General features: G+C 41.5%; 2 protein-coding genes across 2 annotated transcripts in view; both read left to right on the top strand.

Moving 5' to 3' along the window:
* The first annotated feature begins 65,106 nt into the window (after window positions 1-65,106).
* adamts9 (ADAM metallopeptidase with thrombospondin type 1 motif, 9) lies at window positions 65,107-131,628 on the top strand. Its single transcript, XM_036151942.1, has 40 exons — window positions 65,107-65,585; window positions 65,847-66,262; window positions 69,416-69,578; window positions 71,649-71,974; window positions 73,088-73,171; window positions 73,242-73,366; window positions 73,552-73,592; window positions 73,675-73,780; window positions 75,420-75,566; window positions 77,465-77,606; window positions 77,920-78,024; window positions 78,902-79,047; window positions 79,660-79,841; window positions 79,966-80,102; window positions 80,952-81,069; window positions 81,245-81,340; window positions 83,649-83,815; window positions 84,776-84,905; window positions 86,557-86,683; window positions 86,778-86,988; window positions 87,066-87,230; window positions 87,752-87,913; window positions 89,505-89,624; window positions 93,137-93,235; window positions 93,317-93,484; window positions 95,763-96,011; window positions 101,240-101,401; window positions 101,559-101,735; window positions 108,426-108,596; window positions 110,825-111,001; window positions 116,113-116,283; window positions 116,397-116,591; window positions 118,099-118,228; window positions 123,753-123,847; window positions 124,139-124,233; window positions 124,371-124,504; window positions 125,585-125,676; window positions 127,402-127,506; window positions 128,702-128,819; window positions 128,980-131,628. Exons 1-39 carry the CDS (start codon window positions 65,489-65,491, stop codon window positions 128,789-128,791), a joined length of 5,823 nt encoding a protein of 1,940 aa, XP_036007835.1. The 5' UTR covers window positions 65,107-65,488; the 3' UTR covers window positions 128,792-128,819; window positions 128,980-131,628.
* Window positions 131,629-135,302: 3,674 nt separating this feature from the next.
* Window positions 135,303-144,179, top strand: part of prickle2b (prickle homolog 2b) — a gene marked incomplete in the record, with an annotated part of 170,789 nt that continues 161,912 nt past the window's right edge. The window contains 2 exon segments of the mRNA XM_036151847.1: window positions 135,303-135,499; window positions 135,994-136,079. Of these exon segments, the coding sequence (XP_036007740.1) occupies window positions 135,458-135,499; window positions 135,994-136,079 (128 nt within the window).

The following is a 144,179-nucleotide window of genomic DNA, read 5'->3' as shown; positions in this document are numbered from 1 at the left end:
ATTACACCAGATGGGACATTAAAAGGGCCAGCTTAAAGTGTAACAAATGTACTCAGGGACAAAAATGTTTAACCACTTTGTAGTCTGCAGATCATCCACTTAATATAACAGTAAAACTAAAATGTTGTATTATTTTAGCATCAGTTGAAATAAATATATTTTTTGTTTTGTTTTAGAATAAAATGGAGTGGTCTATCTATTCAAGTTTTCAGGTTGGTGGTAATGGTGTTAAACCATGATGTGTTTTTCTTTTTTTTTTTTTTTTTTACTTCTACTGACCAGAATGACAGCTCGGTCACTCAGATCAACACGGGATTGTGTGTTAGGAGTGCCTGGACCGCGCTCCAGCAAATCCAGACTCTCTTCATGTGCCGATGACCTACCGAGCGCTACCAGGACAGGGCCAACCCTGTCTGTCTTCAATAAACACCTGAACACCAAACTCTTCAGAGAGCATCTCTCTGAAGAGATGCAACATGTTGTTCTTGGCATCCTCTCGGGTAAACTTTAAGTTGCTGTCCACTGAGTTGATGTGGTTGATGGATGGATTTTGTGTCATCCACGTATCTAAACCAGTGAGATGGCGGTATTCCCTGCTCTCTACCTCCTCCATGTACAAAGTGGCCACAATGGGAGACACTGGGGAGCCCATGGCACATCCATGTTTCTGTCTGTAGAAGTTATCTCTGCTATGTGGTTGAGAGACAGAGGTCCAACAGCTCACCAATCTGGTTTGGTGTTCAATTGGTTCTATCTTTCAGTGATGCATCATGTTCAAGCCCACTCCTGACAGTGTTCAGTGCCTCTGATGTCGGGATTAACAAAGACTCCTGGATAGGTGCTGAAACGTTTTCAGAAAAACGGAGCGAAAGTCCAGTTGCTTCTGATTTAAGCCTGTTTGCTGTTTCGATGCACTAGCTGTAAAATTCTCAATATGTTGCAGAGGTGCATAGAAGTGGGATCTGGGCTTTAAGAGCCAAAATCACCTTTTTGTCTCACGTTAAATGAAGTTTATAGTGATCCTTTCTGAAACTCTCCATTCTATCAATGCTTGTACGCATCAGTGTGCTGATTAATAAAAAAGTAACTAGGAAAAGTGACTAGGATGAGTGACTCATCTGCCTTTGGAAAAAAAAAGACCTTCTGAAAGCTCCTCTAGACTTATTCAATTAAATAGTTATACTTTCATAAGAAATGCATGCCACCATTTTAACTTGGCCTGCTGCACTGCTAAATGATTCACTGAAAACTTTGTATGAGGTCATTTGGTCAGGGTTCCCCTGAAAAAAAAACAAAAAACAACTTCAGACGTGTTTATTTCTTTATTTTTCTCTACACAGGAAACTGAGGCCACTGATGATATTTAGCATTACATCAACCTTTATCCACAATCACACCTGGAATCAGATTCAGTGTTTGCACAAATTGCCTTTTTTCTTAATTGTGTGTGTGTGTGTGTGTGTGGGGGGGGGGGCGTCAAATCTTCAGAGGGTAATATTATAAATCTATGGTAGTAGTTATGTATTCAGTAAATGTTTTACCTCTACGTTTGCAGTAGGAAGTTGACAGTTTTGACCGTACATAACAGCTTTCATTTCATTCTGTCCCTGAAACGTTCCATCAGAAAGCAATCTTTTGTCCTGAGCTGCAAATTCCAGGTGAGGCTGAAGGTGTTGTTTGGGAAAACCAGCTCTTCTTTCCTGGGCAACCTGCTGATGGAAAGCTTTTTTGGACTGCACACTTCGCTGGAGACCTTGGGAGTTGTAAAGCTTACATTACTACACCTCCAGTCTTCCGAGGACAGAAGCCTTTGAGTTTGCTGATCTGTTCAGAATTTGCCCACCGAGGCAGACCTTCAGTAAATCTGTTCTCCCCTTTTGTTGAGCTGCATGGACTTTGCCATATTACTCTGCTCCGTGTTTGTGGCGAGGACGGTCGGCAAGGAAGAAGCCGTAACTCCTCAGCAACATAAATAGCCAGATTACTGTGTGCTATTGCATTCAGGGACAAAGAAAGGTATTTCTGGAGACACATCCGGTGGGATGATTAAGTTAAAATGAAGTGCTTGGAAATACAGAACCATGTTACATTTGAAGGAAAGGGGAGAGAAACCTGTGAGCCGGAGACAGCCAACAGTATGGAGGTGGCAGCGTCATGATATGTGGGCGCCACCCTCTAAGATGAACTTCACAAGGTAGATGGCATCGTGAGGAAAGGGCATTGAACCGACACCTTGAGTGCAAATGGGTTTTCCAATTAGATAATCTATCTAGGAGCAAAGGCAAATTAGTTTCAAAGTGGCTTCAGGACAACACATTTGGTGCTTCACCAAGTCTTGATCTGAGTAGAACATTTATGAGAAATGTGAAAATGTGTGGGAACTTGGTGGCCTGGAAAGCTGACACAGTACCATTGGTTCTGCCCGGAGGAGTGGGCCGAAACGCCAGCAAACTATTGTCAGAAGCTTGTGGAAGGAGACCCTAAATTTCCGGCCTCTGTCATAAAGATTAAAGAGTGAGTCTAGCAAATATTAAGGGGATATATGCATGTTCTGGATGTTGTCATTATTCTGGCATTTAGACACTAGACATAATTTAGGTAATTCTCACTGATCTTGCCTAAAAATTGAAAAAAAAAAAGATTAAATATCAGACTGAGAAAAAAGGGTTGAGTCTTTCATACAGTGTGTTCAACTGTATGTGTCAGAGTTATGCAGTTAATAGAAAACTGAATTACCTTAGTGAGAGTTTGTGTTCTGGCCACAGATTATGTGTGTTCTCCCTTTTTTTACTTTCTACTTTGTACGACAACCTTTATGACTCGGGCTGCTTAACTGTTGGTAGGACCGTTTGCTCCATTTCCCGCTGTTGGGTGATTGGATCCTGCTTAAAGGCAACCTGGGTGCCGTGTGGTTCCTAAACAAATAGGAAGTATCGATAACAAGAGGACTGGACTGGGCTTATACTGTCAGCTGTGTGGCACGGCCCCTGCTATGAATTTAAATGTTCAGAGATGTTTTTAACAGTTTAAGCAATCCTCAGGGTGGTCTGTTGTATCATGTTTTGTGTAAAGTTAAACCTGTTAGAAGTCCTTCATACATCAGGTTGACATAAGCCAAGGGTTTTTGTTATCCGTGCTTCCGACACCTCTTGTATTTTGATCAGATTTCTCGTGTCTTTCTGGCAGTTTAAGCCCCATCATAACCCCGGCAATTATTCTAACGCCGTAACTGAGATCAAAGGGAATCACTCTGGTCGGATACAGATCTAATTGTAGCGATTCTGAGTTTGTGTCGGCCAGAATCAAAACCAACCGCACACGGCCGTCGGGCCTCCTGGAACACACTAAACACCGAAGGTGCCCGTAGATTTAATCACAGGGCCTGTTATGTTCTGTGATGGCAGATGACTGACGCACACCATGCAATGGTGGTCAATGCAAAAAGGGCGGTAACAAAGAAAACTCAAGGAATGCTCATTAGCCAGACTGACTTCATGAAAGCAGTAATTACCATGGATAAAGATGCTTTTTGATGCCTGTCATGTTTTTTTTCTTGGTGTGGTTTTAAAGCTGTCCTCTCCTGTCTAAGAGATTGCTGTGCAAAGAGTATTTGGCCGTTTACCGATTGCTTCTGAAGGTTTTACGTCATCACTGAAGTTAAACCAGACAAAGATGGCCTTAGCAAAAATACACAGTGATTACATTAATGAAGCGTGAAAAAAGCTATCCAAATCAATCTAGTCCCATGTAAAATTTAAATGATTCAGACCCTCACCTCCCACTCTGTTAAATACTGATGAAACTGAAATACCAGTGCAGAAAATATTCAGTGGACTGACGAGAACTTTCAGAAAGCGGTGCGTACTGTTACTCTGCTTCTCAGAGAAAGTGTGGTGATGGTGGCATTGTGATGGTCTGGTGCTGCTTTGCTGCTTCAGGACTGGGTCGACCTGCCGTAATCGATGGACGCGTGAATTCTGCTCTCTACCAGGAAGTCCCGAAGGGACAAAATCCAACAAGTTTGTGACTTTAAGGCCAAGCTTACGTGGCTTATGCAGCAGATGAAATGATCAGAAGCACACGAGCAAAGTCAACCACCGTATATAATAAAAGGTTTTGGACTGGCCTAGTTATAGTCTGAACTTATATCCGGTTGAGATGCTACGGCATGACATTAAACAGGCTGCTAATGCTCAAAACGCCTCCAATGTGTCTGAAATTATTCTGGGAAGACGTTTCTCCAGAGGGATGTAAGCGGTTGTTGTAGTTGCCAAGAGTAGCGCAATCAGTTATCAGATTTAGGGGCCAATAACTTTTCCACATAGAGCCATATTGGTTTGGAAATAATGTATGTGTAAGTGGCCCAAAAAGCAAAACAGAAGAAATCTGTAAGGGGGGGAATACTTTTTCACAGCACTGTACACGGACCAATCAAAGCAGACGGGTGCATTCAGTCCATTCTCATAGTAATCTAGATTCTCAGTGAAAGGGAAACTGGGATTTATAGGGATCACAAATCTTCTTGCTGAGCTACATGAAAGCAGTTCTGTTAGTGGTTTTCCTGCATGTTTCACTACAGCAATATGCAAACATTTGGCCAAGCAGCCGTTCCATCGTTACCGGTCACCATGTCGTGTCGGCAGGAAACAAAGTGAGCAGTTAGAGCAAATGCATCGAATATGCAAAGTGATTGTTCTGTTGGGTTTCCACGCGGAGCTATTCATCACCTTACCACACCTCATTAGTTCCCCGGTAATCAACGCTCAGTAATTACTGCAGCATGCATGCATGGACATGTGCGCGCTCGCACGGCAGGACTGCGTCGTCAACAAACGCGGAGAGGAAATCAGTCACGTTCAGCGCGGGCGGGTCTACGGGCAAACATGCTTCAAAGCGCCACCCTTCCCCTCAGCACCGTTCCTTTTTTTAGATTTGACATTGTCAGGTTAAATATTGATGCTCTGAAGTTGCTTCAAAGGAGTCCTGACGAGAGGCTGAGTTACCTTCAGTTACCAAAGGCGGAGAGGTATTTTCCTAACTGAGTCACACGTTTGGAAAAAGGAACACAATGTGTACGTTTTCCATTTCTCACATACCGTCACATCCTGCAATATTATGTGACACATGTCAATTAAAGTCATTTAAAGACATTGTAGCGTTTTCTGTTGGATTTCTATCAATTGGAGTGAATTTCTAGACTCCAAGACTCATTTAGAGATTATAGATATTGTGGTTCCTTTTGTGCAAGTCATTTTAGAACCAATGATGCTTAAAATTCATGCTTGACATCCCATTAACATGCCCTCAACCTTTCAAGCTAAGCAAATGTGTCAAAGCATTAAAGCCCTTCTTTCCATTAACAGACAAAAGAAGATGGGGGGGGGGGGAGGGGGTGATAGGTTCACCTTCCAGAGGGACAATGACTTTAAACATATACAGCCAGAACTACAATGGAAGGGTTTAGGTTGAATTTTTGTCGTCTAGTAAAGACAGTTAAACGGAAATCTCAGTCTCTGATTGGGCGACACTGGTGGAGACACACCCCAAAAACTGTGGCCTTAATTGAAGTGAAAGGTAGTTTTAAAATACTGAAAATGCACATCACACTGTTCAGATTTGTGTTTGTAAAACAAATTAGAAAAAATGGTGTAGGCTGTTTTTTTCTCTTTACAATCTTTCATCACTTTGTGTTAGACGATGGCATCCAATCCCAATAAATGACATTAAAGTTTGTGGCTGTGATTTGACGACATGTGATGAGGTTCAGTAGGTGTGAATGTTTTTGCAGCACGAAAGAAAATCTAAAAATGTCGTTTTTTCTTTCCTTCTGACAGAGTTAAAGCCCCCGTGACGCATTTCCGAACACCGAAGCCTCTTCATGCATATTTATTGTTTATGAATAAAGATCTAAGCAGCACTGTGCCACTGACATAGGGTATTTTATTGACTCAAAGTAAAAAGTAGAGTCCTTATTGCCTACGAATTTATACAAATGTATCAATGAGCTAGTTTCTGCCTTGCTTGGACATAAATGGGTTATTTTAGAGACAGCTTTCTGTGGAACGGAGGCTTTTAGGAACGTGTTCGTTGGCTGCAGACAGAAGCGCGTTGCGACTCTCTGACAAACTAATCCACTGGCGTTAACAGGCATCTTCACTCGCTGCTCTCTGATGAAATAACACCACGAGGGCTTGAGGCGTCGGCTTTAAACAAGAGATCTCTTGATCATTTCCCTAAATGAGCGCTTAAAGAGCGGACAGCTGTTTCAGTGGTTCACAGCGTGGCTGGAGGAGTAAAAGCTCTCCGGTCAGACCCGGCCGACGCAGACCACATGTCTGAAGGAGCTTCATTATTAACAGACTGGGGAGACGAGTAGATGTCGGCTAGTCGAGCCATTTCTTTCTTTCTTTTTGTCTTCTCCGTTGGCAGGAAGGGCATGAAGACTCTCGGCACACTGCTGTCACGCTTCAAAAGCAGCGCGGAGGAGAGGAGACGGCGGTTTAGGCCCAGTTGCTTTTAATCGGGCGAACATTTTTACTCTAATTGCATGAATACGATGATGTGCACCAAATTAGATCCTTGCAGTTAATTTGAAATCGCAGGCTGACATTAGCACCCGGAGTATGTGAAAACGGAAAGCTGGTAAGTCTTCCAGTTAAATGTTTGCGGAGAAAATTGCGAGAAGCCCTTTAAGGTGGATTCAGGTTAAAACGGGAAACCGCTGCGCGCTCTGATCAAATGTGGATCAGCCAGATGGAGCAGGTAAAAATACGCACGGAACGGGCAACGTTTTTCTCGGGACATGTCTTTTAAATGTTTCTGTCCACCCGAAATTTACATCGCATGTCAGCAAAAGCCAGCGTGATCCCCACAAACAAAGAGATAAAAACTCTACGTCATTACGACGAAGTAGTGATGACGTAGAATGTTACAGGGAACAAGTATTGAGCGCTAGAAGAAAACATGATGCACAAAAGGGCCTTGACAGGAGAATTTAAAAACCATTCCTGGTGCTGTTTGCAAACTAATATCAGCTAGTTTATTATTACCCGGTGGCCTTAAAACTTTCTTGTATCTATAAAAAAAAAAGCTTTTAAAAAGCAAACAGACCTTCACGACAAATTCTTACTGTTCCCGCTGCTAAACGCACCGATGGCAATGGGTACGGCTGCATTTCAATATTTCTAAATGTTCCTGTGAGGATTGTTGGAGCCATAATCCGGACGTGGAAAAGCATCCTTTCAGTATAATCGAGCCCCAGACAGGTGACCCTAGTAAGATTTGTTTTTAACGCAGTCCTTTTCCCACTTAAATCATTCAGTTGTGCTCTATTTAAAGTTGGACTGCGATGCTTTGCTCCAAATTCCTCATTATTGTTGCTCCACAGCTCCCCTTACTCCTGTTCTGAGGCGCGTCTGAGAGCAACTTGTTTTGGTGCGGTCTCTTTAAATGGAAATGAGGTACTTCACGCCGCACCGCGTTTTTGTAGTCTACTGGGAGACGGTGCAATGAACCCAACATTTTCACTTATCCACTCGTGGCTTCGGCATCTTTCAGCTTGGACTACAATATCGTGGCGCAAAATAAAAATGGTGGATTCGCAAAACTGGTAAGCTGGAAACCCATGACCTTGTTTAGTAGCTCCCCAGCAAATACAAAGTAAGTCTAGAAAAGATGTAACAGAAAACTAAACAGCTTGAAAAATATGACCCTAAAAAGAATTAAAGAAGATATCTACCTAACATAACACGTAGGTCCCTATTCACTGTGCAAGACTCCACTGCTGAAGAAAACTGATCAAAGCTTGTTTGAAGTTGGCTGTAGAGGATGTGGATAAGCCAGTAAAACACTGCTGTAGTCTGGCCTTTGGAAGAAAAATGGTTCAGTACGTCACTTTAATAATCCACCGTGCCAAACGTTTCCAGCCAAGTAAAGAGTTTTAGAGAAAGAACATAAAACAACAAGAATGACCCAGTCAATGAGCCGATTTGTATCTAATTGAACATCCATAAAGAGAACTGAGGAACTGACGAGCAGCGTGCATAGAAAGGACCCCCAGAACCTTCAAAGTCTGAAGTTTGTGTGGAAGACCGGGTCAAAAATCAAACCTGGGTAAAGCTTGTGAGTGCTTCCTCCAAACAAGAGACACCTTAAAAGTTGCCATTACCAAAACTAGTCAAAATGAATATTTAATGCATTTTTGTGATCCTTTTTATTTCCACTGCAAATCCATGATTCACCCATCACTTAATTTGTGGACTAATTGGCTTCGATTGCCTTGAATGTGTGGTTCTAATTGGGTCGTTGCTGACTTTTGGTGTGAATTTCGTCTCAAAAGAAACATTAATGTATTCACTAAGAAAATGTACACACAGTATATCTATAGCCCCGCTGTCCTTTTTCAGCCTCTAGCAACAGCAGGGCTGTACTCCTGGTAATTAAAACCAAATCTGTCACTTAGCTATTGTCACCCGTAGCTGAACTGAGATGAGATGTTTTTATTTGTTGTTGTTCTTTTAAGCACCTGGAGGTCTGGAGTCTGGAGTTCAATTGTTTCAACATTACAAAATCTCTTTTTATGAAACGTTGCCATGGTTTCCATTATATAACCATTACCTAATTTCCTCATGTAACACACCTAATCGTTCCCCCTCATCCCTCTGAGAAATTACTCGATAATTGAAGAGGGTGCAGTTAAGGAGGTCTTCTGAAATCAATGGCGGACGTTAAAACTGGGAATGAGGCTCACTCCCCCCCCCCCCCCCCCCCCCCCCCCCCCTCCAAGGGTGGTGCAGCCTGAGGGAGGGCCGGGGGGGGGGCTCCAAGTTAGTTGCACCCAATGAGTTTGCTGTTGCTTATGTTGGATGTCGATTCAACGGGGGGAGTGGGCAACCCCCATGTGCATGAAATAATATGCTGCTGGCTGCAGCTGGATAATAGAAATTGATCTAATCTTCTCTAGCTCCCTTTTTTTTAAAACAAATCTGGTCCGTGTCTAAAATACTTGATTGGATGGTTCTACACGAAACAGATGTTATAGAAAATACAGTTTGATTAATTAGCTTGACAAGTTCATTTATTTTTCATGATGAGATTTTTCATTTAGTTAGTAGAAATGCTGTGTTTTCTAACATCTTTTTTTTTTTTACAGTAAGATTTATTACTATAATATATCGCAGATGAGTTAGAATCTAACAAATATGACTTATTTGCATAAAATGATCATGCAAATTTCTTTAAATGTAACTGCGTTGCATCAGTACATTTCCATAATCTGTAAGAAATTACCCAATTTATTTATTTGGGTCGATTTTAGCAGGGTTTTTTTTTAATTATTGGTGTAAATGATCAAGGCTGGAGAACAAGCCGACAAAGAATAAAATGGAAGCAACTGAGACATAAAAAGACGCTCGTTGCTGAATGGAAGTACTGAACTTCAGATTTGTGTTTAACGACGGTGAATTATTTAAAATTTTCATGAAGATTTGGGCTAAAGGTCAAATGCTCCCTCCATGTTGGTGGTCAGTCGCTGCTTGAAGCAGGATGGAGCAGGAGGTGGATGGACGGGTTAAGGTTCATTTTCAGGAATGTGGGTGGTCCATTGGAGTGAATACAGAGATGAGCCAAAGGCAAACCCTTTTATTCACCACTTCTCCTAGGTTCCAGCCACAGCTATGGTCGTTAGATGCACATCACAGATGTTTGCTGTCATCATCTTGATGATGGCGTCATCGTCTTCTTGTTTTTGGGATGAATCTTTTGAAATGGTCTACGTTTAATTTGGTTTCCATTCTACAAGTTGCAACGCAAATTAAATTAGCCAGATAAAAGATGGTGTAACAAACGTGTATAACAAACCCTTTCCCTGCCAGGAGATTACAGGCATTATCAGAGGGATATTGTGCCTGCAGCACAGAGTTGATGGAAGCCAAAGATTGGTTGCTCCTGCTCCACAGTGCCATCTCGTGGCCACGTTGACACACGACACCCTCCTCCTCATTCAATCTGAACTGAGCTGCAGTTTGATTGAAATATACCAGCGTAAAGAGTAATATTCCCGTGGAAGATTGACCCGTCCACCATCAGGGCCACGGATTTCCATGCCAAGTATGACAAATGCTCTGAAACAAGAGACATCTGTGTTTTCTTTCCTCCACACTTCTGCACCCCCCCCCTCCCTTTCCGATGGGGTTTCAGACATTTAACATCTGAGACAAAGAGATGGATCACTGTGTCACCAGAGGACCTTCTGTGCGTCTTTGGTGTCTCTTCTGTGAATCTGTCACAGTCAGGGCCAGTGAGAGATGGCGCTGTGAAGCTCCTTTGCTGGTGGTATTGATTCAGTGCAGCAGGGACTGGGCTGATGTCACAGCTGTCAGCAGGAAAACGCCCTCTAGTGTTGTTTCCATGAAGAACGAACATCCAGAGTTTTTCTCCTGAAGGATTGAGCTTCGCTGAAGCCCTCATTCCTCTGGAGCAGTTTTCTTTCCTGTATGTTTTGTCACATTGCAACCTCAAAGTTCCCTGTTGTGGGCTGGATTTTAAGTGATAGCTCAACACAAAGTGGTGCATTGTGAAGTAGCAGGAATGGGATACATGCAGCCCTCTGCAGGTGTTACACATACAAATATCTGAATGAAGTGGCATGTAATGTTGTTCAGTTTTGCTAAGAAAGAACTTCTGCTGCAGTTACAGATGCAATGTGATTGTGTGTGTGTGTGTGTGTGTGTGGTGGTATAGCGCCCCTTGGCACAACTAGAGGCTTAAAATGTTGTCCATTCTTTTTTGAAAAATAGTTCAAGTTTAGTAAAATCCATTGCAGAGGATCAGTAAACATCACTTTTCAAGTTTTTGTCTCAGATTTTGTCTCAGATTCGCAGATGAATATGAGACTTTCTGGGCTTGGACTAGGCCATTCCAATGCCCATATATGCAGGTGCATCGCAATAAATTTCAATGTTATTGAAAAGCTCATTTATTTGTGTCAGTTCACCAGGTAAAACCCATTATCGATGAATTATGCACCAACTAATGTTTTTAACCCTTTGAGTTAATTATGATGCTTTTAAACAAACATACAGTTAATGAAGACACAACACTTTAGAATACATTAGAATATCACCCAGTCCAATACAAGAACATTTTTAATACATGTGGGCTTCATGAAAAGTATGTTTAACAGTTGCTTAAAGGTTTTATATTTCTAAAAGGTACTTTTAATTTGAGATGAGCGTATAGGTTGATTTAAACGACGGTGAATTATACAATTACAGAGTAAAGAAACCCAAATACAAATGCATCCCAGACTTTTTCAAATTTTTTAAATTTCACTTCTTAAAACACATACATTTTCTTTCCTTACATAATCATGCACTACTTTGCGTTGATCCATCACATAAAATCCCAATAAATTAGATTACAGTATGTAGTTGTGAGGTCATTTTTAATTTTTTTTTTTTGAAAAATTCAAGTGTGTTGAAACATCATTAAATGCTAGCAAACATTAAATTTGGTATTTTCTTCAGATCTGTACATACATTTCAGGCTTATGTGTTTCCTGCCTTATAGACTACATTCTGCTTATTTAAACACACACTGACTCACCACCAAAGCTTATGTAAGACAATGTTTAATTTACTGTCTGGTACGGACTGCTGGGGCCCAGACTCCCAGAGACTCCAGAGAAGATGGTAGACCTCTGTGTGGGCTGCTTCCCTGTTTACTACGGGAGAGACAAAGACTCACAATCCTCCCTATATGCTGTATGACTACACACGCTGACTCTTACACAAATAACTCCTGCTCTTCTCTTTTCGGCTGACGTTACGGCCTGACCACTGCAGGGCTCGTGCTCCCCAGCTCCTTTGTGCTCCATCACATCAAAGTAACAAGGCAGAGTTAAAGACAGGCTGCAGGATCTGGACGCAGCAGTCATTATCAGACGTCACAGCCGAAAATATACCGCGTTGGCACAAGCTCGGTGTTCTCGAAACCACAGCTTCTGGGTCATAGACCTGCTCCTCCACAGACCGCCTGAGCCGTAGTGAACGAAGGCCACTCTGAGAGGCAGTTTTCTATTACAGAGCTCTTTGCGACACGATGATGCTGACCGGAAGTGTGTGTTTTGACGCAGAGTCAGGAACGAGTGAGGCCACAGCTCAGAGGAACCGACTTAATTCAGTCCCAAAGATGCGATATCATCCAGAAAGCACAGACAGATAGAACTACTCCTTGGTAACGCAGTCTGTGTGCAGCAAAGGAGTCCAGCATCATGCTAGCAAACCTGTGTTTAGTAGGGCTGGGCGATAAATCGATTTAATCGATTAATTCGAATTTACAATTCTTTAAGATTTCATTTTTGGAAATTCTGGATTTTATTTTGCCAATACACTCATTGGGTTTCCATGAAGAGAACAGCGTGTGATGCTGAATGTATGTTTAGGCAAATGCATTGTCAAAATATTGTTAAGTGGAAACTTTTTTTTACCATAATACGAGGTATTTCATTTACTTATTAATTTTTTTTTTACTTAGTTTGATGTTCACAAGTGCAGTGAAGCCTGTTCTTAGCTCAATGTGTAACACCACTACCAGCAAATGCTTTGTTATATTTTCATTGTTTATAATGGCACGGCTGCCATGTTGTTTTACAAGCATGTTTCACAGCTTGTTTTTAGTTGCACTTTGAATTCAGGTCAACTCCCTGACGAAATGCTTGACATAAAAGCAAGGTTTTAAAATAATTTCTTTAATTTTTTTTTATGAAACAAAAAGGAGGAAAAAAATCGATTAATCGGATTTGGTATGATAAAATCGGAGATTTATTTTTTAATTCATATCACCGAGCCCTAGTGTTTAGCCAATAAAATTGATTATTGAGGTATTGATTTTTACCTCGCAAATGACCTGCAGAAATTAACTAACTACATACGATAATAGGTGCCTTTAGAAGAAACCGTTCCAAAAACAATAGTGCTTCTTTGGTTGGGCACTGTTTATAAGAAGGAGTCTTATACTAAGTCATAATTCTTTTTACAGGCACCAAGGAGCTCCCTGTTTACAGCTTCTTCTTTGTTGCTGCTTTGAATCAACCGGAAACTTCGTCCTGAACTTGAAGCAGAGTGACTGACCTGTAGAAACCGGTTGCTTTGAGTGGGCAAGCGAAGGTAGTCATTACACAAACCCAGTCCACATTCCAACCACTAGGTAGGCATTTACGGCTGCAGAGGTCCAGTCTAAGTGAAGTTTAAAGAACGTTGCGGCTTCAGCAAAAGAAGGAAAAAAACGTTTTTTGTTTTTTTTTTGCCCCAGATGTATTGTGTGCCGTATATGATGGGATTACTGGCCGCCCCCTGCTATGGACAGAAAAAGAGTTTACTAGAACTGTAAAAGGAGCCAACAGAGAGAGGCTTCAGGTTGTAAAACCAAAGCAATGACCTCAGCCACATCTGTTATTTTAAAGGAGCAGTGGGCAAGTTTAAAGGTTACCTTTTTTTCTTTCCCATACATGCCCTTACAATTGTCCAGCGTGTAAAATGAGTTTTCCTCTGTTTACCGCTGTTGCCTCTATAGGCTCCATTAGTCGGTTCATGAGAGAGTAATTTGGGCTGAATTCTCTGGGCAGTGTGTGGGTGACGTGCCGTATGCTCTCGTTCACCTAGCTACTTTGTTCAGTCTCCACTGTAATCAACGCATTAGTGAAGGAACACAAGCTACCTTCAATATTTACTGCTTTCTTACCTCAGAAGACATTATGCCTCTAAACAAAAGACTTGTGCTGTAGCAGTGGCAGATGCTTTTCCTCTTCTCCCATGCTTGTGCTCAACGCTGGTGTCATTTCGACTTGTCGCCAGAGGGGGCAGATGTCTGCAAAAGCTCTGGAACTTGCGCTGTTCTCCTTTAAGGTAAGAAGAAATGTAATTATGTGGCCGTCCAAGCAGATTTTGATATTAGACATGATCACTTCTCCATATTACAAACACAGACATTACGTGGAAATTTCAATCTGGAAACCAAGCTACTGATAGCCTAAATGGTTTGTAATTTAAAGATACAGTGCCTTGAAAAGGGAATTCATGACACTTTTTTTTACATTTTGTTACTTTACCGCCATAAATTTCAATCTATTTTTATAGATTTTTTTGAGACAAACATTAAGTAGTAGATGATTGGGAAATGGAAGAAAAAATAAGTTATAAAATAAATATTTTTCCAGCTAAAAATCTAAGTGTATTAAGTCAGCTTGTGTCAATACTTTCACTGAAATTACAGCTGTAGATCTTCAAGTCAGTTAGATTCTAGGTTTTGTCCCTACCAGCTTTGAACATCTAGAAAGGGAAATTTGTCCCAATATTTTTGTGCAATAGGGCTCAAGCACCGTGAAACTGGATGGAGAGCTTCAGTGAAAAGCGATTTCCAAGTCTACATTGGAATTAGGTTTGGTTTTATCGAGGTTATTCTAACACATCAGCATTCTTGGTTCTAAACTCTTTGAATGCAGTTCTGACTGCATGTCCAGAGTTGTCGTCCAGCATCCTCCCTGTTTAACAGGTTTTCTTCCAGGAAGAACTTGACTTACCATCAGATCTGACCACCGTCCTGTTGCTGATGATGACAACATAGCGTTTTGCATGCTAGCCATAAAGTTGAGCTTTGTTCTTCTCCAACCAGATCGCTTTCTTCTACGTTTGCTGTGTTCTCTAAATGGCTTGTTAGAAACTCTGAACAGGACTTGTTATGGTTTCAGTTTAATAATGGCTTTCTGTTTTCCACTCTTCCATAAAGGCCAGATCTGGTGGGTTTGGGACAAACAGTTTATGACTTCAGGAGATTCTTTCACCTGAGCTGTTGAGCTCTCCAACTCATCCAGGGCTACTATGGGTCTAATGACTCTTTGATTAATGCTATTCTTGTCTGCCTCTGTTCATGGACAGCCACTCTCTTTAAACAGTGCTTCATGAAATCTTCAAAGCTTGGGAGAGTCGATCACACTTTATTAATGGAGCACTTTTAAATATAATCGTTTATATTGATAAAACAGAAGTACAGACAAAGTAGTTGTAGTTAAAACCTAATCTTGCTTTAACCTTTATCATAGCTTTATCCAGGACCTGTCTGCTGTGTTTCTTGGTTTTTATGCTGCCGTTTCTTCACTGATGTTGTCTAATAAACCTCCAAGGCCTTGAAAGAACACCTGGATTCACACTGAGATGTCATTACAACGCCGCTGGACTTATTTATTAGAAAAATTAAAAGATAAGCATTCATTTCATTCCACTTAACAATAATGTGCCAGTTTGCATTGGTCTGTCAGATATGATCCCAATGAAGCACGTTGATGTTTGAGGTTGTAACGTGACAGAATGTGAAAAAGTTCAAGCGATTTGAGTAGCTTGGCAAGGCACTGCACCGTGTATTTAAAGGGATGCGGTCAAATATTTCAATGTGTTAAAAAAAAATGTGCTTCTCCAATTTCTGCTCTGCTGTGGTGATAAACCGTCAGTGTTGTTTCAGCCAGCCAGCACAGACTGTTTTCGCCATTTATCTGTTCTGAAAAGAGCGCACAGAAGAAGTTGTTGAAAGCCAAACTGGATCCAAACCACAGACAGAGGGGCTATGAAGCACGAATGCTTCAAGTCCTAAGAGCTTGGCAAGATATCTGATTCTGAAGCAAGTGTTTTTTTGATGTAACAATTTTATTCTGAGTTGTATTTCATTCTAAAGCATTTTATCATCAGTCTACTTTCACAACATGTCTGAGTTCTTTGTTGAATTTGATCACCTGGTGGCAGATGTGATGCCAAAACATTTACACAAAGCCCTGATTAGTTCTTCTGTCTGGTGGCAGATTGAAACGAGACGTGACTTGGGTATCCGACGAGGCTCATTTATACTTGGACAGGTAAAGCTATCTTCACACAGAGGCAGTTTTTTTTTTTTTTTTTTTTTTTTTAAAGGTTGGAGCTACCAAAGTTATTGTGAAGGCTGTTGTGTTCAGGCGAAGGTAAAATCAACCCTGTAAGTGTTTGGATGCTGGAGATCAGCAACCATTACTTTTTGGGTTTTAAATTAGATTCAAGTTTCTGTGCTACTTTGTTTCTGGGATGGGTTTCTGTGTAATCATCTCCATTTTAAACGTATTTCAGAATTAGATCATGTAATTATTGCGCACCCCATGCAGAACTTCATTGCCATTGCCCCTCTGACTCAATGCACAATGGCCACCATGCACAAAAAACACATTTGGCATTATGATGTGGTGAAAACCTGATCTGATTGCTTTTTTCGCTAACAAAGATGTAATTTTCATCATTTACATTCTAAACATTGCAGAAAAAGCAATGAAAAGAAAGCAGATTTCTCTCTTTTTCTTATTTTGCCATGTTTGTTGGCATATTTCAAAAACACATTTCACATGGGTCTGAATGGAAGGGAGCACTTTTAACCAAGAAGCATAAAGTTCTTTCATGCGTAAAAAAAAAGAATAGGTGTTGTTTTAATTAAGCCCTGTTTTCTGTAGTGTGTGCTTTGGGATAAAAGATATGAAACTTGGTTATTGTCTGCTTAAAGATGGAGTTATTTTGGCTGTGATGCTGTTACCTCATTTAAATTTCTTTTGCACACTCAGCTGATTACCTTTTGAAAGTCTCTTGGAGATTTGGGATTTGTAGGTGATCTGATTGTTATGCCACAGTTTCAAATGCAAAGGAAGGCAATGTTGGCATGTTGGATACCTAAGGCGGCACATTTTCCTATTCCTTTAAGGGGGCCTAGTCACGTATTTTTACCATAAAAGAAAACCCAAAAGACATATAATCAAATAAACCAATATAAGGCAAGCTTTCATCCTGATAGTGTTTACTCAGTCCCTTTTTAACCTGAAAAAAAGAAACTTTGCACCGGGTGCAATCAGCAGACATAAACATTGAAATACTAACAGCCTACAATTAATACTACTTTATATACTATTATTTAGTGAAATTACCAAAACCCACTACCACTTATGTAAAATGCAGTAGTCCAAAGGTATTGTTTGGTCGGTGTGCACTTTTCTGCTGGTCAGGCAGCACACTGAGAGCGCAGCTCAGTTTAACACGGGCCCAGCAGACCAGACAGGGTCACTGCTGACGCTACGCACACACCAACCACTTCACAGTCTGTTTACAGGGAAGAAGTTAAGCTGGAATCATGTCAAAAAGGCCAAAGCTGTCGCTGCTTAGGGGAGGAAGAGGAGAAAATAAGTGGAGGCAAAAAGGAAAAACACAAAGGCAATTAGGCGTTTGTTGAAAACCAATACACAACGTTTTGCTGCTAGCTATTGTGATGAAAAATTAGCTTAATTGGAGCAGAAAGTGGAGAAAGCATAACGTTACATGCAGATAAGTGGAGTGTTAGCTAAAGCAAGTTTACTTTGGAGGATAACAGAGTTAATCATCTCACAAGCACTTTTATTCAACATGACTGATGAAAATAATGTTTCATTCGCAGGCTAATGGTGATTTTGCTCTATATTTACATGATTATGTGTTGTTTTTTTTATAAATACTTAGCAGTAATGTGGATACATTGATTCTATGGTAAATAATAAAAAAACCCTGCTAGATCAATCTGTCAAGCTCACAAAATGATACCATTTCGCTATAGCATGATGTAGCCTTTAAAACCAGGGAAAGGCAACACATATTATTGTCATAATTAATATCTAAGACTACATCTCGTCTTAAATCCTTATATCAATACAATATTGCCCAGCCCGAGTTGTTTTAGTCAATGAAAATATGTACATTTTAAAATTTAAATGTAGGTTAAGTTGCTGCAATTTCTCTGTTTACTCTTGCTTTGTGTTTAGAGTGATACAGGCAAGCTTTATGTGGCTTATTATCAGTAATACTTATATCTATTCTTCTCTTTTTAGATGCGCTGTAAAGTAGTGAGGCCACAATTAAACAGGGGAGAAAAAACAAACAAAAGCTAAACAGAAAAACAATAATAAAATTATTAATCTAATTTACAAACTCATCTACATAAAGAAATGCTAAATAAACCATGTAATACAAGATAACTCAGAAGTTACTGTAAAGAAAAACAAACAAAGCAATACTCAAAAGAAAACCCTATAATTGATAGAACCCAGCCAGACAATCGATGACATCATCCAGACACTTAAGCAGGAAATACTGGGCCGGCCCCTCCCATACTCCTGGCCTGCTGCAGATCTACAAGGGACAAACTATGGTGAGTAAAAAGGAAAACAAATACCATGAATATACTTTAAAAACCAAATAAACGAGTTCAACCAATAATCCAGAAGCAGTAGCTTTAACCTAAACATACAAATAGATGGAAACTGCAACATAATGCTAACACAAACAAACCCGGGATAGTAAGTGAAGCAAAGTTGCAAACTAATGTGTAAATTTAAGCATTATGACCAGCTACAGAAAGTAAATGAATCAGATATAAGAACAAGGGACAAGTGGTGAACACAAACTGAAGCACTTTGTCACATGCGCTTCTGAAAAACACTGGCAGACGCCTCTACCTCAGACCCCAGCAACAACCATAATGCTGACTATATGTAGACGCTTCGCCTAGCGCATCATCGCATGTCAACGTCACCGCTATATTGGAAATGGCATAGGAATTTAAAATTCTCCTTCTAACGTAGAAAGCCCTTAATAATCAAGCTTCATCATATATCAGAGCTCTGATTACCCCGTATGTTCCTAACAGAGCACTTCGCTCTCAGACTGCAGGTCTGCTGGTGGTTCCTAGAGTCTCTAAAAGTAGAATGGGAGGCAGATCCTTTAGCTATCAGGCTCCTCTCCTGTGGAACCAACTCCCAGTTTTGGTCCGTGAGGCAGACACCCTGTCTACTTTTAAGACTAAGCTTAAAACTTTCCTTTTTGACAAAGCTTATAGTTAGAGTGGCTCATACCCTGAGCTATCTCTATAGTTGTGCTGTGATAGGCCTAAGCTGCTGGAGGACATCAGGGTCTAATTTTCTCACTCTACTGATTTCTACTGTTCTCCAGTTTTGCATTGTATTACATTGAAATGACTGTCGTCATTTCAGCTTTTAACTTTTTGCTCTCTCTCTTTTTCTTCAAAGTAGGTACACCTGGTCTGGCGTTCTGTTAACTGTGACATCATCCAGAGAAGATGGCTCACCCGCTACTTCCATCTAATGTAGAACAGATTACTAGATCAATGTGTGCTTCTGTGCTTTTTTGTCTGTCTTGTTGTGTCTCTGTTCTGTCTTCTCTAACCCCAGTCGGTCGAGGCAGATGACCGTTCATACTGAGCCCGGTTCTGCCGGAGGTTTTCCTTCCCGTTAATGGGGAGTTTTTCTTCCCACTGTCGCTTCATGCTTGCTCAGTATGAGGGATTGCAGCAAAGCCATGTACAATGCAGACAACTCTCCCTGTGGCTTTACGGTTCCCCAGGAGTGAATGCTGCTTGTCGGGACTTTGATGCAATCAACTGGTTTCCCTTATATAGGAAATTTTTGACCAATCTGTATAATCTGACCCAATCTGTATAATATGATTGAACTTGATTTTGTAAAGTGCCTTGAGATGACATGTTTCATGATTTGGCGCTATATAAATAAAATTGAATTGAATTGAATAGGGAAAGGGAAAAAAAGGGGAAAAAAATAAAAGAAAAAAAAGAGAAAAAAAAAGAAAGAAAAAAAAAAGGAAATGGCATAGTTTAGCGATTCGGAGAAGATGCCTCATTCATCCAACTGATCCACAGTACAAACCAGATCTATTGCCATTACCTTTCACAGGTAAGAATGAACACGTATGACTGTATTTAGTCATTAGAATGTCAATATAACGTCATATATATGTCTGTGGGCTCCATTGCTTCTAGTTGTTTACTCGCTGTGTGCATGCGTAATATCGTACTTCAGGTCACGAGGTCTTAGGTTATGGTAAATATACGCAAAAGTGCTTTGTTTGCTCACAAATAGAGCTGAAACAAAGTGTAAAACACAGAAATAAAATCTTATAAGCCAACAGGGCACAATAATTTAATCTGAAAACCTTTTGTATTTGAGTGAGCTACTGCCGTCTTTGTGAAGTCGTGACTAGGCCCATTTAAAACACATGGTATATGCAGTTATGTGTTGGAGGTGTTAAGCTCTGGAAGAAAATAAATAGCTTTCAAATTTGTTACTGGCTTTATAGGCCTAATCCATTAAAAAGTGATATTCAAGCAGGACGTTCATGATTCTTTTGGGTAATTCAATGAATCAAAAATAAACTATAGCACATGTTTTGACAGCAGAGCACTGAAGTCTGTCAGTTTGAATTAACCCAGAATCTTTATCCCTTCAAATCTTATTTATCAAAACCTTCTGTCATGTTATCCCCTGTCGGTCTCTTGCCTGTGTTTTCACAGAGGCGTCTTTTACTCGGCCGTTAAGGTATATTACCTGTGTTGATGTTGACTGAGTCACTCCTTGTACCGCAGGAATGTTGACCAACGTCTTGCTCTGCTGCTGAGCTTTTAGAAATAAAACCAGACTTACTCATTTTGACAAAGTTATTACACTTTATAACCTCTTTAAAGTAATTCTGGATATTTTTTTACAGATGTAACTGTGATAAACGTTCAACTAATTTTACTGAGGCAGCCTTGCTAACATTATTACAACCTCTGGGAACAGATTCTACAGCCATCATTTGTGATTACTTCACACCGAGGACATCATGAAACAGAATTATAATCAGCTGTACTTTAGTGAAAGTTTGTAAAATTTGCAGAATTGTAATAGCTGAAGCCTCTGTGATGTCCCTGAAAAGCATTAACGATAGCAGCAATGTTCCTCCTTTCTATTTTTAAATCTGTTAATTCCTGGGGACTGTCTCAGAAAGGACTTTACCAAGAGAGATTTCCCTCACTGACTGCACTGATGCTTAAAGCGGAACTTTAGCTGCATTTAATCTTTTTAATATTTCCACTAGGGGTAGCTGTTTTTATTGGTGTGTTAGGCTGTCAGAAGAGTAAAACTGCTATTCAGCATTAGTAAAACCAGAGGCAGAGTTTGAACTGGTAGATGACTGAAACGTGATGCTAGGAACATTTAACCTGTAGGAAAGGTTTATCACCCAACTACATCTCAAAAGTTCCTCTTTGGTTTCGGGGCTGTTTTCTACACTGGCCTAAGTCCTGCAGAAAAAATGATGGGGATTATATATTAGCGCCAGAAAACGGCACTGGTTCCTAGAAATGGTTCCCAGAGTGGAATCCCTCCCTTTAAATTATACAAGCTAAATGTTGGGGAGGGAATTCAAATGTCTTTTTTTTTTAAACTGAGATTATTTTCTTTCCTCCCTGGTATGACAAACAAAACATGTTGATGTGCAAAAAAAATTGCAATCTCAGCCCAAACTTTCCTAAACAGTTTGGCAACCGTGCAAAAGGTAATTTGTTGTTTGATAGAGAAATAGATTTTTAGATCTTCAGGAATGTGAGTATAAATGTGCTGATGGTCAAAAACCAAATCCTGACACAAGACGCTCTGATTTAGGAGGTTTTATGTTAGGATGCCGCTGTTATCAGACCCTCATTGTTAGTTTTCCCTTGATCTCACATGTCTGCTGCCCCTGAAACAGTTCACCAGGGTGTGTGAGGATTTTTTTTTTTTTTTTTTTTTGCTAACAGCATTCTTGAAGTTGTATGCGTTTCACAGATGTTCTTGTTCCTCCATACATGACGACGAACAGCAATTTAAAACAGATAAATGGAGACCGAGTAAAGATTCAATTAAACATAATGGGAATCTAATTTGCCCGGCAAAAGGATTCCCGGCCCTTGAACTAATCCCAATTTTTCCACATTACAACCACAGACTTCTTTTTATTTCATTGGGCTCTAATGTGATAAATCAACACAAAGTGGTTGAGGCAGAGGAAAATGATCAACTTATTATCAATCTAATTGAATGGCCTGTTACCATGGCGCACATAAAGGCACCAAAGATCCTTTCCTACTAGTATCGTAACGTCACCAGAGAAAAGATGAGGACAGTTAACACGGTGGAAGAAAACGGGAAAGCATGATGCTGGTTTTTACAAAACGTCCTGTTTGTTGGGAATTACAGAAAGCATCCTGTACAGAGACGGTAAGGACAAACAGGACGGTTTCCTGCTTCCGCTTAAGTAACTTCAGAAAAGAACATTGATTCATAGAAGCAGTAAAACCTATTAGGCAATAACTACAGTCTTCATTAAAGCAGGAACACTAGATCAGAGCCAGCGTGGGGTAAACTAGGTTAAAGGGCCTGCCATGTGTGTCTGAGTCTGTGTTCCTTCCACGAATTCTTCTCAGCTCAGAGCTGCATCCTCTGAGACCGTGACTCAGCACATGTTCAACCAGGATCTGATGCAACGAAGGTTCTGGAGGAGCTCCTCAGCAGGGCGGGGGGGTTAGTGGGAGACCACCACCGGCACACACCCTCGTCCTGGACAATACCTGGGCGGTGCTAACCCCCGAGACGTGATGGGAGCCTGGGCTGTCTCATACCTGCATCAGCCGGATGGGAGGTGTGACACTCCCATGAGCCACGCCGTGGGCTCGAACACAAAGTACGAGTCGGGGTTACATCCTGGATGATTTCATGGAGCCCTGGAAGGAAGGGTGTAAAAAAAAAAAAAAAAAAAAACGTGGCAGAGAGACGCTAAGTTTAACTCTGGGAAATATTCTGATGGTAAAAGAAAGTGCACTGCAAAAAGGGAACTAAAAGTAAGTAAAAATGTCTTGAAATTAGTATATTTTTCTTTGATTTGAGGAGCTGAATAAGACTATTTGCCAATGGAATGAGTATTGTTACCCCTAAAATAAGATAATTAGATATCCTGCACTTGAAATAAGATGATGGAGATGAATTGTTCCTATTTTAAGTGCAAAAATCTTATTCCATTGGCTAATAGTCTTATTTACCTGCTCTAATCAAGGAAAAATACTCTGATTTCAAGAAAATTTCACTTAATTCTAGTTCCCTTTTTGCAGTGTGGACCAAAGGGTCTGAGCTGGCAGTAGCTTGACTACCGAGCCGTCCTGGGCGGCATGACATGGTATGTAGCCAGAAGGGGTCCCACAGCCTGGACTGTGATGTAAACCAAACTGGGTCTGTGGGAACAGAAAAAAAAAAAAGATACGCGGCATGCTTAGTGACCCCTGGTAACTGGTATCCTCACGGTCTGATGGGGACTTTTCCAGCGAGACCCCAGAGGATGCTTCCCCCCTGCGCCTGCTGTGGCGGAGGAAGAAAAAACAAAAACAAAGCAGGAAAATCGCACGGATCACGGCTTATTTTCTACTCTGCTTCAGACATCACTGCTGTGCAAGAGATGCCGTTCTTCTCTGAGAATATTTTGCCCAATGTCCGAGTTAAACGCGTCAGTGGGGAGCATGTCTGGGGTTGGGATCGCGGCACAAGCCTCGTCATACTCATTTCTCCAAGTACACGCAGAGTCTGCCGTGAACTACCGGTGACACGAGCCTGAGTCCCGGCACTCACGGAGTAAAGCTTTCTAGAAGGACCTACGCAGGCAGTGGGGAGCCTTCCTGCTCCCGCTGATGTAACAGGCCTGTGAACGCTCTCCAAACCTTTGAGTGATGTGACGTCTGCCGAACGTGGGAGTTTATTCTACTGCTCCAGTTTTTACTGGCCCAGAGCCAGACGCAGAAACAACATTAATGTGATGCCGACGTCTTCGCCGTAAGACGGTTGTTTTATTATGGGCCAGCTCGCGGACCATTTCGGACCGTTTAGCTTAAAATTGGGTCAAATTCACTGAAGGCCCTCGTACAGTCTCGACTTTTTGTGTTACAAGCACAAACTCCAGCGTGTTTAATTGGAATTTTTATGTGACAGACCAAAGCAAAGTAGTACAGATTCATGACGCGAAAACGAAACTATGGTTTTTTTAAAGTGTTTCATAATTAGAAATCTGAAAGTGACTGTAGAACCAGCGGCTGCAGTTACAGCTGGTAATCTCTTGGGAACCGACTTATCTGTTACGGCTTTGTCTCATCCAGAAACAAATCTTTTTTTTTTTTTGTGTGTGCCTATTTATCATTGACAAATAACACTGGATGAAGAGAATCAGTTTTTATGTCTTACAGCAGATTTTTAATTAGACGTTGGTCTGTATTTTGACTGGGCTATTTTACCTCCTAATGATGATTCTGAACCTTCCCTCTGTAGGTCTGGGCGTATTTTTAGAATCATTGTCCTGCCGGAAAGTAAACCTCCAGCGGAGTCTCAAGTCTTTTCCAGCCTCCGTTAGGTTTCCTTCATGCCTCTATTCCCAAGGCAGGATGCGGTCACCGTCATGTTTCACTGTGGGGAAGGTGTGTTCAAGGTACGCGCGGTGTTGGTCGTCAGCCCAATGTAACAGTTTGTATGGCGACCAAAAGATTCGGCGTCTGTCTGACCTGACCAGGGGCCCCACCTCTACATTTTTGCAGGGTCCCTTACCTGGTTTGTTGTACACCGCAGACAGGACTTCTTTTGTCTTTTTTTAAACAATGCCTTAATTTTTTGCCACTTTTCCACTAAGGCCAGAATTATTGTGTGCACAGCTAACACTTGTCCTGCCTACAGATCCTCCCACCTGAGCTGCGGAGCTCTGCAGCTCCTGCAGAGGTAACAGGGACCTCTTGACCAGCCTGGCCAGCCAGACCAAGTTGGTAAGGTTCCATTTCCTCCAGCCTAAAACAGACCAGATCAATCACGATGCATCACTATCAGCGCCATAATTACCCATAATGCAGTAGCGCTTTTCTGTAACCATAACAGTCAAGATACATATGCAGATTGTTGCTGCTTGGTGAATTGGAAAATAAATAAAGTTCTCTTAGTGGCATGACATGTTTCATGGACTTCAAATTACATAAACAACGCTTCACTGGATGTTTTTTACATCACATCCGTAGTTGTCTAATTGATTGTAACCTGTTTGTCCCACCTTTGTAATCGAGCTTTATCAGCTCCTTTCCAGAGGGACTCACGCCGTGTAAACGGCTGGCCAGGCTACATCTTGACTGCTGCTTTGATCAATGCCTCTCTCTCTAAGGTGGATTGTCATGAAGTTTTTGTTTTCATTTTATTATCTTGCTATTTGTTAGATGTCGTCTTATCTGTGCTTGGTTTCTAGTTTATCCTGATTATTATTTAGTGTAATTTCTGTCATCGTTCTGTGTTAATTCCTCAGCTGATCTGATGAGCTTTGGCTTGCCCCCTCCCTCTGTGTATACATACCTGCCGGGTTCTCTGTTCCTCACTGGCTCCTTCCGTTGACCGTTTTCCTCCACGGATATTTTTTCCTCCTGCGGCCCTGTTTCTCTGTCCGCGTTCCATTCAGTTCCTTTGCTACCTCAACCTATACGTTTTCTTTTTTTTATCATTAGATCCTCTTATCAGTATTACACTCTTCACATATTTCCTACTTAAATCACAACAAGACATGGACGGCCATGTCTATGCAGGATTTGCAGTTGTGCCGTACTTCTTCTGTTTTTGGAAGATGTTACTCTGTGACAACAGACGAGTCAGAACCGGATCCCTGACCTGTCTGGTTTACGTTTTAGTTTTAACTAATGTTCTTCAACACTTCTGAGGCCTTCACACAACAGCTGTACTGAGATTAAATTACTCACACGTGGACTGTTTCTCACACGTGTGACTCTTGAGACGGTTGGTTGCACCAGATTTTATTTAAGGGTGTCAGATTGAAGGCGGGTCAGTAAAAATACGTGTTATAAAGGTGTTTTCAGGATTTTTGCTGTTGTAAGAATAAAATGCAACATCTTCCCTTGCCTTCAAAATTATGCATTACTTTGTTTAAAGTTTGAGATATGAATACTCTGGTAGCACACTGTATGAAGACAACTAATTTACACAATAAGTTTTAGGGTTAAGCCTGGAGACAACAAATGTAGAGGTCTAGGAGGGCTCACAGGGGACTCTGTGAGTAACAAGTGAGTGTCTTTATGACTATATTGTGGGTGACTTATAGAATCACAGATGTGACGACAAAAGAAAAGCAACCTAATTTCCTTCACGCAGGAAAAGTCCTCGCAGCTGTGCTTCCAGCTGACGTCTCTCTGACTGCGCTGCTGTCACGCCTGCAGGTCAGCTGGGTTATCAAACCTCCTGTCTGAGACTCACGGGCCTCTAAAATCGCCCTCCAGTCAGACTGTGGTCAAATATTCCCATGCTGACTCAGCACGTCTGTTCTCAGAGGGAACATTCAGGGAGCGAGTTCATCTCGGAGCTCTCCTCGTTCGCCGTTTCCAGATTACCCCGACACCAGGCGCTTTTGTACCTGAGCAGTGATTCCACGCGCCGCTTCACTCCCTGGGCTCTGCAAAGCCTCGGCTCCTCTGATGTTTTCTCTTAAACGGACGGATGGGAAGTTTCAGGAAATGTGACAGAGTTCTCTCTGGAGTTGGTGAGGTTCTGGACATTTAGCTTACCCTGGCTTCATGAGGATTAGCAGAGTTTAGTCTTTGAAGTTTCACATCAGCATTTGTTGAAAGAAAACACGAGCCCAGCCTCTGGACACAGACTATTAATAGTTCTTCTATTTTGAACGCTTTCATCCTGCCTTATTTTACACAGTGTTGAAGTACAAAACCACATTGAGGATATCTACAGCTCTGACCGGAGGTTTATGTGCTGTGATCATGGGGATTGTTATCATATTCATTTTGAGCATTTGATTTCTGATACAGAATCAAATTCAGTGCAGTCCCACACAAAGCATGCAAAACAGTCTCCCTGATCACAGCAGCAGTCAGTGGACTCCAACTTCCCTGCACATCCATAAGAGCGACAGAAAACTCTTCTAAGGCACCCATATTATTCATTTTAAAAACCATCCCTACCTATGATCATTGTGCTGTTGCAACACCCGGTTGGACACAAGCTTCAACCATCTTGGCTACACCACTACCACTAAATGAAAGGTCTAATGTCAGGGTGTCGACTTAATAGTTTAAGTCTACCATAAAGTGGATGATACCGGAACACAACAGTTGCTCAAGATGGACTGAGTGTTTCCCTACCAAGAAAGCAGTGCCGGATCCACAGCCAAAGCCCTCTAGCTTGAGTGAAATTTACCTTCTGCAAAAAGGCCTTAGGAGAAGGAGGAGCCTGAGGAGGCTTTGAGACTTTAAGAGCATGATGACAAGTATTATGGAGTTTGGAGGAGTCAAGGTTTTTTTTTTTCTTCCAAACACAAGGACAGTGTTCCGACTACCAATTACGGAGGTGGCTGCATCATGCTGTGGTGCTATTTGGCTCCAGCAGTGCATTGTGCAAAGCGGCTGGAATAATTCAGAAGGGGAGGCCTTAGTCCTGGACGTCCTCCTGGGTTCGACTCTAGCCCTTGGACCTTTGGCGCGTGTCTTCCCCCTCTGTTTGACCCACCTTTCCTGTCAGCCTACTTTCATTAAAGCCTTTGTTTAGTAGATGCTTTTTCTCTTCTCACATGCACGTACACAACACTGGTGTCATTGTAACTTGTTGCCAGAGGGTGAAAAAACCTGGAACTTAGGTTCTGCTCCTTTAAAAAAATTATTCCACAGTACACAAATTAGGATTAAGCATCTGGAATGGCCTTCCGAAGGCCCCAGCTACAGACCTAATAGAAATGTATTGCCTTTAACAACCTGCTTTGTGCCAGGAAACCAATTTATTCAAATGAGCTCCAGGGTCTTCAAAAAGAAAAGTGGTCAGCCAGAATTACACCAAAAGCTGGTCGAAGTCTGCAACAGGTTTCTGCAACGTGTTAAGAGACACTTAACCATATGTGGGTGTTTGCATATACTGGAGTCTGTGTAAATCATTGTAAATCTACAATAAATTAGTGCATGGTGTTATTAATTTATTGTATGTCGCATAACCATTCCACCCAGGAATATACAATTAGTTACAATCACATGAATAATGACTAAACTTGTGTGAGTAAAAAAAAAAAGCCTCTTAAAGCCAGGATATTCAGACAAGATGACTGCTTAGTCACTTTTGCATAACCCAATATTGTCCCCACAATGTAAAAGAAATCTTGTGATAAATAGAAAAACACACTGTGACAGCAATATTAGAAGCAAACAGCACCCTAAACAGCAATCCTCCAGACCATCTAACAGCGTGCCACTCTGGTCACCTTGTTCCTTTTCCTTGTCTGAGGGCCTTCTCCATATCTGATGGGAACATTAGGACAGAGCATGGGATAAAAAAAATGTGCCTTCTTGTCTTTTTTCATTTATCTGACAGGCTGTTAATTCGAAGGGAGTGTATTTCTATGAAGGCACATTCTTTGGATGTTCAAACTATCTGCAAAGTAGAACGGAGCCAGGAGCAGAATCTACAGGGGGTGGGTGGGAATTTGAGTGTGTGTGTGCTTTTAATGCTGAGTTTGTGTTGCATTAAAGCTAATCAGAAGCCCTAAGAGATGGAAAGAAGAAATACTGAGAGGATCAGTGTGAAAAATGTCAGCAGGAATGCTGCAAGAAGACTACTTTTATTTCATTTTATGTTTCAGCTCCTCTTTCACATGCACCTGTACGCGTATTACTATTAAGTGTACTGATAAGTCATTCATTTGTTAGGATGAATGATAGATCAAAATGATCAGCCATGAACAAGTTCAAAGGAAAGCAGAAAAAAAAGGTTTTAAAGGCTTCACTCAATTTTCCAAATTGCATGCATTTTTCCCAACCCTAAACTACTGTAATTAGCTGTTAAGCTCATGGACACTCGAACGTGCCTTTAAATGAGTTTAATTAGTCTTTACATGGTCAAATAAACGTTGAATAACGTTGTGATAAATAATGGAAATAAAAGCAAGTCAAAATTAAAAGCAACAAGTCTGAATGAGCAATCAAGCTGGAAATTGCACAGCAAATATTTGTGTCCAAAAGCAAAGAATGTTTATCTATAGCAAAGACTTTATGCACAGAAGAAGAGACGTGCATAATTTATACTCTATCTATCTATCTATCTATCTATCTATCTATCTATCTATCTATCTATCTATCTATCTATCTATCTATCTATCTATCTATCTATCTATCTATCTATCTATCTATCTATCTATCTATCTATCATAGATAGATAATATGCTCTAGCGCATGTATCAGTGTAAGCATGTAATAATACCTTGTGTTGCATACTTTTGACACACTTTAACTAAATCATCCTAATACTGATAACCCAGATGAATTTGCAAACAGCAATCATGAATCTGAATTTTCACATCGTCACATATCTAATTGCTTTAAATGGAAAACAACAAAGCAGTGATTTGTTTTCCATACAGTACAGTATGTACCCTGATAAATGGCACTGTTGCATCTATGAATCTGTAATTTTCTTCCATTGTTAAAAATATCTCTTAACAAATCCATAATACTTCAAAAGAAAGGCTTACAGTATCATCAAATATTAAAAGCTATAAGAATCTATGTAATAACAATGTGCATTTTAATTGTACCCACAATATTACAAGCACTGCCTTTCTAAAATCACTAGATTAATAAGTTGTGATTGTGTTCGTCGTACTGTCAGAACCCCTCAGTGGCCAACCCCACCCGCGCCTGCCGTGCCTTTGTCCCCCTGACCAACCCCTGCTCTTAGCTCACATGCAGCCTCAGAAAGGGGCCAATACACCATTAAAGGCCAGGTCTTGCTGGTGTTTCATCATCCAGTCTGCCCGGCTTCCTTGTCGGCCTACGGAGCTTTTCATGTGCGACTCTGGCCCTCTGCTTCACCACCAGGTTCTGGTTTCACCTCCCACCCCCGGGGATGAGGCTGTTTAGAGGAATTATCTTTCATCTTCGCGGGTGGACATTTAGGCCTGCGGGGAGGGGAAACGTCCGACAGTGTGAGTTACAGCTGCAACTTTTCATTTGCATCTGTTTGCTGTGGTGTCTGAGGCGCTTCAATATCAGATTTGAGTTTTGGCTAAAGTCTTTGTTTCTCCACTTGTCATTTTCCAGGGCTGAACGTGTGCGTTTGTGGGAAGGATAGCGCTCCCCCCCTAAAAGCGTTGCACCAGCATTACCGGGTGAATGAGGGAAGCACTGGTGTGGGAAGAGGTGATTTTAGGCCAGGGTGAGGCTCCTGTTTTAAATCCAGATTTTGTGAGAGGAGCCCACTTTTGAGTAGTTTGCTTTAGTGCTCAAACCTAGTTACAGGGGCCCGCTGTTAGACACAAAGAGCTCCACTTTGGCCCCCGTCTGCCTCCGACTGTGGGACTGCGAGCGTTAATTCTTTTCTGTCAAACCCTGTCAAGCCCTGCTCATTACAGCACTTACTGGGAAACCTCTGGTGTATAGCTCAGCAAAAAAACTATACCTTTCTGGAATGTGGAAAAAAACAAGACACAGTGAGAGGCTCAGGGGGGTGAGAAGGGGGGATCGTGTCCTTCCCTGCAATGTTTTTGTTTGTTTTTCTTTCAGAAGGCTTCCGGTGAAATACATCATATCAACCAAGTTTTATGACATTATATGATGGAAAATATTTTGTGAAATGGATATACTACTTTCACTTCCACCATGTTTTCCCACAATTAGCAGTAAAAAAAAAAGGAAAACAAAAGAAAAAACAACTGGCTTTTTCAGATTTGTCACAAAAAGATGCATAGTTTGTACCTGGGTCACCATTGTTAATGTGTTTCCTTTAATCTGATTGGGTGGAGGGCTGGATAGTCTGGGGTCTTTCTGCATGAAGTGTGCATGTTCTCCCTGTGCATGCGTGCGTTCTCTCCGGGTACTCCAGCTTCCTCCCACAGTCCAGGAACATGACTGTTCGGTAAACAGGTTCATCTGTATTGCCCTGGGCATGGTTATTTGTCCTGTGTGTCTCTATGATAGACCTATGATCTCTCCAGCTAAATACTGCCACCACCATAGCTCAATGTGGGTTTGTGTGCACAACTCAATTCAGTTCAATTTTATTTATATAGCGCCAATTCATGATACATGTCATCTCAAGGCCTTTTACAAAGTCAATTGTTTCAAATTATACAGATTGGTCAAAATGTTTCCTATCTAAGGAAAGCCAGTTGATTGCATCAAGTCATGACAAGCAGCATTCACTCCTGGAGAGGCGTAGAGCCACAGGGAGAGTCGTCTCCATCGTCCATGGCTTTGCTGCAATCCCTCATACTGAGCAAGCATGAAGCGACAGTGGAAAGAAAGACTCCCCTTTAACGGGAAGGAAAAACCTCCAGCAGAACCAGGCTCAATATGAACGGTCATCTGCCTCGACCGACTGGGGGTTACAGAAGACAGAGCAGAGACACAACAAGAGAGACAAAAAGGCACAGAAGCACATATTGATCCAGTAATCTATTCTACATTAGATGGTAATAGCGGGTGATCTGTCCTCTCTGGATGATGTCACAGTTAACAAAACGTCAGACCAGGTGTACCTACCATGAAGAGAAAAATGACAGAGAACAAAAAGTTAAAAGCTGAAATAACAACAAATAATGCAATGCAGGGTGATGTGAACTGGTAGCTTTGCACCACACATATCATTTCACATGTAGGCCAGTAGGTCTCATCCGACCAGAGCATCTTCTCCCACATGTCTGTCTGCTGGGTCCCCTGCATGGCTTGTGAAAAAACTATAGGACAAACTGCCTATTGCCTTCTTTCAGCGATGCCTTTCTTTTTGCCGCTCTTCCTCAAAGGCCAGGTTTGTGGTGTGCACAACTATTTGCCCCCAGTCAACAGACTCTGCCATCCAAACTCTCCAGCTCCTCCAGAGTTACGTTAGGCCTATGGCTGCTTTACTCTTTTCACAACTTTGTCCCTGACCTGTCTGCTGTGTTCCTTTGTCTTCATGATGCCTTGTGTTCTCCAGCAAACCTCCAAGGTCTCCACAGAACAGCTGGATTTATACTGATTTTAAGCTACAAAATACACCCACACATGTGTGGGTGTACTGCATCTAAGCCCCAGTCAAAAAAAAAACACAGAAGTTTGTGGTTTTGACAAAAGACGGAAATGTTCGAGGGGTTGTGAATATTTTCCCGTTTAGAAGCCCAGGGAAGCTGCAGTTTGTGCGACGTCTGTCACCTCATGACAAGTATCAGCAATCTCTCTCTCTCTCCTACGCGCTGCTCATTTCACCGACTCAGCAAGAACATTTCCAGCTTGCTTCCCTCAAACACGAGTAAAACGGCCGGTAAGATGCTTTGCAACTGCTGTCGGATCACCGAGCTGCTGTGTCTGCCTCTTCATGCTATCTGCACATGTTTGTGCTCTCTCTGCAGACACACACAGAAAGAAGAAAAAAAAAATCATGCGTATCTCGTTTTGCGGTATAAGTTCGGAGGTAATGTCTGCAGCTTGCCTACCCTGCTGCGTTCGCAAGCCTGAGTCTGGGGAATGAGTGATGATCTAGAATCTGACCTCACGTCCCTCGCTGTCTTTTTTACTCCCGTTCTTGACGCTCCCCTGGAGAAGCAGCTGCTCCGTGAGCTCATCCCTGCTCGGGAAAACTGTAAATAAACCCTCTTTGTCCTTCTCCCTCGCACTGCCTTCTCCCTTCCCTTGCTCTTATCTGTCCAATTTTTTTCCTCGAGGCGTATGCCTCAACCCCTTTGTTGCTGATTTAGCTGACAAGTTGTCAGCAGAGCGCCGCTATAAGGTTTTGCACACTTTGGAAGGGGCTGTCGTTGAGCTGAAGAGGGCTGATGATGTAAACAGGCATCAGCCAACAATCTAGGACATCAGAGTGTGGAAAAGTAAAGAAGCGTACCAGTGTTATTTTGTATGACCATCGTCTATATAAACCATTTTCCCCTCTATAATACTTTTTTTTTTTTTCATTCCAGCGTTGATACTGTACCAAAGACTCTTTTAGCTGACCTTCAAATTGCTTCTGCAGTGTCTTTCAAAAGTATCTCTTAAACCTTTCCGCTTTTTGCTACACCCACAAAAGTAGAACTGCATAAAAAAGTAGTAAATAGTTCTGAAGCTTGAATGAAAAACATGTAGTTGTTTCTTTTTGTTTTTTTTGCAAATAAAAAAACTGTTCAGTGAGGCGTGCATTTGCTCTTTTGCTCTCATGCAAAATCCAGTCACCTGATTGGTAAGTTCAGTCCATTAGCGTGTGACTTATTCTCAGTATGAATCCAGCTGTTCTGTGAAGGCCTCAGACGTTTCCAAGGTGATGTTAGTGAACGAACAGAAGAAGGAACACGGCAGACAGGTCAGGGAGATGGTTTTGAAGAAGTTTAAAACAATATCACAAGCTCTAAAGATCTAACACAGCACTGTTCATTTTTTATCATATGAGAATTAAAAAAAATATGGCAACTGAAGTAAAATGTGATCCTACCAAGACATGGCCGTCCACTTAAACTAACTGCCTTAACCACAGAATCAACCAAGAAGCCCATAGTAACAGAGATGCACAGCTCCAGTAGAAGAATATTCTCATCAGACAACTATTATTGATGCGCTCCGCACATCTGGCCTTTAAATGGCAAAAGGAAAGCGTTTTCTTTGCAGGAAAATACTAAGAAGCCTGCATCACTTTGTGGGGATGTTTTTTCTGCAGCAGGGAAAGGAAGATGGTCAGAGTTGATGAGAATTTGGGATGGAGCCAAAGGGCTTTGCTGGTGAAAACCCTGCTAGTAAATATTTGTCAGTGTTCTGGGACCGGGGTGGAGAGGTACTGCCTCTGGTTGCTATTTTGCAAATGGGAATGAGCAAAAATTTGTGTCTCTACATGTGCAAAGGTGAAAGAGAGAAATCCAAAGAGACTTGCAACTGAAGCAGTGTGATTCTTAGTGGACCTGAGTACAAATACCCACAACATGGTCTCAGGTGTTCATTGGTAAAAAAGATCTTGAAAGACATTAAAATAAATTTTTCACATTTCACGCATTATTTAAAAACATTGAAATAAACTGCATTGAAGTCCGGTGCTGTTATGTGACAGTGAAAAAGGCTGATGAATGGCTACGCTCTGCAAGTTAGTGTTCCCTTTGCCTCCAACAAACACGATGCTGCAGCCAATTCAGGCCGAGAAGGACACTTAAGCAGCACATCCTTCACAATAAAGTTCTGGTCCAGGTCATCATATCGTTACACGTAACACATCTGTTCAGTCAGTTTACCACAGTTAATTCATCACCACCAGGCAGGCCGCATCATTTGCTTCTCCACTTCCAGGCGCGTTCGCTCGCATTGCCTGAGAGAAAACGACGGAAGAGAACACGATTTCTGCAAGGCGTGCAAAAAAAAATAATTTAATGAATCACGACACAGAACAGATTCATGACACGGTGCAAGTCAGCACGATCCCTTGATCTCCAAGATGGTCTTGCTGATTGCAGCAGACAGATAAAACCTATCAGTGGCTTGTGGTTTGCCCGCCGCAGCACTTCTGACACAGATTAAAAGCCAGGCTTTCCCCCTGAGCCGGGGGCCTTGTTGTGGTCACTCTTTCCACTCGACGTTAAAGGAGGAGTCTGATTAAAACAAGGCAACTGCAAAACTGGATGCAGCCGCTCTTAGGAGGAAGCATGATGGAAATGTGACACAAACCCTTCCAATCCACCCACGCGGACATTTTCTTGCCGCTGGTGACTGATCTAAAAGGAAAAGTACATGATGCCTTGGAAAGTTTTCTATTTAATCTCAAACATGAGGTTGTTGACTGTTACCAAGTGCAAGTGCTCAGGATCATTGTTTCAATCAGACTTACTCTTTGTCCAATTTTCATTTAGTGCAACAGATTCTGTTATTGCTCTTTTACCAGCAGTTCGTAAAGACTGCACTGGTGTGCTGACAAACAGAAACCCGTGCAGCAGAAGGATATTATGATTTGATCACAATGAGCCTATTGACCAGACATATCAAGAAAAAGTGAACCAAGGAGGAAAGTACACATATCAAACAGAACAAGACTGTTTAGTCTGTTTCCGAGCTTCCCAAGGACGCATTGATAACGCGGCTCTGCAGGAACAAGCTGTCTAAAGCCTGAGCGGCACACCAGTATGTTTTGCTTATTCCCTCATTGTGCAATGATCGGGAGCTTGTCTGCTGCTTATTGTCAGAGTAATCAGTCCTGACCTTTATGGCAGTGACTCCGTTCAGGTTTTCGGGCCTTAATCAGAATTAAACAGAGATAAAGCCGTTTTTATTCAATTTTCCCTCTATAATAACTCTGTTCAGACATGTCAGAAACGGATAACGTTTGATTTGGATGAAGAGCTTCTCCCTCACATTCACAGACCAAGTCGGACTCTCAGATTCTCATCAACCATCGGCCTCTCTGTTCCTCCAGCTCATATGTCCACCTTGGGGTGCAGATCCTTGATGTTTTCACTCCTCCTGCTCTCAGTCTGGTTTATCTGGTGAATACTGCTAGTCGTCCACGCCTGGAATGACTTGACCAATTTGCCGTAGCTGATAGAAACAAGCAGTTCTCCTCTTTACCAAAACGTTCTGAAAGAAAATATCTGGCCATCTGTTTGTGACCTTAGGCTCAGGTGCACTTCAGTCATGCTGCAGCTCAAAAAGGTGCCAAATAAAAAAAGCTACAGTTTTGGATTGTCCTGGTGGCAGTCCAAAATGTGAATAAGTATGATTGAGATGTTACAGCATTAATTCAAACAGGCCATTTATGTTCATAAGCCCTCCAATGGAGCTGAGTTAAAACAGCAATACACTGATTTCAGTTGCTGCCATTAAGGGTAGCACAAACAGCTATTAGGCTAAGGGAGCGATTGATTTTTTCCCTCGCAAACGAGCAGGTTTGTTTTGTTGCCATTCTCCCAGTACTCATCAAAGCAACCCCCATCCCCAAAAACAAGTTGTTTGCCGATCTGTATAGAACATTGAAGGGGATCCTTGTATTCACCAAAATGAGAACAAGAAAATGTTATATCACTTGGAGCTAAAAGAAACCAGTTTTCCTGGTGCAAGAGTGGCTGCTGTGACGGGCAGGCAGCCATTCTCAAAAGTGAAAAATAGAAGAAAAGAAAAATTGCATTTGTCTCCCATCCTCGTTCATTGTGAACCATCCGCTCATTTTCCTCCAACCTGTCTTCCTGTGCCTGTCTGCTGGTCTTATTTATACATGTGATCCTAGAGCATATTATTATACTGGGCTTTAAAAAAAATCTGAGATGCATGAATGGGACTGCAAACCAACCAACAGCTCCACAATGTACTCAGTTGTCACAGCACATCTACAAAGCCACTAATAAATAAATGTTTGAACAAAGATTCTGTTTCCTGTTGGGCTTCCATGCATGTCAGTAAGCAATCTGATATTTTTCTGTCACATAAAGCTTTTTTTTTCTTTTATCTATAGCTTTTTAAACTAAATTTGTTGTGGGAGTAGCAGTTTGTGCAGTGGTCTCTTCTTCCTAAATATGGTGTCTATGATGAGTCTCGGTCTGATGCAAACAGAACCAGATGCACTGGAGTAAAGATGAGGCTTTCTCGTGATCAAAACGGACCAACAATCATTGATCTTATTGAAACTTTATCTAGCAAAGTATGGATCAAAGAGACAACAAATGAAAAGCCAGTTCTTCAATAAATAGATTTAATCACGTTTGAGAGTTTGTCCAAGTGCTCAAAAATGCTGCTAAGTTGAGGTTTACTTAACAGATAATGAAGCAGAAGTTACAGTTTAAATGTAAAATTTTGTCACATTGTATAATTTCACATAGTGTGCTTTAAAAAAGATGACTAAAGAGTTTAAAGAAACAACCGCTTGTTAAAGTCTATTTTTTCAAGTGTTTTTGTATGTGCTGTATTTGGAGCTTTACTGTATGAGTTGAAGTGAATCGATAGACACAACAGCGTTGTGCCATTACACATGTTTGTAAGTTATTTATTTGTTTAATAAACGCCTTTTGGTCTATTAGGTATTGTCCGGTGAATTTAATCCCAAACAGCTGATATTAGGACAATAATTGAAAAGAATGATTCGAGCACTGGTGTTCTTTTAACAGCAAACTCTGCACACATATGGAATAAAGGAGTGACAACTTCTCTTTTCTTCAAGATCAATAATGTACTAACAGAAATAAAAATGAACATCCAGCGAACATCACTAGAGAATGCTGTTTATCTGAATTAACATTATATTTCAATCAACAAATCCTCTCTACTTGGCTTGTGAAACTTAACTAGAATTATAAAGCAAAATTAAGATAAAAGAATCTAAGGAACTTTGTACACGCAAATAACAAAAGGGCCAAATAAAATGATTTAAAATAATTGAGGGAATCTTGGGTTGACTGCACATCTCAGAGAACCAAATTTCATCTTAAAGAATGCGGAGGAATGAAGTTAAATTAGCTCATTAAAACTAAAAATTATATAAATTACTAATTTAGAACAACATCTCATGTGTTCAATGCAAATCCTGAGTTAGACAAAACATTACTTGAGGAAATGACAATTTTAACGAATGATTTGCTAAATACAAATCAATAACCTTTAGGACACTTGATTTTTATTAATATGATTATTTCTCCAGGAAATCCTCGTGAATCACGGCCTGGGATGCGTTCTACGCGGCTCCAGTGGTCTGTGCTGGGGCTGGGGAGCGGGGGGATCTCTGCACGGCCTTCCTGGAGTGGCTGTGTCCTCAGGCTTCCTGTCAGGGCCTGCACAGGTTGCAGCGGGCCACTTCGGATCAGCTTTTCTCCTTCAAAACTGAGGAAAACTTACATACAACCTGTTTCTATGGCAGTCGGCTGTTTAAGTACCGATGTTTGAAAAGGGCAGCGATGCACCTAGCTTCAATTCTGCCTGCATATGTGGCAGGTCTCCAAGCTCCATTCAGAAACCCGTGGCTTGTTGCTCTGATGCTGTTGTTGACACACAGCGTGCGTGAGAGAGCGTTTGCCTGTGGCCAGGAGGTTTTATACAGTGGCCCCCTGCAGTCCCCTGAGGCCTGTAAAAGCCTCCCATTTGATGCTGTTTCCAACTTACAGTCAGATGTATCACACATGGCTGAAAGCAAAACAACAGAGAACACTGACTACATTTTAAACCAGGTAGAGACGATCTCACTATCTCTATGCCACTCAGATCTGTGTTTTTGTCCAGGTAAACCACTCTTACTGCCAAGCTAGCTACTCCATGAGAGGCCACCATAGGTGTCCCAGATGCACTTTGAGGGTCATTCTCTGTAGATAGTCACATTTTGTTTTTGGAATAGACCCAAACACAAGTAGAAGCAGACATGTTCACAAGTCCTTGTTGCCATGTTTGAGTGAAGTCTCAAGTCTTACTCCTCCTAGTCGGAGTCAAGTCTCGTGACTAAAATAAACACTGTCGCATCAAATACACAACATCCATTGTGCCTCTAACCCTGCTTTGATGTTTGTCCTTAGGTATAAATTACCACATGAACATTGGAGAATTATGTTTCACTCTTGTACTATTTATTAACGGTTGCCTTTTAATCATTTTACATTTAATTTACCATCCAAAAATCTGCTAATAGCAGATTTATATCAACCTAAAAATTTAATAAGAATTTGCAATATTTACACTACTAGAAATACACATTTATGCTCCAGGAAAAATATTATAAAGAGACTAAAACCTATTAATAGTGAATTTCTGAACGCATCAAACAAAATATTTTTGTTACCAGCTGTTTATCCCCATCCTTATATTCTCCACTTCATTATAATTATGTAGCACTAAATAGGCTCTGGTGGGTTTTCTTCTCCTCACTCGGAGCTGGAGGGAGGAAGAGGTGAGTGTGATTAACCGAATGTGCTGCAGCTGTGGGGGAACCGACGCGCAGCGGGACGCCAAGGTCACAAACAGAGAGGAAATAACGAAACACAATGAACACAGGGAAAACACAGGAAAGCAGATCGTATAATAGTTTAGAAAACTGTAAAACAATGACCTAACAGGACACGATTAAACACAAGAACTGATCAAAACATACAGAACTCATAACCAAAGTGACATAAGCAAACTGAAGTACACCAGATGAAGACACATACGGAACATGTGTGGTGGAACCATCTTCTCAGAAAGACTAGAATCAGGGTTACAACATAATTGCCCGTTCTCAAGAGAAAACGACTACTTGTTTCATTTAAGTAATTCAAACCCATAGTTCTTTGAAATAAGATTTTTAGTTTCCTGCTTGAAATAACAAAAGGCGGACTGTTTTGCGGCGCAAACATCTGTCGCAGATTTACATTTCACAGCAGTGGCACAGTCTCATGGATTCTCCTGGGAACGCTGAACCTTCGTGTTTTTCATAATGTCCTGTTTTATTTTTGTGCAGCACACCATATGGCATAACTCTCCTGCACTCATGAGCTCATCTCAGGTCGTAGCAGGACCTTCCTAGAAACCCAGACATATGTAACAAAGAGACAACTTTTCTTCCAGGGAAAAAGAACAGAATATCCCGTTATGGTGGAGCATTTTAGCTCTGAACGGAAGTCTGGCAGGATATCATCAATATAGGCCAAAAATGTCAGTTTTTTTCTTTAAATTACACATCATTTGGTTTGTTTTAAATGAATAATCTAAACACAGACATAACAATATGATAAAATCTAGGGAAAAATGTTATTTTACATCCTTACTTAAATGCAAGGATTGGGTTTGTTGTGTTTTTTTTTAACTCCACGGTGCTTTGCCAAATGTAATCCCACCCCTTGAATGTGTCCACGTTTTGTCACATTACAACCATAAGATTTAAAGTGTTTTATGGGGATTTTATGTGATAGACCAGCAATAGGTAGAGCAAACCTGTAAATTGAGAGGAAAATTATACATGGTTTTCAGCTTAGATTTGTTTCATCTTCATTCCCTTTTACTTCGATACCGCTAAATAAAGTCCAGATCAAACCCTTGCCCTCAGAAATCACCTTATTGGTAACTAACGACATCATTCAGTGTATTCATAAAATAAATACATTTGAGAAAAAACATGTTTATGCCAGCTATCTCCTTACAACCTCCGTCCCCTTCCTTTACCTCCATGAAGCCTTATTTTTTTAATTTATGAGAGTCCGGGCTTTTCCAGTTTACATGGATGGGTGCCCTAAACCAGAGAGCTCCATCTAAACGTATTACTATTAGCTGTGGTATAGATTAGCAAGAGCTCACTATTAATACAGCTCGTCTGTGTAGGCTCATAGATTTTTTTTAGAGGAAATTAGTGAACAAGCAGGAGACTAAAGTTTGATTAAAAAAACAACAACATGTCATACTTTACAATATGGAGCAGGTTTCAGTCCAGCATCCAATAATGGAAAGAGATGATAAATAAACCTGTGCTTTTTGAACAGTGGCAGGACGGGGGCTCTTTTTCAAGGACAGCCTTTAGAAGTGCAGATTGCAGTTGGCCATGTAGGGGACACTGCAAACATGTGGAAGTAAGGTCTGATAAGACCAATTCTACTATGGTGACAGTGGTACAGGAGTTATGGTGTTTGTCCTGCTCTGGCCGTCTCAGTCGTTCTGTCCTTTGGCAAGACACTTCAGAAGGCCCATACCCTTGTCTGATAATTTTCTAAAAATTTTACCATTTGGAAGTATATATATATATATATATATATATATGTATATATATGTATAGTAAAGAGAACTGGCCCTAGGACTGAACCCTGGAGTTTCAAGAAGATTTATGATTAACATGAACAAACTAGAATCTGTCAGACAAAATTTTTCCTGCCAAGTGTTGTTCCCTTTTCATGGAATTTTCAGGATTTGCTCCTTTTAGATTAGTTTATATTCATTAAGGACATTGATACTCTCTGAAAGGTTTTAAAAAAAAAACTACAACATTTTGTGAAACACATGTGGGATTCCCACGATGGAAACCTTCCAATCTAAACAGGCATTTGCTCACTCTCTCCCTCCTGCCAAAAGCCAAGGGGTTGGAGGTTGTTAATTTCTGATGGGGAGGGAGGCAGCTGCAGTAGGTAATAACTCAGTGAAAGGATATGGTGAGTATACAGGCTTCCTCGAGGCTACTATTTGGTTGTGACCCATTTGTTTTTGAAGATCCGATCTCCTGCTTTAAATCCATTCAGTGGGGCAGGATGGGAGGTTGCTGTCCCAAGCTCCCCTGGGCTACTACATCCAATCTCTATCAGAGAACGGCTGACTCTCCTATAAACACAGATTAAAACTGTGGAAATGACAGCGTAGCTCAAAGCTTTGGATGAGGAGGAGTCTTTCTGAAAATTTTGCCTCCCTCGGTCCTTTCAGGTCTCCTAAAACAGACAGGTCCGAATATTATGTCCCAAATCTTTAACCTTGTCAGAGCGTGCAGTGAATGCTTGCTTATCTCAGCGTTTCTAAGTAATAGCGCGAGTTCAGAGGGCACCTCTGAGTTGATTTCTGCAGTTTTATGAGAACCAGACTGAGACAGCCAAAGTGAGACGGATGTCAGTGTCTGTAGCCCCACATGGAGCTGATTGAACACAGCAAAACGTTCCCCTTCCTAGTTTCTTATCAGTCACTGTTGACCTTCATGCTTTTAGTGTTAAACATCCCAAACAGGCTTTATTTAAAATCATCAACAACACCTTAATGTTTTATGGCATTTCTGACAAACACAGTCCCCGGATTCATTTCAATAAAAAGAATGCGGCCCTTGAAGAAGCCTGGAATTACAAATTAAAGGCTGCTATTAAACCATCTTCTGGGGTAACACCAGCTTCCAGATGGAAAAAAAATCTTTCAAATTAACATTTCTGAACTTTGGAAGCGTTGGAATAAATGTGACAAAGTGTATTTCAGAGGCTCATTTATAATAAGTCAGTGTCTAAGGAACGTTGAGTGATCTCGAAGACTGACGCTGTACCACTTTTCTCTGAAGGGTTTGCAGTGACTTCCTTATCAGATGGGGGGGGGGGGACGGGAGGAATCGTCAGGTTAAAAGCTTTCAGTTAATCAGATGGAAATGATGTAATTAGCTTCATCTGGTTTTCATTTGCTCAACCAGTTCTCATGCAGCTACACGGGCTCAGCGGGCTTTCACTGGGTGGAGTTGTACGGGCTGATGGGAGACAAGAGGTTGTCACAGGCGCTGCTGCAGCACTTACATTTTGGGGTATTCCTCTACCAGTTTTTGCCTTATTGTCTTGTGTTTGATTTCAATTAATAAAGAGTTGTGGGATGTTGTTTATAACATTGGAGGGATTTTAAACTGTTCTTCGTGTGATTTTTCCTGTGGTTTTGAAAGCTCGAATGTTGCCGAAGTCTTTAGAGCCCTCAGACTTTACAGAGAAATCAGACATATCATTTTTATTACGTTTGCAACAATGTTTTGAACATATGTATACAAAAAGAACCTGCTGACATCTGCAAAATTAGTTTTGAAATTTGAATTTCGCATTAAAACTAATTCAGTTTTGAATTTCTTAACACATTAAACATTCCTGCAACCACCATCCACATCACTCATTTACAACATGTAAATGAGCGATGTGGCTATTTTTCACCATAACAATTCTAAACATGTTATGCAGTTTGAGCAATCAAACAATTACAGAAAATCCCAATCAAATACCTTTTCAATGTTAGTTTTACTTTTAAAAACTCTATAAATAACAATTATTGCTCTTATGTCCCTGTCTAGAGTTAAAGTTATTTTACTTTTTGCTGCAGTATTGTTAAAAATTAGGGTAATAATAGAAGTTAACTGAACGGCGACTTCAGGACTGAGGCTGTGTCAGCTGCAAAGCTGATGGAAACTGATGGAAACTACAGCATTCATAGTTTGTAAAAGGTCGTTTTTTTCATTAAGCTCGTACCCCCAACCCTTATCTAATTATATGAAGCTTTTCCATATGTAGAACCCTCATACGAAACACTTCTAACGTGTTCCTCTCGTATTTGAAGTCACTGCAGAGAACCGGACTTGTTCTGGCAAAAAAAAAAAAAAAAGAAAGAAAAGGATTTTCTTTCTTCCTCTTCTCTTCATCTTTTGTACTCTTTATCTTCCTTCCGCTTTCAATCTTTCCTGTTCTTATCACTTCGCAGAGTTCACTCGGTTGCTGTAGATTAGCAGCACACTCGATGTCACTATCAAGATCCAGTCTCTCAGTTCTTGAAACTGACACGAGGGAAGGCTGCTGCAGAGGTTTTCCTGGAGGTAACCGCTCGCTGCATTTCTCCACCACGTGTTAAAATGAAGATGGTCCTCCCAGTTAACTTGATGGAAAAACATTAAAGAGAGGAAAAGAGAGGTAACTCTGAACCTTCTTTACAGTTTCCCAAACTTTAGAAGGGGCACTAATTGCCACGAGTGAAATTGAATTGTTTCAAAGTAAATCTGTCAATGAATTCTTTCTTAAGGGCTAAACCATCTATGAAACCACTGTATTTGTGTCCGTCCTTTTTCCTTAGGCCATGTAGGGAGCAGAGCAGATGCAGATGGCTTGTTTCAGGAAACCACAGGCCCAAAAGGGATCCCTCTCTGCTGTGCATTTAGTACACAAACTACAAAGGCAGCCTGTGGTAAGCACACCCTTGTGAAAAAGGCTAAAATAGTGTCAGCAGGATGTCGACCAGACTGCAGGCAAAGAGATGAGAGAGAGAGCAGAGCAAGAAACACTGCAGAGCTTGATGGAAATCATGCCGTGTTTCACGAAAGGGTTCGAACCCAAAACCCTTCCATCCAATGCCAACACGCGCCGAAAGAGAAGAAAAGGTTGTTTTCAGATTTGATCGGGTGACGACCACAAACTCCAGTGAGTTTTACTATGTGATGGACCTGCACAAACTAGAAGGTAATTGTGAAGTGGAAGGAAAATGACACACTGTTCCTGGAATTGATAAATAAATAAAAAAATAATATTGCTGCAGGCGTTTGGATGATGCCCTCTCTACTTTGATCCCCCCAAATAAAATCCAGAGTAGCCAGTCGCCTACAGATGTTACCTAACGAGTAATCAAAAGCAAGCAGAGTCCACGTGAATGCGATTTACCCTCAGTAGAAATACAGCTGGTCTGTGACAAGAGACCGCTTTTCAGATCATTGGCCTGCACGCAAAGCACTACGTGTGAATGACCTTGAACCCACCGTTTCCCAACTGAGACGTGGTGGTGGTGGTGGTGGCATCATGCTGTGGGGATTGTTTTCTGCAGTGGGGACAGGAAGGCTGGTCAGAGCTGATAAGAGTTGGCAAAAGGCAAGTCACTGCACAGGTTCACGTTGCAGCTACAGAACAACCCCGTCACAGTCCGAACCTAACGGAAACTGAGATTCGTTGGAAGGATTTAACAGCTTCTTTTCCACAGTTTATCTCCATCCAGTCTGATTGAGCCTGAGCGGTTTTGCAAAGGTGACTATATAATGGCTGGGAATTAAAAAACCAATGTTTACTGCGCTTTAATGAGTGAAACAGCATTTTCTCTCTGCTTTACCTTTGTCTCGGCATTACTCGAGCCCAGTGTTGATTCTCTTCTCAGGCCCTTAAGAATCATTCTACGCAGGCCTTTCCAGTTTCCAGGAATCTTGCAAATACAATAACTTTTGGTGATAAAAATCTTTTCACAACTGCTGTTTTTCTTTCTCGCAGAGGGATCACGTCAAGCATGAAGAATAAGCGTCTGTGTTTTTCTTTTGTCTTTCAGATCGATATCAACGCAGACACACACTCGGCACGGGCTTGAAAAAAGCATCAAGTGGGGCTTTGCATGTGATTCAGTGATTCAGCTTGGTAACGCTCTCTCCTGGGACAAAGACACATTCTAGCAATGGCCAACAGGCTCATCGCCTCCTATCAGCTAGGGTCTTTGTCAGTGTTCTGAAATGTTTTCACTTGCACTTGGATTCACGTTATTTTGTGTGCAAACTGGCTGGATTCTTCACAGAGCGAGGCCTCGAATTCTCAACATGTCTTTTACCAAATGTCACTGTCCAGTTGCTCTCTCTCTGAGGGATTTGCTGTGAAAAGCCAGCTGTGCAGCAGAGAAGTCTGCTCAGTCATTAGCAGGCTGATGTATACCGATGTGATCTGGTTGAGAGTTTTCCCGTCATATGTTAGGGATATTTTCACTGCTAGGATCTTTGTTCATTCCTTAGAAAATGGTTTTATTAGCTGATGTCAAAAACAGTCCTTCTCCTCCCACACCGCACCGTCTTTTTGCTGGACGTCAACGTTCCTGTCATTTTAAAACAAGTTTCTCAAGCTGTTTTATGCAGGTTGTTGATAATGTGGAATCTTAGCCAGAAGACTGCGTCACTGAGCCTCAATTGTGGCTTCCTTCAGGCCTGATTATTATCTATACCTTCACTGCGACTAAGAATTAATTCCCAGCCTGATGTTTGATCTCCAGAAATGGAAATCCCAGATTTTCATGCAGTCAGAGTTTATTTGTACTCCCTGTCAACCACTGATTTAGCTGTGGTGTACAAGTGTTGCTTGACTCGGGTTAAATTATCATCCTAATATTTGACCAGATGTGTGACGCAGGGTTGAAGTCCCTCTGGAAGATAAAATGGGTGAGAACTATGTCTGTGTGAGGATTTCAGTCACGTTACACCCACACTGACGGAGGCACCATATTGAAATTCGTTGTAATCCAAAGGTGGGAGCAAATGAGAAAAGCATGTCATATCTTCAGGAAAACCCCTTTCTTGACCTTTATTGGACAGGTTCATTCTGAAGCGTGACACGTGAAGCTGTGCTGATCTCAGAAATAAAAATTACTTTGATTTTCTACTTACCGGTATAATAAATACAGTGGCCTGCAAAAGTATTCACCCTCCTCGGCATTTTTCAAGTTTTTTTACCTCACAACCCAGAAATAAAATGGATTGTTGGAGCGTTTGCACCATTTCATTTCATTTACTTATCTTTAATTGTGAAACAAACAAATAGGACAAAATAACAGAAGATCTCAGCGTGTATAACTGTTCTACACATTAATGCACAAGATCCGGGTCTTGCCTTCCCTTTCTGCGTTCTTCCCCAAAACCAGAAAATTGTCGCTTCAAAATATCCAAATACTCATCTCATGAGCTCACAGCTATTTAAAATCCCTCTAAACTCCATATTAGTATAACATAAACTATGTTTATGACTTCATTTTTCACCCACAGCAGAGGAGTTGACCAACCACAAATTATGTTGGTATGAATAGTTCAAGCCCATTTCTTCAGCTCGTCCTCCCAGTCTTTAGTGGATGAAGGTCCAGAAATAAACTTATTGTGCCGTTTAAAGTGAATTTACTTTGCATGAGTCTATTTGTTTACATGTAAGAATGGGTGTCCAGAAGATGTTAAAAAACAGAACGGGATTTTCAAAAAGCTTTGTTCTTTTTCTGAAATATAAATTTCAATGCTATTTTGATTTTAGGTCTATTTTAGAATTATTTTAAGATTGGTGTGACTGTAAAATCTTAGGAGGGGACGTTGTCTTGCCATCAGATAGTTTTGGGTTTGATTCCACCCTTCCCCCCTCTCACATTTCCATGTGCCCTTGGGCAAAGCACTTAACGCCAAGTTGCCTACCGAGCTGTGTATCGTTGTATGAATGTGGGCATGTTGGCGAGGGAGTTGCTGAATGTGGCTAATTGTGTGAAACCCTTTGAGTGGTCAGCATGACTAAACAGCGCTATATAAATTGAGTCAGTTTACCACTGTAGGATGAGAGATGCATAAAAAGCACAATAAATGGACTGTTCAAAACTAGACTATATGATCCTGGACTGATTACAGCCTTTAAAACACAGATTGTGATTCTTAAAGTAAAAGCATTTGGCTCCCATGAAGCAAATTTCATGTATACTGCATCTTCCTGTGCTGGATGACTTGTTCCACCCTTAGCTTGGAACTTTTTAATATAGCTTTACTTCAAAAATCCTTAACTGTCCATTTAAACTTTAAGTGGGGCAACCTGGTCTGTCTAACAAGGAATAATGCTCCTAATGTAACGATGTGCCTGGAAGCCCACAGAGAAACACAGTAAGAACATAAAGCAAACACTTTTTTTAGTACATATCTTGAGATAGTGGATTTTTTTGTGTGACAATAACAACTTAAATCTCCCCGACAATTTCTCAACAGACGCTCCTTTCTCCTCCACTCAATTTCCTCAATAGACTGGTGCTCTAGCTTTAGTATCTGACTGAGGAATGACTTTCTCCTCGGGATATAATCTAAAGGAATCCTTTCCATCTGATATGGGATATTTCCTGTATCTCATCCATTCCCAAACAGCAATGCACACAGAAGCGAAGTTTGGCTAGGATGTTGAAAGTACAGTCTGTAGTTTAAATGAGCAAAAAAGCAGAATACAACGGCAGACTTAATGGACTAAAATGTGTATTATTGTAAAATCTAGAGCAATTCCTCTAAGCATAAATTCTGATTATATTTTTATATAATACATGTTGCTCTGTATCAGGCAGGAATGGCAGTTTTCCATCATAATACAAATCCTGCTTTAAACCAACAACAACAACAACAAAAAACAACTAGGTTGTTGTGACTGGTAAGCAAAATGACCCTGTTTTCAATTTATTTTTTGCATGCTTTGTTTGTTGTAACATTTGCATCGTTTGCATTTCGAGAAATTGTTTCAAGGTGATGCAAACATCTGCCCAGCTGTGTGGTGTGCAGTATCCTGACATATTCTTTCCCTTTCATAAACAATTGCCAGATTTTCTGCAGCAACATATTTAATCAAGCCTGAACATCCTGGCTACAAGACAAAAAGCAAATCTGCACTTCACATTTCTTTTTGAGAAATGACTGCAGCATAGATGCACACAGCATATTCTCAAATGGGGGAGGGGACTGTTAACTTCTTCCATTCCTTCTACTTTTCAAAGGATGCATTACAAGCCAAATTTATTTTTTTCCATTTTGCAAAGAATTTTATTGGGTTTCATAATTACAGATGGGAAAGCACCATGATGTGCTCTTCAGAAGTTTAGTGGCTCTTCAGTACAATGCAGCTCATCTGCTTTGAGTTCTTGGAGTTGCAATCAGTCTCTCAACGCCACATGTTCGGTATTTTTTTGTCCGAACATAAAGAACTACAATACGTTTAATTATGATCCTGTTAAAAACTTAAAAGTATTTTTAAATACTCTAACTTCCCATTTTCTAATAAATCTGCAGTTAGAGAAAACCGTGTCTCGTGAATTCTACCAGTGTATGGGGAGATGGTTTAAGTAATGAAAAACAACTGTTAGACTGACTTTATCTGAAAAGTGTTGCACTCTTTTTTATTCAACTCTCTTTGGTTTGATGCCCCCGAATAAAAATCTGCTGTAAAATAAATGTTGTATTTAATAGAGTCCATCAGTGTGTTCCCTAGTCGCTTTAAACACAGAGCTGTACTGTGAAGGCCCAGAAGTTTGTTAGACATCATTAGAGAAACTTACATGTCAGGCAACAGGAGCATTAGTCAGAGAGGCAGCAAAGATGCTCCTGGTAACACTGGAGGAGCAGCAGAAATTCCCGGCTCAGGTGTGAGAATTTGTTGACAAGACAACTGCTAATCACACATTCCACAAATCTGGCCTCCTTGGACGAGTGAAAAGAAACAATCCATAGTATAGTTTAAAGTTAGCTTCATGCTCTGCGGGGTACACAGTAAACATAGGGAAAAGCTACATTTTCCATTTCAAAATACTGTGTGTTTAGGAAAACTATCACTGCATATAACCCTAAGAACACTCCACAGGGAAATATAGTGGTCGCAGCATCGTGCTATGGGAACGATTTTCTTCAACAGCAACAGGGAAGCTGGTCAGAGTTAATAAGAAGGTAAACAAAGGGTAATATTGCCTGCAAGATGAATTCTCGCCATATTTATGCCTTCCCAAACACACAAGAATAGAACTAGAGTGCAAAACATTATCAATCTGGCTGGCCAGGTTAAATACTTGGCAATCTGGGAAGGAAACCTTTTCTGTTAGCTTAAAGTTTTTGCCGTTCTTTGTGTTGGTATAGCGCAACAAATCCAAACCAAACACATTAAAGTTGGGTTTTATAAAGTTGATAAATGTGACAATGCTCAAAAAGGCATCTATGGAGTTGCAATGAGCTGTGTGTGTGCGTGTGCGTGCCTGCATGCATATTTTTGACCTTTCCCAGCTATTGCATGATGTCTGTCAAGGTCGTCACAGTTTTGGCTTTATGCTTTTCACTCTGCTGAGGACAAGTCATATGTCATGATGCTTGAATGTTTGAGTTAATTAGTTGATCCGACTCACCTGCATTTTTCCATTGATTCCCCGTTGTCTTTCAGTTGCGGGTTTTTGTTCCTCATGTGTGACGTTGTCTGTTTTCCTCGGCTGTTCCTGTTCCTATATTGCTTATTTTTTGAGTTGGCTTCAATAAAATACTGTTATTTTCACCATGCGCCTGCCGTTGTCTTGTTGCCGCTTTGGTCCTTCACCCCAAACCATGACGTCATAAAAATATAACTAAGTCAAAAACTCTGATAGTCTGAGATGACCATCTCTGAACCAGGAAGACAGACCATTTTATGCTACAGCAATAAAAAATGTTTGACTCTGTTTTACACTCTTGTCTTTACATCAAGTGCTTCTTTAGGTCATATTTCAAATTGTGTATTAATATAATTTCATTATCTATTCTCTATTATATCTGTTGATAAAAAAAATCCTTTCTGCATACCTTACTGTTCAGCATATTTGTCTTTTCAATTTAAACAGCACAGATTACCCCTCACAGCCACTAGTTGGGTGCTCACTGCTACAAGCCTGCCAGCCTGTGAGCTTGCAGGATCCTCTTGGACCCAGATGACCCACTTACATAGTTGCTGCCAGCAGGACCTGAGCCAGCCTATTCTACAAACCCTAAAAAGCCACAAAATAGAGTCCTTGACCCAGAACGCTAAACTTTATCCACTATGACAAAGGAGGAGATGAAGCAGATGGGAAACAGATCTTCCCCGTACAATAATGTGTGGGCTAAAGAGAGGGATAAACAGTTTTCAGCTAAAGTGTTTCTCAACAAACAACAAGGAGCCACAGATCCAAATTACTGGAGTTAAAAACTCTGGTTTCCATTTTTAATTGCTACCTGCCTGTTTTCATTATTGTGAATGTAAAATTAAAAAGATCTCATGTGACATTCAAGTGCATGACTAGTTCTCGACGTCTACGCACGAAAGCAACCGGTGGGAAAGCTCGTGTGCTTTGAATTCAAATGCATGTTCTCATATGTATGTGAGCCAGTCCGACCTCTTATTAAACATGGCTGTTTGGTTCTGCAGGAGGCGGATGGTGGAAGACAGCCGGAGAATCACGCCTGCTGTCTTCGCTGAGGAATTCTAAATAACTGTGTTTTCAGCGGAGGAAAGCTGAAGCCCCTTCTCCGCCCCTTATGGCTGTTCGGACTGCTGTTCAGCTGTGAGTTTGCCACTCCAGCTGTGCTGTCCGCATACAAAACAAAGGTATGTTTAAAGCCTCTCACGGTAGGGCTGGAAAAAAAAGAAAAATCAATCCAGAACTTGTTTCATTCACATGACTGTTTAATGGCTCCTGCGTTGCACAGGGACAACTACTGCGGTCGCACAACATTCTTCTTTCTTTCACATTACCCACGATGGAGGAAAAGAGTAGATAACAGGGGTGTGACAATATATTAAGCTTGCAAGATGATACTTGATCCCAGGATCATGAGGACAAAACAGAATGAGATGTTTGCAATATTGGGGAGGGGGGGGGGGGGGGACCACATACCCCATTCATTGGTAAACAGTCTAAAGCTTTCAGGAATCAAAAAGTCTGTTTTCAGGAATATGTCATCAATGCGGAAGGACTCAGGCATGACTAAATCATATGTAGTGGTTTTTATGCGTAATGGTGTTGCTAGATATAGAGTAAAGTGTTCAGAAATCTCAAACTGTGTTTTAAATGTTATCTCCCCTGTCTGGAACAATCCAGATGAGGTCTGAAGGGCTGACGTATTCTAGACTTTGAACTATAAATGACCAAGTCCATTGGAGATTCCTTAAAAACAGTAAAATGGCTTAGCACAGATAGAAAGCTGTGAAGCAGATGCCTTTCTTCATTATTGGTAGCGGCCAGTCACGAAATACGCTCAGTTGGCAACTCTCATTCGTCTGGAGTGTGACTTTTCTTCTGTCTCTTGCTCTGTTACTCTGCTCAGATAAATCTCACTCCAAATCAGCAAAAATGCCCTCCTTTAAAGCAAAACAGTTTCTTTCCCAGAATGCAGTTTGTGAATGGTCATTTTAAACTGACCAATTGTACTTTTCATGATGTGCAATGAGTGCACTGCACTGAAAGTGCCAAAGAGCAACTTCAGACATTTAAGTTTAATCTAGACTTATTCACCACAGTTATCTGGGAGCAAAATGACTCTTGCAGTTGAAGCAAGAAGATTCTGGGTTTTCAAACCTTCCTTGGAGTCTTTCTGCATGGAGTGTGCATGTTTTCCCAAAGTTTTTCTGTATTCTTTCTTGGTACGATGACTTTCTGATATAGTCCTGAAACATGCATGTTAGCTTAATTGGTAACTCCAGATTGCCCTTATTTATGAATGTGTGCATGCATAGTTGTGTCTCTGTGTTGCCCTATAATTGATTGGTGACCTATCCAGGGTGTACCCTGATGGATGGACTTACAAACCCAGTCTCGCTCAAATATGCGCTCTTATGTTGGTAACCTGGGTATATGGGAATGTTTTCTCACAGTGTTTTTATGCCATTTATATTTATCTGTCGCACCATCCATGTTTCCTATTTATGCCAAATATTGCTGCTGTTTAAATGACCGTAAAGTGCTGTGGCATTCTCCATTGGGACTATTTCAAAACAAGAGTCTCTGAACGTTAAAGGGTAAAACCCTACTCTTTCATTCAAAATAATGGTTTTTACTTACTTGAAAATAGTAACTCAAAAATTACTTCGCAAGACCTATTTCACTTTGACAAGGTATATAGTGGCATTTTAATATTGAGAGATGTTGTGTCTCTGTAGCTCCCCGGAGATAATGAGCAGAAAATCAGTTTGGGAGTACATCAAACTAAAGATGACTGAATGTACTCCTCAGTAAACCCAGTTAGCTTAGCATAACAGCATGTTGGCAAGAATAAGGCCTCTATAATGCCAGAAAAAGAATTACTACAGGAGATAATTAATCTTTATTATCAAAGAAACGGGCAGCTAGATAATCCTAAATCATCATGCGCAAACTGGAAGGCAGAGCTGAGTTAAAAAAATGTCAAACGAGGATCTGTTATGCCGCACGCCACAGAAGGAGCTGTCTGGTTGCTCTGAAGTCTTCACAAACAAATATTTAACAATCTTTCAGTGAGAACGAAGTTCTGTTTTAATGATTCCAACACGAGTTGTTGGAATAAAATGTTTCCAGATCATCAGCACGAAAAAAAAAAAAACAATTTCTTCATATATTCCCACAGAGGGGAAATTTTGTCTCTGCATTTAACCCTTCCATTTGGGAGCTGTGGGCTGCCTACACCGAGTGTACACTGGGGCTAAGGTTCTTGCTCAGGAACTCTTGGTGGCAGTCTGTGGGGATCAAACCAGGTACTTGCAGCCTTCTGAGAACAGGAGCACACTTCTCTAACCACTAGGCCAGCACTCCTCCATGGACATCACCTGCATTCAGTTTGAATGCAGGACACATCGGCTGCTTCTGATCAAGTCTTTCTCCGTCTGCATCATCCGGTCACCTGCCTGATCCTGCTGACATTGTCCGGTCATCTGCCCATTCCCGCCATCATCGCCTGTTCCGCAGTCCCTGTCATCATCAGCCGTTAAAACCGCTCCCTGCCCTGTCGGCCTCCATTTTCACCACTGACAATAAACGTTTTAGTACATTAACCTCCTGTGACGGCTTGAAATTCGGGTTCTCCACGTACAAGCTTTACACCAATGTAGAAGGACAACCCGTTTTTGAGCAAAGCAACAGAGCTGACCGCGCCTGAGCAGGTGCCTTGATATTCACTTTTAACTTGCACAACGGACCATATTATATCCCCAAAACTTCAGAAAAATTTAATTCATTGTCATGGTCCCTTTTAAATACGTGCATCTTTGTGTACTTCTACTTGCAGCTGAGTGATAACATATTCTTCGTACTTTACCGCCAGAGTGAGGACTTTGATGTAAAGTGAGGGCCTATTTTTGGTCCTCTTGTGATCCGTGTGTGTGTGTGTGTGTGCACACACACTTGCGTGTGTTTTAGCGGGATGAGAAGCTATCTCTAGTTGCCTAGTCTAAAGAGGGCAAGAGGCACATTATACCTTACTATCACAGAGACCTCAGAAGCTGGAGTATCTGGGGAGAACCCACACATGCATTAGCAGAGCATTCAAACTCCACACAGAAAGGCCCTGGGTGTGATTTAAATCCAGAACCTTGGTGACTGTAGATAGTCAGTGTGGATATGTGTATTTTTGTGAGTGTGCACTGTTCTGATTGATTAAAGCACCCATTGATGATTAAACTATGTGGCTTTGAGATAAATAGTGTGGGAATGCTTGGTGCAGAACATACATTTCTGATTATTTAGGGATTATTTGCTTATGGGAACCCAAATGCTTAAAATAAATTCATTATATCTCACTTTATCCTACACTTGCTTTTCCTATTGTTACTGTTTCAGTTGCAGCTTAGAGTGATTTGGCCATTAGGTCGTCTTCTTGTACTGAGGTTAAATACTCAGCAGGCAGACTCTGTGAAACAAGATCATGGCTAGTTATGAATTACAGAGTCAATATACTTTTTAACACTAAATCCGTCTTATGTGCACCCATGACTTTCCAAATACACCAGCTGAAGACTTTGTTCTTCCTTCACGCTGACCATGCCATGAGAGACCACATTTGCTCTTTCAAAGGTTTAGCCAAAGGGGAATGCCTGCATCAGTCCACACGTATGCAAATAAAAGAGGCTGTGAAAGTAATGAGAAGTTTCTGGCACTCAGAACCCCGAAGACTGGCTCCCCTTGGTGTCTTGGTACCTCATGGTACCCAGGGAAAGCTGCACAACACCTCTATTCTGTGTAATGATTAATTTGGCATTAAGTCAGTGGTTGCCATTCCACAGAGAGCCAGAGAAACGGAGAACTATTTAAACTTTGGAAAGACCTGCTGACAGCTGTTGTACCATTTGGGTAGAGTCCAGGCCCTTATCTTGTGATCTGTGAAAGCTTTTCCAATACCCTAATTGCATTTCAGATGTTAAGCTTTGTTTTTTGATCAGCTCTCACCCAACATAAATTTGCCTAAGTCTATCCTAAGAAGTCAGTTTCAGAGTAGCCCCCCTCCTTTATCCCTGTCTTCCTTAAAAAGCCCTTAAGCTGCTGTTTGTGCCTTTTAAATTAAAGGAATAAGGGTGTAAGAGATTGATTTACCTTGAACATGTGAACTCATCTTGATGCATTGGCATGTGGTTTCAGGCCCAAAATGACATGTTATGTGTCTGTGTCTGTTAGTCTTCCCAAGCTTTCTAATGCTGGGAGATGCAGAGTGTGAGCAAGTTAAAAAAGTGGACAGTAGTTTTGATTTACATGCTCATACAAAAATGCATCCACACCCCTTGAACTGTATTACTCTGACTCTGATACTTTTCTCACATTACAACCCCAATCTTCAACATATTTTTTTGGGATAAACATAATTTAGTAATACAAATCGGCAAAGAGTTGTGGGCATTTGTAACCTTTACTTTGCCACTCCATCTTCATCTCCCACTGAACTGTAATTACCAGTTTCAACAGAAAGGGTAAAAAAAAAAGATTTGCTCCACAATGAACAGTACTTGACTTTAAGAAGTCCCATCCCCTTTGAATTGTTGGGTTTTGCTAATTGGCACGTGACAACAAAAATCACCTGGTCTTTATTATTTAAATCTAACCCCTAAAGTGTACAAATTCACACAGCATTGTTTATTTTCCAAAATTTCTTGTTTCTCACTACAAACTGTCTTGAATTTGACTTCCAACGCTTGTATTGTGAATAAATCCAACAAGGGAAAACATTCTTCAGGGAAAAGGTAACAATGGGGCAGTATGTACAAGAAAGGTTTTTAATATACATATATATATATATATATATATATAAGGGGTAAAAAGAAAAAAAGTGGAGATGGTGCAAATCTCCACTGGCTGTAAGGTGTTCATCAGAGGCACAGCCTGGAAAAAGAAAGCGGCTCTCTGTCGGCTGGTTTTACCCATTAGCACGCTGCAGATGTGCAGTCATTAATGTACCAAGAGAGGAGGGTGGAGGGGGGGGGGTAGAACACATCCCTGTGGGGTGCCGGTGTTGACTGTTCTTGAGCGGGAAAATATGTTCCCCAGCCTCGCTTGCTGCCAGCAGTCAGTCAGAAAGCTGGTTATCCACTGACAGGTGGAGAGTGGAGCTGTTAGCTGGGTGAGCTTGTTGTAGAGGATGTAAAGGTTAATCATGTTAAAAGCTGAGCTGAAGTTTACAATCAGGATCCTGTTGTGTGTCCCTGGATGGTCATGATGGCGAAGGATGAAGCGTAGACCCAGGTTGACAGTGTCCTGCAAACTGCAGGGAGTCCAGCAGTTACGACATTGGTTTAAGGATTTTGATCCTAAAGTTTGATGGTGTTTTAGGGTAACCTTGTCATTGTTTTCCGATGCTCTGGGATTTTGCAGGATTTTCTTCATATTTTGTTTTAAACAGTTTTTTTCCTTGTGGACCTCAATCGATTTCTTTCCTGTTTTTAGTTCAGTCTGTGTTTTTGATCCCTGCACCTGTAGTTCACCAGTTATCCTCCCTGTTAACCTATAACGTCCATGGGGTTTCTTAGATTATTGTGTTTTTTGGTGACATATCTCTATATAAGGATTTGTTTCCTGTTACAAAGAGAATCGGGAATTCAAGGAGCAGCTTTGCTTTCTGGTCGTATTTTACCCTCAGTGCTACTACCACAGGTAATTGTAAGTCTTTTTTGCTTTCCAAAACCTCTTCATCTTCTCACACAACTGAAGGGCTGTGACAATATAAAGTTTATGGGAACTTCTTAAAATGATATAGCAAGCTCAAAAGGTTAAAACAGAGCAACAACGCTGCAACATATTAAGCCTCTTTGGTATCTACTGATGTTGAATCTGAATTAGTTTGCTCCTTCACCACTTCAATTAATTTCCTCTAGCTGACTATGAATTGACATCCAATGGGAGACGTTTTGTTATTGAACCTTAAAAAGTAATCTACAAAACAACCAAAACTACAAAATTTTAATAAAGTTCATAGAAGGCAATTACCTATGTATATTTAGCTTCTCTTTTAAATTGTTTCTTACATCCCTGGGCTTTCACTAATTCCACTTTAAACACCTCACAGATAATAAAATTTGCTATCTTTGGGTCTTCTTCCCTCAGTAACACCTCCACACTGAACAGCTAATTAGGCTACTCAGCTCACCTGTTCACCAGCGTACATATACCTGCCAACTCATCGCGGCCAGAACATCTCCTCTCTTCATTGCTCCTTTGTGATGTACCCTGTCTCTTCCGGATCCTGTGTGCTCAGCCAGCTGGACTCTTCAGTTAAAGTTGCCTGTGTCCGCGTGCTGCAGTTCTGCCTGTTTTCCCCTGAGTCCCTGCTGCTTGCTCTGGTGGTTCCTCAGTCTAATCTGGTCTCTCCCTACCTGCGACCCCTGTTCTCCTGCTCATCCCTGCCTGCATGCACCTTCTACCATGATCCATCTGCTTTGTCTGGTTATGTCTGTCTGCCTCACCCGCCACCACTCATCCTCTTCACAATAAACCTTTTAAACGTAACTCTGTGTCCGGCTGAATATCGAGTTCACCAACAGTATTCGTTACACATAATCAATATGTGGTAACAGGCATAAAAAAAAACACTGGACATCTACTCGCTAGGATTTCAATTTATCTGGCGCTGTCTGGGGAGAGGTTATGAAGAGCATGAAACAGGTGAGTAGAATCAGGTTGATTGCAAAGTAGTGGAGAAGCAAGTGCAGTCCGTGCTCAATTAACAACAGAGGTGTGAGGAGTGGCAGAATGAAGACAAGAGACAGGCCGAATCATGACAGTATCACCTGTTTAACACAGGCCTTTCTATGCTATGTATGGAAATGTGCTGATAAACATTTAATATTCTCAAGATTCCAGTGCTGGATGTAAATTTAGGATAGCGGAGAGTTGGCTAAATGCTAGTTTTGAATGTGAAGCAATATTTGAGTAAGATAATGTCAAATAACTTGAATAACAATTGTTCTGCCATAAATGACAACTCCAAATGTAACAATAAATATAGAGGTATCAAAGGTAAAATAGAGGTTAAACTCAGAAGAGAGCACCAAAAAAAGGTGCCTGATGACCATCTGTTGCAACAAAAGATGGCCCTAGGGCCCTTTTTGTCCTTCCTGATTTGAACTTTCCCATAATGTCAATCAGTTTACATGTGTTTTTGATTCTGAAGTTTTTTCCTTGAGTGACTAAACAGTTAATCCAATGACACATTGTTGTTTCTATAAGAACTATTTGAAAGCTGTTCAATTCACACCACAAGAGAAGATTTTTACAGCATAGATGTGTTCACCCGTTCTCAAAAAGACCACAGGATGGGGCGGAGGCTATCTTCGTCATCTCAGGCCAATCTCAGGCACTTCATTCAAGCTCACCACCCCCTATCAGGCCTTTGTGATCTGGAGGGGAAGTGCGGTTTACGCTGCTGATAGCGGCCCTGAATGATATTGCCAGCACACAACTCAGGAAGGGGTGACGCCGATGACCTCAATGACTAACATCCATTGAGAACACCCTCGCTCACAGAGAGAGAGAGAGAGAGGGAGAGAGAGAGAGAGAGAGGCACCAACAGCTGTAGTGATTGCTCCATTAAGAAACATGGAAGCATCATTTTATCCCTTAATTTTGACTTCTTGACATTTAAAAATCAGCAGCTGGTGGATAAATGATGTTGCTTAAACAGAATCAGACACAAACTGCTGACTATCAAAGCAACATCTATAATCAAAATCTGGTTTTATAAAGGCGTTGAACTGCATGGAAAATGAAAAGCAAAAATCATCCAAAGCGCTTACCACCAATTATAAAGTGGAGTAGCTTTTAAATTGTTTAAAGCCAGAATTTTATTCCAAGCAAACACATGGTGCCTTGCAAAAGTATTCCCACCCCCCTTTTTTAAAACAAATCGCATTACAAGTGCAAATTACAATGTGTTTTAGTGGTCACAGACCAACACTAAGTAGCACTTAATTATCTTATGTAAACAACAGGACACATTATTTTCCACATTGTTCATCATTAAAATTCGAAACCATCTGAAGTCAGATTGTATTCAGGCGTTTTTTCATCTGATACTCCCAAAGAGAAATCCAGTGCAAACAACTAGCATCAAACGTCACCTCATTTGTAAATTGAATCCACCTGTGTGTCATTCAATCTCAGTATAACATATATACAGCTGCATTGTGAAGACGTCATAGGTTTCCCAGAAAATATCAGTGAACAAACAACATCATGAAGCCCAAGGAACACATGAGCCCGTTAAGGGATAAACTGGTGGAAAAGCAGGGTTAGGGTATAAAACAACACCTCAAGCTGTAGACGTGTTACGGATTGAGCACTGTTTGGTCCAAAAGTTTATCTTCCAGCGGGACAGTGTCAAATTCCTTGTTTGTACTTACAAACTTGCTGATTCTGATTCTGACAACAAAAACAATAAAATTATTTAGATTAAAGCATATTTGTGGGTAAGAATGGCCCAGTCAAAGTCCAGACCCTTTGATAATCTGTTGAAAGACTTGAAAGTTGTTGTTTACAGTCTCTCAGCATTCTATTGAAGTGAGCTCGAGCTTTTCTGGAAAAAAAAAGAAAAACAGTTTCTGTTTGTAGAGTTTTCAAAGCAGGTGGACATAAAGCCCAAAAGGCTTACAGCTGTAATCACAACTAAAGGTGGTTCTATGAAGTATGGACTCAAGGGAGCTTAATCTTTTGTTTATAAAAGAAATACAATTATAAAACCCTGTGAGGGTATGTCAAACCCCAATAAAATTGTAGTTTTGGGTTGTAAAGTGGCAGATATTTTTCATGCCATACAGAGTAAAGGGTTCATTCGAAGTTGAAGATGCTGAACATAAGCATACTCTCAAAGACACTTTTTGTCCAACTGTTTTGAATGACCTTTTATTCCCTGTGTTGCAAAAGGGTTTTACTGCTCGGAAATAGTTCATGAAAGTTTGTATTTGAACAGGGCTGAGAAGTCTTTCATCTTTTATAATTTTGTCAAACCAACAAGAAGAACTTCCAAATAAACTCAGAGACAGCAAAAGAAGAAGGCTTCAACATTTCAGTGACCCCTGTAATCACACTTAATTGGAGCCATCAGTGTTGGAAAATGTGCACTCATCGGTGCTAATGGGTGGCCTTGGGCAGTTTAGTGCGCAGTGTTAGTTTTGTGAACAGCTGGAGCCATAATCACAAAAGCTGCTTTACTCTATTGAAATTATGTTGCCATTTAAGAAATCATGACTATTTGTAACACTACAGGCTTTCAGGGTGTACTTACCATAATGACGAAAGCACCGACCATTTTATGCTTGTTATTTTGGGAGCGAAGCTATCCTGCAGAGGTTCTCTTGTTCAGTTTTTGAGCACTCCAAGCACTTCAAATTAGGTACGTTATCTAAATTCTGAAAAACTAACCACATAGGGTCCTTATAGATTGTACACTATGAAGGCATGTGCAGGCTGCTGTCCTTTATTGCCAGATAGGATACTGAGAACACAAGCAGATGCCCACAGCTTTGATAGGAGTAATGACGTGGAGACCACCAAAGGACATACAGTTCCAGCTACTGGGGACCAAGAAGAGAGGCACCCATCCATTGTCTGTGAACCTCTTGAACATCTTTATCTCCCGCTCACATCCTCTCTATTGAAGTGTGCAGCGGCCACCACGATAAAAAGGTTTGAACTTTCCCAAGAAGCCTTTGCTGTTCTAATTTTCACTGAGACAGATGCTGTTCAGACAAAGGTAGTCTCTGAATTTAAACATTAAAAGTGTAATCCTGACAGAGCAACATAAAATCAGGGAACTATCAAGTTTTTGTTTTAATAGCCATACAAAAGAAAAAAAAACCTGCAGCAACATTTACAAACAACAAAAAGCTCTGTCAGATAACAGTTGCCAAACTATTAAAAAAAATAAGTTGTCCTTCTGGTTGTCTTCAAAAGGTCAATCCTGGCAAAAAAAACTGAGGCACCCTACTTTTATGACAGACTTTTCCATAGCTGTCCAAGATAATTTAAATCTAAAAAAATTAGGACACCTCCAAGGACACTATTTTGTAACTGTTCTGCAATAATTGAGCAGAAAGATCCATAGCATTGCCTTCATACACATTTGACACTGTAGCATATGACAGCCATTCTAGTCTCTCACAGATTCCCTGGTAAATAGTCAGGGTGGTGCTAAAACATGACGCAAGTGATCATTCAAATGTTTAATTAAACAACAGATAGTATTATTATTGAATGTCCTGCTATGCCATGCAGACTCTCAGTCTGCACCGATGAAGATTTATGATAGTTGGTTGGTTTCCTATATATGGGTAAATGATTAGAATTTTTGCACTGAATCAGGATTCAGCCCAAGGTCTCTGTTAACCCAGGTCATAACACTCCTCATGCTGGCTGATGCACAATAAGCAAAGCGGCGGTTTACTTAACTGTGCATGGTCACGGCGACAACACAATCCATGCAGCAGATTAAGAATGCCATAAATCAGATTAGGAGCAGAAGAAGAAGAAAAATAATAATAACGCATGTTTCTTTGTAAACAAAGATTGGGAGATCAACTATTTTCCCATCTTGATACTTCATCTGTTGGAGAAAACAAAAACAGCATTGATTTACTGGTAGGAAACAATAATTATTTTTTTTTTTGCTATGTTTTCCTTTTTCTTCTTTTATGAGAACCCAAATTATAAACCAATGCCTTATTATCACACTTGTAAAGCTTTTGGTGGGTGGCTGGGTGGTTGGAGTACGTGGGTCAAGAACTAAACGTTTAGTTTAGTTCTTAGTTTAGTTCACCACCTCTAGGGTTAATTTACCTTGGTATGCTGAGTACCTGGAGAGGGTCCAACTGATTGCAGCATTACTTTTTTTCCACTCATTTCAGATAATGAAATTTATGAATGCTTCCCACCCTGACAGAAATTTGAGCTTTCAACCCCAACTTTTGTTGGGAACGTCTGGCGGAGTCCCCCGTTAGACGGAGCTTTAACTCCCACCTCCGGGAGAGCTTTGAACACAACCCGAGGGAGGCGGGGGACATTGAGTCTGAGTGGACCATGTTCCGTGCCTCTATAGTTGAGGCGGCTAGTCGGAGCTGTGGCTGCAAGGTTGTCTGTGCATGTTGTGGCGGCAACCCTCGAACACGCTGGTGGACACCAGTGGTGAGGGAAGCCATCAAGCTGAAGAAAGAATCCTACCGGGCTTTATTGGCCTGTGGGACTCCGGAAACAGCTGATGTGTATCCGCAGTCAAAGCGGCAGGTGGTTCGGCTGGTCGCCGAGGCAAAAACTCGGGCGTGGGAAGAGTTCGGAGAGGACATGGAGAAAGACATCCGTACGGCTTCAAAGTGATTCTGGTTCACTATCCGGCGTCTCAGGAGGGGGAAGCAATGCAGTACCAACACTGTTTATAGTGGCTGTGATGTGCTGCTGACCTCGACTCGGGACGTCGTGCGTCGGTGGGCGGAATACTTCGAAGACCTCCTTAATCCCACCAACACGTCTTCCATAGCGAAAGCAGAGCCTGGGGACTCTGGGTGGGTTCTCCCATCTCTGGTGCTGAGATCTCGGATACAAGCGGCTGGAATGAGTTTTCTCTGTAGTGTGTCTGGGCTCTCCATTAGAGATAGGGTGAGGAGCTCAGTCATCCGGGGAGGATTCAGAGTAGAGCCACTGCTCCTCCACGTTGAGAGGAGCCAGTTGAGGTGGCTCGGGCATCTGGTTAGGATGCCTCCTGGACACCTCCCTGGTGAGGAGCACGTCCCAACGGGGGGAGGCCCAGGGGAAGACCCAGGACCGGGAATGCCTTGAGGTTCCCCTGGAGGAGCTGGTCTAGGTGGCCGGGCAGAGGGATGTCTGGGCCTCCCTATTGAAGCTCCTACCCTCGCGGCCCAACCCCAGATAAGCTGAAGACGATGAATGGATGGATGGATGAATGGATGGATGGATGGATGGATGGAACCCCAACTTGGTCAGTTGATTCTTAAATTCAGAAAGAAAAGAAAATGAGACAAAGTAGAAAACTATGAACTTTGTCTACAAAATACTTTTAATTCCCTAATGCTTTGATGTCCTTACCCGTGTTTTTCCAATACATTAACTCGCTGTATACAGCAAAATGTTATCATGGTAACTGTGCAATGTGTTCTTTTGACTCCATCCTTTTCTTGTATGGGCAACCTTTTTACTTTTTTAAGAAGGAACATATGCTTTTTAATGCCTTACTTTTAAATTTAAATCATTCAGTTATGGTCTATGTATAGTGGAACTGCAATGCTTAGGTCTGAATTCATCATTATTGTTGCCCCATAGCTTCTCATTTTTGCCTGTTCTGAGGTACATCTGAGAGCAATTTGTTTTGGTGCAGTTTATTTAAATGCAAAGAAGGCACTTTACACTTTGCACCTCTTCCAGGTCAAAGAGTGATCCACTTGATCTCCTTCAGCCATTTTTGTAGTATGCTGGGCACAGTGTAATAAATGATGTGGGTTAATACACCCAACAACCGAACATTTTGACCTATCCACTTGTAGCTTCGCCATCCTTCAGCTAATACTATGACATAATTGTTAAAGAAAAAACAATGTTATGCTACACAACGCAATGGAGAATACAGAACTGAAGTGGTTGAAAAACATGACCCAAACAGAATATAAAGATATCTAACCAGCGCCTGGAGAGACTAAATTCAGATTTTCTGCACTCCCAGAGACTCCAGCTACACAACAAAATGTATTTCTTTATAATGTCATTTTATTCTTTAGTGTGTTTCATACTTTTGTGTGTTTATCGGGACAAGAACAAATTAATGATTTAATAAACATAATTACTATTCACATTGCTTGCCACCCTATTTACCCCATGCATTTTTTGAAATGCATGTTTTGTGTATCTATTTCAGGATGAACATGTAAATATTGGTTACATCAACAATGACACATCTAAGTTTCAGTTGGCAGTCAATGTGAAGGAAACCGATTAAAGTCTGGAAGAAGGGACTAAAAGGTAACCGGGTTCAGTCTGAAAATATACTTAAATGTTTGGACTGAGAACAACTAATTTTTCCACGGTGATATGATCTATAATTAGGCTTTCCAAACATTTTATGTTGTCCCTCAGACAGACTGATTAATGACAGCTATTTTTCTTAGGTTCAAAGTATTCTGTGCAGTTAATAAAGCTTGACTCACTGATTCGCTTAATTGGAAAATTTCTGTAATTATTATTTGCACCTGAATTTTTACAGTGTGGCATACTGCTGGAAATATACTACAGATGACATAACAGCATAAAGTGAGTTCTGGTTCGTTATGAGCTTGATGAAGTCAGTTTAGTTGTTTATTTCTTAAAGTCCACAGCTGTGAAAGCAAAGGTGCAGAAACATATTCCAGAATCAGGCTAATGAGCTGTCTGACTCAAATATTAATAGTTCTGAGTATTTCAAAATGTATTAGAAAATTTGATCAGGTTCTGTTGCAGTTTGTTCTACTTAAAGGAGGCATGCAGACCATCCTATAATATTCCACCAATAAAGTTTTCCATACTGTTCTTAAACTATGGCACACATACTAACATTGCTTGTACTTGTGTAGCTTTCAGGGATACTCAGCCAAAAATAGTTATTTTTTCCCCCAAGGTATATGAACCATTTAATCTGTGAAGCAGCTGATGACAGACCACTATAAACACGGTTCCTACTTATGTTATGTTGTATGCATCGCTAAATTTGAAACCTGGATTTGGAAGTGATATTAAACCAAGGTCAACCATGTTTCAGTTCTAGCTTTGAACACCAGTAGGGTTTGCTAACTGTTCTGCTCAGAGACCAGCAATCTAGATACTATTAGCAATACAAGCTAGCAATGGAGAGTGGAGAATGGCAAGCATCTTGGATTTTGATGACTGTTGTTGGTAAGACCTCTGCAACTTCCTGATAATTTTTTTTTTCCAAATTCGAAATTCTGAGTCTGAGTCTGAGTGGAACATGGAACTGCATCCGTCCGTGTCTCAATGATTCACAGCCATCTGACACAACAATATTTTGTAAACCCCAGAGACAAATTTGGTTATTTTCATAAAAAAAAGAGATATATCAGTTGTTTGGCTATTATAATTTTCAACCTGTACTGCCACATCCTCGTAAATAGGCAGCAGCTCTTTGACCGAATAACTTCTAACAGAAATGACACAATTCTGGCTCAATATTTCCAAAGCAGATGGGGATCAAAGCTAATTTGTATAAGAAACAAAAAAATATATATTAAAGATTAATCAGATACCCAACAATAAAATCATGACTGGTACACATGAAAAGACCTGGACGTCTTTAGAGATGGTTGATCAAGCAGCTCATTTTGGGAAGGTGTTGTAGTAGTTGAGTGAGTTTGTGAAGAACTCCTCACCCTTTTTCATGCCAGTCTAGACTTAATAATCAAGGTTAAAAATGTTTCGGTTTTAAACTAAAACTGGTATATATATATATTTATCTTAAAGGCGAAAGGACCAAGAGGTCTAAATACTATTTAGACATTGTTCAGACATATTTACAACAACTAAAAAAGAATAATTATAATGGAACCAAGCAAGCACAGTGGTGCCGGGATAGCAGATGGGCTTCCAAAGTAAATTCTGCTTAGAGCCCCTGTTAATCTTGGGTCGGCCCTGTCAGTCAGGAGTAATTATCCAAGCAAATCCCACATGCCTATTATAAGGTCAGTTGGTCAGTTCATGATGTGAATACTCAGCAGAAAAAGAAAAGAAAAAAAAAAAAAGCCCGAAGTATTGCAAAGCGCACGTATGTGGCCACCCTTATCTGGGGTGGTAGGCTATATAAAGTAAGCGGCTCCTCTACTGCACCAGAGTAGTACCTTTGCTGATTTGATCCCGCCCCTACGCTGGGGAGAGAGTTAACGGACACAACGGAGCCCATCGCCAGCGGACTGCTCGAGCTGAAGCCCACCCCTCTCTCCCTTTGCAGTATGCATGTTCACCAGGGAGTCCGCGAAGCGCTCACGTCCCAGCTCTGCACTCCTTCACCGGCCAGACACCACCAGCCCAGCCAGAGCGGACGATAGACGTGGATGCGGCGGCAGAAAGGCGGAGAGCCCGGAGCGAGCGCAGGAATACGCGGAGTCACCAACGGGACTACAAGGCTGGCCGTCTCTCTCCTCTGAACGTGGACAACATGCATGTGCTCCTCTGGGGCTTGGGGTTCCTACTATTCCCTGATCTCTTGAATGCAGTCGCATCCACAGCGAGATTACTCCGGAGATCAAGCACAGGTATAGGTATTTTCTTATTCCCCCCCCCACCCGTGGGATCATTTTGTCCCACTGAGGGAAGAGAATGAATGAGTTTTTCAATCCCGCCTGTAGCGCGTCAAGTTCAAGTCTGATCGACCGGTTGTTTTATTCCTTTGCAGTGCTGTGAAATAATAATAAAAAAATAAAATAAAGAACACGTTAAAGTGTAAAGCATGATCTCGCACATCTGGGCTGTTGAGTTGAAGTGAACCCCCTCCTGTCTTGTTTCCACCCCCGCAGTACCAGAGGAGCTGGCCGTTTACGAGATTGTGACACCGGTGCGAGTGAATGAAGCCGGTGACAAGCTTCCAGCCGGTGCACACTTCAAAAGGAAGAGACGGAGTTTGGACGAGGGCACCGGCAACACTGCGGATCACTGGGCCGCAGCAAACATCCACTATAGGATATCTGCTTTCGGGAAGAACTATCACCTCAACCTCACGCTGGATTCGGGATTTATTGCACCCGTTTACACTGTGACGATACTCGGGGCGCCCCAAGGAGATAACGGCACCGCTTTTGCAACAGATGCGGAAAGGGAGGAGGAAGAGAAGGAGGAGGAGGAGGAGGACACGGAGTTAAGGCACTGCTTCTATAGAGGACATGTGAATGCCCATGCACAACACGCCGCAGTCATCAGTCTGTGCTCCGGACTGGTGAGTTTTTACGCACGGCCACAAGTCAGTGCGCACAGGATGGATTTACAGCTGGCTGTTCTTATTTTGATAGTGCATAGTTCCTTTAAGTGGTCTATGAAAAAAAAAAAGCGATCCAAGAAGCAGTTTAACACAATTGGACCTATGTTTTCAAAGCGCTTTCAGCTTTCCACGGAGTATTGTGCCAGGTCTGAGTGATTGTACATTCCCACTTCCACGCTTCTTCTCCCGGCAGTCGGTGACGTCTTCACGCACGTTCAATCTGCCAGAGCACGATTGGGGCTTACGTCATCACGAACTGGTCCAAAAAAAAAAAAAAAAAGAAAAAAAAAAAAAAAAAAAAAGAATCCCAGGGTTGCTGAAGCATGAGTTTTGTTAGGGATCAGAAGTGCACTCAGAGTTTAATTCATAGAAACCGCCCCCTATGAATGTTGGCCCAAAATCTTTGTGAGAAAGGGTGTATGAATAGAAAGAGACTGTTAAAAAAAAAAAAAAAAATATATATATATATATATATATATATATATATATATATATATATATATATATATATATATATATATATATATATATATACCCAGTGACAGAATATCTGCAGGTTACACAGTACTTTAAAAAAATGTGTGGTGTATTTTTAAATTTCAGCCCCTCTGAGTCAAATGTTAGTAGAACCACCTTTCGCTGCAGACACTAGCAGGTTTTATGTCAAGATTGTTTCGTGTTTAACTACATCCAACCTCACTGTGCTTGTGGAAGGCGGCCATGCCCAGCACATGATGGTGCCACCACCATGTTTCACAATGGGCATCTTATGTTCAGGGTGATGTGCGATGTTAGTTTCAGCTTCAGACGCAGTGCTTTACACGTATAGGCAAAAAAGTTCAAGTTTAAACTGGACTTCAGATGGTTTCTCCCTCCTCAACGATGGCTTTCTTCTAATCACTCTTAAGGCCAGATGTTTGGATCACATGACTAAAGATTGTTCTGTCAAGAGATTCTCCCACCTGTTGCTCCTCCAGACGCTAGCATCATCATCTTGGCGGCTTCTCCCCCTTGCCCACTCTGTCAGGTTGACTGCATTGTTTTGTAGACTTCCAGTTGGGCCAAACTCTTTCCATCTGTAGATGATGGGTGGAACGGCTCTCTGTGATGCCCAGAGCTGGTATATTGTTATAGAACACAGGTCTGCTCCAGACTTCCCTGCAGCGTTATCCCTAACCTGTCTGTTGATTTCCTTTGTGTTCATGATGCTGTTTGTTCACTGATGTTCCCCAGCAAAACCTCTGAGGCCTTCAGAGAGCATCTGGGTTTATACTTAGGTTCCAGTTACACACATGCAGACCCTGTGTACTAATTAGATGACTTCTCAAGGGGATTAGTTGGATTTTATTCAGGGGGCTAAATACAAATGCACACCATACATCGCTAATTTACAGTCATGCATTACTTTGTCTTAGTCTGATACATTTTGTATATGTTACAATTTTTTTTGTCCAATAATGCCCACATAGGAAAATGCCATGTTTCCTGATAATCTGATTAATGAGTGATCTTTATGACTTGTGCCATACATAATCGGTCCTTTTTTCGCAATTACTTGCTATGATGGCTGTCCGTAACAAATGAGCAACAAGTCAAATGTACCGGCGGCTTGGCTTGCACCTTATCTAGATCTATTGCGGAGATCTAGGTTGCCCGGTCACGCTAAAGGTGTCCTGTGATCTACATGCAACAGTAACAGGGCTTTCAGGGCATTTGCCAGCATTCAGAGTGCTTTTCCGATAGACATCACGGAATTGCTTTGATTCCTTTTCGCCTTGTTTGATGATAATTCGTACATGCTCGCAAACGCTCTCCTTTCATGTAGTTCTGAAAAGGCATTTCCATATTCGATCCCTAAATTTGTAAATAAGCATCTTATTGGACGTTTGAAGAAAATAGGTGCATTTTCCTGAATGAGGAAAACCATAATGTCTGTTTGTTCAGTTCCGTCTTCATTCAAAAGAGAAACGTATAATGTACGGTTGGCTTTTGTGCACCACAGATGTGGCTATGCATATTTGAGTTTTGGTGCTGTTTTAGCAAGGCACGGCCATAACTGACACTGTGCAGCTTACTCCTGTGCTTTGAGAAGCAGACAGTGTGTTCTTGACTGGTGTCCTGCAGCTCGGATCCATGGCATGTTGAAAATGTATAGTGTGTCACTTAAATGACAACAAGACAGCTATGTTCAGCTTCAATACTTTTGCTTTACGCAGCAAAAGTTAGTCATGGAGCACCGCAGGGCATTGTTCTCGGGCCAGTTTTATTCATATGTATGCATATATAGTAAGAATATTTAGGGCAGCGCTCCCCCTTTTATTTTCTATCTAACAACACACAAGGTTGTGGGTTCTGGATATAACAAAACTACTCTATCCGTAATAATCAAAACATGACTCAGTTATCCACGGCGGAGGTTCTATTCTTTCAGCATGACTCCCGTGTTAAAGGTGGCCCTTGATGGGCGTAAAATGTTGAAATGCAGCTTGTTGAGCATTTCATATTAGGCAGGATAGTAGAAATTGTTAGACTGATGATGCTCTGCTATACTTGTTCAAAGTCCCATCAAAAAAGGCAACAGGCATGTCTTGAACCAATTGTTTCTCACATGCAAAAGTCTTATTTTGCATGTGAGAAACAAGCTGCTTAGTCAGTCTCTGATGCCTTAACCTGTCATCCGGGATAGTGTAACAAACCTTTGTGTTATCTTTAATGCCAACTTCATTTCAATCCAATATTAAATAATGTTTTAGAGGATATTTGTTTTCATCTGTGCAATAGTGCCGAAATTAGAAATACAGACTAGTCACTGCATTTAGATGTATTTGAACCTCTATATGCATAGACCTGTTCGGAATAGTCCACACATTTAAAAGTCCAGATCTGAAATGCATTTTGAGCAACCTGGATTCTATAGAACTTCATATGAATTGGGCCTGTTTTTGGCGCAGTGTTAACAAATAAGATTATACTCAAATTGAACTGAACTCAAGGGCTGTAGCAGAATGATGAAACAAATCCCTCTACTTTATTTGATGTATTCTATTTATAGTTTCTTTTTGAAGAATGAACACTACCTGCTGTGGTTTTTTTTTTTCTTCTCCTCTGCAGTTTGGCACTTTCAGGTCTCCGGAGGGGGAATATTTTGTGGAGCCCCTGCACAGCTACCAAGGGGAACACTATGAAGAGGAACACACAAAACCTCATATTGTATACAGGAAACTTTCATCCGGGAATCACACATCCGAAGAGACCTCAGCTTGTGACACTTCAGGTGTGCCGCTCTCCAGGATGAGTATGCATGCATCACCCTTTTTGACAGGCGAGCCTCTACAACGGTGCACAGATGCATAACCGGAGCTCAAACTCCAACAGCTCCGAGCTTAACAATGAAATAATATTGAATTTGATCCGCGAAGTGCCGAAATCACACATCAGCTGACCTAAATATCAGCTCCATTCGTCCCTCCCCCCCACATAGTGGCGAAACACAGCAGAGCTGGCTGCCTCTGGGCTGGGACCTCCCAGTGGCTGTGTTTAAAAAGTGTGCACACGGCTGTTTTTTATGTGCATGGAAGTGTTTTCACGGGATGTGTGTGGTTTGCGAGCAGAGGATTTTTTTTCTCATGTGGATGCAACCTTTTTAAACTGGTTCCCACAGACATAATCAGGTGCAATCATTGAGCCACACATGCAGCCATCCCTATCAGCTGCAGCAGAGAGCTGATTATGCAACAGTAGCTGCGCTTATCAAGTTATTACAATAATTGTTCTGTGCCTATTAATCTGAACCAGGCTTATCTTAAAAGGGACGAAATTATGATTACGTTGCATGAATAAAAGATGACTTTCTTATCGGTATTGGCTCTGCATGAATGAAACCCGAGTGTGACGACAGGTTTAAAGTGAAAGCATGATGAGAAAGTCTCTTTGGCTGTCATACGGCGTGCATGGTGCGGTTCCTGCAGCTGCTGCACAGCAGTGAGAAAGCTTTCCAACCCTCGCACAGAGGAGGGGAAAAAAAAAAGAAAAAAAGAATCACTTGGAAGTTCACCCTTGTATCTTCCCATCTCAGTTTACTGGCTGAACTTCCTGTTGACTCTTGTACTTCCTCTGTTTCTTTGATAAGCAGCTCGGGCAGACCCACTGTGATGGCCACATTGTATAAACTGTATAATGGCAAAGTAATGCCAACTTAAGACGGTCAAATAATCAAAACCGAGAAAATAAATGTGCAGAAGTCTTCCCTTTTGTCCGCCGTAGATTGTTGTGCAGCTGTTTGGTGTCACTGCGTATGTAAATGTTTATGTGCGTGTGTGTTTCCCTTTTGATTCCTTTGCGCAGCATGAGCGAGGATGTATGAAAACATAGCCGGAGGGAACGCAGATCTGACCAAAAGCCACATGAAGCTAGAAGTGATTTAGGGGCTCGCGCAAAGTTTACGTTGTACCTTGCTAAAGTATTCCTGCTCGTTGAACTCCTGCGCATTTGGTCACGTCACAGCCACAAACATCAGTCTGTTTTATTTTATGCAATAGACAATCTCACACCACAGCCTTTTCCACCAAAAAGTTATTTTAAAAGAAATTCTCATTACCTTCCAAGTTCAAATTATTAATCACAAATGAGAGCTTTTACCGTAGCACATTTTTGTCAAAATTTACTTTTATCCTCCATTCTCCTGTTAGGATAAAACAATGTAATCCACAGCTATATTGTTGTATTTCTAAGTATGCATTTTTATTATCAATAGTGTTACAAACAGTATAAAAAGTGAAACGTTTTAAATGAGCCAATGTTCTGTACTCCAGCTGGCTCTGGCATCTTTTTCAGTGCAGCTTTAGTTTTCCTACATTAAATGATCCACTCCATAAAAAAAAAAAAAAGTTTTGCATGCAGTGGTTTTGTTGTCCTCTCTAGCTTTCTGAGATTTGGGTTCTTTAATGAGGAGCCGCCTTCCGTGTGCGTCGGTCTTCCACGGCTTGGCTTCAGATTTTACCTAGTCTGAACTCGCTGCCCCCTTTTCTCCCCCCTCCCTCTTTCCAAAGTGAGGGAAAAGAAGAAAAGCGGGACTTCATTCTCCGAGTTAGCCAGTCAACACAATCTTTGCGCAGGAACAAACACAACAGATCCAGAGCACAGACACGTGAAACGATGGCCTCCTCTGTCCAGTCCACGCTTTGCATGCATTGTCAACTTTAAAGCCTTAACCACAAACCTAACCACATCCTCTTCACAAACAACCATTTATATCTTGTCTTTTTTTATGGCTTGAATCAATCAATCGGTATGACTTTGCATCTGTGTTTATTTACCCGTACCCCTTTGAATTTTCCAACTTTAGGACACAAACACAGGCATAAGAGGCAGAGGGCGAGGAGAAGGCCAGCCCCCGTTCCAAGTGCTGCCCCTCTGGTCGGCGCTGGTATACTCGACGACCTGGGGTCACTGAGCGCCAGCCTGGCCAGCAGCGCTTGGCTCAGATCAGAGAACGGCGTTGCCGGCAGCAGACCGTCAAATGATAGCAGCGGTGACTCAGGACCTCACAGGAGATCAAAGCGCTTCCTCTCCTACCCGCGCTTTGTTGAAGTCATGCTGGTCGCCGACAGCAAAATGGTGGAGCATCACGGCAGCAACCTGCAGCACTACATACTCACATTGATGTCTATAGTAAGTGTGATTGTGGAGGACTGGCTGGGGGGGGGGGGGGGGGGTCTGTCGGGGAACTACTGGGCCTTGCTAAAGTCATTGTCTTACATCTCGTCACATCAAAGCCACAAACTTCAATGCACTTTGTTAGGAATTTTACTTGAGACTGCGACAAAATCATAGTGAAGCAGAAGGAGAATGACACACGGTTTTCGAAAATGTTCACTAATAAAAGTTTGAGAAGCGCATTTGCAGTGAACCCCCATGAGTCAACACTTTGTTGGACCACTTTTCTCTGCAAATACAGCTGCAGATTTAGAAAAAATATATACTTGGTTGCTTTGCAGATCTGGAGACTAACATTTTTGCCCATTTTTTTGTTTTGTAGAACAGCTTAACTTCATTCAGAGCAGACATGAAATCCCTATTATTGTCACAGATTCTCAATTCACTTGTGTTAGGGTGACCTTTGACTAGGCCACACTAATGCATGCTTTGTTTTTATACATCAAAACGTTACCCTGGCTGTATAGTTAGGATTATTGTCCTGGTGGAAGGTGAACTCTGTCCCTGCTGAAGAAAAGCATCCACACCATCCACCCACTGCATTATGCTATCACTATGGGGGATTTTCCTGCTGCTCTATTTTGTGTTGGCATACATTCCTAAGAAGTCTGTGGTTGCAATGTGACAACATAAGGAAACTTTCAAGGAGTATGCATAGTCTTGCAAGGCACTGTGTGTGCATGCATTTAATTCAGCATCTCAGTCTGCAGGGCTTTGGGAGAGGGTAGTGGTAGGGAGAAGGGCAGCCCAGGGCAGGAGGAGCAAACAACTCTTTCAAGAGGCCAGGGGTAAGAGAGGACATCTTGAGGTGGATTCTCTCTCAGAGCTTTGATGAATGTTAAAAAATAATTTCAGGTATGTCCCAAAGAGGACTTACTTTCAGCCACTTCAAACAGCAGCTTCCGCAGGCCGGCTACAGGGGCCAGTGGTCTTCAAGGGGAGGCTGAGATGACCTATATTTTGCTCGTTTTTTTTCCCCTCAGGGGCAGAAAGCTTACTGCAGTGTTACCAGTAAATGTGTTTCATACGCCGATTCCAGTTTATGTTTTTTTCCCCCCCTTCCTTCAGGTCTCCTCCATCTACAAGGACCCAAGCATTGGCAACCTGATTAATATCGTGATTGTTAAGTTAGTGATAATCAACAACGAGTTGGTGAGTCTTGCTTTGTTCTCCATTTCTACTCGTTTCTTTCTGGAGCTTCAACCCCCCCCATGTTTTTCAGGACGGGCCAGCTATTTCATTTAACGCACAGACCACTTTAAAGAACTTCTGCATCTGGCAGCAGAGCCAGAACATCCTAGACGATAACCACCCCTCCCATCACGACACCGCCATCCTTATCACCAGGTGCAAGCCAATTATTTGCTTTCTCGCTGGCCTAAACACGCTTTTAAGTTTCTGAAAATATCCAAATACCCAGTGAACTCTGGGTTGAGTATGTAGAAAGAGAGGCTGATCAAAGACTGGGGAAGTGTTCTTCTTCTTATGCGGCGGCGCTGACCATGACCTTTCATCTTCGTCTTTCACCGCAGGCAAGACATCTGCAGGGCGAGGGATAAGTGTGACACGCTAGGTAAGCGGACAGTTTCGACCAGCGGCGTAGGCATTGCGTGCATCATGTGTGGGGGAACTGAAGCGACTCTCGTGTTATGCAGGGCTCGCAGAGTTGGGGACGGTGTGTGATCCATACAGGAGCTGCAGCATCAGTGAGGACAATGGGCTCAGCACTGCCTTCACCATCGCCCATGAACTGGGCCACGTGTAAGTATGGCAGGCCTCCCCACATCTTTTTTTACTAAACAAGTGAAGCCTTTGGCTCAAGTTGAGCAACGTTAGAGCTTTAAAAGTCCTGCGAAACGATTTAGACCTCTTGAACTTTTCCATATCTTGCCGTTAGAGCCAAAACTTCAATATAGCCTAAACTATATATAGTCTAGACCGGTCAGGGATCATATGGTGCAGCATCAAACCTTCCAGGTCACAGCTGTCCACCTTAGCTTAGGCTTTATGAAAGACTGGCAAGAAGAAAACTATCACTGAAGGAAAGCCAGAAGGGTACAGTTTTTAGTTTGCCACAAGCTATGTTCGGGGAGACAGCAAACATATGGAGGACGAGACCAAAAGGGAACGTCTGGGACTACGTTTAAAATAACATGTGAAGAAAAAGTATGGCCTGATATCAAATTGTAACTCATGGTAGAACATGGTGGAGGTAGCGGCACACTGTGGGGATGTTTTTCTTTTCTACGGACAGGGAAGCTGGTCAGAGTTGATGGTACGATGAATGGAGCTCATTTTGGGACTCCCCTCCCAGCATGACCACAACCCTAAACTTTGGGCATAGATCTGCAATTAGAACGGCCCAGTCAAAGCCCAGGCCTGAATCCAATTGACAATTTCTCTGGCATGACTTTACGGCCATCCGGTCTGACTCAGCTTTTATCAGGGAACTGTTTGGTTAGATTTTCCCCTTCCATGTTTGTTGAGCCGCCAACCTGTCCAGGGTGTAACCTGTCTCTCTCCCAGTGGTTGCTGGAGGTAGATGGATGGATGGACGGATGTTTGGTAAGGCCATTGTGTGAATTCTGTCCTTATTTTTAAGATGAAAAAGACAAACTTTTTTCTCACCATCAAAATAAAACAACTGTTTGTTTTGTCTTTCAGCAAATTCTGCACTGTCCTAACATTTAGTCACCCTCAGAGGTTTTAAGCCTTGTATAGTCTTACTGTTGAAGGCTCTCTAAGAAATTCTCATTCTTACCTCTAAACAAAGGGCTGGATTATTGGATTCCATCTTTATCCGCACAAACCAGTGAAAACATGGTTGCCTGGTGGCAAAGCTCACTTGTTATTTTGCCCAGTATAAGGTGGGCAGCTTAGCGGCGAGTGGTGCAACGTCGTACCGGTTTGTACCAATACCGGGGATCACGTTCGTATACCCTGCAGTGGCTTGAATGTGTGCACTCCGATTTCAGATCTAAAATGTTTCCCTAGTTTTCACATAATTTGATATCAGGCTGGTTTTTCTCCAATGTCCCCACAGGCAGAAAATACCAATGCTCGTCTATTTTCAGTGACCACCACAAATTACTTTCTCTAAGCCACCACCATAATGATAGTGGGAACAGAGCTGTAGATATGAAACACGGTGACGAGGAAACAATAGTATATTACAATGTTTACGTTGGCTGGTGTGAGAAAAAGAACTATCAAAAGTTTGCAGTCCTGTGCAGGAACATCCGTTACATTTCTTGCTGAGAATCAAGCTGATGCTGTGCTGGAAACTGGCAAAACTACAAGACAGAAGGATGGGAAAACAACTTTAACCCTCGTCACTTTTCTTTTGAATTTTGCGCACGCGTTTCCTATAATTGTTTTTTTTTTTCTTTCTGCTTTCTAGGTTTAACATGCCTCATGATGACAGCAACAAGTGTAAGGAGGACGGAGTGAAGTCGCAGCAGCATGTCATGGCTCCCACGCTCAATTACAACACAAACCCTTGGATGTGGTCCAAGTGTAGCAGGAAGTACATCACAGAGTTCCTCGAGTATGTCATGTTGCTTTTTTCATCACAATAACGCATATCCATCTAGTAGGATGTACTCTAAATAGGTTTATATAACGTATTTAGGGAAAAAAAAATAATAAAAAAAAAAAAAATATATATATATATATATATATATATATATATATATATATATATATATATATATATATATATATATAATGTGTATATGTTGTGTTTAAGTTTAATAATGCTTCCATGAACTGTTCAAGAGATTTTGATTTTGCGAATGTTTAATTTTTTTTTCACTGCTTGTTTTGTTATAACCAAAATCTTGAATTTATTTTATTGGGGTTTTAATTGTTCTAAACACATAGTAATGCATACTTGGGGGGATAGAAAGAAAACAGTACATAGTTTTAAAGTTTTTATATATTTTCCCAATAAAATCTTAAAAGTGCAGCTTGCAAAAGTATCTATACCCCTTTACTGTGATATTTTGAAATGTAACCCAGTGCGACCAACTGCCTTCAAACGACACCTAGTTAGTAAATAGATGTGCGGAATCTAATATTGCTTTGTTTGTTAATTTGTTAAACAAATAAAGAGAGTATTGATCAGAGAAAGAGCCAAGAGCCCCACGATAACTTTGGAGGAGTTATCCTTTTAATAGGAGACTCTGGCAATAGGGTGACTATTTGCCATGCACTCCACTAATCTGGAAAGAGTGGTAAGAGGAAAGAAATTGTTGAAAGGAAACAACAACGGCAAAAAATTATGAACAATAAGGTGGTCTGGTCAGATGAGAGGAAAACAAAACTTTTTACCCTACATACAAAATACTGTTTGGAAGAAAACAAACATTTCACATGAAGTTGAACAAACCATCCCCAGACCGATGGGAAACATGGCAGTGGCAGTATCATGCTCTGGAGATGCTTTTCTTTAGCAGGTTTGGGGAATCTGGTTTGAGTGAAATATGGAAAAGTTCTGTTAAATGAACATCCTGAGAAACTTCAAGAAGTGAAAGACCTGGGCTGAAGCTTACCTTTTAGCACCTAAATGACCCTAAACGTATAACCAAAGCTTCAGTGCAATGGTTTAGATCAACACAGACTCACTAGGTAGAACGATCCAGTCAAAGGCTACGTCCAATTATTATCGTTTTGTGGCAAGAGATGAAAAATAATTTTCACAGATTTTCTCCATTTAATCGGCCTGATCCTGAACTATTTTGCGGAGAAGACATTAAGTCTGTAAATTGTGCAAATCTGGTAGAGAAATACATCAGAAAGCTCAGAGCTTGTATCACAGCAAAGAAGAACTACCGAGGGGTTGTTGAATGCAAATGTAAGCCGTGCTTTAGATTTGTATTGGTATTCCACTTCACAGTCATGCTCCCCTTTGCGTTGGTTCATCACGTAAAATCCCAATAAATTACAACAGAGTTTCTGGTTGGGTCGAGACAAAATGTACCAAAGTTTCAAGGATACCCTCTGAGGCCCTCTCTGCATTGTTTAGAGACGTGCTTCTTTAAATCCAAGCTGCCAAATTTAGCAGTGATATAAGGAAGATCAACTTTTATAGCCTCTTAGAGCGCTTGCAGCCTGTAGTCTCCTATCCCCCCCCCCCCCCCCCAAAGGCTCCTCCGTCTGCTGAGAAATGACAGACACTCCGACTGTAGAAAAGACCAAATGGGAGCGTGTTCCAATCCAAAATCCTTTCCAAAAAGCCAAGCTATGCTGAAGTCTCCCTGCATGTCTTAGTGAGATTACCTCTTAATATTTATCAGCGGTTGAGCATAAGCAGACGTCTGTGTGGATGTATATGTGCAGATAAGTGACCACTCCCGCTGTACTGAGTGTGTTTTCTGTCTGTTTGTGTCTCTTGTTCTTTCCTCTTTTTTTTCTTTAAGTCATTTTATTTTTATTTCCTAATAGCACAGGATATGGTGAGTGCTTGCTCGACGAGCCCGTTTCTAGGCCTTACAGTCTCTCGCAGCAGCTGCCCGGGCGGATATACAGTGTCAATAGACAGTGCGAACTGATATTTGGGCCGGGAACACAGGTGTGCCCTTATATGGTGAGTGGAGTCAGCGTGAGGGTTCGAACTGTCAGCTAATGGGTGTGAATCTAAGGGGAAGCCTCCAGTTACCATAGAGCTGGCAGGGTTGTCGACTTATTTAAAGTCACTTTTATTATATGAAAACATGTTAGTGGTTCTCTCTTAAAATACAAAGAAAAGCAAACTGAACATCTTGTAAGAAAATATGAACTCTGTCTATAATGCCTCCAGGGAAAGCCAGTGCTTGCTTTTTTAGGTGCTGTGCATTATTTGTTGGATTGTAAAACGCCAGCATTAACAAATAATCCGCGTTCCTGTGTGTAATTAACAGACTCAGTGTCGGAGGCTGTGGTGCACGAGTCCAGAGGGCGCCCAGCGGGGCTGCAGGACGCAGCACATGCCCTGGGCTGACGGCACCGACTGCGCACCTGGAAAGGTAAGCGTGACACAACACCGAACGACAATGATTTTGTTTAAAAAAAAAGATGTGCATGTGGCATGAATGTGGGTTCCAGTAAAGGAAAACGACTGTAATGTTCCTAGAAAAGTGGATTGAAGCTGGACACTAGTTACTTTTTAAAGGACTTCTCAACCAGCTTGACTGTGCTCCAGTTTCAAGGCAAGGCAAGGCAAGGCAAATTTATTTATATAGCACAATTCAGTACAGAGACAATGCAAAGTGCTTTACATGATTAAAATATAGGAAAATAAAACAGAATAAAAGCAAGTAGGGATAGTATAGAAACAAAAAAGAACATTTGAAAACAGTAAAACATTTTAACTTGAACATTCAAAGGCAATTCTAAACAAATGTGTTTTTAATCTCGATTTAAAGGAACTCAAGGCAGGAAAACTGGGGGATTTGATGTTTGTGACGAGATACTAGTAAGCAGGTCACACAGATAGCCATGCAATGAGCTACAGTTGTTGGGGGTGTAAAATAACAATTTATTGTAGCATCTTCGGCTACAAGGTTGGAGATTCCTTGCCAACCCTGAGCTCACAATCCAAAATGGCTGATAAAGTATAAAATATGGTGATAGCAGAGCTAATAAAATGTGTTTTTACACTTCCGATGGTTTGTAACTCACTAAACCAGAAACACAAACCGCACATAACAACATCTTGAAGTGAGCATGTTGCTAAACTTGAAGATGTAAGGTAGGGAATAATGGGTTTTTTTTAAGTCTTCACATTGTTAATAACGATGAAGCGATCTGAATTTTGTGGCCGATCTCCTTCTTGCTAAATCCTTCCACGATTTCATTCTGTTTGATGTATGCTGTTGTCCTTTGTCTTCATTAATATCGCAGCACTGCAAGCACGGCCTGTGCATTCCTAAAGAGTATGATTCCATGCCTGTGGACGGAGCGTGGGGGGTTTGGAGTCCTTTCGGTACATGTTCTCGAACATGCAGCGGCGGCATAAAGATTGCGATGCGCGAATGCAACCGACCAGTGTGAGTAGTCTCTTGTCTTTGTAGTCATGCATGCCAGGCAGACTTTGTTTTTTATCTGCTGAAGCCAGTGTTCCATAGATCAAACCTCCTTAAGGGGATTCTTTCCATAGCAAGAGTTCATTGAATCAAGCTTTCTGATTGCAGACCTTACGGGGATGTCGTTCTGCTAAATACACACATCAGTCAGTCTCAGTGAGTGTAGCCTTTCATCCAGGATGAATGGACAAAGAAAAGAATGAAAGCTAATGAGAATGAGTTGGGAATGGAAAACAAACAAAAAAAAAGATACTGTTTTGGTGTAAAGAAGGACAACAAAATTAAGGTATTTTGAGGGGAGTGGTGGCCTTGAGCACAGAGCTTCGGTCCCAGAGGTTCTGAGTTCAACTCCCACAAGCTGCCATGCTGGGTCCCTGAGCAAGACCCTTAACCCCCAATTGCTCACCAGGCGCCGCACAGTGGCAGCCCACTGCTCCCCAAGGGGATGGGTTAAGATGCAGAAGTGAATTTCTCCATTGTGAGATCAATAAAGTTCAATGATTATTATTATTATTATTATTATTATTATATACGTTTGAGCAGCGCCTGAAACTGTCGCTGTCCTCGCACTCTCAGGCCCCGGAGCGGAGGGATGTACTGCGTCGGTCGGCGGATGAAGTTTCGTTCTTGCAACTCCGAGCCGTGCTCTAAGAAAAAGAAGGACTTCAGGGAGGAACAGTGCGCTGTTTTCGATGGAAAGCACTTCAACATCAACGGTCTACCTCCTAATGTCCGCTGGGTTCCCAAATACAGCGGAAGTGAGTGTTTAATTTTCCTGTTTTCGCTTTCTTTACCTTTATCTGATGCCCAGTTTTGCTCGCGAACAACACTGCTCAGTGTACGCCTTGCACCCAAAAGCCTTTGTTTTGTCTCCTCTGACAGTTCTGATGAAGGACAGATGTAAGCTGTTCTGCAGGGTGGCGGGCAGCACTGCCTACTATCAGCTCAGGGACAGGGTCATCGATGGCACGCCATGCGGACCCGATACCAACGACATCTGTGTCCAGGGCCTGTGCAGGGTGAGTTTATTAGTACCGAGTGCTTAAAGACGCGGCAGCTGCGTCTCCTAGCGGGGTCCATCCGTGCCGGACTGCCCTTAATGATTTCCACATCCCTCCACTGCCAACGTCTCAAAAGCGGTGCCTAACCAGACCGTTTCCTCAAATCTGGCAGATAGATTTTTAGTTTAGAAGCGGGATTGTAAACATGCCCTGCACATCAAGAGAAGCACGTGGGTTTCCCTGTGTACATCCTGAACCACACACAGCGTTTGGGTTTGACTGTGGCTCAGGAAGTCCCTCTGCCTCTGACAAGTGCGTTCTGATCCAAATATTTCCTACCTGTCACAATATCAGAAGTGTGTTTTGCCTAACGCACACGTTTTTTTTTTCTTATTTGGATAAAAAAAAAGCAAAAACATTTGCAATATTTGAAATAAGGCTTAAACACAGAACATCGCGAAAGAAATCACACTCCTTGATGTTTTTTTTTTTTTCCAGATTATGTTACAGTCTAATGAAAAACATCAGCATACATGTGTTGGAATGGCCCAGTCAAAGTCCAGACCTAAATATTATTTATCTCATGGGCGCTTTTAAGTTAAAAAAATACGCAACGCTCTGTGTGGTCCGTCACATAAAAGACGTTGGTGTTTGTGACCGTTGCGTGACAAAACATTAGAAGCTTCAAACAAAAGCACCCACTTGCCTGGCCAGCGAGTCTTTCACAAGCAACTCCTCTAAGAGTCGTCAAGTTACATTTGTTGTTTCAAGGTCTGAATATTTTTTAGATACAAAATAGCTGGCTACTTTGTATTATAATCTCAAAATTAATCCAATGCTTGTTTTGCGTCTTCCCCGATGGAGCAGCAAGCAGGCTGTGATCATGTTCTGAACTCTAAAGCCAGGAGAGATAAGTGCGGTGTCTGCGGAGGTGATAACTCTTCCTGCAAGCCTGTGGCATCAGTCTTCAACACTGTGCGCTACGGTGAGCTACAACCTTGTTTTTTTTGTTTTGTTACCCCATCAATCTCCATTTTGGATCTTCTTGCACTTGTTTCTTTAGCCGTAACACGCTTTAGAAAACCAGAGTGTGATTTGTCTATATTTTTGTGTACATGAGCACAAAAGCAGGTATTCTGACAACCTGATCCTCTTTACAGGCTATAATGAAGTTGTGCGAATACCCAGCGGTTCTACAAATATAGATGTGCGTCAGCATAGCTACTCAGGGAAGCCGGAGGACGACAACTACCTCGGTGAGATATTATATGCTGGGGGATGTAGTTAATCACTTATTCTTAAACTGTTTTTAATAAATGTCCGCCTGCCTGTTACAGTACCTCGTTCGGTTTTATTGTACAGTCATGTTCTGTGAATTTAAGCAGAAGGAATTCAGCATGTTGTGCATAGTAATCTTTCGATAAGCCAGAATTAGGCGTCTTGGTCGCAATCCAGCAAGGTCAGCTGGGTCATAAATTTGTTTACCTTGATGCCATGTGCAATTTTAGACCCACTGTTGTGCACATATCCCTTGTATTTCTAACTGTACCCCTGTATATCTCTCTTAACAATTTTTCTGAAGGAACATAGCATTAAAGTGTGTATCAATCTTCAGTCAGGAAAGGAATTGGCATATAGCTACATTAACTAGTTGTGATCAACGAGACTGGACAAGTTGTCTTGTCTCGTTGCCTAGTCCTTGCGCACAGTTAGGCGAGGTAAAAATAATCTCCAGAGCAACCAGCAACCAATCGATGCCATTTGCAGTACATACCAACATCTTGCTTAAGCGGAATCCAAGGGAAAAGCCTTTATCATCCCGCCACCACAAACAAATGTGTGGAACTTGCTAAACTCTTCTGCAACTAACTGTATGCTTGGGCATGATGAACATGAGCGTGCAGCTTTGCAGCTGCTAATATCCCAGGAGGCTCTGGTTAAAAGAAAGGATCGATGAATGCAAAAGTACCTGATGCCCGCTGTTAATTTGGGTGGAGGATCTGCGATGCTGGGGGCTTGTTTCTCTTCCACAGCCTCTGCAAACCTCGTTAGGCCGCATGGCACCGCAAACTATTTGAGACACCAAGAAGATTTAAATACAACTCTGGAATCCTCTGCCAGAAAACGGACAAACCAAAAACATTTATTCAAGTCAACAAACACTGTTTCAATCACATTCACTAGCCTTCTTCATTTCAGTCCCTGCACCTTAAGCTTGTTGGTGGGGCGAGATGAAGAGAAGAGCACATGTGAGACAGCCGTTATTGTTGTGTTTTGGCGCTGCAATTCAAGTTTATTTTGAGGCTCCCTACTGTTCCCTAACCTGACTCTCGCCAGCTGTATGTCGCTCCACCTAGCTTCAATCACATACATCTGGGACATCTCCCATAGAGAGTGATTTCTCCAACCAATTTTATTGTCTGGCCAATCAGGACGCTGGAGTTTCATGGATGTGACGTAGTGGAGAAGTGACCGTGAGATTCCAACAACAATGGCGGCTTGCATCGAGGAAGCAAGCGTTAACATTGATGCTGCTATTTCTTCCTTGTTGTCCAATCTACCTAATATTGTTTCATTAAAAGAACATCAGAGAACGGCTCTGAAGGCTTTTGTTGGTGGAAACGATGTTTTCGCCATTCTCCCGACCGGATTTGGCAAGTTTTGTTTTCCGGGGCGCGCCCCTCTTCCTGTCAGCTCACTGTCAATAAAACACGTGCCACTAGAGCCGCAAACACATTAAAAAAAAGTTTTGTTTTTTCCTGCGTCGCTCTCACAGCGTCACGGGTTGGCTTCGGTGTGAGTGGTTGAAATAGCACGTCGATAAAGATGACCGACAAGTGGCTTATCCAATCATATGCAAGGATTTTTGATAAGGCCCAGCCTTCAATAAAGGCAATTCCTATGGAGAGGTCCCAGATGGATGTAAGTGAAGCTAGGCGGAGCGACATACGTCTGGCGAGAGTCAGGTTAACAGTTCTCCACCGTGCGTCCCAATAAATGTGTGTTAGATCCCCAGCTCCTGGTTTTTCATCACGTCAACCTCAGAAAACATTAACATTAATTTAACATTAATCACCTGTTTCTCACTACACGGAGAGCTTTGGGAGTTTCTTTATATGTAGCAATAGGTTAAAGATTTCTCTGAACGAGTTCCACTCTCAACAGTCATAATAATGTAATGTGTGAAATGATGAGGAAAGAAAAGGCAGGAAATTAGCTCTATAATCGCATTAGAGTGAATGAGGGCAGACGGTCGGTTGTTGAGCAGAACAGATCTCGCCTAGATGGGACGTCTTCTGGAAAAGAGGATTATTTTAGTCCAGTAAAGAATCACTTGTGCCTGATGCCTTTGTCTATCTCTAAATCTCAACACATGTTGTGTTTCAAATGCATGCTCTTGCGTTGCAGTACCATGTCACAGTTTTATGTAAGCAGTGCTTGCTAGGTGCTGTGTAGCTTTAAAAATCCCAGCGCACCCACGCTCAAGTGTTTTGGAACGGTTGAATGGGCGCAGCTTGATCTGAGTTCACTTAGAAAAGTCAAACGGTCCTTGTCTTCCTGCAGCGATATCAAACAGCCGTGGAGAATTCCTGCTCAACGGAGAGTTTGTAGTGAGTATGTTCAAAAGGGAAATCAAAGTGGGGGATGCCGTCATCGAGTACAGCGGCTCTGACCATGTGATCGAGAGGATCAACTGCACCGACCGCATCGAAGAGGAGATTGTCATCCAGGCAAGTTGTCGCAACTTTTTCCCTTCATAATGTCTTCCAAAAGTTTTCACACCACCAAAACCTTTCACATTTATTCAAGTTACAACCAAAAACTTGAATATTTTTAATAGGATTTTGTCTGCCAGACCAGCACAAAGCACTGCAAAATTCTGAAGGTGAAGGAAAGTGATGCAGTTTAATTTTTTTTTTTAAATCTGGAAAGTATAGTGTGCATTTCTGTTTAGCCCCGCCCCTCCCCCCCACTCTGATACTTCGAAATCCACTAAAAATCCAGTCCAGTTGGCAACTATCAGTACTACACTTCACAAATCAGGCCTTTGTGAAGAACTGCAAGAAGAAAGTCGTTGTTGCAAGAAAGCCATGAGCGAAGACAGGAAGCATAATTGAAGGTGCTCGGGTTAGATGGTACCTGCACATCACCCTGAACACACCATCCACATAATAAAACACGGAAGACGCAGCATCGTGGTGTGGGGAGGCTTTTCTTCAGTTGGGCAACGCTGAAAGAAAACCTGATAAGGGACCCTACAGCCAGAGCTACGATGGAACAGCTCAGATTAAAGCATATGTATGTTTCAGAATTGTCCTGACCTCAATAAAATTGAAATTCTGCATCATAAATGAAAATTGCTATTTCCTGGTGCTATCACCCAAACCTGAATGGGATTCAACTATTCTGCAAAGAAGGTTGGGCAATAAAACAATTGTCTAAATGTGCAAAGCTGGTAGAGACATGCCCAAAGGACCTGTAGGTAAAGCTTCTAAAGTCTGTGGTTGTAACTTGAAAAGATGTTCAAAGGTTCAACTTTTGCAAGGCACAGCAGCATATTGCATTAAACAAGTGCATTAACTGTAACCGCATTTTCTTCCAAAGCTTCTGCTTTTACTTTGGATGGTTGGACTAGTTCCCAAAACCTTAATGTCACTGTGTTGTACTTCACTTGACTGTGTTCTCTCCAGGTGCTCTCTGTTGGAAACCTTTACAAGCCAGAAGTCAGGTACTCCTTCAATATCCCCATAGAGGATAAGCCTCAGCAGTTCTTCTGGGACGCTTATGGGCCCTGGCAGGAGTGCAGTCGCCTGTGCCAAGGTGAGGGGGAGGCACATGTGGTTCGCAGGCCTTAGTGTTACAAAAGATTGAAGATAAATGTGATGTTTACAGCAAAGACAACAAAGATAGCAAACCTGGGAACCTCATAGCCACCAGTATACAAGAGGAGGATGGTCTGGTTTAGTTTCCTCTAAGAAAATATCATTTTTATAGCAAGTAAGCTGTGATGGATTACCTTCTTTGACATGACCATGGGGTTTCCAGGGGTGGTTAGGTCTGTGGGGGTGGATGGCGGGTAAACTCGAAAACTTGTTCCGTGCTACAACACACTTTGTTCTGCGTAAGAATCTCCTTCTCTGTTTTTTGACACAAATCTGTTGGAAAGAGCCGCGGCCAATCCTGAGGGCCAACCTAGAGCTTCACAGTTCACAGCGGGTTACACTGCCAACATGTAATGTCCTCAGCAGGAGCACACTAAGCTCGCATTGCACTGAAATGCAAAACTTTGAGGTCCTCACCTGCTGTTTGTGACCATATTAGCTAGGGCTGGCCTTTATGTACATGGAATCAAGTTATTACAAAGTAAAACGAAGAAAACATCTAACTTTAATGGATACAAACAAGAACAGCAGTCTTAATGCAGCTGAACAATAAATGAGTGAGACTTCTTATGTAAAGTAAATATAGTGAGATTATTCCACTGGATCTCTGTTTTTTTGGTGCGTTTGATGTTCATTTGTCTAAGAATTTTCCTCTCTTACTAGAGTGGATATTGAAAAAAAGCTAGCAAACAACCCTCAATAGAGAGTTTCTGTCTGGACTTTGACTGGGCCATTGCAACCCACTAATGTGCTTTGATTCTAAACCATTTCATCGCAGCTCTGGCCGCTGCATGTTCAGGGTTGCTGTCCCGATGGAAGGTGAACTTCAGCCCCAGTCTCAAGTCTTTTGTATCCTCTGAACGGGTTTTCTTCCAAAGATCCCCACTGTATTTAGCTCCATCCACCTTGTCCCTACTGAAGAAAAAAAAAACACTGTATGATGTCTTCCTGCTCCCTGTCTTTATGTGTCTGTGTCTTTATACTTCTTTAACAACGCCGGTAGAACCACACAGACAGATTTGGATACTTCTAAATAAAAACGCTCATTCACTCTGCTCATCACTACCGCTGAAATCACTGCCCATTGCTCTGCGTCATCATACCAAAACACCAAAGGCCCAGTGGTTGGGTACCCCTGCTTACATGGCTTGTGGCCAGCTGGAAACAGGATTTCTTAAAGCTTTCATTCAATGATGGCTTTTAAAGGGGAATCAACACTTTTGCAATGCACTGTAGAGGTCAGAGCAAACGGCCAAATGCTGTACAATATTTGTAAAATCTGCGTGTCAGGAAGCTGGTTTGTCCTGTCTGAGAGCTGACAACTGTAGGGTACACCTTGGTCAGACCACTTGTTCCTCACTGGGTTAATTTACAGGGAGTCACCAGAAATAAATCCAAAATTCACTTGGTGGATTGCCCTGCAAGCACCAACAGATAACCTGGACTCGACACGGAAAGCTCCGGCCAAACTCTACCGCAGTGAGGAGTTTGCTATAGTCAAAGCACCACGATTCCTAACCAAAAGCAAAACTTATTTTTGATTAATGTGATTTCATTTTATTCAGTTCTGCGTTTGTGTATCTCAACAGGAGAGCGCAAGCGTAAGATCCTCTGCAACCGAGAGTCTGACAGGGTGGTGGTGTCGGACCAGCGGTGCCACAGTGCAGCTCGGCCTGCCGTCATCACTGAGCCCTGCAACACAGAGTGCGAACTCAGGTCTGTTGTAACAACTTTTACCGCCTTTAAAGGGCCCCGTCTGCCGCACTTTGTAGGACACTTTGAAGGACCCGTCCTTTCTCTCTTGGATCAGATGGCACGTGGCCCGTAAAAGCGAGTGCACAGCCCAGTGCGGCGTCGGATATCGCACTCTGGAAATATACTGCGCCAAAATCAGTCACTCCGAGTCCAAGGTACTGAAAGTTGATGAGCGGTACTGCAGTGGGCAACACAAACCTGACGACAGGGAAAGTTGCCATGGAGACTGTAACCCTGGTGGCTGGGATTACTCGCCCTGGTCAGAGGTACGATCCTAGCAGAAGGGGAAGGATTTTACTGGATTTCTCTCTTAGTTGACGACGGGTAACTGTTTCATTCGCAGTGCTCGAAGAGCTGCGGGGGCGGCACCCGCCGTCGAGGGGCCGTGTGTCGGAAGGCGTCTGAGGGTGGCGACGACGAGAGCAAATGCAGTCAAAGGGATAAACTAACCGTCCAACCCTGCAACGATTTCCTCTGTCCACAGTGGGAGACCGGTGACTGGTCTGAGGTCAGTTGAGGGGTTATTGCATGCTTTTTGCATTCTACAAATGTCATGGCATTTAGTCAGATAGTTGTTAAATAAAAGCCTTACAAACCTTTATGCATTTCTTAATTTTAAATTGAGCTGGACCAAAATCCTTGTGCTAATTTAATACGTCTCAGTGACTTCTCCTCAGGGTTTATCCTCTTCCACCACTACTATAAGTGAGTGTTGGGACGGTGGTGATTGCAGGGTAAAAGCCTGTTTAACTGCTGCTCAGTTTATACATAGCGAAGCTTACAAAACTGTGGGCCGCATTCCAGGAATTTTGTTTTACATCCCCTACATGCTGCTGCCAAAACACTCACTATTCTATATACATATTCCGAACCGCACTTCCTCTGTGTTTGGCTCCCATGCCGCCACGACTTTCTTTGATAAATGTCTGAGAAGAAAATCGGTTCTGATGATTGTGAACGCCGCAGTCTTTTGCCAGCCACAGTAAGTGTGTTGCGTTTCCACGCCATCCTCAACCTCTGTCCTTCCAGTGCCTCGTAACGTGCGGGAAAGGCTACAGGCACCGTCAGTTGTGGTGCCAGTTCGGCGAGGACCGCCTGGACGACCGTTTCTGCGGCGCGTCCAAACCTGAGTCGGTGCAGACGTGCCAGCAACAAGAGTGCGCCTCTTGGCAAGTTGGACCGTGGGGACAGGTGAGTTGTTCTTGCATTTTTATTATGTTTAGTATGATGCTACCATGTGTTTTTTTCCCCTCTCCAGGATCTAATCAAACATTTTTATTTTCAGCTTTAAAGCTTCTATTCAGCACTTTGAATCGTCTTTCTACTGAAAAGTGCTATATAAATAAACTTGTATTGCCTGAAGGGAGATGGTTGAAATCGGGAGACTCCTCCATAGTGCTCCTCATCAAGCGGAGCATTATGGCGAAAGCTGTTTGCTCCACTTGTGAAAGCAAAATCTGTCGAGCTCTATTTGGCATTAAGACATCAATTCTTATTGACACATTGCTAGACAGGACACTGGAAAAAAAAAATCGGGAGACTCCTAACACACTGTACACCTGGCAACTACGGTCATGGGAAAAATAATATAAACCCTTGCTGCTTCTTTGCAATTAGAGAGGAAAAGTAGCAGCAGGTATTGATTATTTAGGAACTTGATTGACGGATCAACGGCGTGCGTGGCCATGTCTAAAAGCCGCCGTTTTGGCAGGTTTCAGCTGTGGTGCATGCTGGTGTTTTTCAACACAATTAAAAGAAGGGAGGACTCCAGCAATGACCAGAAACAAATGTTCCTGCCAATCAACTTGGACAGAGTTGTAACTGGACATGGATATATTTTGGGAGTAAAATTTTTTTAAAACCATGTATTACTATCACAATTGCCCACTATTCTGAGTTGGTTTGTCACATAACACCCAATAACTTACTCAAGTGGTCGGATAAGGAGTATAAAAATGTTTGAAAGAGACTGTGATTTCGTTCTGTCTTTTGGCACCTACAGCAGAGGTGAAAGAAAGATTTTACTTCCCACATACGAATGGAGCTTGACACCTTAATGAGGCTGAAAGCAGGATTTGCAGATTGAAATCAGTGATTTAACTCTATAGCTCCTAAACCTCTAAATCAAAACAGTGTTTGGCTTTCCCAGCAGCCCACTGGTCAAACACAACCCGCGGTTGTGCCAAATGTAAGACCGTAAAGTATCGGAAATGGCATGTAAAAATTCCCCATATGATGTTCACTGAAACGGGAGATGTTCAAAGCTAATTCTTATATACAGACAATGTAGGCAGGCCAGATCCTGATGATGCATGCGCTGCAGTGTCTGTGGCCATTCTCAGTTTGTGTATGTGCTCAACAGAACCTAACACCAAAAAATGTGAACTATTTCTGTGCCTCCCATCAGAGGATGTGCGCATGTTAACGCGTATTTGAAGCAGTTTAATGAAGCGTGGCCAAATGGTAGCTAAAGCCGCCGCCACACAAGGTTGACCCTGTTTCACTGAAGGCAATGAGCCAGAAGCGAGCGCGGGATTGTACCCTTTGACTTGGCAACTGTGGAAAAACAGCCAGAGCGATGTATATACGCTTCTTCTGCTGCTCTTTTGTAGAAAGCCTCCTTTTGTTAGTGATTTTCAGAGGACAGTTCCTTGCCTCCCTGGCTAAACCAACTGTTTTTGTGATTGCCTCTCTGTCTCCTTCTCACAGTTGCTGAAATTTCACCCGCACTCCTGTTTCTTTTTTTTCTTTTTTTTTTTTCTTTCTTTCTCTTTGAACCCAGTGCACTACCTCCTGTGGGCCAGGCTACCAGATGCGAGCGGTGAAGTGTGTGGTGGGCTCCTACGGTGCTGTCATGGACGACACTGAATGTAATGCTGCCACGCGACCCACTGATACGCAGGTGAGAGAACGGCATCCAACCCGGCATCCCTTCATCTGGCCATGAGATTTATGGTTATCTACAACCGAAGGAGAAGACAAAAGAAAGTATGCATGTCCATGCAGAATGACACAGATAAATGTGCCAGATGAGTTCTGATTCAGGGCCTCGCAAAAATATATTCACATGTTGTCATCTTACCTGTATGAAATCTGAAAGTGTGGTGTGCATTTGCAGTTTGGTAGGTGAACTTCTGTCCAAGGAGAGAACCAGTGTTATGTGTTATCACATATAGACCAATATTAAACTTTTTGGATGTATGCCAGAAAGTTTAATATTGGTCTCATCTGGCCAACTTCTTCCTTTGTTTGCTATGTCCCCTACATGGCTGGCGGCAATCTGCAAACAGGATTTCTTATGGCCTTTTCCGCAGTAAAGGTTTTCTTCTTGACAGGCATTAATGAAAGCCCGACTTGAGGAGTGACTGACAAATAGAGCTGTGGATCTCTGCAGCTCCTCCGGTGTTACCATGGGTCCATTAACTGTTGCACTAAGTGATGTCCAGCTTTCTCTGGCCAGGCCCATTTTGGTGAATGATGATGTCCTGATAGGTTTACAGATGTACTGTATACAGTGCCGGACGATGGATTAAACGGTGGAATATTGTTTTATTATCAGACTCTGTTCCCTGATCTGTCTGGTGTGTTTCTTGGTCGTTCTTTAACAAACCTCAGAGACCTTCACACAACGCTGCATTTATACTGAGATTACGTTAAACGCAGCTAGTTTCTAATTACTCCTAAATAAATCCCAGTGTGACAGAAATCACACTTGGTTTTATGTACCATTATAATGCACATCACACTCTTAAGCTTTTTAATGTTAAAAAACAACAACAATATATTTTAATTTCACTTCACAATTTAGCCCTACTTTGAGTTACTCTATCACATAAAGAAAATGTTCAAAAGGTTTTGGTTGTTGCTTGATAGTATGTGGAAGAACTCAAATATGATTACTTATGTGACACACAGTCCTGGGTGATTAAATAAAATGTTCGAATTAACTTTTACTTCAACTGGCACAGACCAGTAGTTGTTAACAACCAAACCAAAACTAAACATAAATCCAATCAAGCAATTTATCAATTCCTTCAAGAGAAAACAATACTCAAAAATGTCATGCCTACAGGTAGATCCTCAACCACGTATTGCATTTTTGGTATCTAGCTGGCTTACTTAGACATTTTGTTTGCCATCTTTCTTCTACCAGACAGCCACACTGCTGTGGTAGAGTGACAAGGGTCTAGACCAGTGGTCCTCCATTCCAGTCCTTGAGGTCCGGTGTCCAGCAGCTTTTAGATGCGTGCCCTGCTCCAACACACCTGAATCGAATAGCTGAATTCCTCAGTCTGCAGTCAAGTCCTGCTAACTACCTGATTATTTGACTTTTATTCAACAAATAAAAGTTGCAAAACACCAGCCCTCAAGGACCAAAATTTAAGGACCACTGGTTTAGGCTATGTAGGTGATGAAGGGGGTGCATACATCTTTGGCCAGTTCACCAGGGGCAACTTGCAGCCAGATGTTTGAGAGGAGGAGAGTTGCACTGGGGGACAATTCTGTTTCAGGGGATGGGTTTCCAGAGTCTACCTTGCAGTCTGTCTTCATTCATCCTCCTAAAAACAAAAAAACAAAAAGGCGGAATTGGATGATTGGAAATCAAGTGGAAAGCAAAAAGAGTACGGATGAGGGATGCTGTGGTGACGCCGAGCACGGCTAGGGGAGGGGTGGCCTGGTGGTTAGAGCAGAGCACTTTGTGTTCTGAGAAGGCTGTAAGTACTGGTTTGAACCTAGCAGACTGCCCTGAGGTCCCTGAGCAAGACCCCAGATTGCTCCCCGGGCGCTGTAAGATGCCCCATTGCTCCCTAAGGATGATGGGTTAAATGCAGAAGACACATTTTGTTGGAATGTACCTTTGCAATTTGCAAAATAAAGACTTAGGTATTTATTTCTTAAGTTAGGGATATCTAAAAAGCTGTCAGAATTTCTAAATTGAGCATGTCCTATGACAGAGTAATACAGCTCAAAGGATAAAAAGGAGCAACTTTGCAGTGCAGTGTGTGTGTGTTGATGCATCTCTGTTTTTCATATAGTAATATATTTAAATGAAATATTATCAGCAAATTGATTTGCAAAATGTATAGGAATGTTTTAGATATTTATTCAGACATTGATACTGTCATTAACGGAAAAGGGTTGACATGAAAATTCTGACTAATCTGAAAACAAGCTATTTCTCGTATAAATTGTTAGTGTTGAAAAGGTATAAATGGATTTCTGAAACTAAATGTCCAGCACATATGAATAGGAACATTTTGCCCTACAAGTACCATAGTAATGATAAAGGTTTTACTTGCCGGTGTGATATTTTAGATGCCTTTCATTTATATTCTAATGTAGTCATTTTGAAATGGCGAATGCTACTATATATTCACTATGATAAACGCGTGCATGAACACACACACACACACGCAGGCACACACACACACCGAGAAACTGAGGAAACTTACAGTATTCTAAGCTGAATGAGAGTTTTGTTTGGTCAGCGTGGGGCGTAAACCCATTTCAGAGGGCTGAGCCTGCAGTCAGGATGAGGCCCCCCTCTAGTCGCAGCAGTTCTTAATTCCGGTGCCTGGGTAGGCAGAGACCAGTGACCAGTGACCCTGAAGCAGTCGCCTCACCTCGTTGTAATTCTGATCAGCCAGCCATGAAGTGGGCCACCAGGCCGCTACTCCCGCCACCGCTCTCCACCCAGCAGGGCTCAGAAAAGGAACCTTCATGGGAGAAGGAGACTTTTGGTACAAGAAGGAGAGGGGTGATCAAGAGTCAGTTACCACATAAGGTTCTGATTTCCTATGGGATTTGTTAAAGTAAGAAGTGTTTGCATGAATAAGTATGGCAGGAAGTGTGTGTAGAGCCACCTTTAGCACTGCTGTGGGGCCTATTTGTTTCTTTTAGGAAGCAGAGTGTGGAATGTGTAGTCTACTCAGAGTCTGTGAGACCTGATTAAGTCCGTCATTCCTAGAGACAGGGGGTCAGAGGGCACCAGAGGGCAGGGGTGGAGGGGGAGAAGGCGGAAGGTGAGGGACAAGGGGGTGGATTAGGGGTGGAGTTTCTAACCACGCCAGCATGGGCATTGGAGCCCTAAATACCACTCCACTATGACCTGTTATGACAGGGATCAGGGCTTTATGCTGAGTGGCTTACTGCCACTATCCATAGTTTGAACTGACAGGGCAGACCCTGATAATGTTGTTTTGATAAGGTGAGGGGGGCAGTATGATGGGAAACCTACCCACTTTCAAACATGGCGCTGAAGGAATATAGCTGAACTTGTTAACTGTGGGCCCTCGTCATAAAAGCCTCCCTCTGATATTCCTGGCATTTTGTTTTGACAAGACAAATGTTGTTACAGTACAGTCATTTTATTAACCACCGCATGAATGGGTGTATGTGTCTCATATTTCACAGGACTGTGAAGTGGCCCAGTGTCACTCTGTTCCCCCAGGAACTAAAGTCCCCTCTCACCAGGGCCACAGAACCCAGTGGAGGTTTGGTTCCTGGACTCAGGTTGGTTCTCTTCTCAAATTTCCATCATGTTTGTCAGTTTAATGCTTAACGTCTTCTTAACATTTCTCTACTTCTTGACAGTGTAGTGCCAGCTGTGGCAAGGGCACACGGATGCGCTATGTGAGTTGCCGTGACAACCAGGGTGGCGTGGCAGAAGAGTCGGCGTGCGCTCACCTACCAAAACCACCTGCCAGGGAAGTGTGCTCAGTTGTAGCCTGTGGACAGTGGAAGGTGCTGGAATGGACAGTGGTGAGTAAGCCTCCATTATCTCAGTCTGGTTTGATGATGCTGATTCACGTGTTGCATAACCTTTAAGTTATGCAACACATAAATGCGACTTAAATAAGTTGCATTTATTTAGAAATTGATTTTATAAATTCCAAGACTAAAAATGGACATGGAACGTACTTTGGAGGTTGAACACAGTAAATTAGCTAACAAGCTGGCAGCTCCAACCGACAAGGTTCTCGGCAGCCAATTTCAGAAGGTTGTCTAAATTACGCTGAAATTAGACCATGAGCGTAACGGTGCTACATGCTAAGCTAACAATACGCACAGATGTTTGAGGGCAACATAGAAAGGTCGGTAAAGCTCTTGAACGTGCATCAGTGAAGTTGCAAACCGCCCGGACAACATAAGCTAATGCTAGCTGTTATTAGCTTGACCAGAGTGCAATGAGGTTCTGTTGCTGTCTGGGACTCCCTTTGAGCTGCACCACTCAATGCTCCACTCTGTGAATGCATTACGAAACAGTGAAAAAAAATACAAACATGTCTTTGTAGTCTACAAGTTAATGTTTCAATACATTTTTAAGTGGTACAGGAGCAGCATATAGTTTTCATAGGCCTAATCTACCCTCTTGCAGCTATAGACGGTAATGTTTACTCCTTAGTTCATGTTGGTCTGTATGGATTAACATTTAACAACATTTTACATAATTAACATTATATTTGATATATACGTCGCACCTCACTATAAGTCACAGGTTCAGCCAAACTATGAAAAAAAGTGCAACTTATAGTCGGAAAAATGCAGTCCAAAGTATCTGCGAAATACAAATGCACACCACACTTCTTAGACTTTTATTTGCAAACAGTCTGGAAAACCATGTGCAATTTTTATCAGCCTTTCTTTTATACTCCACTTTTTTCAGTGTATCACCTAAAATCCCAGTAAAACTAATTGAAATTTGTGGTTGTAACAAAAAAAGTGCTAGTGGGGTGTGAATACTTTAATAAAGCACTGTATATGTTACTCTACGGAGCAGCAACTAGACAACAAGTTCACAGACTGGACTGGAGAAGAATACGGGCGGGGCAGAGAAGGTGCGAGTGTGTGTTTGTGTTGCATATCAGAGTAACAGTAAGAGGGCCGAGGAGTAAGACGTGGGTTTCTGGAGCTAATCCGAGAGGCTGCAGCAAGGGGCTTCGCTCTTGTTTACAGATGTTTCTCATCAGAGCCGCGGTGATACAATACAGTCGGCCTCCAAGTCTGGTCACTGTGCACCACGCACACAAATGCAGCACCGGACCCACCCATTTGTATCGCCAAGCCAGAAATATCCAGTGACCATCTGAAAGGAAACAGTCCATCTCAAGGCTAAAAAAGGTCAGCAGTTCTATAGATAGCCGCGGTCAGGCGCACACATTGTGGACAGAGACACGTTACACAGTAAAATCTTCTTTCAGCTCATCTAAGTGCCTCATACTTTATTCTGCAATTGGATAATAGGGACACACATCATATACAACATTTATGGAAGACCATCCTACAGTGTGTTAAGCCAGGAGAAATATTGTGACAGAACTGTATAAACTTCTGGACAGCGTAACCTTTTTAGCAGATGGCTTTATGTTAGACAGCAAATGGACGATGTCAGGGAGGAGCAGAGGGAGATACCAGTATTGCTGGTGAAAGCTCTGCCTCGTGTCATTTTTCCAAAAGGTGTTTAACCTGAAACAGACTAACCTGAAACAGACATTTTTTTTCCTTTTTTTTTTCTTCAAAGACAAGACAAACAAATTAAGTTTTTATGGAACTGGTTTAGCTTTTTAAAAATTTTTACCAGTTGGGCAAACGGTAAAAAATTATAGGATAAATACTATAGGATTTAAACTATAGGAAAAATTCCGGCCAATCATCACCTCAATTCTCACCCTCATATGGGTGATCAAAACATCACTCCTTTAAGACAGGCCAATAACAGTTCTTCAGGCTTTCTGAAAATATTTTAATATCGTTCTTTGCAAAATGGCTGAGGATAAATATTAAGGACAGTTGCTTAGAGGGCAGGAAAACCATGCTCCTTGCAAGCAACATTGGAAGAAAGGAGGTGTGCCTTAAGATCCAGAGATCTAGAATTGCTAGTAAATAGAAGCTGCAGTGATCTGGAATTTTCTTCCAATCACTGTAGGAAAAACTGTAGGAATAAGGTTTTTCATGTTTTCGAGATCTTTGATCTCAATGAGTCTGACATTTATATTGAACTGAAACACATTCACTAACATCACATGTTTGTGTTTTCTAGTGCTCTGTGACATGTGGGCAGGGGAAGACGACACGACAGGTGTTGTGCGTCAGTTTTAGCGACCAAGAAATGAGTGCTAGTGAGTGTGATCCAGATGATCGTCCAGCCACAGAGCAGGACTGTGCCATGTCTCAGTGCCCGTCCCGTTCCAGCGAGACCCGACCTCAGCCGTTCTCACCGAACACCATCACCAGGAGCAGCGTGGACCGTAGCCACTCTCACCAATGGCGCACTGGACCCTGGGGCGCGGTGAGGCATCTTACACACCGATTCAAAAATTATTAGATGTTTTTTGGGAATACAGCACTTTCCACAACAATCGACAAAATCCTGTGAAGATGTGAAAATGCCGAGGAAAAAAATCTTTCTGTTATTGCAGTAGCATAACCTAAACATTTTGGAATGTCGTTCTTGCGCATGCGCAGTTCGAGTACTACAAAGTCACCTGTGACCTACCGGGGACCCACGTGACTTTATAGTCACATGGCACCCGGCGTTCAATCCCTCAATCTTCTCGTGAGAAGCAGAGATTCCGAGGGACCAAGCACTCTGGCGGTCATCCTGGATTCATAGAACCGTAGTTACAGCAGTAACTTTCGTTCTATTTCATCCCTACTGACCGCCAGAGGCGGTGCTTCAAGCACTGGATGACTTATGTCAACAAGGTCACGAGGAATTAGCAACATTCAAGGGACAACCTCTACACCACCCACCTAATGTGATGTAGAGGTATGCTGCTCCAGGATTCCTTGAAGGGGATGGGGCGCAGCCTCATTCACCCTGTAAAACCGAGTAAAGGTACTAGGTGATTTCTAGGAGGCCGCACGGCATATAGCATCCAACGGCACCCCAGTCATGGCAGCAAACGATGTTGACATGCCCCTTGTAGAGTGGCACTTCACTCCTGCCGGCAGTGGCCGGTCCTGCAAGGCATAAGCCTTGGAGATCAGATCCACAACCCAGTGTGCAAGTTGCTGCTTACAAAGTGCCTAACCTTTCCGTGAGCCGGTGTGGCAAACAAAAAGGCTATTTGTCTTTTGGAAGGGTGCCATGGCATTAATATATGTCTCAAGGGCACGAACAGGGCACAGTGGTTCAGAGGGGCATCCAGTGTCCAACCGAGCAAGATGGAGAGGCTGAGTACTGCCTGCCGCCAGTGACGCTTTTGGAATAAATGCTACGTCAGGCCACAGTGTAACACCTGAGCCATCAGGATTCCACCGGCAGCAGGGCTCGGCCATTGAGAGAGCCTGCAATTCACTCACACACTTTGCAGAAACCATAGCCAAAAGGAACGCCATCTTCAGTGAAAGCCATTTGAGGTCTGCTGATGCCAGGGGCTCAAATGGGAGGGATCGAAGAGCCTCAAGCACCAGAGAAAGGTCTCATGCTGGTGCCACAGGGCGGTTGGGTGAATGCAAACGCCAAGCACCCTTCAAAAACAGTACAACGTCCTTGTCTCAGTGCACTGGACAACCATTCAGCCCGACAGGAAATGGCAGCCACATGCACTTTTAAGGTAGACGTAGACCGTCACTGATCCAGTAATGCCTGCAGGAAGGTCAGTATGTCAGACTGGACATTGCACTGGGTCCTGTCCTTTATCACAGCACCAGGTCGCAAAGACTGCCCACTTGTTAGCATAAACAGCTTACGTGGACGGTGCCCATGCATTAGCCATTGTACGCACTACTGACCCAGTGTATCTTGAGAAAGTGGACCCCAGCCTTACAGGGGCCAAATCCAGAGATGGAGCCAGGTTGCGGATACATCCTCCCAGCCCGTGGAGGATGTATCCGTAAACACAACTTCCCGAGGACACGGGAGGGAGATGAGCGGGACCCCTGTCATCATAAATGCCCTCACCCTCCATTGGAACAGAGACTGAAGACACTGAGGCCCTACCCAAAGTCTTCTGAGACGATGAGTGTTCCATGTGGAGTCTAGATTCAAACTGTTCAACCACATCTGAAGGGGCCGCAACAACAGCAGTCCCAAGGGCACTACGGCGTCTGATGTCCAAGACTGGACGTAGGCCCCCGGTCTTCTTCGGAACCAGAAAATATATGGAATAAAAGCCCCCTGGATCCCGCAGGGGGTCCACAGGCACTATAGAGCCATTGGCCAGCAAGGTGCAGATTTCTTGGTTCAGTGCCTGTGCCTTCACCGGGTCGCAGATCACAGTCTTAACCAACCGCAGGCCCTAAGGCATAATCTGCGGGCCCCACAGCCCTTTGAGGGCTTGGGAGGACACCGACCAGACTGTGTGGCTTGAAAGGGATTAAATGACCTTACCCCAGCTCGTCTCAAGCCCGGTTTCTTTGTACCGATCGGTACAAAGATCGGTCTTTGTACCGATCTCTGGGCTGGTACCAGATCCTGGGCATTCAATGGAAGAAGGAGATGGGCGCGAGTGCCTCCACAAAGGACCCGCAGCTGCCCAAGTGCAAACTGGTTGACGATCGCGTCTGTGTAGCCCTGCCAGCTGCTGCCTTGTTCTAGAGGCCTGAGCTGTACGGTCCAAGGCGTCCATTGCTGCAGAGCCAAAAAGTTCCCCCGGAAATACAGGCAGAGCCCGGAGGGTTCTCCTACAAGACTCTGTAAGTGGTGACTGCGCCAACCAGACCTGGCGGCAACCGTGAACCAGCGTTCAAAGTTTGTTGTCCAAGGCTCCAGCTCCCTCGTCATGAGAGCAAAGGCCTGCAGAGATGCATCAACCAGGCCTTGCGTGACGTGGTCCAGTGGAACAGATTCCAAGGAAGAAGACAGGGCCAGCATAAGATGGGAGAGAGTTCCCAATCTGGCCCATGCGGGCCCCAGAGTCATAGGCCTTTCAGAGCAGGTTGTCAGTAAAACGGCACTGAGGGCGCGGACAACGGGCATTGGGCCGCAAAACCTCATCAGGTGGAATAACAAGAGAGGCAATGTCATGTTCCACTGCTGGCATCTGCCCCAAGCAAACCCTGGGTGCCTCCTGCATAGCCGCCAGGACCCTGCCATCCGTTGTTAGACATGAAAGCACCTTGGTGTCTTACCAACAAGCATGTGGTTCCCGTATATACTCCCCCGAGGGAAGAACCACAAAGGCAAAAAAAAAAAAAAGTCTCTGATCTACTGCACTTAAAGAAGGCGCTGGAAGCTGCCGGCTGGGCCTGAGAAACATTGATCTGTAAACGGGCAAGAGCCGTTCGAATGGCAGCTGTCACAGACTCCTCAGTATCCTCCTGGGAGGCAATGGAATCAGACAAGGAAGCCATGGAGCCCAGCTCACGAAGGTCCTCACAGAAATGGGTGCCAGAGGCCATCACCGAAATAGGTTACAGGCTTATATTTTATTCTGCTCGGGAGGGAGAGCCGCGCTGCGATCATCACCAGCCTGCAAGGACTGGAGAAGGGCCTTCATTTGGGCGAGCTCAGTAGTGAGATGATCCACTCTTGTGGACAACCTCCCTGCATCAGTCCGTCTGGCTCGCTTCGCCCGAAGGTCCAGCCACAGTAGGCCGTTTGCACATCGCCTTTCCTGGCGGCAACAGACTATGCAGCACAGCACCCGCCCAGTCGGTAGGCGGCTCCAGTACAGCCAGCCGATCCAGCCTGACTGACCGGGACATGACGCAACAGTTGGGGCAAGCGTTATCCAGACAGCGCCTCCCGTAGATGTTCCACACCGAGACAGGAGGGACACAAATCATGCCCGTCGTCGGGCTGAAACGAAGCCAGACAGGTCGAGCAGCACAAATTATCCAGCATCATACTGCTGAAGGCGTGATTAGCCCACCACCAACAAAAGGCCCGTGTACACTATTCTTTTTTAACCGAGCCAAGACCAGTCCGAGCTCGGTAACCGAGATAACTCTTGTGTGTAAATGTTTAGCAGACTGAACTGGACCGCGCTAGACATAACCGGACCGTGCTAACTGCAGACCAGTTCCTGAGCAGGTCTCGGACTGTTTTTTTTTTTTTTATCCCGGTTATCTGATAACGAAAAGTGCATGAGCAGACCGTGTCATCCCCTTACAGTCAGCTGACTGTCCGCGGGTTTTCCGCCGTGTCTGGCTGCACGTCCCGATTCACACTTCATTCAGACAAATTTCAGACATTCATAATAATACTAGCTTCCTTACCATGCCACACGATTTCCAGTGATGATTCTGCTTAGCAGTGTGATGAACCTCAGTGTCTGTTGTTGTTTCCTGCACTTGTAAATCCCTATTAGACGTTTGCTTGTCTTATCCACGTCCCAAAAGCCGACTCTGTCTAACCATAACATCCTGAATGTTACGGGTGCCGCCATTTTGATTTGCTCGGTCCCGCCTTCAATCCCAGAGAGCAGCAGTACCGCAGATCGTCACTAGGAGGCGAGGAGCAACCACGGAAATGGGATAGTGTGGTGTGTAAACGGTCGTCTCAGCTTGGTTAACTGATCCAAGCTCAGACTGGTCTCGGCTCGGCTCGGTTAAAAAAGTGTAGTGTAAACAGGCCTAAAAAGTCACCACGAGCAGGAAACGCCACTGGCAACTCCGTTATAGGAAAACTCCCGTAAAGGTTTCAAACTCAGCGTGAGCAGGAACGCCACCAGCGAATCCGATTATTAACCAAAGATGAACTCAACGCGAGCAGAGAACGCCACTGGTGAGTCAGATAATTAACAGCAAAGGAAGATGGACTCAGCACAAGCAGAAACGCCACTGGTGAGTCAAATAAACAAACTATAGAAGAACTCAACGCGAGCAGAGAACGCTTCTGGTGAGTCAGATAACCAACACGAGCAGAGAACGCTACTGGTGAATCAGATAGCTGAGATGCTGAGAAAAGAACAAAACTTACCAGTCGTCGCCGCGGCGACCGCAGATCTGGTAAGGTGAAAACACCTTGTGCAGCCCCTGGGGGGCGAAAGTTACCCGCAGCTCCGACCAAACCCGGTCACGGAGCTACTAGCAACAAGCAGCTTGGATAACACGTGGTACACACAGAAGCAACCAGCTTCACACGACCACACCTGTGCACGAGAAGAACGAAGGGATTGAACGCCGGGTGCCACGTGACTATATAGTCACATGGGTCCCCGGCAGGTCACAGGTGACTTTGTTGTCATTAGTACTTGATCTGCGCATGCGCAAGAACGATCATTCAGTGATTGAAGCACCGCCTCTGGCGGTCAGTAGGGATGAAATAGAACTGTTCATTTGCATTTTTGCACCATACAGCCTCCTGCAGTCAGCTGCTCTGCTTGAAAATACAAAATGCAGAGAAATATATTATAACCTACATTGCTCATAGCAGTTGCTAACTGCTCAGTAAACAAATCTAACCTTTGTCTGAATTTGGAACCTGAAATGTAAAGCTAAATGAGACCAGAGTACCACTACTTGTATGAGTACCACAGTTTGACAGCCATGGTTTTAAACCAAATCATTGGACATTATTCTTAGGAACAATTTTGACTGTGTGTGATACCTTCTCTCTTTTAACGACAGTGCTCCAGCACATGTGCAGGAGGCTTCCAACGACGAGTAGTAGTGTGCCAAGATGAGAACGGTTACCCTGCCAACAGCTGTGAGGACCGCAGCCGACCCAGTGAGCAACGATCCTGTGAGTCAGGCCCGTGTCCTCAATGGGTCTACGGCAACTGGGGAGAGGTGAGACGACACTTCGTATAACCAAGCATTTGTTTTTAGTTTGGTCCAAAAGTTACTGCTTCTCTTAATTTACAGAGGACCATGCCTTGTTTTGTTCACTCCAGGAAACCTTATTGTCATTGTTGAGTTCTAAAATCCCCATATGTGTTTTCTTCAGTGCACTAAGCCATGTGGAGGTGGGATTAAGACAAGGTTGGTGGTGTGCCAGCGTCCCAACGGTGAGCGTTTCAACGATCTGAGCTGCGAGATCCATGACAAGCCACCAGATCGGGAGCAGTGCAATAATCAGCCGTGTCCTGCTAGCCCTCACTGGAGCACAGACCCATGGAGCTCGGTACGCTCGTAAAAAAAAAAACAAAAAAAAAAAACATCTTTTCAGGCTTCAACATTTTTACTGATACAACAGTCTTAAAGAGGCAGAATGACTGTGGTGCTTTTGCACAGAGGTATATTTTTTATACCCATGACTCCATTTGCTGATTCCTCTCTGGTGATTGTTCAGTATTTCTTCCAAGATATTTAGAACGTTCTCTATTGCACTCCTTACTTGCAACGTGCCAAAAAACTGAAACATTACAACATGCTTCAGTGACAGCTGTGACCATATGAATATAAGAGCATTTTTTTTGTCAGTCCTAGTTACTAAAAACTGTGTGTTTAGTATACAAAAATCAGGATCGATTTGTATTAAAAACCTAGTTCTGTAAAATATTGGTTCAAAGATAATTTATTTTTTTCTTTTTAATTTATGTAAATAACATTTACTTAAATAATCTTAGGAAATCTTTGTATTCATACGTTTAGCCAATCACTGTTCATATGCAAATACTGATTAACTTTTTTTGTATATCAGGAAAACACCATTGATGCCTATTCTTTAATATCCAGTGAATGGCTCATAATCCTTAAACATGAGATGTTACAATATACCGCTGTAAAACCTGTTAAGTGAGCATTTTAAGCAAAGGCAAGCATAGGATATCAAGTGGGTTAAACGCTTTTTGTACGTATTTGTTTTATAAACCTTTTTAAAATGGCTGTTGGTTTTAAAATTCAGTTTGTCTTAAGGCACATAGCTTTATAGCAAAGTTACCAATCACAATAAGGCACTTTTATTTTACAGTTTATACATTAACCTTCTGCTGAGTTGGTGTCTTTAAGTGGATCTTTTATGCAATGGTTCTTAACGCCCCCCTATGCAGCAGAGAGCAGTCAGAGCCTTTGTAGTTTAAAGAATCAGGGAGAAGTTCTTATGGGAGAATTAAGCTAACAATAACTCAAAAGCATCTCACATTTAGAAGCAAATTTTCATGATCTAAAACAAGTTAAACTGAGAACCTTGCAAACAGTTTAAGTGTGTACTAAAGAAACAATGTTATAAATGTTTCCGTCACATTTTGCCTCAAGAAATATCTTAATTTCAAATATTCTGAGACGAACAGTTTCTTTTTTTTTCACATTTGAAACATCTAATTGTTACAAAATGTAGATTTGTTGGTACGTGCCACCACGGCGGCTGATTTATGGTGTTGCTGGCTGACTTAAACCATACAAGTTAGTTCAATAACAGTGATCGTGAATTTATTAGAGTTGAAGGGTTCAACACACGTCGTTCAAAAATGCCATGATGTAGACATCATCAAATAATTGAGATCAGATTAGGATATCCCTATTGGCACAGTTTCCTCAGCCCCTGTTGCTGTTGGCAAGCCATGCAGGACATATGAGGATAACCATTTTATTGGTGGCTTCTAAAAAAAACAAGTTTTAAAATTAATTAAAAACAAGTAAAATAACAAATAAAAATATCTAATTCTTTGTTTGCATAAACACCAAATAAAGTTCTCAGTTCTAGCTCCTTTGGATGGGGGCAATGTGGTCTTGAAACCACCCTCCAAAAATAACAGTTAGCTTACTTCTTTCTCAAAATCTGACTGATTCAGGTTTACCTTTAGCTCCCCCAAATGACCTAATTCCTTTTGTAACCACTTCATAGTTTTGGATAAGATCGGAAAGCTGCATGTCACAGCAGATTTGCAACTATATGTATTCTACAATTTCAACAGGGAGTCAGCATAATAGCATTAAGGTTGTTTTGTTAAAAATGCACAATGTACACTACTGTTTAAAACTAACAAATTGCAAATATATGTAGTTAAGTGTTTGTTTAAAATACCAATTAAATTTTCAGTAGTAGGTGCTTTAAGTGGATCTTTCATAGAGAGCATCACAGTGCATCCTATAATTGAACAAACATTAGATGTCAAGGCTTTAGACCTTTGGTGCTAAAGAGAGCTCAGTATGAATTCGTTGTTGTTGGATTTGAGGTGCCGATGCTCTTTAATGGAATAGGTTAAAAAATAATCCCTGGGTGCCACGCTTTGGAGCCAGGTGCAGCTTGTGGGTTGTTAAACAGAAACAATATAATAGGGGCACATTTTTGATACACAGCTGATGTTCATTGCCCTTTAGATGCTGGCAATGCACTCTTAAAACTGGCTACAGCTTAGCTTGATTCTCCCATGAGAATTTCCCTCTCATCCCTTATACTAAAATTCCTCAGACTGCTGTCTACTTCAGTAAAGATACTGACTATCCATAACTGCCCCACACCACTGAGCTTGAAAAGCCTCTCCCTTTAAGCACACGTCTACTCTGAAGTGCCTAAAAAGTCCCGTGTCAGTGCTTTAAAACAACTAACGACTGCTGTGAAAGGACTGTAAAATAATGTGTCTCTCTGAAATTAGCAGAATATCTAACCTTTGTGTTCCAGATTTTTTGGATTGTTTTTACGCAGCTTTTCTTAGTGTGGCCAAAAAATGTGTTTGAACGCTCTCTGCCCTAACATAGCCGATGTTTGCTTTGTACAGTAAGTACTAGGAATTTCTAAATGTATTATCCTGTCTTACACTCCATAATACCTCACTTTTAAAACATAACACAAATTAACTAGCCATCAGAAAATGATAGTGTATTCTTCCTCGGTGCTTTCTGCCAAATAAGGGATAAGTGATGAAAGTCATCACGTTTTTGGTTTGTTTGGTTCTTACTGTGGTGCACTGCTGTTTGATGCTTCCTGTTCTGTAATTTTATTTCTTTCCATGCACAGTTTGTGCACTGATAGCTAAATGCAAAGAGTATTTTAGCAATCAGTTTAATGCAAAGTGTATTACAGAGTTGATTGAATATTGCTATATTGTCCTTAATTGCCAGTGGAATACGCTAAATGACTAAACTATTAGTAATGGGTTGCTAAATGCTTCAAACATGCGATTCCTGTGACCATAGGGGAAGTTATTGGTGTTTTGTATCCAGAGCTCCTAATGTGAGCCAACCTAATGTGTCTACCTCAGTTTTGGTTATGATTGCTCTCTGTGCTCCCTCTTTGTCATCCCTTACACTGGAGCAAACTTGGTTCACTAAGACTAAGGATGAGTTGTTAGGGCTACCCAGTGCAGGTGATGGCCCTAAACACAGATCTGAGGCTTTTCATATTTCAGCTAGATTTTGCTCGTTTTTTTTTTCTTTTTTTTTTTTTGTCATTTTGAGGAGAATAGCGATGGTCCAGAATCTGTGGTTAGGGACACATTTGCTTACAGCCCACCTGGTTGACTCCTGGCCATAAATGTCTGTACCGACATCTCACCTTATTTTAAGGGCCTGTTAACACAGCTGTGAGCACTTTTTTTTAACAGTCATTTGTAAATGAGAACTATTTGTTTCAATGACTTCCATGTGTGGTTGTAAAGAGGTAAGACATCTACATCTAGGCTGAATTACTGAGAAATCAGAGTGGATTTTAGTGCTCCCCGTTAAATCTTTCAGTGTGTGCAGTTTGATAAACCTGTGGTCTGGTATTTGGTGCAAAAACTGCTTCTAAAAAAATAAAATGAACAGGCTCTTAAAATAAGTACAATTTATGTCTCTTATTCACAAATGGCAGTATTAGTCTGTTTCAAGATTTTCTTCTGTATATTTATGTAATTACTTGTATTTATTGTTCATTCATTATCATGCTGTCAGTATTTAAACTTTTTATGGTTTTGTTGCATTTCTGTGCATTTCCAGAATACGTCATGATTAAAGTGAAGTAGAGGTACTAATTAAGACGTTTATTTCATTCTTATTTGAATAAACAATACATCTCTTCACATATACAGTGATCAAATGTAATTGGAAAAAAAGGGAAATGTAAACATGAATTAAAGGGATGATGCACAATTTTTTAAGTAAGGTTTGGTTAAAAAGGCTATGAATAGTCATTATCTTACTTGGAGTAAATAACTTGACATCTTTTAGTAGGCCTATAAATCCACATTATTTGGTCCAAGAGGGTGAAGCTATTGGGCATCCTAAGCTAAGGCAAGAACAAGATGCACTTTTATATTCCTAAATTAAGTAATATCTCCAAAATGTCATAACGTTTGTGAAATAACTATTATTTGAACCTTTAACCTGTTAATACATTCACATTGGGTGGGTAATTCCACTAAAGTGATTCAATATTACAGCACATCACCAACAATGTTTCTGTGTGAAACATGTACTGAGAAATGGACACGGAACGTGTAGTTCCCTGTCAAACTTCTTAATACAATAGTAGGTAGTATAGAAATCAATGCAAATCAAAGCAGACTTAAATTAACCAACTATAGTGCTTTTGCTTTTTAAACCTATTCTATTTCTGGTAATTACTCTGACCAGAAATACTTTACCTGTTTCATAAGTGAGTATGTTGCACCCAGGAAAATCATTCCCTTTTTATCCATTTCCTGAATAATAAGAAATAATCATTGGCTACTGTATAATGGTACCGTAATGATGGTTAAAGAGTTCATAAAATAACATTTAGATAAACTGCTTTGACATTTTGTGATAGTTGTTTTTGAGTCCACTTTGGTCTAGGCTGTTACCTTGGTCTACTAACTGCTAACTTACTACAGCCGTAACTGTAAACTCCAGGTCCAACTTATCTGGATTCATACTGCATGAAGCAGTCAGGATGATTGTCTAGTACAGGCAAGACATTAAGAGCCCACAGCCTTTTAACAGATTCTCACTTCAAAAATCCTCAATTATTCCTGTTAAACCTTGCTGCATGAATTTAAAAAAAGTAGATAGAATTCCCCAAAATATATGTTGATTTGACATCAAACTTTCATTTGTTGCCATGAAATACAAATGTGGTATTGCTCGCTGGTAGGGAGTACTTTCTGACTTCCCCGATAAGTCACGAGACAGAAAAAGAATAGTTGCCTGTATTTCAGGAGGCGTTTGCGTAACCTTCTTCAAAGCAAACAGCATAACTTTTCCCAGCATTTCTCATTTAGCTGTTTGGACCTTCATGTTTTGGGAAAATGAAACCAAAAAAAGAAGAAGCCATTACCCTGTAAATCATACTCAATGAGAAGTTCTCAAGGGACAATATTTTGGTCTTTCAACGTGATCATGGTCTCTACTTCTTATTAACATGTATATCAGGTGTTGAGAGCCATTTCCATCCAGCTGAGTCTCTGTCCTGCTATGCTCTGCTTCCTAACTCATTTTCTGTGCTCACCCAAAAAAAACAAAAAACAAAAAAAAAAAAGACTAAATAAAAACCCATGCCAATGCTTTTTCTATGATGCATGACGCATGCACGGCTTTGAACTTGCAAGGGCTCATTACTCTGGTGTGCAGTGTATTGGACACTTGGACCTTAGAGTCATCCTGTGAAAGTGACAGGAATAACGGAAGGTTATGTCACCGGAGTGGTGTCAAAGGTCACCCTTAAATGAGTGGAGTCACATCCTAGACTATTGGTCTTTCATCATGAACAGAATTGAGCTAATTTAACTATTAGGGATTAATAGGCTACCTGTACGTTCAATCCCATTTTTTTCTGTAACAGAAGTGTGAAGGAGAAGTATGTGTAAATATTGGGGGTTGTGTTACCCAGCTGGACTAGTACAGTAGGGTAATGAAAATAGGGAAAGCACAAGTGACCTGAACAGAGCTATAGCCTTGGTGGTATGAACTGGGTTGTAAATAACTCAATTAGTTAAATCATGACTGAAAGGACACATCCTAATGTTTGACCCTTAAATTCAAAAGAAATACCTGCTGTTAAATCAAAATCAGTACATTTTTTTGTTAATTTTTGTGGACTAATTTATAATTTGACTTTAGGTGACTAAAAACAAATATATATGTTACTTTTAATCAGTGCTACCCTTTTACCACAGGTTTTGGTCCCCTCCCCAAAAAAGAGATGCAAGCAACAAAGTCAAAATAGTATTTTTTATTAAAGTTGAAGTACAATATCTACCAAACAACAACTGCTTTTTGCACAATTTGCATTTCTTTATTCAATGAAAAAAAATAACTGATTATTTTGTTTATTAGTTGAATGATTCAACAACCTACCAACAAAGCTGTGCAAAACTTGAATAAACGTAGCGCAACTCAGAATTAGAATTATCTACAAAGAGGAATGAGAGTTTCAGCGGTTTTTCGTCCAATCCTCCTACCTTTCCTCCTTGGAAGATGTGAGGGGTCGCGACAAGTTCCCGTCCAGTACGGTCCCTGGCCGGTCTGGACAAAGCTGCACGCTGGGCTGTGCACCCGTTCAACCCTGAGCCTGTCGCTTTATATCCATCGGCGTTGTGAAACGCCCCCTTTTATTTTGGCGAGCACAGTCAATCCCAACTCCAATCCCTCCTGTAACCCTACTGTGTGTGTGCCTGCCTGTCACGCCGAGTTAGATCTGCGATAACTCGGTGAACCCGGACATGAAAGAACTGCTACCGGGCAAACAGGCGTGTGCTGGTACGAACTTGCCTCTTTTTTTTTCCCCCCCCCCCCCCCCGCCCCTCCTCTACCATTTTAATGTACTTCACTTCCCTGTACTTTCATGACAATTGTCTCCACGCTGACTTAGATCCATTTGATTCTGATATTTCCACAAGATAGATATTTATTATTGGTTAAACACAAAGAATAACTTCTGATCTGCATTGCTCTCCTCCTCCTTCACCTGCTGCAGTGCTCAGCCTCCTGTGGAAGAGGGGTCAAAACCCGTAAGGTGAGCTGCGTGAACGGATCCGGCCGCCCCATCCCGGAGGAAAGCTGCCGCCAGTCTTCGCCCAAACCCAGCAGGCAGAGGCGATGCCGAGGTGGAAGATGCCCCAAGTGGAAGACTGGCAACTGGGGAGAGGTAGGAAGCCCTTTTCCATTTGGTTCTCACGCTGCCAGACCACCCCCCCCCCTCCCTTTACCATCTACACTTTAATGCTTACCAGCTTGTTTGCATCTCTGCCTATGTGTTTGAAACATGTGCAGCGCAATCTGACAGTATTTAAACACTATGCACAACCACTAACTAGGACAGGGTGCCTTTACAGATCACAGCGTGGCGGGCCAAGGCTAGGGCACATGCAAACAGAGAGGCTGAGACCAAGGCAGTGACACTTTAGCTCAGACAGTTGAACAGCTGGAGGGAAGTGCACACTCTTTGATCTCAAGTCCAGCCAAAGTAAATCCACCCTTCCCTGTATTTTCTCTTCCTTCGCCCCTCACCTTCCTCTCCTATCTGTCCCTTTTATCCTCTCCCTCGGCGTGGCCCATGCCTCCAAAATGGAAACCACATGTCGGTCGTTTTAGTCCGCTGTGCTGCAAGAGGTCACTCTCTCGCGTCACGTTCCCAGACAAACTAACAGAATGCATCTGGGTGTCTGCATTGTGCTTGTTCCATTCGTTTTGCAAGCTTTTCTCCCCCCATTTTCCGTCTTTCCCTTTTTCTCTGAATTCCCTCCACCGCCCCGGGCAATGAAACACAAGTGCTGTGCACACGTCAGGAGAGGATGTGTTTCTCCTCAAGATGGCTGGAGCAGTACGCCAGGAGTAAAGTATTCGTACTGCTTGAACCCTTTCATCTGTTGTCATGTTAAAAGCACAGACTGGGAGACATTTTATTGGGACTTTATATGATAGACCAACACAAAGTACAGCATGTTTGTGAAAAGAAAGTAGAAAAAAATATATACATGGTTATACTTGATAAGGGAATTCAAGTATAAGGGAAATCCTGGGGGGGGAAAAAAGACTTTAGACTGCACAGAATCTAATTGAGAAGCTGTGGCAAGACTTGAAAATTGCTGTTTTACATTTACTAATTCTAGCGAAAGGGGAGTCAGTGGGACTAAATACAAAATACACATCAACGTTTTCATGTACTTTATTTGTAAGAAAAAACCTTTAAAACTGCATCTATTTTTCTCTCAAGGTTATAAATACTACTTGGTGTTGGTGTACCACATATCCCAATGTAATACAATGATATTTAAAACTTCTTTAAACTTCAAAGTGCAGAGATAAGGCTTTCAGCATTTTATTTCTCTAATGATGTGTAGAATTTCTTCCATCTCTAAATCTGGAAATAAAATACTTGTTACTGCATGCACAGATTTTTTTTTCTAATATCACAGTAGCACAGTGGGAAGAGTAGTAGTCTCGCATTTCTGGAGGTTGTGGATTCGATTCCAGCTTCCTGCTGTCATGCATCAGTGTGTCCCTGGGCATGGTACTTAACCCCAAGATGCCTATCAATCTGCATTTCTGTATATTAAGATCCTGGTTTGTGAGTGCGTTTGGGTAAATGTTGCTCTGGTGTGAAGCGCTCTGAGGGGTCGATATGACTAGAAAAGCGCTATATAAATGTAGTCCCATTTAGTTCTAATATCTGTAGAAAATGGTACCAAGACAAATGTGCATTTCGCTTCAAAATGCATGACGACAAATTTGATAGTTAAAAAAGGGACCATTCTGTATAATCCGTTCATGTTGTCATATACAGATAACACCATTATTTATCTCTGTTAGAAATTACTTAAAACACATAAAATATGCAATTTCCATATATCCATAAACAGGCTGGATGAGGGGGGGGGGAGGGGGGATCTGTCGTTTTCTAAAAATGTCACATTTTGATAAAGTTAGTGAATATCAACATAAAGGTTAATGTAGTTATTTCAAAGAATACATAACATATTGCGTTATGGAATACATTTTGTACTTTAGTTTTATATGGTTAAAAAAAAGCGAACCTTATGTTAAGCTAATAAAGCATACAACACAAGCATAATAGAACCACATCTATAGTTAATATACTCTATGATAGATAGATAGATAGATAGATAGATAGATAGATAGATAGATAGATAGATAGATAGATAGATAGATAGATAGATAGATAGATAGATAGATAGATAGATAGATAGATAGATAGATAGATAGATAGATAGATAGATAGATAGATAGATAGATAGATAGATAGATAGATAGATAGATAGATCCATCATAGCTATAGGGTTAAATTCAGCCCCATGGTGTGTGCTTTTAATAAAATAGGCTGAGTGACTGAAGCTTTACCTCCCCTGTTTTCAGTGTTCAGCCTCATGCGGGGACGGAGTCCAGCAGCGGGAGGTTTTCTGCCAGGTTGGGGACCGGCGCAGCCCCTCGGAGACCGGCTGTGTCCAGCGCTCCCGTCCCGCGTCCAGCCAGAGCTGCCGCGTTGCAGACTGTCCCTCTCGGTACCGGTGGAGAGAAGGGGACTGGCAGGCGGTGAGTCGGAGCGAATGCCTGTAGGTTTTAAACAATAACATTTAATAAGCTATAACATGGAGTTTCATCGCTCTGCCTTACCTGGCATTGGATGAATGTGCTCTGTCACATCTGGTGGTGTGGAATCGCTGCTCCCGTCGGAGGCACCGTGTGATCAGAAAGGCCTGAGTGAGTTACAGGAGGGGAGGGGAGGGGAGGGCAGAGGCTGCGAAACCCCTGGCTGGGCTGGGTGTGTTTTCCCCCCCTTCATCTCAAAAAGAGCGGGAATACTAAACCTCAGGGGAGACGTAGACTGGAGAAGAAATGGAATGTTTTTCAAAATTCAGCCAAAGTTTGTACATGCGTCACAGCTGCAAAACAAGTGTGAGTTCCACACCTGTGTGGCATTGTCTCTTAATTACCCAGGATTAGCACCTTGGGGAGGGTCAATATAAAAAAAACTGTATTTTAATAAGTGTAAGAGTAAAGTAGTCAAAATTTGTGCTAAGTGGTTACATTACTATATAATAGTATACAAGTGTAAAAAGTTATTTTAGTAAGAGTAATACAGTACTTGCTGAAAAAACTAAGTACTGAGAAACTGATTTTATCGTCTAACTTATTTTTACATAGACTTGAACAAACAAAATAAATATTTTGATAGTTCTGTTACTTTTAAAGCAGCACCATATACATTTTGACTCAAGTATAAGCTTAATTTGAGATATATTGAATTATTTTTAAGGTCAATATACAGGATTTTATGGTTATCGAGGTTAGCTAAAAATTCGCTTATGTAACATTGAGCAACTCGGATCCGTTGCTAAATGTGACCTAGAGCGGCCCTTTATGTCACATGACCCATTCTAGGTGACATAACAATACAGATATGAAACTTACCTGCTCAGACATATTTTTGGTTCTCTGATGAAGGATTTAATCTAGAGGGGTGAATGTGACCTTGTCTTTACAAGTAACTCCATGACTTCTGAATCTGCTGGTCCAAAGTGGTCTGCTATCAGATTCCAAAAGGAGACTGTTTAATTTTGTGACAGTCCTGCGTTGCCAATGGTCTTCAGGGGCACTAAACCTGGAGGTTACAGGTCTAGTGTCCCTATTGGCTAAAAGTTACACGCTGCTGCTTTGAACAGTGAAAGACAAAATAGGTAAAAACACTCAACTACTCCAATATAATGTGTAGATATTGACTTGCCTTCCAAATGGCACAACAGGCCCATCCATCCATCCATCCATCCATCCATCCATCCATCCATCCATCCATCCATCCATCCATCCATCCATCCATCCATCCATCCATCCATCCATCCATCCATCCATCCATCCAGCCATCCATTGTCTATACTTGGTTATTCATGCAGTGTCTCGGGTGGTGGGCTGGTACCTATCTGCAGCTGTTATTGAGTAAAAGGCACGGTATACCCTTAAATGGTCACCTATCTGCTTTAATGGGTTGACACCCAGGACGAACAACCGTTTATACACACACACCCATATCCATATGTCAAACTTATCTTTTTGACGTTGGGTGGAGACCAGTGTACCTGGTGAGCACCCATGCTAATAAACTTAATGTACCCAAGGCCATGGTTCAAATCAAGGATGTTCTTGTCAAGAATTTCACAAGTGCCCCTGCTCTCATACGTCATGTAGGCCACACATATTTTCCACTTCCACAGTATCAATGCAACTGTGACCTAAACAACCCAATGATAATATCACTTGACTTGCCTCAGGATGGTGGCTGTCTGAAGCAGAGAGTGGAACTTATTCCATCATTTACTGTCTAATTATTTTTGATTAATAACTGATCACAGGGGACAATATCAGCACATTGAAGTTTCATTCCAGGATGATGAGTGTTTCTTGTCATATCACAAAGAAGCAATTAGGATTGACAGAAAGTCAGCCACGAAGTGGTAGGTCACATAAACTGACAGAGCAGGGGCAGCCGAAGCTGGGGCGCATAATGTGCAGAGGTCAGCAACTTTCTGCAAAATCAATCACTACAGATGTCACATGGCCTTCAGATCAGCTTAAGAACAGTGCGTAGAGAGCTTAATGGAAATGGTTCCCATGGCTGAGCAGCTGCATCCAAGTCATACATCACCAAGGGCAATGCAAAGCATCGGATGAAGTGATGTAAAGCATGCTGCCACTGGACTCTAGAGCAGTGGAGACACGTTCTCTGGAGTGACGAATCAGGCTTCTCCATCTGGCAAGCTGAAGGACAGGTCTAGGTTTGGCAGTTCCCAAGAGAACGGTATTTGTCTGACCGTTTTGAGCCAAGTGTAAAGTTTGGTGGAGGGGGCAGACCAACTAAGTTACACTTACACAGTAAGTGTAACTGAGTTACACTTACTTTGTAAGTGTAAGTCAGTTTTGTCTGGATGAGCTTGACTGCATAGAGTCCTGACCTCAACCCAGTAGAACACCTCTTGGATGAATTAGGTCAGATACGGAAAGCCGGGCATTCCCGTCCAACGTCAGTGTCTGACCTCACAAATGCGCTTCTAGAAGAATGGTCAAAAATCTTAAAAACACCCTACACAACCTTGTGGACAGCCTCTCCAGAAGAGTGGAAGCTTTTTTAGCTGCAAAGGGTGGACCAACAGCTGAGATGCGGTCATTTTTGTACAGAGAGAAGAGGAGTGGGTAGAGAACACCCTTTGTGTATTCTCATGTGCCTTCACATTGCTGGTCAAACGGTTGAAGGAAAACTGCAGAAAGTAATATCAGTTATACATTTTCAACTAAAAACTTTGACTTTGCTATGTCAAACCTACTGAATTAAAACTAAAAGTTGGCTCTTGATAAACAAAAATCTCATTATAAGACTGTGAGAATGCGAAGGTTCTTGGAGGACCCCAAGCCGGGCCTAAGTAGTATGCTTATGCCTCAGACTGCCTCAGTTTCCCCATTGCTCTTCCTCTTTATTATTTTGATCAAAGTGGTTCTCTTGAAAATTCTGATTTCACAAAGTTCCAGTTAGTTTAAAGAGTTTAAGAACACTTTTTCTTCAGTTTAACTCAGTTTCTGTTTGCTGAAGCCTCTGTTTGTTTCGAAAGGAAACTAAAGCAGGAGTTTCCTTTTTATCAAGTTCACTTGATGTCAGATTTGGGTCAAGAAGCAGCATGAGCTGCATTTCTAAAAACAGAGCCTAATTAGCAATGAGAAGTGTATGGAGTTCCCTGACTTTGGGTCCCAATTAATTCCTGAATTAAGCAGTTGAACCTGCAAGAATCAGTGTACATTTATGTTTTCTTCCTTCCCCCGTAAATCTCATTAATTTTCCAAGATCAGCGTGTAATATTTTGCCCATGGTCTTTTCACCGTAGAACAACTCTCCTTGGCAAAATGATGTAATGTATTTATGTCTTAGCAACAGTTTTACATTGGACACACTAAAACTGTAGTGCCTGTCAACGCAACTTAACACAACTCTTCCAGTTGTCATGGTTCAGCATCACAGCAGTGATGAGGAGCGGCTGCAGCAGGATGCAGCTGGAGTGTTTCAAGTAGAACGCCGTAATAGACACAATGTAAATCTCCCACCATCAATGCTGTTAATGTCACAATGTTTGACATTTCTCTTCAGTCTGGATATATATTTACTCAAAACTTTCAACCAACTTCCATCTTTTGATTGACAAACCATCATATTTCCACAGTTCTTTGGGGTGATCTTTTCTATCTTACTTTCCCTGAAGCATTGTGAGGTTTTTGCTCCAGTTCACTTTATATGCTTTAGTCTGGTAAATACTGATGTATGCTCACTGACTGCCTGGGAATTTTAAGACAGTATTTGCACACATGCACGGTTTGGTAAGTAGGAGATTCCAAGGGTATCATAACTTTTTACGACAATCACATGAAGATTTACAACAAATATATGTTACATGATCAGAACACTTTTCTGTAAAAGATTATGACATATTGCAGGTATAACAATGTTATCTACACCCTATATAAATATATTTGTCATTTTGATACATAGTCTTAGATGAAAATATAGATGTTTAATTATATATAATCATTTTTAATTACAGCTTATTATACATGCTCTTAGCAGAGCATCACAAGTATAACAGTCAGAAATGAACTGGTTAACTAGTCAGTCTGATTTCATCTGCTTAATAGACATTGCTCATAGCTCCCCAACTTTAGTTTGTAAAGCTGCATTACCTTGATTAGGGTGATGGGCGGCACTCCTTTAGTTTCTACATCATGTATTTTGTTTTGTTTTTTACCCCCGGAAAATTTTTTAAACAGTCCTGTTTGTTTGTATTGTAACCGGGGGCAGAGTGGGGCATTTCTCTTCGGGCCTGCTGCCTGGCAGTGCACAGCAACAAGTAGGCAATGGTAGCACTGTTCTGTGTGGTCACAAAAATCAATGCTGGACTACTAGTAAAAGCTAAATAAATGCTAAATAAACTAATTGAATGCTAGGCTAATAAATCTTTAACCTGAAAAAGAACCGCTATTCAAACTCCAACTCGCAATGTAGGCACAGCATGGAGCTACTTTTATACTCCACAGCGGCAGAGCTGCTGATGTCAGTTTCTCCAAGTGACGTCACAAAAACCTTTTAACCAATAGCAATACGGATTCAAAATTCAACGCAAGACACCCATTAACCCTTAGGAGGGCGCCGCGCTGACGGTTTTAGACAAAAAAAAGCAGGATTTCAGGAAATATGCAGTAAGTTGTCTGAATAATCACCAGGATGTGTTAAAAAATACAATATAAGACACCCATGTTAACAGTTTATAAGCAAAAAAAAGTTGATTTGGGGTTGAGGCACCATTTAAAAATATTATTTAAAAAAATCTAGTTACTTGGGCAGTTTTCCTCTCATCTCCTAAATAGAGGACGTAAAACCTTAGGGGCAGTATAACCGGACATTTTTAGCTGTTTTAATAGTGTTACTCTTTTAAAATGTTACTATTCTTTAACATGCTTATCTTCTGTTTTGACATTTTGCTCTTGTTCTGTGTGGTAAAAGTACAGAATATTTCCTTTTCCTCCGTCCTTCTCAGCCTCGGCTATACTTTATTGTATCAAAAGAAAAAAACAAGTTACATGGTTTTTATTTTGTCCTGTTTCGTCAACAGTGCAGTAAGTCCTGCGGATCGGGCAATCGAAGGCGAGCATTGCAGTGTGTCGATTACAATCAGCATGAGGTTCATGAAATGTACTGCGTGAACCAGATCAGACCGCCAGACATAGAGAGCTGCAACGCACAGGCTTGTGAACTAATCTGGATCACCGGGGAATGGACCGAGGTGAGCACATATGGTGTCTCTGTTTTGATTCCCTCTCCTTTTCCAACTCAGACGTTTGTTCATTGAGAAGCGCTGCTCTTCATTCATGCCAGTGATTTCCCTTTCTCCTCCAGTGCTCAGTGAGCTGTGGTCAGGGCTACCGTCAGCGTCTCATCTCCTGCAGTGAAGTGCATGTGGAAAATGACAACTACGAATACGGCCCTCAGTCTTTGTCCAACTGCCCAGGAGCCCCCCCAGAGAGCTTCACACCCTGTAATCTGGGCCCATGCCCACCTCCACAAGAGTGGAGGGCTGGAATCTGGGGACCGGTGAGCTAGCCTGTCCAGCTAAATGCTGCCTAGTCATTAAAACGTACTGATGAAACTGGATCAATGTTTTTTGCACAAACACGCCATCCCTGTGTTGTTGTTTTTTTCTACACAAACATGCTTTTGAAAAGTTATTGACACTAACTGATAATTATTTAAAGCTTTGCAACCCAATACAGTCATAATGAATAAATTTTAACATTATTGAAAGTTAATTTATTTCAGTAACTTAATTCACTAAGGGAAACACATTATATAGATTAACACAGACCAATGCTGTTTTAAAGCCTTTATTTATGTTAATTACAATTTTTCCCCACCTCCAGTGAATAAAAACATAGCATTTAGCATTCCATGCAGAAATGAGGGCTTAATGAAATGTATGTTTCAAAAGGTACTTTTAATCTGGCAAACAAGCTTCTTAGAAATGTATATTTCCAATTTATTGAATATGACTGTATAACGTAAGGCAGCTTTTAATTCTCACAAGTAATGCACCTACAATTTACAAACAAACTATTATGGTGAAATAATATGTACAGACCCAGGCAGAGTGAATAATTTGCAGTAGAATTAAAAAGGTTGCTTTTATATAACATTTCTTCAATGTTATATAAAGTTTCAAATTTAGGAAACTTTGGGCATGTTTGGGTCCATGAGAGCGGTCATTATACCAAAGGGAATTTAAATTACTGGCCGATTACAAAGTTTATGACAGGGTTTAACAGATGATGCACACCTGCAGAGTTTATTTGGATATATTTACACCTAAAGGAGACATAGCATGCAAAACTTCACTGTTTTAGCCATTAAATACATTTTGCTGAGTAATTGGAGTCTCTAGTAATGCAGAAAAGTTGAATCTAGTCTGTACGGGTGCGGCGTAGATATATTTCTATTCTGTTTTTCAAGCTGTTTAGTTTTCTCTGTTCTCTATTACATTTTACGTCAATTACGTCATAGTATTTGCCGCAGAGTTGCTAAACAAGGTCGATAACTTCTTTTCTTACCAAATTCACGAGTCCACCAATTTTCTTTTTCGTTGCAACGTTGTAGTCCAAGTAGATAAGTGAAAATGTTCGGTTGTTGTGTGTATTAACGCACACAATTGAATACGTCTTCCTCCATCATACTACAAAAATGGCTGAACAGGGTGGAGTGGAATGCTCTGTGACCTGGAGGGGGTCAGGGTATGAAGCACCTAAAGAGACTGCTTCTTAAACAGGGCACCTTTTTCTGAGGACCCGAGAAGCTAAATTATCTCATCTTTCACACCAAAGCATTACAGTTGCACTTTACGTAGATCAAAACAGAATGATTTAAATGTGAAAAAGAAGGCAATAAAAAGCATGATGTGTCCCCTTTAATGTCTAATGATAGAAGGCTCAAGATAGTATTAGTTTGCGTAGAAGCTAACTAATAACTTAAAAATAAAAAACCTAACAGATAAAATTACACCAACTTGAACTTACCCTTTCATTGTTGTGGTTGTTTTCCTTTTATTCAGTGTTCTGTAAGCTGTGGGGATGGAGTGGTGGAGAGGATAGTGCAGTGTCTGTCACCAGATGGACAAGAAAGCAACAGATGTCCTCCAGATGCAGAGCCTGACTCCAGAAAAGTCTGCAGTAATCCTAGCTGTAAGTACTGCAGAAAGACCTGAATGCTTTTGCTGTTTATAGGTATAAGTAGAGATGCACCAATCAGAAATGAGTTGCCAGTTTCTGATTTAAATTGTTTTGATCCAACTTTAGCTGCTGGTACATATTTGGTCCATATATATATATATATATATATATATATATATATATATATATATATATATATATATATATATATATATATATATATATATATATATATATATATATATATATATATATATATATTCAATTCAATTCAATTCAATTTTATTTATATAGCACCAAATCATGAAACATGTCATCTCAAGGCACTTTACAAAGTCAAGTTCAATCATATTATACAGATTGGGTCAGATTATACAGATTGGTCAAAAATGTCCTATATAAGGAAACCAGTTGATTGCATCAAAGTCCCGACAAGCAGCTTTCACTCCTGGGGAACCGTAGAGCCACAGGAAGAGTCATCTGCATTGTACATGGCTTTGCTGCAATCCCTCATACTGAGCAAGCATGAAGCGACAGTGGGAAGAAAAACCACCCATTAACGGGAAAAAAAACCTCCGGCAGAACCGGGCTCAGTATGAACGGTCATCTGCCTCGACCGACTGGGGTTACAGAAGACAGAACAGAGACACAACAAGAGAAAGAAAAAGTACAGAAGCACACATTGATCTAGTAATCTGTTCTACATTAGATGGTAGTAGCGGGTGAGCCGTCTTCTCTGGATGATGTCACAGTTAACAGAACGCCAGACCAGGTGTACCTACTATGAAGAGAAAAGAGAGAGAACAGAAAGTTAAAGCAGAAATGACAACACATAATGCATAATTGAAGAACAGTAGAACTCAATATAGTGAGAAAATTAGATCCTGATATACTCCAGTAACCTAAGCCTATAGCAGTAAAACTATAAAGGTAGCTGAGAGTAACATGAGTCACTAGTTATAATTTTTGTCAAAAAGAAAAGTTTTAAGCCTAGTCTTAAAAGTAGACAGGGTGTCTGCCTCACGGACCAAAACTGGGAGTTGGTTCCACAGGAGAGGAGCCTGATAGCTAAAGGATCTGCCTCCCATTCTACTTTTAGAGACTCTAGGAACCACCAGCAGACCTGCAGTCTGAGAGCGAAGTGCTCTGTTAGGAACATACGGGGTAATCAGAGCTCTGATATATGATGGAGCTTGATTATGAAGGGCTTTATACGTTAGAAGAAGAATTTTAAATTCTATTCTTGATTTAACAGGAAGCCAATGAAGGGAAGCTAAAATTGGAGAAATATGATCCCTCTTGTTGATTTTCATCAGAACTCTTGCTGCAGCATTTTGGATCAGCTGAAGGCTTTGAACTGCATTTTGTGGAATTCCTGATAGTAAAGAATTACAATAGTCCAGCCTTGAAGTAACAAATGCATGGACCAGTTTTTCAGCATCACCCCTGGACAGAATGTTTCTAATTTTGGCGATATTCCGGAGGTGAAAAAAGGAAACTCTGGAAACCTGTTTAATATGGGATTTAAATGACATGTCTTGTTCAAAAATAACACCAAGATTTTTTACTTTATTACCAGAGGCCAGTTTAATGCCACCCAGATTAAGTGATTGGTTAAGAAGTTTATTTTTTGAGGACTCTGGCCCAAAGATTAAAACTTCGGTCTTGTCAGAATTTAGATGCAGGAAATTTAAAGTCATCCAGCTTTTGATGTCATCAAGACATGACTGCAGTCGAAGTAATTGATTGGATTCATCAGGATTTATGGATAAATATAACTGAGTATCATCAGCATAACAGTGGAAATTAATCCCATGCTGTCTGATAATTTTGCCTATCGGAAGCATATATATAGTAAAGAGAATTGGTCCAAGGACTGAACCCTGTGGTACTCCACAGGTGACCCTAGAGTTTGAGGAAGATTTATTATTAGCATGAACAAATTGGAATCTGTCCGACAGATAAGATTTAAACCAGCCTAATGCTTTCCCCTTAATCCCTACAGTATGTTCAAGTCTTTGTAGGAGAATATTGTGATCAACTGTATCAAACGCAGCACTGAGATCTAACAGGACAAGTATAGACACAAGTCCATTATCTGAGGCCATGAGAATATCATTAGTGACCTTCACCAGAGCTGTTTCAGTGCTATGATGAGCTCTGAAGCCTGACTGAAACTCCTCAAGTAGGTCATTACTTTGTAAATGTTCACAAAGTTGATTAGCAACTACTTTCTCAAGAATTTTAGATAAGAAAAGAAGATTAGATATAGGTCTGTAATTTACTAACTCATCTTGATCAAGAGAAGGTTTCTTAAGTAAAGGTTTAATAACAGCTACTTTCAAAACCTGTGGTACATATCCATTTACTAAGGATAGATTAATCATGTCTAAAATAGTGCCACTGATCAAAGGGAATATGTCCTTAAACAACTTGGTTGGGATTGGGTCTAACATACAGGTAGAAGGTTTAGATGAAGCTAAAATTTTAGATAGCTCAGAAAGCTCTACTGCTTCTAAACAGTTCAAACACTGCGCAGATTCTAAAGATTCCTCCAATGCTGCCTCACTTACTGAGGACAAGGTAATCATGTTTGGGAGGATGCCAATTATTTTATTTTTAATGGCATCAATTTTATTTATGAAGAATCCCATAAAATCATTACTACTGAGAGCTAAGGGAATGGATGGATCAACAGAGCTGTGGCTCTGGGTAAGTTTGGCAACTGTACTAAAGAGAAATCTAGGATTATTTTTATTCTCTTCAATTAATGATGAAAAATATGCTGCTCTAACTCTGCGGAGGGTCTTGTTATACAACAATAGTCTGTCCCTCCAGATTAAGTAGGATTCCTCTTGGTGTGTAGAGTGCCATTTTCTCTCCAATTTCCTAACATTGCGCTTCAAGGAACGCAGCTCTGAATTAAACCAAGGAGCCAGCTTCCTGTGAATAATCACCTTCTTTTTCAAGGGAGCTACATTGTCTAATGCAGAACGCAATGAGGAAGTCACATTGTTAGCAAAGGTATCGATTTGTGAATGGGAAGAAACAGAAATGCTGCCATCTACAGGGCATTTCTGCAATACTGAGGATATTAAGAAGGGGACAGACTCTTTAAGTTTTGATACAGCATTATCCGATAAAAATCTACTATAATGGAACCCTCTTTTGGGGGTGGAGAATTCAGTTAGATTAAACTCAAATGTTATTAAAAAATGATCAGACAGGACAGGGTTGTGAGGAAATACTGTTAATTCTTCACAATCAATGCCATATGTCAGCACAAGGTCTAAAGTATGGAGCCGAGAGTGCGTCGGTTCATGCACATTTTGAGCAAAACCAATTGAATCTAGGATAGTTTTAAAGGCTACACTAAGGTTATCACATTCTGTGTCAACATGGATGTTAAAATCACCCACTATAATAACCTTATCAGTATTTAACACCAAATCAGATAAGAAATCTGACAACTCATCCAAAAACTGAGTGTAAGGGCCTGGTGGACGATACAAAACAACAAACAGAAGAGGTTTTATTGCTTTGCAGTTTGGATGAGGGAAACTGAGGGTTAAATGTTCAAAAGAACTGTAATTATTAGTTGGCCTGGGACTAATTAATAAATCAGACTGAAAGATAGTTGCCACTCCTCCTCCTCTTCCCACAGATCTGGGAATGTGGAAATTTGAATAACTGGAGGGGGTTGACTCATTTATACTAACGTAGTCCTCTTGTAGCCAGGTTTCTGTGAGACAAAACAAATCAATCTGATTATCAGAAATTAATTCATTAACTAACAAAGTCTTTGGAGGGAGAGACCTTATATTTAATAGACCACATTTTATTATTTTATTTTTAGGTTCAAGGTGAACCATATTGATTTTTATTAGGTTTTTATGATTTGTTCCTTTTAGATCAGTTTTTGATCTGTTAAGTTTTGGCCGTGGGAAAGACACCGTCTCAATAGGATAATGGGTGGGTAACAGTACAGAAGCTGCAGAGAGGTGTGTTAAACTACGGCTCTGCTTCCTGGTCTGGACCCTGGGTTGTCAGCATTTAGGAGAACTAATAAATCCGGCCAGATTCCTAGAAAGAAGAGCTGCACCATCCAAAGTAGGATGGATGCCGTCTCTCCGGATCAGACCAGGTTTTCCCCAGAAAGTTCTCCAGTTATCAATGTAGCCCACGTCGTTTTCTGGACACCACCTAGACAACCAGCGGTTGAATGATGACATGCGGCTAAACATGTCATCACTGGTCAGATCAGGCAGGGGACCAGAGAAAATTACGGAGTCCGACATAGTTTTAGCAAACTCACAAACCGAAGCAACACCAACTTTGGTGACCTCTGATCGGCGTGACCGGGTGTCATTACCGCCAGCGTGAATAACAATTTTGTGGTATTTACGCTTATCCTTAGCCAGCAGTTTTAGGTAGGATTCTATGTCGCCTGTTCTGGCCCCTGGTAGGCATTTAACTATGGTCCCTGGTTTCTTTAGTGCCACATTTCTTATTATGGAGCTGCCAATAATTAAGGTCGGCTCCTCGGCGAGATTGTCGCTCAGAGGGGAAAATTTATTAGAAACGCAGATGGGTTGGTGGTGATCTGGGGTCTGTAATCTAGAGCTATGCTTCCTACGAACCGTGTGGAAAGTAATACAAATAAGGAAAACCCATTAAATAATAAAGGTGTGTCCAAATCTTTTACTGGTAGTATATATGAGATTACAACATACATATATATATATATATATATATATATATATATATATATATATATATATATACATATATGTATATATATATATATATATATATATATATATATATATATATATATATATATATATATATATTATATATATATATATATATATATATATATATATATATATATATGTATGTTGTAATCTCATATATACTACCAGTAAAAGATTTGGACACACCTTTATTATTTAATGGGTTTTCCTTATTTGTATTACTTTCCACATTGTAGAGATATAGTGAAGACATAAAAACTAAGAAACACAAGAATGTAGAATTGTGTACCAAACAAATACATTTTGGAATAAATCAAAACATATTTTGTATCTTAGATCCTTTGAAATAGCCCCCCTTTGTTTTACCCACTCTTGGTATCGTCTCAATGAGCTTCCTGAGATTAGTCGCCTAAAAGGGTTTTCCAACAGTCTTGAAGGAGTTCCCAGAGGTAGCAATGAAAAGTCTCCTGTAGGGGCCAATCGAGCTAAAACAAAACCTTCCAATTCTGCTCACAGGGAGATTTCTTTGTGCATCTGTAGCTAACAGGACAGCAATTATAGGATCTGGTCAAATCAAATCCTCACAAAATCCAGTGTAGCTGTGGCTCAGTGTGAATCATTCACTTTAGAAACTTTGGCTAAAATGCTCCTTATCTGAGTTTAACCTTTACTGTCCAGTGTATTCAGTGTAAGTTGATGTACGTTGTCAGACATGACATAACAAAGTATGTGCTCTAGAGCAAAAGACGCTACTCAGTTTTATTTTCCTTGTCTCCAAGGCAATTTGCCTTCTAGTTGTCTTGACATCCAGAGCACGAATGGTCCCATCCCCGACAGTGAACACTTCCTCAGTGTTCAAGGAAAAGCTCTCAAGGTAAGACGACGTCATTTTTTTATCTGATGAGTGCTGAGAGAATCAGCCTTTTTTGAAACACGCTCGAGAATCTTAACATTTTAAATGACTGTAGCTCAACAGGCATGTATTTAGTTGTGCTTTTGGACTTTGTATTTGTAATTTGCCACTTCTGTTATTCTCTATCTCCCATTGGACTTTTCCCAACAACTCTTTATCTTTGGCCTGTTCTTCTCGTTTACCTCGTCTTCCCCCCACCTTCATCTCGACCCTCACACCTCCTTGCTCCTCCTCCCTCCTTCCTGCCCTCAGGTCTATTGTGCAGGAATGCAGACAGAGGCTCCACAGGAGTACATCACCTTAACGACCGGCGAAGAGGAGAATTTCTCTGAGATCTTTGGCTTCAGGTGAACCTCTGACAGGACAGCACGGAGAGCTCTTGGTTTATTACAGAAATCCAGCTGACTTCTGGCGGTTCTCTCCTAAAATGAGGAATTTCCACTGGCAGGCAAAGTGGAGCTGAGGTTTTCTCTGTGTCTCCCAGGCTCAATGACCCCACTCAATGTCCTGCCAATGGCTCTAGCAGAGAGGACTGTGACTGTCGAAGAGACTACACTGCCGCAGGCGTGACCACCTTCTCTAAGGTCCGCCTGGACCTGAGAAGGATGAACATCATCAGTGAGTTGCCCACGCACATGCGGAGCAGCACCCACAGCTACTGTTTACTCTACACTACTCTCAGATGAGGACTGTCTTTTCCTTTTAATTATGCTCAGGTTGATGAGGGTTAATGAGATCAACATGTCTACAGTTTAAACAACAAGCATCAGCAAGGTTTAACTAAAACTACCGTAGCATGGCTGAATTATATTGTCACTGAAAAGAAGACTGATTTTATAAAAAAAAAAAAATACAGTGCCTTTCATATCTATTCATACTGCTTGATATTGTTCAAACGTTTTTACATCATAACAACAAATTTGTTTATTTTATTGGTATTTTATGTGATACAAGTATCAGAAGGTAGTGTATAATGGTGAAATTACTTCTTTTTTTTTTTACAAAATTAAAAATGTATTATTAAAAGTGCTTCTTTATATTCAACCCCCTCTTTTAAATACCCTGTGGAACAACCTTTTACTTCAAGTATAGCTGCAAGTCCTTCTTGGCATGTCTCTCCCAATTTTGTACATCTAGAGACAAAAACTACAAAATTGCTCAATCTCAGTAAGACTGAATGAAGAGTGTCAACGAACATTGATTTTAAAATCTTGTCACAGATTCTCAATTGTATTAAGGCCTGAAGTTTGACTAGGCCAGTCAAATACATGGACATGATTTAATCTAAATCATTTCATTTTAGTATCTTTAGGGCTGTTTTTCTGATGAAAATCTCAATTCTTCTGCAGCCTTAAAAATCACCCCCCTCCCTCCAGTATCTAGCTCCATAAAATACTCGCAATTCCTTTGTGTGCAACGAGGACTGCTTGGATGCACTCTTTGGTGGGATATAATATTTTATGTGTCATAGAAGTAAACTCTATCTGGTCTGTTGGACAGACTTTATGCCAAGAAGCTAAATTCAAGTGTCGAACATTGAGAAAATGTGGAATAATCACAATTAGTTCCATCATTGCAACATTTAGCAACAGTACTGCAATTACGTGTTTACCTGTTGTTGTGCAACTTTTATAGTAGCATTGAGAATTATTCTTGGGACAAACAATGTTTAAGTTTCTGCTTTTACTTGATGTTTAGCCACAGATTGGCGGTTTGCTTTCACCCGCGACGGCAAGAGTGTCCCGTTTGCTACAGCTGGAGACTGCTACAGTCTGGCCAACTGTCCACAGGTAAGAATAAGCTGCAGAAGCCGAAGCTATGGCTCCATCCAAATACCCTTATGGAGTAAGGAGGCTTTAGCCCAAAGCACACGTACGTCAGCGGTGGCCATGATAAGTGCTGTTCTAATAGTGCAAAACATGCATAAAAAAGCCAAAATATGTATCAGAATAAATTGTAATTTTAGGGAGACATTAAATAGAAATGTTGCAGCAGGGAGGACCCATTGAATTAAAGTTCTAGGTGTCCGCTTCTAAAGCCCTCTAAGAGTCAGCTGAAGAGGCGCAGGAGTTCAACTCTGCCTTGTCTCAATCAAAGGAGTCAAGGAGGAGAATAATTTAAGGTTTCTTCTTTTTTGACATGACTTTACATTTAGAAGTTTCTTCAATCCAAAGCAACAGAAAGGCAGTGAGGGAGTCCTAAAACCCAGGACACTTCGACTTTTTGTGAGATGAGCCGGAGTATCGACGCTTTTGTGCTTGTCATGATGGGGTTGAAGGGCCCAAGTGCAGAAAGTGATAATGAGTAGTTTAATGAGAAAACAGGGAAACTTACAAACTATCGTAGCACAGGAACTAAATGTAGCGGCACGGAGAAACAGAGTGGCAGAATGCATCAATGGAATAAGGAAAACAAATGAACCAGAGCAAAGGGAAACAGGGAGTATATCAGCAGAGGCACAATGGGGACGTAGGACAGAAGGCAGGAGAAAATAATCAAGTGAAAAGGAGGAGCAGCTAAGGCCAGTAAAGAAGAAATGATAAGGAAAGAAACTAAAACATCTACAGAAACCCAATGATCATGACAGTGTTTGGATCACACCTTTAATAGTTCAGCGGGAACAAACAAATCATGAAGTTACAATTGGCTCTCTCCCCTTCTCTCTCTGCGGCTCCGTTCCTACATCTACAACATCTCCTTCAATTCATATTTGGTGAATTGCATTCAGCTTCTCCTACTTGTAAGTGTCTCCTCCGCTGGGTAAGAAGCCAAGTCCCTATTGACTGCAATCGTATTGAAAGACACTCAAGTATCAGATAAATAGGTTATATTGTTGGCAAGATGCTTGTGCAACCTGTTTCTGTTGCCTGATGATCGTAAGGGTTGAAAATATATTTAAAAAAACCCTCGTCTTTACAAAAAGAATAAGCAAAAATATAACAACTGTGGCTTTGGAGCTATACTATAGGAATGTTCCTGTCAGTAATTTGGTTTATTATGTGTCTGTTCTCTTCCTGCTGCAGCAGATTAAAACAGCTCCGAGACAAATAAGCAAATATGACATTGAAGTCTCTCATTTTCTGCTGTTTTCTTTTTAAAATTTACACATAACTTTCTTTGACTAATGAGTGGCAAAATGTTATTTAGATTACCATGTATGGAAATAGTTGCCGTCGTTCAGTTAAAGTGTGGTTATTCTCTCATTGGTGACCATTTATTTCAAATATTGTACAGCTCAATTCCTTAAAGTGACAGACTAAAGCTAAAGAAGCTGCAGAGCTTGTGGTTCATTTTTCTCATGTCAAATCATTATCGATATTATTATCATGAGGTCACTGATTAAAATCTCTGAGCCTCGATAATCTGTTTTCTATCTCTGTTGTTCATGTTCAATGAGACTCCTGTTAGGTTACGTCTCAATCTTGCTTATTTTACCATAGTTTCAAATTACTGCGGTATATTTATTTCTTAGCATTCGGATTTACTACATCAACTATATTTCTGTCCTCCTTTAGGGACGGTTTAGGATCAACTTATCAGGAACAGGTTTGAAGGTGGCTGAGGACACTTCATGGATCTCTCAGGGAAACTATGCCGTGACTCGTATCCAGAAATCACAGGTACCTCGTCACGCACACATCAGCCACATGCAACAGAAAACTAAAAAGTGTGGACTAAAATGGAACAGGGTCCAGATTCTTTAGATCCACCTTCATATTTGTTTCAAAATCTCTGGTCAATTTTTTTCTAGTTTATTTACTTTTGAATTCTTGGCTAAATATTTCTGTCACTTACATGTCAGATTCTTAAAAAGACATCTGGGATCCACATTCAGAAAAAGATATATGTGAAAAGGGTTGTTTCCAGTATCATTTTTGTTTTACTTATTCTGTATTTTGTCCCTACAGAGGTACATAATTCAGTTTTTCCACAGATTTATAATATTATATAAGACTAATACAAAAAAGGCATTTTTTTAATATAGAAATTTGATGTGATGACACAATCATGGCCAAGAAGACTGACTCAACACAGCATAGAGTTACTGACAGCATCCACAGCAGGTCATTGCTAAAGAAGATGGCTGCTCTTGTGTATCCAAGCATGCTAAGTTAAACGTAAGGAAAAAAAACTGTGGTGCATACACTCCCGCAGCTTTGAGAGGATTGGGAAGCAAAGCCCATTCAAGAGTCTGAGGGAGATTCTGGGGTCATGGACTGCAGATAAAGTTGGTGCCTATAGAGCATTGAGCAATGCTTGGTTTAATGACCATGTTATCATTGCGCTTAATCGGCCAGAAACCTGGCCTGACTTAAATCATATCTGGAATCTGTTGGTGATTTTCCAGAGGAAGATAAGAGACATCAGAGCCAGCAATCCAGATGAGCTAAAGACCAGAATTGAAGCAATCTGGGCTTCCCTAACACCTCAGCTGAACCACAGACTGATCTCCCATCCATGCCACGGCACTTTAATGCAGTAATTCATGCAGAAAGAGCCCTAACCTAGTATTTAATGCAAATGTTTTTCAATACGCTCATACGTCTGTTTTAAAAAAAAATCATTTTTTTTAATGGCCTCATTTAAAATCGAAATTTTCTATGAAACTTACTTTTGAGTTTTCAGTAAATGCAGGCAATAATAAGCAAAACTGACAGAAAAAAAATTCTCTACGTGTGAAACAAACTCTACATGGTATGTTAGTTTCCCCTTTCTGACTGAATGAGTGAAATAAATGTGATGTTCAATATTCTGACACGCTGACATGCACATGTAGATGTTTTGAAGCTCGCGTCATTATTTCTCCGTCCACAGGATGGCAGCAGAGTGACAGGGATCTGTGGAGGCTACTGTGGAAAATGTGCACCATCCTCTGGTGACACTCTGCCTGTAACAGCCGAATAGATCTCCAGCTACAAAACACATGCAGAAGGTATTCTCCGTTACTATGACTAAGACAACTGTATAACATAAATGCTCGATTGCTATTTGTAACACACAGCGGCTGTCAGCATTTCTAGTCCTCCACACATATCTACAGTGCTTTTTAACTGCTGAATGCTCATCCTGATTGTATGTTTACTTCCTTGCAGCGCTGTGTGTAGTCGTCTTCAGGTGCTCATTCCACGACCTTAATCCTCATCAACGGTGCTGCAGCCTACCCGGATCTCAAACCCATCCTTCACGTCACCTCTTTGACTCGTTGTGTGTGTGTATAGTGTAAATTATTCTGCTGTAAGTACTGTATATAGACTGATCAAATCTCTTATTTATTCTCCTTGCCATTTATTTTTCTATTGTAAAATAATTTTAAAGGTTTTCGTTGTCAAAAGCTGCCGCTATATACATGTATGCCAATAATGCAGTTTTTTGTCGGATTTGCCTTCCGCATTTTATGCTTTATATTTAACTTTGAAGTCACCAGGCAGTGCAACTATATGTGTGTGTGTGTGTTGGTTTTATCTCCAGTAAGTCTGATAATCTCGCTGTGGTTGTTATCAGACCGCTTGTTCTCATAAAGTCTCCATTTTTTGGGTTTTCTTTTGAAAAGAAAAATCAATAACTCCTCAAGCAGCAGCATTTACAGATACAAGCATTATATAATGTTTACTACTGGACCTTAGCAGGGCGTGCTGCAGGTCTTGCAGTAAGTTGATGCAACTCTGGGTGCTTCCACTTACTGAGCCGCTCTGCTCCTTGGTAAACTCCGTGTTTAATTTGCCTGCCTTACATGAACAATCCCTCTCATTTTTCTTAGGATGTGCTGCATTTGAGACTGATCAGATCTGAAATCTGAAGCCAACTGGACTGTGTTCAGCCAGCTGAACTCAGCCATTAACACTGGCTGTACTTATTTTGAGGCAGGAGAGAGGAGGTTGGAGGTTCATTAAGTGGAGACTAACAGGGTCGGCTGAAGGAGAGAAATAAAAGACGTTTCTGCCGTGCAGCTGTGGGCCTCTGGCAGTCTGACTTCTACAGCATGTTAACACTGGAGGAACAAATAAACCTGCATGATAAAATTATATGAGGCATATCAGTGCTTAAAGCATATTCATACTCCTTGAACCTTTTGCCATTTAGCCAGGTTGCAACTAGAACTGCATGTATTCCATTGAGATTTCAAATGAGATACCAACACAAAGATGTATGGGATGGTTTTCACATTTTTTTTATAAACAGAACTGTGAGCAGTGTGGCCTGCCAACACCGCGATGCTGCCGCCACCATGTGTCACCACTCACTCGGTGGTGTGTTAGTTACCTGTAAGGTACAAGTTGCCGTGTTCCTTACAGACAAAGGGAATTCTTTTCGCTTTCCTCAAAAAAACGTCTCAACCTGGACTCCGGTTACAAAAGATTTTTTTTTTTTTAAATAAAAGGAGTCGCACCTTTCAGAACATTTTGCAGACAATCTAGAAGGATAAATTTTCTTCTACCTCACAACCAAGAACCACTTTGTGTTGGTTCGTCACATAGAAATCTGAATAAAACGCCATTTAAGGTTGTAGTTGTAATGGAAAAATGGGAAAAAGTTCAAGGTTGTGAATGCTTTTGCGGGGCACCGTGTCTCTGTTAAGTCATATAAAAGACGCATTACAGGATTATAATGATTAAGAGAACAGCAGAGTTTAAAATGGCACACATCAAAGAGCGCTACATTCCTCTGTGTTCCAACTTACCTCTCAGCGAGTGTGCACAACCAGAGAGAGCTGTTAGCCTTTAGTGCTTTTTTTTTTTTTTTTTTTTTTTTACCCGTCAGGGAATCTTATCTGGCCTTTCTTGGAACAATAAAAGAAAAAAGACTTCACCTCAAGCCAAATAAGATTCCACAGATACTCTGGAGATGTAATGCAAAGGGAGGGGTGGGGGGGGGGGGGGACCCTGGAGACGAGTCCGTCTGCTGAATTCACAGGCCCTGCATCGTGTGTTCTGTCCAAACGCTGCTTGTGCTTCCTGTACCTCACATTCTTTTCTCCGTCTGAATCTGTCCAAGCTGCATGTCACTCGCCTGAGCTTTCCGCTCTGTTGTTTTATATGAAGAAATCAGGGTACTTTACACTTGGTGCAGGTTTTTTTTGCTCCTTTCTAGCCACTGTCGTACGTTGCAATGCTCTGCGAAGATGTTAGAAAATGTCCAGACGAAAACATGTGGATCCTCCACAACTGACAAAAAGCCATTTTGTTACTGTCGTGAGCCATCGTGCGCGGTGCTATTTCAGTGCCTTATGTGTGCACACTCCAGCCAAAGGAAATTCACTACAGCCAATCTTTAAGCAGTAAAGACGCGGTGGAGAGACCAGCTTGTGTTTTACTGATAGTCAAAACTGACAAATGCACTTCCAGTCGTCAGAATGCAGTCCAATCGGGTTCTCAGGTGTCACAATGAAGGGATTCTTTTTATTTAACTGTGTTTGCCTTATTTTAAAAAATTACATTTAACGTTTGTTTACCAGGTATACAGATTATGTATTGTTGCTTTTAACGTTGTAAAAAAAACGCCTTAAATCTTTTTTTTTTTTTATGTGAAAGTATTTATTGTACCAGTGTATGTGATTGTACATAAACCCTGTCTATGAACGATTACCGAGGAGTGTTGCCATAAAATGACAGTTATTTATATTTCAGCCATATCGGCATAAAACGTACGAGCAGAATTTGTCTGCGTCGCGCTAAAACGGTGATTTATGTATGAAGGCAGAAGAATCAACCATCGGATTGTAATAAAATGCCTGACGTGCACCACGGCTGTCTGTCTCGCTCTCCTCACTAATAAATCATTTTCCCCATCAGTTGGTCCTGTGCAGTTAGCAATATCACAAGAAGATAATTGTCTGCTTAATGTTTGCAGTATAAAATCCCCTCCTCCATGAAGCATCTGTGTAATTGTGATTATTCACTTTCGCCGCCTGAACAGTATCGCTTATGGCCTGATGGATGGGATGTACAGAGCTAATCTGGTTCTGGTTGTGGCAGTGAATTATCGGGTTAACCGCTGTCACCGATGGGGAGAGTAAGGAAATGTCTTTTTGCCACCGAGTGACATTGGACTGGTGGAAGATGATGTCAGCTAAGGGCTGCAAAGTGGAACATTTGTTAGTACTGTTGGCTTGCTGCAAAAAAGATCCGGGGTTCAAACCCCAACCAGGAATTAAAGATAAAAAAAAATCCTTTATAGTCCCACATTGAGAAAATTCTATTTTGCATATAATCCCAGTGCATGTATGGTTTTATATAATCCATGCTCTTTTCAGGTGCTTAGGCTTCCTCCCATTGTCTAAAAACCTGCATGTTGGGTTTATTAGTCTCTTTAATTTCCCCCAGGGATGAGTGCGTGCATACGTGGGTTTGGGACTCCCTTTTTCCCCGAGATGGGCTGGGGCGGCTGGTCTAGATTGTGTAATAGCTCTCGGCGTGCTTCAGCGTCTTTTAAAAACATTTAAAGAAACACAATGGTTCATGTTTCAGCATATATTTAACATTGCTTTAAGTTTGAGAGTCCCAAAGGTTGTTACAGATCAATAATTTCCAGCAAAACTTCATCGTTTCCCTCCCCAGATAAATTCAGTATCAGAATGCTTTTCTGCTCTCCTTCACGAGAGATTATTGAGTTTCTGAAGTGAGGTCACTCTGTAGCCTCTTTGCCCAGCGCAGTCATCTTACGCAGTGAGCCATGTCTTGATGTTTCCAGTTGTGTCATTCCCATCTTTGGATGATGGATTGGACCGTATTGTGTTAGATATTGAAAAATGAGATATTTTATTTTGAAGCCTTTATGTGTTTTCACAACTGGGTCCCTGTGCGGTGTGGTCCTTGCTCCTTGAAAGAGACAAAACAGCTGCATTTGTGGTGAAATTGTACTGACAGAAATGATATGCATTACATTTCATTTAGGGATATCAGTTTAAAATGGGCTCGATGCAATTCTACAGTCATATTCAATGAATTAGAATATTATTGAAAAGTTCATTTGTTTCAGTAACTCACTTCATTAGAATAACACAGACTGAGGATTTTTTAAGCATTCATTTCTGTTAATTATGATTTTTTTTTACTCCTCCAGCTAATAAAAACATAGCATTTAAAATTTGAATATTAAATCAGACCAGTAAAGAAGCAAAGTTCTTGTGCATAAGTAGGGACTTTATCAAAAGCATGTTTAATATTGGCTTAAATGCTGTTTTTCAACAGGTACTTTTAATCTGACAAAACAAAATCTTAGAAATGCATATTTTGATTTATTAAATAAGACTGTATGCTACACATTTTAGATGTAATTTTTCTTCCAGGTTTAAATATTGCTTAACAATTTCCTGTTTAATATTGTGTGGTTTCTGGCTTTAAATTCTCAAACCTATACAAGCAGCAAACCAGTGACTTAAACTCCTTCAGAGATGTCTGTAATCTACATTCACTGTGCCCACAATCATTGCCCCTGGAAGCCAGATCAGTCCTGACACACTTCTGCACGTCTAAAGTTCACGTGTGATATTTACACAAAAAAGAATTTGAGGAATTATGAAGCTTTGGCCCATTTTACTGCACCAACACCCACTGCAGGCTGCTGACAACCAAAAAAGGAGCTTTTCCCAGCTTGCACCTAGCTTTTGCATTGCTCCCAGGAAAAAAAAAAAAAAGATCAACACAAAGGCTGTTTTTGATTACTCAAGCAGTGTTTAAACTCTTAATTTAGAGTTACAGTAAGGAGGGGAGCTTTAAAGGCCTGGTTCTCCATCATTATCATCATCATTCCTCAAGGTAATCTGGGCTGACTTTGAACTGAGGCCCCGACTAGTGACACACACACACACACACACACACACACACACACACACACACACACACACACACACACACACACACACACACACACACACACACACACACAATCTCTCTCTCTCTCTCTCTCTACTACTACTACTACTACTACTACTACTACTATGTACTGTGCAAGGGGGGGTTTTAACTTTGGGCCCCAAGTGATGAACCTGAAAGGTTGTCAGTCGGGCCCCAAATTGGGGTTAGAAAGTTGCCATTTCTAAAATTCAGTTATTTTGTTTTAACATGGAAACACCTGCATGGATGTCTTTATTAACCCTACAGAAAAAACAGGTGTCAAGAATCAGTTCACAAGTCTTGGTCGTCTGTTCCCTCCCAGTATGGTCTTCTGTGTTCTTCCTTCATGCACTTCCTTGTGTCTTCATTCACATATGTCCATCCACAATGCACCTGTCAGCTGTTGATGTCTGTACTGTTGGCACTTTAGTCCTTCATCGCTGCAAACTCTGACACTGAGAAGCCGGACGGGAGTCTGATTGAACATGTTCCACTATCACAGTTTGGCAAAAGCAGCAAGTCCCCCTTGTTATTCAATATAGCATATTTAAAAAGTATTTTGAATGTGGAATCGTTGGGAAATGTTGAAAAGTGTGGCATGGATTTGTAATCGGACCTCTTTACTTTCGTACCCCTAAATAAAACGGAGTGCAAGGAGCTGCTTTTAGTTTGATCTCACTATAAATCCAGCTGTTCTGTTAAGGCCTTGGAGGTTAAGCGAATATATGAGAACACACAGGATTTTGAAGATCGAGGGACACAGCAGGCAGGTCAGGGAGAAAGCTGTGGAAGAGTTTTAAGCAGGTTTAAGTTATAAAACAACATCCCAAATTGATGGAAATCTGTTAAAGAGTATGACAAAGCTGCAAAATCTGCCAAGATGTGGTTGTCTATGTAAGGCCCAGAGGCCTCAGACTTCCATAAATCAGGTTGGAGAATCTGGACTTTATGGAAGAATGGCAAGAAGAAAGCCACAGCTTGTCTGAAAAACACTTTTCATTTTGCCACAAGTTTTGTAAGTTCCCTGCATGCACAGTGAAGCACTGGGAAACGGGGTGATGGCAGCATCATGCTGTGGAGATTTTCTTCAACTGGGAAAGGTAAGCAGGTCGGGGTTAAATGTATTAATTTATCTATCCAAATAATTTTTATTTATTTGTAAAACCACATCTAAAACAAGATAAAAACAACACAAAAAATAACTAAACAGCATGCATATTTTTTCTTTCGATTCGCAGGAAAGAGCTTGCTGTTGGTCTATGACATCCAATACATTTCAACGGCTATGATTTATGCATCCTTCTGCAAGGGATTGGATGTAATACCTGCTCTAATAACTGAATTAAAACGTATCCACACTTTCAATGTGGTGCAAATCATGGTAAAACAGCCCTTAAAGGGGAAGACAGCGATTGCTGCTGTCTGTGAAGGAACTAATGCTTTCTATAATTCACAGGCAGCCTCTCATAATTACAGTCTGTCCTGTGGAAATTGAGGCCCTCCATTGGCTGCAGGGCTGCAGGGTGGAGCTGCTAACCGGAACTCCACTTATTAATGACGGAGGTTGTTTGAACGGGACCAGCAGCCAGGATTTTGGCAGCGCTTTTTTTGTGCGTGTGTCTGTGGTAACAATCTTTTGGAGGTTTTTTCGGGGAACAGGAGCCGCTCTTAAGCTTCGGCTTTTACGCGCTAAGGGGAGACAGGAGACCGGTCTTCACTGTCCTGGCATCAGCGCGTCATGCTGAGCCGCGGCTCCAAGAGGAGAGAATCCAGCAGATCGGTAGGTAGGCTGGGTTGGGAGGGCAATGCAAAGTTCACACAGCTATGAGGGACTTCTGTTCTATTTTCTGTTTAGTTAGTTTATTTATTTGTATTTATTGTGGTGCGCATTTGTATCTTGGAGTGTTGGTGCGTTTTTTCTTATCTTTAAAAGTGTGTGCGTTTTTTCCCCTGCCTGTTGCTGCTCTGTCCCGTTCCTATGGGGACGGGCTGTTACTCTGACACTGAGCACATCAACCCCAGCCCAGGATGTTTCTATTTCAGGCTGCGACTTTAGCAATCATGTTACTTTTTTCTACATTTTAAAATCTAGATAGAGACTACGACTGATGAGGATTAAATGACTCATCTTTCTAAAGAAACATTTTAGATAGATGAGAAACAGGATTCATAACCCATGGCAGTAGCTACTTAGCTTTTCCAGTCATGCTGTTTTTATTCGCTTCAAGCTGTGAGTCCCTCATCCTGTGCTTCTGCCCCCCCCCCCCTCCACAGTTGAAGGTTGCACAGGAACAACAGAGAGGACAGCCTTGTATCGCCTGTGGAGATCAGTGTCCTGGCTTTCTTCTGCACAAATGGAGGTAGATCATTGCGTTTCCAGTGCTTGTGACAGACCTTCTTAAGGCTCTGTATGGTTATGCAGTGGTGTTCGTAATCTCAAAAAGTGTTTCGTGCGTTTTGAACTCAGTTTCTTTTACTCTGATACCCCAAATAAAATCCGGAAAATTCAGTCCGCACACCAAGCGGGGTTTACCTGCTGTGTTTAGTTTATCCTCAGAATAAATACAGCAGCTCTTTGAAACCCGTTTGTTGGAGAACATTTGAGAATGACCAGCATCATGAAGACCCATCGTGAATCAGAATCAGATTTATTCGCCGGGGTTTGTGCGCACAATCAAGGAATTTGGTTCCACTTTGCTTTGAATAAAGACTTTTTAAATACAAATATCTTAAAAAAATGTGGAAATAAACAATTTTTCTTCTTGTAAATATTTACATTTTTTATTTATTATTTTTTTTTAACTTAAGAGCAAGATAAAGTTGAACTAGCGCTAATATGCTTAGTAGTGATCGGGGCACCCTGACTGTTCATCAGAGAGACAGCCCGGGGTGAGAAACTAAAACCACGGCTGGTTTTTGCAAATAATGCTCTGTAGCACCGGCCTGAAGGTAAGAGTCTAAACAGCTTGTGTCCAGGATACGTGGGGTCTGCAGAGATGTTAGCTGCCCTTTTCCTGACCCTAGCGCTGTGCCATTACTGGAAGAAAGGTCAGCCACAATAATCCTCTTTGCAGACCTGATTGTTCGTTACACTTTGGCCCTGTTTTATAGATTAGTCTAACCACACAATGATGGATGTGCACTGGACAGACTAAATAACGGTACTGTAGACGATTATCTGCAGCTCGTGTAGAAGGTTGGACTTCTTGAGTTGATAAAACAAGCTGGTGGCAGCATCATGGGGTGGGGATGCTTTTCCTCAGCAGGAGCTGTAGGAGTAGCTGCAATGGTCCTAAACTTAGATTAGAAACTTTGTCAAATTTTTTTAATGTACTCCACAAATCTGCTGTTTATTGAACAGTTGTTAGATGTTACTGATGAGGTAATGAAAAGAGAGAGCCTTGAGCTAAACACAGAACAAGCCTAGAAGAAAACCTGTTAAAGAGGCCTCGTCATTTATTTTGATCATGAAACGGAAACACAAAAAAAATATGAAAAAATATATTCATCCTCAAATCAAACAATATATGGCAAGCGTTCTTTCTGATAGTGTTTACTTAATCCTTTTTGAGCCTGTAAAGATCTTTGCACCGGGCACGAGCAAACATTGTTAACCAGCCGGCAGAACTATCAGAAAGCAAGATGGTGACAATTGATGCAGCTGCTGTACAGCCAGTGCACTGTCCTGCTGTGCCTCGCAGTAAAGGGACAGCTGGGCGTGGTAGAAAACCAACCCGATCTACACGGTGAGTAGGGGTGTGCAAAATAATCGTCATGACGATGCATTGCGATTCTAATTTTCGTGATCTACTGCATCGATTCTTGACGCCAAGTATCAATTATTAATTTAAAAAAATTAATAAAATAAAATTGCATGAATGGTTGGCGAACATCAGCCAAAAACAAGTGGAATACAACTTCATTGGTTTTAGGGACCACTGAGGCCATGTAAATGGCACTGATTATCCTTATTTTGTTATTTTAAGTTTTATAAATCCTAAGCGCTTTTTGTCAGTATGTCCACTCAAGTAACAATAATATTTTTTTTCATGGCAATACCTCCAAAAGTAGTTTCAATAAATACAGCTATATATGAATTCAGTTGCTTTCAGTTATGTATCAATTGAAGACACTATCCAGATCATACACAGCCAGTCAGCCACTGGTAATGGCTGTATTTTTTCTAACAGTGTTCAGTGAAAATATTGCAATGCATCGCGATACATCGCAATAATTCAAGTATCGTGATGCATCATGATAGAATCTGATCGTGTCATGTGAACCGTGATTCAAATCGAATTGTGACTTCTTTGGCAATACCCACCCCTAATGGTGAGGGTTACGTAACCGCTTACGTTTTGCACCTCTGCTGGGCTCTGCTGTCTCCCTCGGCTCCATCACAGACGTGCATATAGGGGCCTTGTTGAGCGCTGAATCCTACGTTAGTGGAGCGATGTGGAGAGGATGCCTCATTCATGTGCTGCATGGATTTGTACCAACTGATTCACAGTGCAAACCGGATCTACTGGCATTACCTTTCACAGGTAAGAATGAACATATACGTATGATTGTGTTTATTCGTTATGTCATAATAACATTGCATATATGTCTCTGGGCTCCATTGCTTCTGCTAGTTTACTCTCTGCACCATATAACCTGAAGCACAAAATTGTGCCGCACAATTTTGTGCTTCAGGTTACATTGTTGCTATAAATATACACAAAACACGTTGTTTACTAATTAACAGAGCCAAAATAAAGTGTAAAATACAGAAATAAAATATAATAAGTCAACAGTGTGCGATGATTTAATCAGAAAATTTTTCTATGAACTTTGTAAAGTCATAGTACCTGACGAGGCCTCTTTAAAGGCTTCAGAAGACTGAGATTGTGGAAGAGTTGAGATTGGTTACAGAGCCACCTTACAGCAGAGCAACGACCCTAAACAAGCAATCGCTTTTATCAAATCATATTTGTGCTGAAAGTGTCCAAATAAAGACTAGACCCAAATCCATCAAAGAATATCTTAATTTCAAAGATTCACTGTTTGAAGCTAAACCTGCAGAACAAACTGAATATTCAAACTATTGGCTCATGTTGCATGAATACAATTGCACACCACACTTTTCAGACTTTTATTTGTAAAAAAATAAATAAAAGAAACAAAGTACAAAAAAATGACAACCATTTATGATTATCCTTCCACTTCACAGTTTTGCACTAGTTTTTGTTGGTCTATCACATGAAATCCCGTTAAAATAGATTGAACCTTGTGGTTGTGTCATGAATAGCATGCCATGCGCATAGAAATCAAACACGTGTCGTTAGACGGCAAGTTGGGGGTTTCTTTATGCCTCTCCCTTACTTGCCTGCAAAGAGAACAAAAAAACTGAAGCGATTTGCTTCGCCGCTGTTGTGACATCCAACCAGCTAATTAAGCTGCTGCTAATTTGGCGAGTCACCGTGTCCTCTAGGCAGGAACTCTTCGGGCTTCCTCTTCAAGTGGAGTAGCATTCAGGAGGAACCCCCTTTAGACGCCCGTCTCTTTGAGTAGAATCGGCCGCGCGTGTCGCCTCGAGGAAGCCACTGTACTGCTCCCCGATGTCCTCTCAGATTGTTTTTGCCCTCCGATGGAGACGACTCACGCAGCATGCAAGGCCTGCTTCTTGCTGCTTTGGTCACAAGTAAAACCTCAGCGTGCTTGTGCTGGGAAACAGGCTTTGTGTTGTATGGCGATGTGGCGTCGCTGTGAGCTACAGGTGATTTCAGTTAGGACGTTAAAGTGTGACTAATGGGGGGGGGGGAAACATTGCTACGGGGGAAGCTGCAGGGAAAGCACCATTGGAGTTGCTTTAACGGCGTCATAAAGGGGTGCGCTGATTATGACTTCTACAGCGGGGCTAAGCGAGATAATGAGCTGCTTGCCGTGGTTTGGTGAGAATTATTTGTGGGAGATCGGGCGACTGTAGATTCTCAATCATCCAAGACATGACGAGTCCTAAGTGCGACGAGTCCTAAGTGCTTTCTTGAAGACGTTTGACCTATGACCCAAAAGGCGTCTTCGGTTCTGAACAAGGTTGGACGTAAGATGCCTTTAAGTTATGGTCAGAACAATCACAGTAATAAATTAAGTCACTAATGAGGACAAGTGACTCACTGACCCAATGTTTGGACTGCTTTTGCTCGACGGGCCAAACATGTCCGTAATGATGCCATGTGAGCTGTTTTGATCTCTTGTCCCAGGTTGGGAACTGCTGAAACCCGGCCTTGAGGGGGATTAGTACGGTCTGCAGAGTAGGTGTTAGAAAGATTAGATTAGAGGCCACCTCCTCCAAGAAACTAGAGAAGAAGTCCGAAGAACTAGAATTCTCATGTTAGTAAATAGTTTTTTTCTTTTTTAAAGTTCTTAGGCTGTAATCTAGCATTGCAGCACACCAGGCTGGTCTCAAATACTGCTTCTCCTCCTAAAGTAAGAACATGTTTTGGCTGCAGCAAGCCTAGATTTTGTGCAGCCAGGATTTTGTGTCCTCTGGTGTCCTTCATAGTAGTTAGACTCTGCATCATAAAATCCATGCACCCCTGCGTTGCTCAAAGCAAACTAAGTGGGGCAACAGTGAGCTCAGGAATGCAGACGTTTAATGACTTGTCTTTGTAGTCTCACAATAAAAAGCTAACATTTTCTTCCCCGAAAGGCTTGAGTAAACACCAGTTGGTACCCACTATAGGGAGCCTGCAATAGTTTTGGAATGCAACGAACTTCAAGTGACACAGAGGCTGAAGTCAAAAGGGAGTTTTTGAAAATATCCTGTTAGAGATGGGATGGACTTGCTACATGTGTTATTTGATATCAATGCCTATTTTAAATGTTAGTCGAGTGGCTGTCATATGCGAGTCCACCATTTGCAAAGAGCTTTGAGGAAGCTATTAGCGTTAGCGTTATATTGTGCCTTGCACAAGTGTTCATATCTCTTGAATTCTTTTAATCTTTTGTCACATTAAAACCTGAACCTAAAATGCATATTTGTGAAGTGCAAAGATGATTCAGTGCTTTCAGATTTCTTGAAATGGCTGAAAACACCCTGAAAACATCATCCACACAGTAAGTTATGGAGGTGGCAGCATCATGCTGAGGGGGTTCCTCTCTCAGAAGTTGCGAGGAAACTTAATAACGAGAAGACGACCTCATATGACCTAAATATAATGTTGAATCAGTGGGAAGATATCATCATTTGTGTTCACAGAGGATTTCCATCCAGTCCGTCTGAGCCTGAGTTATTTTACAAGGAGAAATTATTGATACACATTCTGAGGGAAAACCTGGTTCTACAAATTATTAACTTTGGGAGCTTGAATGTACAGTTAAGCCCACATTTATTCATACCCCACATGCAGATATAGGTTAAAAGTAATCTTTAAATTCTGACCATGTCTCTTCCTATTGGAAGTAACTCCCATGTTTTGGATGGGCCCAGCTAGAGCCCTGACTTGAATCTAAGAGAGAATCTGAGGGGGGAGCTAAAAATTAGGGTGATGGCAAGGAGGGGTTCTCTCAGAGACGTGGAGCTCATCATCAAAGATAAAATGGCAAAATAAGAAGTACAAACATGGAAAAAGCTGGTCAGCAATTATAAGAAGGATTTGACTCCTGTAATAACACTAAAGATTTTTTCAACTAATCATTAAGGCAGATATAAATGTTTTTTGGTGTGCTGCCATTGTCAAAAAGTAAATAATTTTTCTTCAAAAAAATTACAACCCTCCTATCTGACAGGAATTTAGACAGGCATCCATCTGTCTCGATTCCTATTAGAAACAAAATGCCATGGTGACAACACATTTAAATCTAAGCACATCCCACTTTGCAGATTTCTGTGTGTAATTTGTATTTTATAAATCCTGCATTGTATTATTTGCTCTTTGCAATTATGCACTACTTTGCGAGGCTCTGTCACAAAATCTGAATCGCATAAAAACACGATGAAGGTTTATGCAATTAAAATATGTGAAAAGGTTGACTCATTTGTGACATATTCAGTTATGCAACACGCAGTACTGGCACTGTTCTTCCCTCGACTTTTGTTTTAACTTGCCTCCTCCTCTTTCCATTTAACCTACTGAGGCTTCTGCCACTTCTGGAGCACAACGTTGTTCTTCAAACTGCTCCTTTCTTGCGAGCTGACTGAGGGTGTTTGAGCCCGTTGCTATTCATGACCAAGACAGTGTGGCGTTGTGTGTATTTAAGATCCTCCCCGGCCAACCAAAACACTGCCCTCAAGAATGTTCTCCTGTTGTTAGGCTCCGATGTGTGTCCAACCAAACACTTCATGTGTACCACCTTTAAAGGTCTCAGGAATGATCCCAGACATGCCGTGTTTGGGTACCAGTATTATGCCGAAGCCTTGTTTTGTGGCTACGAAAAAAGCACCTGGTCAAGTTAGTCCCTAACAGATATTAATCCTGTTTCCATATTTACGCCCGTTTGTATACTTTTTGACCCGATCTGGATCTGGGGAAATTCCCAACAAACTGAAGCATCTAAGTTACTGAGATTGTATGGTGTATCATTATCCCACCCCAGAAAATGATCAGGCCAGATAGATAATTATAAAACTTCAAATTATTGAGTTTATGTGCCCCTTTGGCTCTAACTTTAGTTGGAAATTACAGCTCTCCTTGTAATGTAAAATGTATAGATAAAAGAAAAGCTTCTGCTACCTGCCTGCCTGGGCTTTGTCCTGCTGGCGTAACTATGGAGGTTGGGTCGGCTGCTCGGGGCAGGTTGGTATTCAGAGCAGTTTCTCCCCGCGCTACGCGCTGCTCCTGAATTATTAATGGCCGCCTTTAGGTTGATTGATTTTCCTTGTGCTAATGAGACTCATTACCAGCTTATTAACATGAGCCCTGAGTGTCACTGACATTTGATCAGCAAGATCACATGACTCCCTTCTGCACGGTGCCGGAGTGTTTTAGCACTTGAACGTTACACTTGACCTGCTTTCCAGACGTGGCTCGCTAACGGATGTGATTCTTAGGGAAAAGGCCTGGAAAAGTATTGAATCTGATTTCCATATTTTCCAGGGCTGGATAATAATGAAAAGGAAATATGAGGGTGGAAAAAATATTTTTCCTTCCAGACCTTTTTCCTTATGTTATGATGTTAATGTTCTCCTTCCTTTTTTTTCCCATGTGTGCATCCTTTTTCATCCACTTCCTGCTTCCGTCCCTGTGTCATTTCTTTTTTGCGACCTTCTTTTCTTCATTACTGTCTTCGCTTCTTTCTTAATCTCTATAAACTAAAAATAGCTGACTCAGAACTTAAAAATTTGAGTCTGGAAAAGTTTGCAATTTTCCCATGAAACACGAAGAACCTTGAATTACGACTATGAGGAGGAATTCAAACTGTTGCAGTTCACTGGTTTTTCATTTCCCCTATCCAGTAGCACAACATATGGCCTAATCTAAGACTTTCTTTCTAATTTCAGCCTTTTGCTGTGCTGACTGGAACTGAACAAAGCCTGTACTTGTTTGCTGGAGGGTTTAAGGTGAAACTTTAGCTGTCTAAAAGCCGCACTGAAGGGAAAGAAGAGGCAGAAAGAAAAGAGGGGAGAGGAGATGGTACTTGCAGCAGAATGAGAGTGACTGAGGTTGAGTTTTAACCTGGTTGTGAATGGCTCACTGACGTCTGTCCCCTCGGTAACCCAGTGCCATCTGCATAACACAGGGCGGCCCAGCTATTCACTGTGTTAACAAGACGGCCTGGCAAATAAAACTGTCAGGGCGCTCTGGAGCTTGAATGGGTGCTGGCTGCTGCAGGAGAGAATAAGGGGAGGAGGTAGGACAAATAACCCATTGGTGGTTGGTGCCACACAATAGAACATTAGTGAGTTATTTGCGCTTTGGCATAGAGATGATAAGCCTCTTTTGTTTAAAGTTTCTGTCCTGGTGGGCTATCTCCTTCTTTGGCTTTGTTTGCAAGCATAAGATAGCAGGAGTGTACAAAGCCTTTCCAAAGTATTCCTATTTACATTTGTACAAATGTTATCACTTTAAAACTACAACATCTAATGCATTTTGTTGGGGTTTTATGTGATAGACCAAGAAAAAGTCGTGCGCAACAGGGAAATGTGCAAAAAATTATGCATGCCTTTCATTTTCTTTCTTTCTATTTTTTTTTTTTTTTTTTTTTTTTTTTTTTTTTTTTACAAATAAAAGCCCACAAGTGTCTGGCATACATAACTACACTGCTCAGAAAATAAAGGACTACTTATACTACTTTAATCGGAGTATAATATCCTGGATCATATATCTGGGCAGTAGAGGGGGTGGTTAATCGGCGTCTGCTGTTCTGGTGTTATTCAAATGCACAACAGATTCACTAAAGGGGCAACAATGAAACAACACCAAAAAACAGGGATGGTTTTGCAGCTGGAGGGTGCAGACATTTCTTTTTTGTCTCCTAAT

The sequence above is a fragment of the Fundulus heteroclitus genome, chromosome 20 (assembly GCF_011125445.2).
Source record: "Fundulus heteroclitus isolate FHET01 chromosome 20, MU-UCD_Fhet_4.1, whole genome shotgun sequence".
In the NCBI taxonomy this organism is placed as follows: Eukaryota; Metazoa; Chordata; class Actinopteri; order Cyprinodontiformes; family Fundulidae; genus Fundulus; species Fundulus heteroclitus.
Note: the sequence above shows the minus strand (reverse complement) of the source record. Positions and strands in the feature narration are given on the sequence as shown.

Coding starts and splice junctions, on each gene's coding strand:
- adamts9 (XM_036151942.1), top strand. CDS start 65,489: ATGCATGTGCTCCTCTGGGGCTTGGGGTTCCTACTATTCCCTGATCTC. Junction 89,625..93,136: donor CGCGACCCACTGATACGCAG/GTGAGAGAACGG, acceptor CATATTTCACAG/GACTGTGAAGTGGCCCAGTG. Junction 125,677..127,401: donor GTCTGGCCAACTGTCCACAG/GTAAGAATAAGC, acceptor GTCCTCCTTTAG/GGACGGTTTAGGATCAACTT.